The sequence below is a fragment of the Tripterygium wilfordii genome, chromosome 12, assembly GCF_013401445.1.
Source record: "Tripterygium wilfordii isolate XIE 37 chromosome 12, ASM1340144v1, whole genome shotgun sequence".
Taxonomy (NCBI): Eukaryota; Viridiplantae; Streptophyta; class Magnoliopsida; order Celastrales; family Celastraceae; genus Tripterygium; species Tripterygium wilfordii.
Window position 1 is genome coordinate 10,995,717 of NC_052243.1, and position 120,792 is coordinate 11,116,508.

Here is a 120,792-nt window from a genome sequence, read left to right on the forward strand (position 1 = left end):
AAACTTGGCAAACCATGCGCGTGGAGCTTGTTTGAGGCCATATAAGGCACGACGAAGGCGACAGACTGTATTAGGGGGATGTGAATAGCCAGGAGGAGGTTTCATATAGACTTCTTCAGCAAGATCACCATTGAGGAAGGCATTCTTCACATCCATCTGTGACAATGTCCAGCCTCTAGCAGCAGCAATAGCTAACAGACTGCGTACTGAAGTAAGACGAGCAACTGGAGCAAATGTCTCTTCATAATCAATGCCATACTCCTGAGTAAAGCCTTTAGCAACAAGACGGGCTTTGTATCGCTCAATAGAACCATCAGACTTGGTTTTTATTTTGTAAACCCATTTGCAACCAATAGCAGACTTATCTGGTGGGAGAGAAACAAGATCCCAAGTATGAGATTGCTCAAGTGCCTGCAATTCTTCAGACATAGCTTGTTGCCAAACAGGATTAGATTTGGCCTCCGAATAGAACTGAGGCTCATATAAGGTAAGAGTAGTGGCAAAACACTGAAAATCACGAAGTTTAATAGGAAGTTCTCTTACCCGGGTAGAGCGTCGAAGAGTAGGGGAACTGGTAGTGTCTGCAGTAGATCCATCAGACAAGGAAGACAGTTCAGGAGCAGGCAAAGTAATTTGAGTGTCACCTGTATGAGACTCAGAGGGAGATGGTTCATCAGGAAATAGATCAACCATGTTAGTGGGAGAAGGAAGAGATAAGAAATGTGATACTGAGGAGAACAAAGTGTTTTCCAGAAATACGACATGACGAGAAATGCGAACTCGTTTGGAGATAGGATCCCAACATCTATAACCTTTATGTTCTATCCCATACCCAAGAAAACAGCAAAGACGAGTACGAGGTTCTAATTTAGTGTGTTCATGTGGTTGAAGGAGAACAAAACAAACACATCCAAATACTTTGAGTAAATTGTAGTTAGGAACAGACCCATAAAGACGTTCATAAGGCGATTGATTACCAATGACTGATGAAGGAATCCGATTGATGGTAAACACAGCAGTGAGAGCTGCTTCACCCCAAAAACGTGCAGGACAAGAGGCAGAGATAAGGAGAGCCCGAACAGTATCTAATATGTGTCGATGTTTACGTTCGGCTCTTCCATTTTGTTGGGAAGTACCTGGACAATAACGCTGACAAATAGTGCCATGGTCATGTAAAATGGTTAAGAATTTAGAATCCTTATATTCCATGGCATTATCAGTGCGAAAAGTTTTAATAGGATATGAAAACTGAGTTTTAATCATCTGAGAAAATTCATGATAGATTGTAGTAAATTCAGAACGAGTTTTCATGAGATAGATCCATGTAAAACGAGAGTAATCATCGACAAAAATTACAAAATATTTGGATCCCCCCATAGAAGCAGTAGGAGAAGGTCCCCAAATGTCAGAGTGCACAAGGTCAAAAGGTGCATGAGAAACAGAATCACTATTATTGAACGATAAAGCAGATTGTTTAGCTAGAGGACAAGTTAAACAATCAAAATGATTATTAGAAACAATTCCCAAATGACTATGAGAAACAAGAGACTGAATACGACTAACAGAAGCATGACCCAATCGAGAATGCCAGAGACTCAAAGAGGAAGCTGGAACTGTGGATGCAGCGAACTCATGACACGGGAGAGTAGGATGCAAGGGGTGCAAAGAGATGAGCTCATACAGTCGCCCAACTTTACGGCCTGTCCCAAGCGTCTGTCCCGTCTTCGGATCCTGTACAGAGCAGCTAGAAGGAGTAAATAGAATATTAAGACCAAGTTCACATAACTGACCAACGGATAACAGGTTCAAAGTGAGTTGTGGAATAAGAAATGTATTGGACACTGATAGGTTTGGAGTAGATATGTGCCCAATATGACTAGCTTTTATCCTTGAACCATTGGCAGTTTGTATAGATGGCAAATGCGAAGAAGAGTGTGTGGAAGTGAAAAGAGTAGAGTCAGCAGTCATATGATTGCAACATGCTGAGTCAAAGAACCATGATGATGATTTACCTGACACAGTGGTGGATGCTGAAATAGAATGGTTACCAGAGTTAGAAAGGAATTGACGAAGTAGTGACTCAAGATCACTGGTCAATTGAGTGGTTGTGGGTACATGTTCAGGACTCTCCTGTGCAGTATGATCAGTTGTGGCAGCGGAAAGATGTGTTCTGGAATGAGTGCCCTGAGTTGATCCACCTTTGCTGGGACAATCTTGTTCATAGTGTCTTGGTCCAATTTTGCGACATATGCGACATTTGCGAGTTGGACATGTAAGTATCATATGACCAGATAGATGACAATATTGACACTTTGAAGAAGTGTCAGCTTTCTTTGTTTGGTGTACCTGAGGAGTGGCAAGTACTGTGTCGAGATGTCGTGGTTGACGGATCGAGAGCCGTGTTTCTTCAGAAACAAGATCATCAAGGGCTTGATCAAGAGTGGGTAATGGCTTCTGATGAAGTAAGGCTGCACGAGTAGGCTCAAAAATATCTTGTAAGGCCATAAGAAATTGAATCAGCCGGCGATGGTCTTTATATGTGGTAAAAGCTTTGGCATCTTCAGTATTCTTCCAGACTGGTTCAGTAGGAGTGAGTTGATCCCAGAGAAACTGCATTTGAGAGTGAAAGTCAGTGACAGTTTGTCCGGATTGTTGACGTAGCTGATTGAGATTCTGAATTATCTGATATTGATGAGAGAGATCGGTGGCAGTGTAACGATGAGCAAGATGATCTCAGAGAGTTTTGGCAGTATCAAATCGACCAAAGTGAAGATTGATGGAGGATACTGAAGTATTACGAAACCAAGTGATGATTTGATGATTTTTGCTATCCCAAGTTTCTAAACGTTCAGCAAACTTATCATCAGCTTCATCTTGGGATTGTGTAGGTAGAATGAAATCACCAGTGACATATCGCCAAAGTCTCCTACCCTTGAGAAAGCTGCACATGGCTTGTGCCCATAAAACGTAGTTACGCCCATCTAACACAATGTTGATGGGTTGAGAGATATCTGATTTGTCCATAAGTGCAATAAACAGGTGCAAAAATAACAACCAGATCAAGGAATGACGAAAGAAAGGACTGCAGTAGGCAAGAAAGATGAAATAGAATTTGAAGGTGAGAAACTGATATGAAATGGGATAGTGATTACCAAGGCTTCGATACCATGTTAGAGAAGTGAAAGGATATGTTAGAGAAGTAAAAGATCTGTATTTCACTATATGTTGATTGTGTACAACATGCCTTTATATAGGCGTTAGAAAGGAAAAGTAAGAAAAATAATGTCAATAAAGTAAATCAAAGATGTTGTTGATATCTTTGACAAATTCAAAGATTTTGTTGATTTGTCAAAGATATCATTGATATTTTGTAGATATCTTTGACAAATTCAAAGATTTTGTTCATTTGTCAAAGATATCAAAGATTTTGTTGATATCTTTGACAATTAGAATTCTTATTAATTCTATAAAATATATACCCTTCTAATAAAAAATAAATAATTATTCTAAACCACTAAATCTTCTCATACATCATTCTTTTTCCTTCGTATAGTCTCATTATATGCAGGTGAAAATTGAGAAAAGGCAGTTGACGATGCATTTGGTAAGAAAGCATGACTCCCTAGATTGGCAAGAACAGAAACCCAATTGTACTATTAGCTTGTTTGGTTTGTTATGGCACCTCAAAATGTCAGAAGCAGCATGGGTTCCTATTTCAGCTAAAAACAGGCCACCAACTGAAAACCCAATGGGTTTAGCACACAAGTAACTAAGTCAAACCTGCCATATACATGTAGACTTATCTTGCATGATTATGGCATAAGACCTACATATGAATTGTGGAGTTCAGAGAAAGACAAATAGAAAATAGAACTATACAAGTTTTCATTTTAATGGATAGAAGGAAAAAATATAAGGGGACTGTGGAAGAAAAAGCAGAACAGTGAAAAGGCAATTTCAAAGGATATTTGGGGATTCTTGACAATGACCATGAGAGACTAATATGAACAGAAGTTGCCTATATTTATGAAAAAATGTCTCTTCTCTGGATCCCATACATGTTGTACCAATAGTAGGTTTTTAATGCTCTTGGTTTGTTTCTCTGTAAAATGATTCGGTGGATCTTAGGTTCCCTTGGGAAGTCATCTGAAGTAATTATATATATATATGTTAGCACATCCAAATCAATTTTGAGTGGTGCTTTATTAGAGTATCCACGGTGGGATGATCTTGAAGTACTTGAGATGATATTTTATTGATAAATTGAGTGTATTTCAAGTACTTGAAATGTTACAGCCACAACTACATATATGCATGGTTCTATTTATTTTTTTTTTGTTTTATTATCGTCATTGGATTTCGCATGGTACGCATATGTGGTACACAAAAACTCTTTTACGTGGACAAATATCGTTGCCATCACATATATGATTGAAAAATAAATCTACAAAATTAATCCACGTAGGAGAATTTTTGCGTGTACATATACATATTATATTGTACATAAAGTAGTCACTGTTGAATGTTGATGGTAATATAGGATATGTTGAATGTTTTTGGGTGTTGATATGAAAGGGTATATGTATATCACGGAAGATAAAACAACATAGTATTAATTAGCAAGTAAATGCATAAACGTTACCAAAATTATATTTGGCAAGTAAAGTTTAAGCAAGTAGTAGTAGTTAAATAATTGCAGACACAGTACCAGAACCAAAAATAGTATATTGATGCTGGGTGTAGTCTTTAGGATAACCCAATATTTATGCTAAATGTATTTACATTAACTAATGTATTTGTCCAATAATTTTTCCTTCGAAATATATTTTAACTGCATTGTTCGTAGCGGTCACCATTTGATACCCGACTCGAAATTATATCGGGCCTGGACAATTTGGCCCAACTTCTTGGGCAGGCCTGAACTCCATTTCTAGAGCCGAACCCGATCCGAAACCCGATACCTCGGACCAATTTTGGCCCAACCTAGTTCAAGACCGACTAAACAACATACATTATATATATAATATGTATATATCTACATATATACTAATATACATATATATATATATATATATATATATATATATATATATATATATTACATATACACAGTGCACACATGCAGATAGTGCATTGCATTGTTTGCATATATATATATATATACATAATACATATACATATAATACATTTCCCTAAAAAAAACACATCTATAGGCAAAAGTCGGACCCAACCCGATTCAAATGCCTGAGTCTCCTTTTGAGTGTCAAGCCCAGCCAGGATTTGAAGTTTAATTCTCAAAATCGGGCCCCTGCCTAGACTGGCAGATGTCGACCCCTAATTATTCATATTTTGAAAAAAAAAACAAGAATGTTTTTGTACCTCATTTAATTTATAAATAGTTTTAAAAGGAAAAATATATCTTTCTTTTGGATTCTTGAAAGGTTAACCATGATTGCCTTTGCTCAAGTTCCAAAATAAAAATGAACAAGTTCGCCGTTTAAAAGTCTCGAACAATCATCGAGTCTGTAAAACCCAAAGGGATTGTCGCATGATGCAGTCAGTGGGACCAGGAGATCATAAAACCCTGTCACTGTGGCTGAGACTGTGACTGTGAGTGAACTCTCCGTGATACCAACCATTTAGTGCTAGCCGACTTAGTTGAAATGAATCCAAATTCTAACTCCCTATATAGTTATGCTCGCTCTAGCTATATTAGTTTGATTAGTATGGAATAATTTTTTTTTTATCGCCTAGAGCATGAGCGAACGCATAAATTTATGTAAAGATGGACCAAACTAAGAGCAATTGCAATGGCAAATTTTTGTTAGGGCTAACAAATCGTATTGGAAGATATATTTTGTTGATGTGACTGAATTAACAAAATATATTGATATAATGATGTAAATTTGATGACTTTATTTTTGTATGGTAGAAATGAGACCCAGTATTGATTTTTGTATAAAATACGTGTATATGTTAAAGTGGGTCTCATATTGATAAAGTGAGCCAACATATGGGCCAACTAGTCCCCATGCTAGTATGCTTGGGTCAACATAATAAGACCAGTAAAAATTGGTCTTGTAGCGCCACATTTTTCATCTGTGGCCCATCAAAAGTACATCCATAGGAAAACAAAATATCATTGTTGCAATTGCTCTAAGTAGGGTATTGAGACATCATTTTTGATGATTTTTTTGGTTATTTATTAACTATGTCTTCATAAGTATAAAAAAATAATAGTAAAAACATAAATTTGTATCTCAATGTACACAATTAAACTATTATTTAATCATTTGTCGCTTATTCGATTTCAAGGCCGATTCCTGATAATCATCATATCAGATAATGCTCTCTCTATTGTAGCAATTGTGACTGTTACAATCAATACCAACCTTAGAAGTCTGTAAATTCGTGTGTATATGTTATGTCTTCTAGTACGAATCATTAACTTAATAAGATCCACTGATTTCTTTTCGGATGGACAATAATAGAGAATCGAGGTGGGCAAAATGACTAAAAGTCCAAAAAAATTAAGCTATAGGTAAAAAAAAAAATAGGGGTGGACAATTGCCACCATGTATGTCCACCACTGACCTGGAGGATATAAGTTTAATTCTCTAGACGAACACTGTGCTTTTGTGATTTTGAGAATGAAAATAACATTTATCCCAACAAATTTATTTAACTGATTTAATCAATAAAATATATTTATTTAATTCTTTTATCCTAAATTTATTTTTTTAAAATAGAGTTTAGAATTCATTATTTTAATAATGGAATTAAGATTCACCTGATAAAACTCGTCGATAATGAATCTTGTTAGAAAGAGTTTTATATTCTGATTCCGAATATATAATTTTTATAAAAATATAACATGTATTTTGAGAGTTAAAACTTTTTAAAATTACCTTTAAGAAATTTGAGTTATCATGAATTATCACTGTATGAGTTATTTAACACTAATATTTTTATTCACATTTTGTACAAAGAATTACAAAATTATTCACGTACTATTTCTTGTCAAGGGAGAGAGAAAGTAGCACTCTCTCACTTCATCCTAGTCTCTCTCTAAGTCACTCACGCCGCCAATGCTTACATAACTTGACACTTTTGTTCGCATATCATTTAATGCAAAAGCTATAATCAGTAATCTCCACTCCCGATATGTCATCATTACACAGATTTTATACCCACCAAAGTGAAAATAAACCGATCACTCTGCACCTACGCTCAGTACTGTACCCGTAACCTCCACACTAGTCATCACCACCTCCATCGGAAACTCAATACATACAGACATTGTTCTTCCGGTTTCTCCTTCACATATTCTGCAAACTCGAAACCTGAACAAAGTCCTCTGCCATCAAAAATGATTTCTCCGATCACTAATACTACTAACTCACCTAAAGCCCTAAATCCACACGCACCTCCGTTCCCCTCCAAATCTGCTGCTGCGGTGCTACCACCGCTGCTTCCTCACCAGATGCATAACCAGCAATTTCCGGTTCCTGCTCCTCAACCCGCAGGTATACCTGTAGGGTTTCCTTGTCCACCGGGACAACATATGCTGTGGCACACGTCAGTGACTTTCTCTCCGCCGATTCAGAGACGAGATGTCTACTGGGTTTATTCTCAGCCTTTCTGGGCAAACAACTCTGGCGGCGGTGGTTACTCGTCTGCTGGAGAGCCGTTTCTTACGGAAAACGCGGGGATGGATTGTTCTAGTACGGACTTGGTTCGTAGGGAGAATAAATTGGGGGCAAGTTCTAGGAGATCCGTTTCGAGAAGAAAGTATGTGAACGGTCGAACAGTTATACAGCAGAAGAAGTGGACGGCAAAGAAACCAAACGCCGACGCTGTTCCTCTTCCATCTTCTTCCACAAGTTTAATGATCAAGAACATACCAAATCAATTTGAGTGGGTCCTCCCCCTTTGTCGCTCTCTCTTCTCCATGATATCTTAAATGCTTCCGTTTTTAGAAATCTTTTGTCTGATTCTTGGCCATTAATGAAGTGGTACTGGTATTGGTGTATTGAACATGTGTTTATGTTTGATCTTCATAAATGATCAGGAGGCACACTCTGCTGAATATTCTGGATAGACACTGCCTTGAAGAGAACACGAAGTCTTCTTCGGGTTCAGATGAGCCCAGTTTCGCCAAGTCCGAGTACGACTTTGCTTATTTACCGATGGATTTCAGGTGAGTTCGTGTATAATAGCCTTTTATTCTTGAAACCCACATCCGTAATTTTCCTTCTCTTACTAATAATCGACGATTTTGATGCGAATTTCCAGACGCGGAGCAAACAAGGGGTACGCGTTTGTGAACTTCACGAGTGCGGTGGGTGCGGTTAGGTTTGCGAAAGCATTTGAGAATCACCAATGGCGTGTGTCTGTGAACAGGAAAATTTGTGAAGTTACCATTGCCAATATCCAGGTTCATACTTTGTTTGCAGTGTTTCAGTCCATAAATTGTGATCGAATCTCGTATTTAGGTGAACGTTCAATGTCTGATTTACAGGGAAAAGACGCTCTTCAGAACCATTTCAAGAATTCTGCATTTCCTTGCCGCAAGACCAGTTACCTTCCGGTGGTGTTCTCTCCGCCGCGTGACGGATTCATTCGCACCCCTCCCACTCTCGTTGGGAGGTGCGTGTAGCTTTCTAGGTGACTCCTAGTCTCCTCTCTCCCTCTCTCTCTCTCCCCCTCTCTCTCTCTCTCCTCGCTTGTTTATCGGGTTTTGTGATGCTTAAATTTCTAGGCTGCGAAAAGTCTTCAATATCGCCTTGCCTTCAGACCCTGCCTCGCCTTTATGGAAAGCTGTGATGTGATTGTTGGAGTGGATATATGTGGAACATGAACGGTATTTCAAGCTTCCAGTGTTTTCATTGTCTCCCTAAGAATTCTTCAAAATTCTGGGGTGAATTGGAAACACTGGAATTGTAGTTTATGTTGTCTGTATGTACTGTTATGGTGAATTTTAGCTTTGTTGTGTCTTGTTATCTACTGAATCTCTCGGTTAATGAAAACATCTTTCTTCGCTAGATTGTAAATCCTAGTGCTATCTTCAGTTTTGTTATTTGGGATGATCAGTCATATATGTAGCATGCTTGTTATTAGTGCTGATCATTTCATTGCTGGGTCATTTGTTTAATTTTACTTTATTTTATAAATCTATGCAAATGCAATGAGATTTCTTATGATTTCTAGTTGTCTCTAGTATATTTGTTGTCTGTAGTTGAAATTTTCTTATTCTACCCTACGTTTTAGATTTCGTAATTTTTGTTCAAGAAATACTGGATATGGACAATAATCTTTGAAGCGTAAGAATTTTAATGACAGTATTCACATATTATCCTGGATTCATTGTGAGAATAGATTGTCTTCTATTCTTGTGATTGTTATGTCTTGGTCGTTTCGAACATGATGTGCATGGACTATGGATAATGTTCTCTCTCATGCATGGATGTTAGAACCATTATCACAAATTGAACTACTGATTTAATTATGAGATTCTTGGAATGTAGATTCTAGATGTCATAATCCAAGTCAGAATGTGTGCAATGACTTCAATTCCTGTAAGATAGGAGAGTATCTGAAGGGAAAGATTGTCAATTATATGTTAAATTGTTGCTCCTCATTGCCCACGAGCTAGTAATTTTGCAGCAAACCTTTTTGTCCATTGAATTTGTTCTATGCTCTCATGCTTTTTGTGAACATTCTCATCTCATGTAAAGAAAAAGGTTGCTTCATCATTTCTTGATTTTAGTTTAGAGCAATTGACTTCTTTTCTTTATTTTTGCACCTCATCTATGCATTGACGTGTATGCCGTGTGGATGCTAGCATATATATTCACACATGTGCGTATATATATTATTGAATACTTAGAAGTATGATCATAAACTTATGAGCTAATCATTTTGATGGATGATGATAGGTGCCACTTTTAGTAAGAAATACTAGGGAATCCTTTTTTTTTCCTACCCTTTTTTTTTAAATTTTAATTTCAGAACAACGTACTCGAGTAAAATGTTTTTTTTTTCTCGAATTAATTATGGATTTCGATTTGATGAGATCGCAATCTATTTTATTTGTCTTTGTGGTTCAAATTTGGAATATTTAAGTTCAATGATTGTTAGGATTGGCCGAACATCTGATTAGTTTGCATGCATACGATGTTTAATTAGCTGATGATTTTGTAGTAAAACCAACCTCTGTGGTGGAAACATAAAGTTTGTATTTCTTCATTTCGGGTTGTTACAATCTTTCTAGCTATATTGTTGTTTCACTATTGTCTCTTCACTTTCAAGTACGTGATCCACTTCGTAAGTTATGTTTTGCTTTAGGAGCACTGCTGAAGGGATCTTGTAGTGTTGAAACGTATGCGTTTTCACATTTAATTTTGTTTGAAATCATTGTAAAGATTTATTTTTATTGCTGTTTTGTGGTTGACGGTTCTGTTTTGGATAGATAAAATAGTGTTCTGCGTAACCTATTGGTTCAGTGTTAGTGTAATTGTGTTGGAATTCACACAAAAGTCTCATAGTGAAAAAATAAAAAGAACTTGTTTATAGGGCATGGGGGATGACCAATTCATGGGCTTAAGTTTTTGAATAAAGATGGGTTTGTAAACCCACATATGTTAAGACTCATGTTACGTGGGATCTCTCCCGATATGTCTAGGTATAGGAGTGCATATACACCTATATTTCAAGTGATGTCATGCGCTAATGAGCGTGTTAGAGAAGATGTGAGAGAGAAAAATGGCAATGCCTACGGCGATATTAGAGCATCAATTCTTGATCTAATTTTTGACTCCAATTCTCTATTAAAATCATGTATGATCAAAAATTATAATATGTGATGGAGTAATATATAGATTTTGATTTTTTTTTAAATATTATTAAATTCTAAACCATAAATTCTAAATCTTAAATCCTAATGAGGCGTTGGGTTTGCATTTTGAGGGGGGATGAAGTGAGTTGAGAGTGAGAATCATTCATTCCCTCGTTTGGTTGAGTTTAGAAGGGTGTAATCTTAAACTCATCACATCCTCATTTCATCTTTATGGAGATTAGTCAAGCTCATTAAAATGTTTATAAAGAGAGAATGAGTTTGAGACTCAAAAGATTATTATACTTTTTATTAAGAAATAATCTTAAACATTAAATTAATATATTCATATTTTTATGTTTAAAAAATTGGGTAGTATGAAAATTTTACAATTAAAATTCTAACACTCATATTCACTCTACATTTTATCCGGTTTGGTAGATCGAATTTGTTCAATTCAGATTAAATCAAATTTGGACATAAGTTATATGTCTAAAAATCAGGGTCTTTATTGGTAATAATAATGTTTTGTGGCCTGTGTGTTCTTGGAGTTGAAGCGGTGATGATTGGATTTAGTGGCTTGTGTGTTCTTGGATCAATTCCTTGACTTATCAACTTCTTGCTTAGGTGCATGTTCAAGGACAAAGTTAGGATATAATATGAGAGGGATGTCATAGATGAACACATAAATTTATGTAGAGGCAGGTAAAGCTAAGCGGGGGTCCGGGGAGGGCACCTCCAGATTTTTTTTCGTTATATACTAATTATACATTGAAAGTACGGAAAATAACACTAAAAATAAAACGTTTTAAAAATAGGATTATTAATAATTGTCACATCACTTATTGTTTCAACCATTTAAACATAATTTTTTGTAATAGAGGGTTCAAATTGAAAATGCAAGAGGTCTTTCTATAATTTACTATTAGATCTGTTGTCGTGGAGTCGGTGGAGGTGGAGTATGAGATCTTCCTCATCGGGGGTGATCTGACCTTGTTCTCTGCTCGTAAGTCTCTCATTGAAGGGGTGGGGTGTAAAAATCTTATACCTAAAAAAATAGAGGGTCAAAATTAAGTCAACGCCAGTTGGAATGTGGTTTGAACATAGTGGAATACAAATAGAACTCGCCAAGATGATTATTGGATGTGGATGCGGGAGAAACCAGCCCATGATTATTCTTGGTAAGCCCAGGCCGGCTTATCAGTTGTCCAGTAACTAAACTTCCTCCAGATACATATACACTGGCCCATTGATATGGCAGATATGAGCCCAAGAATACTTTTGGTGAGCCCAGGTCGGCCTGTCAAGTGTCAACTAAGTTACACTTCCCTCCAAATCACAACAATACGTGAATGATTTGGCGTTCGCGGCAGAAGTTGAGTTTGTCAACGATCTCGTTGTGTCCAAATATAATTAAATTACGTGTTGAATTTCATTTTTATTAATATTTTTACTTTTCAATATCATCATCATCCGAGCTTTTGAATATCGACCAAAATCTAACACTTGGTCACATCACTATCCCAATGTGAATCGAACCACTCAAGACCCCGATTCCATACGAATTCGACCCCATAAAAATTTATCAATTAAACTATAACCTAGAAAAAGTCTTGGCTTATCCTGATAGATTTCCCAGAACGCGTTGAAACGACCGCGTTCCTATGTTGGAACTTTCCTAGGAATATTACACAGCACCATCATTGTTCATACCTGCAACTGTTCTCGTATAAATTAACCAACCCACTAAGAAAAATGCAGAAAGCAACCGCGTGAATTGAATTCGTCGCGCACACTCTCCTCTCTCCCTATATATAAATACCGCACTCCCATTCTTCAATACAATACCAAGTCTTTTCCTCTACCAGATTTAACTACAAAGGAATTGCAGAAGTCTCTCTCTGTTTCTCTAAGCTTTTTTCGTTATGGCAGATAAACAGCCTCACTTGAACGGAGCATTTTATGGCCCCTCAATTCCTCCACCACGATATAACCACCGCCGTGGATGCGGCTGCTGCATTCTGAGCCTGTTCTTCAAGATCATGCTTGCCCTCGTCGTCATCGCTGGCATTGCAATCCTCGTTTTCTGGCTTGTAGTCCGCCCAAACAAGGTCAAGTTCCACGTGACCAACGCCAGGCTCACTGAATTCAATCTCACCTCAAACAACAACCTCAATTACAACCTTGCGCTCAATCTCACCATTCGGAACCCGAACAAGAAGATTGGGGTATACTATGACGTGATCGAGGCTCGGGCTTTGTACGAGGACCAGAGGCTGAAATCTGTTTACTTGCCTAATTTCTATCAAGGACACAAGAGCACCAACACCATCAGTCCTGTTTTTCAAGGGCAGCAAGCTGTGTTCTTTGGTGCTGATGAGACTGCAGAGTATAATCAGGAGACCGTGAATGGGGTTTATAGTTTTGATGTGAATTTGTATCTGAGGATTAGATTCAAACTGGGAGATTTCATAACTGGGAAGTTCAAGCCCAAGGTTAAGTGCGAGTTTCAGGTTCCTTTGAACTCTGCTGATGGAAGATTGGCCGGTGGGGTTGAGTCTTCCAAGTGTGATGTTGATATTGGCCGGTGGATTTGAGTCTTCCTAGTGTGTGATGTTTGATCTCTGAGCACTTCTCTTCTTATTATAGCATATTATTCTTTTGTTCTGTTATATATGCGGATCCTGCTGCTGTTGTTTTGATGTAAATGAATAATGAAACATATAGAGGCATTCTTATTGGTTTTGTATATCTATAACTGCTGAAATATGTTTTGAGAGACTTGGTCTATCATTCCTCCTTTTAATGGATTCTTTTACACCTTATAAATTTGCGTCAGCTATGGAGTTCACCAAACACTTGACAATTTTTTTCACAGCTTATACACTAACGTATTTATCATATATTGGTTTAATAATTTTTTTCTTAAACAAAACTAACTGTTAACATACCAAAGATACTTTAGAAAATTGCCTTATCATTATCATTACGCATCAAACATATATTCCTAGAGCTACCAGGGGGCAGACATTATACCAGAACTTTGAGCAAAGAAAGTAGAAGGTACTCAAATATGTAAGATCCACCTCGTACCGGTCTCATATGGAGGTCTTTCTTATGATATGGCTGGTAAAAAATATTAAGGAATATCTAATGCATTGCCATATAAAGGAAAAGGCAACAAGCAATCAAGACACATGCATACAAAGAATGTGAAAACTCTCCAGGAAATGATAATGTATCAGGAAAAGGGTAGCAATATATTACTGAGAAGTGAGAACACATCTACAGCAACATTTGAAAAAGTCTTCAGGGAACAAAGTCAAGTTGAATGGTTTCAAGCAACTAAGATCTGGAGCACATTTTCTCATAATCAAACATAAGGGCAAGACTTACCCTCTACATAATAAAGCTAGTCCCTTGAAGTATTATCAGCGAGGAGCTTTTTTCTTCCCTGCGATGGCAACTCTTTTACCCTTCAAGGTTCTGCAATTGTTCTTTGTCCGCTGTCCCCTACATGGCAAACCTTGAATATGCCGAATCCCTCTGTAGCATTGAATCTCCTTCAATCTTCTTATGTTAAGTGCATTGAACCGCCTCTACAATACAAGAATCAAGTGGCTAGAATGAATAGACAAGAGCACAAAAGTTTCAAAAAGCCTGAAAGAAGAAGAACTAATATAAGGAATTACCAAATCTCCCTCTATCATATACTTGGAAACTTCATCACGAAGGGTGGTCAATTCTTCCTCCGACAACTCTTTGGTGATTTTGTTCTCCATACTCAGGTCACAGAGGATTTTACGACATCTGGAACGCCCAATCCCATGAATGTACTGGAGAGAATATTCAATTCGCTTGTTGTTGGGAATCTCCACACCTCCAACACGAACGCACTGGATGCTTAAACTGCGGAACTGCCAATAACAGAGGAGAACGAGATAATAGAACCACCTTCAAAAGTATGATTGTAAAAGCTTCCAATATTAACAACCCAATGAGCAAGCCCTAAGCCACTGCTTTAGCTAACCATAAAAAAGCAGTGATATGAAAGAGTAAATTTTGACCAAACAGGCAAAATTCACAATTATTCAAAATTGTATTTCTTCGACTGTGGAAATCCAAAAATTGAGTTTCGATTTTCGATTCCATATGCCAGGAAAAATAAATGTAAAGCCGAAAGAGTACTCTCTTCCTTTCCTCAAACACATACATCAAGCTACAATTAAACTAACAAAAAGAACTTAGAATAGTCCAAAATCAGTGCGGCATGGAAATCCGAAATTTCCTTATAATTTCCGAGGAGATAAAATACATAATTCCACTCAAACCAGAAGAAATTGATAAATATCGATAATACATCTGAAGCTACAATAGACTACAGTCGTGACTTGTTCTAACAATTTTCTAGCAAAAAGAATATGAAACCCTAATTGAATGATTGAGATGAAAAGGAAAATTACCTTAGGCGGACTAATCTTAGGGAGAGAAACAGTATTGGGGAGGGTAGTAGTTCCTCCTCCATTGCATATGAAGGAGAGCGAAGGAGCCAAGGGCATTACCAGTGTGTGCGCCATTTTCTTAGAATTGTTTTCCTTCTGGATAACCAACCAGATGAAGGAAGAAGGGGATTACTTATCCCTTTCATTATATATGGGCCGCTCTCGGTCCATAAAAATTCTGCTTGAGGAAGCAAACAACTTTTTAGGCCCAAAAATTGTAGGCCCATGAACAACATCCCCATTGCAGAAATGCCAAGTATCTTTCCAGTCTTTCAGAAAGTGTTAAAATTCCCTCATAAATACCCGTCACACGGGTTGAAAGTCCAAGTCTAACATCACAAGTTTGGATTTAACTCTCTATTGACAACTCAAGTTGATAATAGGAGGTTTGTCATTCCTTATAAGATAGACACCATCTTCCAGTGTGTGATTCTCATCAATCCTCTCCCTAGGTGTATGCACGTCCTCGTGGATGGTTAGGGCTGGAGCATTTCAACCATCGGCCCACTAACCGTCCCAAACCCATTTACTTGGACAACCTATATTCTTTTTACGGTTCTCGTGTCTTTTCCAACCCGCCCACAAAAGATATGACCCACTGTCTGATAACCCAACTCGACAAGAGATGAGCTCTGGGGTAGGCCCGCCTACGATAGTATCAGTCCACGAGCTTGCCCGCAAACACGTGCGACTCTCAATGAAAGCACCAATGATGAATATCCACCACACAAGATGAGAGTCCAAGTCTACCATCATAAGTTTAGACATAGCTCTATATTAAAAACTCGTGTTGACAATAGGTGGTTTGTTTTTCCTTATAAGCTAAACTTCAAACCCACCATATTTTGATGTGAGATTCTCATCAATCCCACATCATTCCATGAAAGTTAAACAATGTGATGTATAAATATGACTCAATATAATAACTATTGGGATATTTTTTAGGAGGACAAAATCACGAAGGCCTTGAGCCTAAAGTATGGCCAGCCAATACATCAAATGGTTTAGGTCAAAATATTTCTCTCGCCTCTTTTTACTAGTTCTCTATACTATTATAACATGGTATTGGAGCATATATGCGATCCTAAAAAGACTAGGCCATACTAAAAGATCTAGGCCCATTAGTTAAGGTCATATTAAATTGGTGATCAATTTGCCTTGTGAACTCAGGATGAATGGATGATAGAGGATTGTTACTTCCAAAGTAATTTGTAATCTACAAGAAGTAGGGGTGTAAATAGTTGATTACAAGTCGGTTTTTTTAACATAAATTTAATTGATCAATCGATTAGTTCTCAACGATTTTTTCAATTATTGATAAATTTTTAAAGAAATATATAATTTTTTTGATAATAACCAACCAATCAATTGATTTTTTGATTGGTTCGGTTTCTATGATTTTTTAACACCCCTGATTGAAAGTAACAAAAAACCTTGCATTAACCAACCTTTCCTTTCATAGTTTTTCAGATTGAGAATTTACTTTCACAAATCAATAATTTCCATTTGAGAGTGAGAGAGGGAGAGAGGAGGGATTGCATTTCTATCCCAATCTGACCAAACCTTTTGTGTTCTTTGAAGGAGATGCTGGGTAGATCAATCGGTACAAAAGAAGCCAAGAGAGATCAAACGAAGAACAAGAATGTGAGCACCGGAGTCATCGTCACAATATATGTCGAAAAATCGAGATTTCCGTCGGACAACGAATCGAATCCGATCAAGAAATCCAAAAGGCCAACAACAACAACATTGGGTCATGATCGCCGCGCTCAGCTGCTAGCCTACGCTCGAGAACTGAGAAATGGTGGTCTCCAGGAGGCCCAGAAATGTCCCAGGATGAAATCAAAGCCCATGCCCAATGTAAGTGCTTCCTTTCCTGCTCTTCATTTCTCTGACACAAATGGCGTCCTACAACTTTTGATCATTGTAAGAGTTGTCAATTTCTAACTCAATACACCAAATGTTCACACGTTCTAACTTAGAAACTCAAAATTAAAAATTGTTCCAATATACACACACTGGTAGATTTCTCACTGTTCATGCAGATTCTTTATATTGATTTTTTGGTCACATCAATAGTTTAACTGATAAAAATGTATGTTCACCATCGACAGAGGTGGAAATCAAAGTCTCGGACAATTTTGCCTACAATGTCTGAACAAAAGAAAATGAGGGCAAATTATGAAAGAATATCAACTGAAGAAACTGTGGTGGTTGATCAATTTTGTGGTCATTTCAATGGCAAGAAGAAAAAGGGGCCTAAGAGTGTTTCTCAATTATGTGTAAGTTCATATTATTTGTGAGTGAAAATGTTTGAAAATCCGTCACAAACACTATAAATCAATATTGTCAATTTGGAGACGGTTTTATTCTTTCGAACGGTTGCCTATGGTTAAACACATAAAAAGCTTTGCTTGTGTGAGAAAGTGAATCTTTACTTATAACCACTCGGCTAAGTTATGCTATACCGATTTGAATTCTATTCAATCTATCTGTTCACTTGAAATTCACAATTTCATTGTGTTGTTGCAGAGCAAAATCAAGTGTGCGTTGAAGGAGTTGTCGTGTCGCCCGAGCTGAAAACTTGATTATACATGGGCATGCCCTGTGATCTGATGAACTATTTCTTGTGTGTTTGATCAATTCTTGTCGACAAAATTACATTATGTGGAGATCAACATTGAACCAAGTCTCAGGTGTTTGGTCCAAATATTTTGGCCTACGTGTTGTGTTGTTGAAAGATTCGATATTCATGAGACACTCTTATGACATGCAAATCTGGTGATGGAAGTCTAAAAGCTTGTTAGTAGCCTTTTCAGCTGTGGCTTTTGAACCATTCATGTTTTGATTTTAGGGTAATATTGAAGCGTTTTTGAGATTAAGATGAGCTGGGTGGCAGGCAAACCATCGTATGTACTCTTCGTGCTCTGCTATTCCTTTCTTTCCCAGCCATATATATAGAGAGAGGTTCACATACAAACGCAGCCATCTAAAAACTTCAAATCCAACTCTAGGAATGACAACAGGGCGGGGTAGGGGCGGATCATGATCGCCCCATCCCCGCCCTGCACCTCCACATGTATATCTCATCCCGTCCTGCCTCACATGTCGGGACAACATTTACATCCTGCCCCCGATTCAACATCTTTGAAAATCCATACCAACTCATTGGAGTAAAAAAAAACAATCTCCAAATCAATCTCTCTAATAACACCAAACGCTCCACCAACGTCATCAATTCCATGTTCGTGAACAATGCATCCGAGTCAACCCATCAAATCCACTCGGCTTCTAAGTGAGCCAATGCACCAGATCTACTAAATATATTTGACCGTAATCAAGATTTGGGGTCTATAAACATTTGAGCTTGAACAAGATTTGTTCATCATCTTTGGCTTGAAATCAAGATTTGGAGTTGCAGGAAACGAGTGCTCGGGATTTTAATGTGCATTTATATTTAGAACTAATTACAGACAATTCAATAAACATACAGTACATTCCTTCTTCATCAAAAAATGTCAAATAAACAGGCTTAGGAAGGCTCTGTGCTAGGGGGAAAAAGGGCTAAAAAACATGTCCTATTGCTTGTTTTTCTTGGAAATATAGTTTACTTACTAATATGCCTTGAGAAAAAAGAAGAGTAACGCCTAATTTCTAATATGCCTCCAAACACTTTTACTTCAAGTTCAGAGCTCCAAGCATTGCTAGACTAAAAGGCATGAAGTTCATTTACATATAATCTTTGCCGTGGAGAAATAGAAATTTCCTTCAAATGGCATACCCCGAAAATATGTCGAGCATAATCATGATACATAAAGAAAGAGTTATTCATCTTTCTTCTTATTTGGGGATGGGGCAATGGGGGAGGTTTAACTTCAAACCTGACATTATTAAAAGAATTTGCTCATCATTCTAATCCACTGTTCAAATCACATTCAATCCCTACATCTGAGGTAAATGATCAATAAATACCTCTTGCTCCACGAAACTAATCACCTAAACAATCAAGGGCAATGCCCTTTGAAACAGCTTTTCTTTTGAATCCATTGAAATTGCTAACCTAATTATCATCCACATCACACCACAAGAGGTTTCACAATGTGCTAGTAACCACCACTACAGCTTTTCACCATTGTGGTGAAAATGTCATGGCAATAGCAATAAAATGAAAAGAAACCAATAATATAGCACCTGAGCCCAGTGCCCTCACACCCTATTTTTCTCATATTAGCGAAATAAATTATCGACCTCTGTTACCTCCTCCTCTGTGCCTCCCCCGCCTCCTTGCTCCTCCAATAAATATCCTCTGAAAGGCACGTCGAGATGCAGCTGCAGAACCAGCTGCGATAGCACGCCCTATTCCAAAGTCATCCTCATCAAGTGAGTCATAATCCACATGATACCTATTACGCGAATGCGAGCCACCATTACGCCCTCGCTCAAAGGACTCAAGAGGGTAGAAACCATCATCCAAAGAGTCATCTGAATCATAGTCTCCATAAGCGCCACGATAGCCTGGTTCAAGTACATAATCCCCTAGCACCACTGCTCCCGGTGTTGATGACATAATTGTGCTGATTACGTCATTCCTCTCCCTCTCACATTCAAGATTCTTCCACTTTTCTTCATGTAAAGGATCCACAGCCCGTGGTCGTGCCAATGGGTGCTTTGCCTTAACATGCTTCCTGAGAACTTTATAAGTTCCATAAAACGAGCACTTGTCCTGCATGCAGCTTCTTTTCTTGGCATTAAAATACTTTCGCGCAGGTTCCACCACCGTCCAACCTTTCACCTGCCCCCGACAGAGGGGGCACAAAAGTTCAGGAACGTCCACTGACCTATTCATTTGTTCAGTAGATTCACTTACTTTTGAATAGGCTTTCTTGTATTGATCCAGACAATTGGAAAAACGACGGCTGGTTGAGCACATGTAAGGGCGGCAGCCCTTGTTGTAAGAGGAACAAAGCAAGAGCACAGCATTGTGAGGATACTCCAGACAGACGGAACAGGTTACATCATCCCACGCTCTCTTCTCTGAAGTTTTGGAACATTTTTTCTTTGAGCATCCATCTTTAGTAGCCTTACGATCAGAAGAAGGTAACAGATAAGATGTCACTTTCTGACGTCGAGAATCAAATCTGCATCGCACCTTGTTAACTTTCGCCATTTAAAAAATAAACCTGAAATTCATGAGAGAGAGCACAAAATAAGCTTCTTCCTCAAGAAAGCATTTCTTTGTCTTATACGCCTAAATGCGAAATTCAAAACAAGAAAATCCAACCACATATAACCCAGCAACAAAGTTGCATTTCATATATCATTCAGATGTATTCATTTTCACATAACCTTTTCTATGCAATCCTTTTAGGATTCTCAAAAACTACCGATGTAAAAACCAACTAGGAAAAATGGTGGTCAAAATTGTTCATAAGTGTAACAATGACCACTCATTGTTTAGGACTACAAACATATGAAAAATGGAACATTACTGCACAGTAAACCCAAAACTAAGCCAAGCTTACTCGAGAAGCAAATCAAAGTTATCAAATCCACCACACACACACACACACACACACATATATATATATGTATATGCATATCAAACACAAAATTTACATGAAGCTTACCCGAAAAGACAAATCAAAATTATCATATACAGTATACATATCATTATACAGAGGCTTCAAAATTGAAAATTTAAAGTTCAGATGAAGCAGACATTCATAATATCCAGGAGCCATGTCCGTCATGTAGTTTCATGCATCAATTGTGTCCGCCATGTTGTTTCACACTGAAGTCATTTAACATGGAATACAGCAATAGACACGGACGCTAAAAGCACCTGTGCATTTTTCATCTATCCAGACAAAATGGACCCAATTTGATCTAGCATAGCTTCATTTAACCAATCTCATCCATCCTAATGTTTAATTGGTTGGCTCCTATCCTAAAACAAAATTTTCCATAGAAAGAGAGAAAAGATCTTAGAAGAAAATTTTCAGTTGGTCATCTCAGCAATTAATTTCTGTAACAATCTTTTGAACGTATATTCTCTTTGAATGATGCCTTGATTACCAATCAAAAGTAAGAAAGAAAATGATACAATCCAGAAGTGCCTGAATGCTAGGTCTTCAAACATCGCGAGGGGATTCTTTATCAAATTTCTAGCGATAAAGATATGAATCCCTAAAAGACAGGAAACAATCAAGTAATCGAAGAAAGCACCACATAAGAGGTCATTATTAAAGCAAATAAAGCAACCCTCGGCCCACGCCCTCTTGTCAGTGTTCAACAACGCAGGTCTAGATGCAGGAAAAGTAATGGGAGTTTTCTTTAAGTCGCATAAGATTCTGCAGATAAGTATCAAGGGTATATAGTCAGTCCAGAAAAGCTTCCCCACAACATCAATACCCAAATGCGTCCGACAACCATTCTCAACAACAAAAACCTCTTCCACAGGCTATCAAAAATTAAACTTTTACAATAACACTTATTTTCTCAACTCTATGTACCTCTGCGAAGGTCAGGTTCAAACTTTCTAACATTTTGAGACAGAAATAAGAAGAGAGTATATTTGTTAAACGGGACAATAAATGTGACTAGTTGCTCAAGTATATAATAAAAACTTGCATCTATCATGTCACAATATTTACAATAATTGGAGACTAACTTATAGCAAATTAGCACTAAAAAATTCAAAATCTTGAGCTAACAATTTAAATAGAGACAAATATTTGGGCCTAGAAAACAATGCAGCCATAGCAGAACCAAAACACATTCGGCAATCTATTTTGAAAAAAATAAAAGAATCTTGAATAAAACAGTTTCAGCAACTTGTTCTTAGAACCGGAAAAAACAATGACTCTTAGAGGTGATTTAAACAAGAAAACGTTGAAAATCAGATTTCAACTTTGTCTTTATCAAAAATCCCTTAACACGTAATAGAATTGCTGAAAACCAGTAAAATGCAGATGAAACTGATTCGCATCAATAACAAACCCTAGAAACGAAGGCAGTGACCATCGAACTCTCAAACTTCACTCAAATATCATCACGAGAACAGGAAATGAGAAACAGAATCACAGAAAACAAATCCTCAATGAAAAATAACGAACTCGAATAGATCAAGATCGGAATCGGAACCGAAGTCGAACGTACCTGGACGGATATGAGAATCTAAGAGCACAAATAGGAGATGATAAGAGAGAAGATTTGTAGTGTTTCAAATTGGAGAGAGACGGACAAGGCGGATAATGACGGGTAGGAGAGGAGAGAAGGCGATCTTCGCGGACACGATGGGTGGAGGTTGCGTTTCTTTGTGCTCCTCCTGCCTCTCCAGCCGATGATGCTGCGAGAAAATTGAAGCTTCTTTCCGTATATATACGGAATCGCCTTTTTTACGACACAATGACGATATTCTGTTACCGTTCGCCTTTATCTCATTAATACGATAATATCTTTTTTTCCTTTTTGGCCCTCCTTCGTCGTCTTTCCGTATATATACTGAGTCTCTTTTTTACGCCACAATGACGATATTTTGTCACCATTCCCCTTTATCTCATCAATACGATAATATCTTTTTGTCTTTGGCCCACTTGCTTGAGGACGAAGGTGGGCCGCTGGAGTGTTTGAAATGATGAACGGGCCGGATTTTTTGGGCCGAACCAAAATAAGTTGGACTGACAGGTTGCCCATTCAAGCCCAAAATGTGTAACATTCTCTCACTGTCACTTGGCAGTGGCACTACATCCTGTTTCAATTCCTAACACTGAGGGCCCGTTTGGTAGACCACACTATGCTTTTGGCAGCAGAAAATTGCATCGTATACGCTGCCGTTTCTGCCTAAAAAACACATGCTCACAACCTGTGCCTTTTCTCACCCTATCCCTCTGTCGCCTTCTCCCTCTATGAAGAGTAGGGATTGCGGGTTTTTAACGAGTGTATCTGTAATGTGAGTGTAAGTTTGATAACAGACATTCCCCATAGGGTATTCACTATTGAGTCAAAAACATTAAAAAATAACAAAAAATACAAAAACAAAGTAAAAGACTATTTACATCGTAATGAGGTAACAACAAGGTATGCTATTGTACAATTAAATGGTAATTAAATTGCTTTGACACCTTGCTCTTATAATACAGGAAGAACATTAAGGAATGGACTTACATTGCTGAACACCAACCCTTAAGCCAAGACACAATTCAATTCAACAACATACAATTGCCCAAGCAATAATTTAAGAGCAGTTTGTGCTGTAGAGCGGATCCAAAGCTACTCACCAAAAAATGCTGCAAGCTAATGCAATGAACCGCCATTGTTAGATCCCAGGCAGTATCTCAAAACAAATGTCAAAGCAGAGTGCAGCTCTTGAGTATGCCTAGAGCAAAACTTGATGTCATTGGCACAGTAACAAAAGCAAGTCGCCCAGCTTTGAGAGTGGAGCATGATAACTTGTCCTGCATGCTTCTTCATTGTTAAAACAGCTGCGTAAGAGAGGGAAAGTACCACCAGTGGAAATATCATTATCAATCTGTGAGGCAGCAAGACAAAAGAGGTCCAATGGATAAGAAATGATGTCAGGAGCTTTTCACAACTTTCTTGATAAGCAACTCCGATGATAATGAATAGCGGTATGACCTAATTCTGTCTTCGCACATGGAAAACAGGCCTAACGTCACAAAGGCCATGGCTGCATTGGACTTGAGATATCTTCAGGATCTCATGTGACATCCCCCGAAAACAACAAAACTTCTTGTGGTGGATCTTAATTTTCAAACTCCAATAGTATATACCTGACTTGCAAATGAAGCTTATATACTCTTCAGCTCATTGGTTTCGATTTGAATAGCTAATGGAGGGCGAGAACTGCCAGAATTGTAAGATAAGGCAGTTTGTGATGATTTCTACCACAATGTCTCAATTAAAGATGGGGTAGAACTTTCAAGAACGTCTGCCAATATAAGGAGAGCCTATATAAGAGGGCAGTGGCATCTTAACAAACGGATGTTCTAACAGTTGAGCAGCAGTAGGGCGATGATTGGGCTTAGCTTGTAGGCACTGCAGGATGAAATCCCGTGCATCCCCTGAGAGAGAATCAGGAACCGGAGGTGGTTCACCCTTTCCAATCCTAAACAATGCTTGCATCTGTTATGTTATAAACGTTAGAATTGTTGTAAGAGTTCTTGACAATAAATTTCATAACATTATCATGACAATGACATTAAGGATAAAGATAAAAGGAAGGAATTGCAACAAACATCACACTTACACTTTCCAGATGAGAGTATGGAATCTTATGAGTTAACATCTCCAACACAGTGCAGCCAAGGCTCCATATATCAGCTGGAAGTCCATAACCTTGGTTCTTCCGGTTGACAACCTGCAAATGCGCAGAGTGATAATCTAAGGATTTGGTAGATATTCGAAACTCAGTCCCTATATGTTAGCCAGGGAATGGCACAAGCAAAACAAGTTATACAAGGCTCAGTGGTCCTTGAGCTGATTAGCAAATTCATGATATTATCAAATAAAATTACAACTAAATTTACAATTGGATACTCATACAACTCAATTTTTAAGCCACACTCTGTCAAGAAATCATTTATTCAAAAATACTGAAGCCACATTAAATAGTATAGCAAACCTCAGGGGCCATCCAGAATGCAGTCCCTTTGCATGATTTAACGTCATTCAATTTGGTTGCCTGACAAAAAGTTCCAAGAAGCAATATTAAGAAAAGACTCACAATCACCTAAAAGCTCTTAGCAATAAGTGAAATATAACCAAGGAGAGAGCAACAGACCTTAGCTAATCCAAAATCTGCTAGCTTCACGGATCCATTTGCATCAACCAATATATTTGCACATTTGATGTCCCTGCAAATGAAAAATAAAAATAAACTTCAGCAAAAGTGATAACACGTGAAAAGCATGTACCCGCATATTTGCATTTTTTTTGAGGCAACTACCAACTGCTTCTGCTTTTGAATTTGTAATAAACAGACTTCAAGATGTTAGAGATACCTGTGGACCACATTTCTGTCATGCAGATACTTCAAACCATGAAGAATCTGCCTTGTATATGCAGATACTTGGGAATCCATGAGATGATACCTCTGATAGAGATTTAATAGAGAGCCTTTTGTTACAAGCTCAAGAAAGATGTACAAGGTTGAATCATCCTGCATAATAGATGTAAAAGAAATGTTGAGAAAATTTATTCAAAACAGGTAATTAGTATGCTCATGTAATATGGAAGGCAAATAAAGGCAACATACAGGCAACTGCATATACCGTTTAGTTTACATTATAAGTGTTCTAACATCTCTACAAGGAAATAAGTAGTAGATTATGAGACAAGGGATGCTAGCATCTTAACAACCAAAAGTGTAGACATGAACTTAGACACCCGAATATGAAGCCAGAATTTCTTCCATGCGCATATGAAGTTACTATAATAGGTAAAAAAAAAAGTTAAACAACTCCAATCCACAAGGCTTTCGCAGTGGGTGGGGTGGGGGACAAACAGGATTTACGTAGATCTCACCCCCACATAATATGTGAGAGATTGTTTTCAGGAATTGAATCTATGACCTCTAGGGTATGCCCCTTCAACTCTATCATTGAGCCACATGCTCACCTGTATGAAGTTACTATAATATGAAAATTTTATAATTCACAACAGATTTTCTAGAATACATTGTTCATCTATCTTTCCCAAATCAAAAGTCTAGGATACTTCCTGAATGGTTCCCATCTGCAGATGAATTAATCTCAACTTGGAAATGCAAGGTATACGTATCCAAACACATCAGAAACAATGTTTCACTAGCTTCTTTCGCGATATTGATTATATTTTTACTTTGTTTACTGGGTTGCACTCACTTGCTGCCCCTTTATAGAAAATTTTTTGCATTTAAAAAAAATGCTGCATAGCATCCTAAACTTCAGTTCTATTTCCTTTTTTTAAAAAGAATATATTCTGTGAAGAACAATTTTTTGCACAGGATGACAATTCTATGACATACCATGAAGTTATTAGGGTAAGGCTTTTGAATGTAGAAATTAAGCCTTATTTTTTGATAAAGATAATGAGAAGTTTAATCATGACATGCCCTGAACCTGAAGTCCTTGTAGGTGGGACACATCTGACCCTGGTATGGGCCAAAGAAGACGTGCACACGATGCAAGATGTTGAAAGACACATTATGCTTAGGGTTTAAAATTTGAATTTGATTCTAACATAGAACAGTAGTTACCATGTTTCTTACGTCTTTTTTTGGGCACAATGAGCATATATTTTACCTTTACATGTACTGGTTGCGCATTTTAAGCATTTCTGGAACAATTTACTATGTACTCAGTGAAACATAAATAGAACAAAATTTTCCATCACTTTCTTACTAGTTACTATCAATTTTTTCAGAATTCAGAAAAATCTGATAAAACCAAGAAAGATAACAAACAGTACCTTATCTGTGCCATAATACTGGACTATGTTTTCATGTTCGAACTGACTCAAAAGAGCGATCTCCTGAAAAATTTGTACACATGATGAACAATTAGAGAATCCAGTAGGAAGCAAGATCTAGTTCCACAAAAGCAACTACTTCATTGATTAATGGAATGGATATGAATATCCAGATCAAAATTGAAACGTAAAAGCACTCCTTCATTAATTAGGAATAGAATAGAAAATCCACATGAAACTCGAAACATGACACCATGAAATGAAGGAGTTTGAGAAAAAAGAAAGAGAAAAAGTCTATTACCTGTTCGAGTTGGTAAACACTTTGCTTTCCCTGACTACCTTGATCAAGCAACGAAACTTCCTTCACAGCAAAAAAGAATCCATCGCTGCAAGGAATATAAAAACAAAGGATGAACAAAAAGTCGCTAATGCGATTCAAGGGAGGAACATTTGTCAGAGAAAATTTTGAAGAAGAGTAGTAGCATTGATTTCAGCAATAAATTTTCTGGAACAACTAAAAGATGCAATGCATCTTTGCATCAGAAATTTAGAATTCAAGCCTCTTCAATAAAAGATAAGAGGATAGAATGGCAATATATTTAAGTCCCAAAAAAACCCATTAAAAGTTCTATATCTTGCCTGCTTGGAAAAGAATTGGCCAATAAATTGGCCCCTGAGATATCAATCTGAACTAAGAAAGCAGTGCCCAAAGCATTATCAATGCAGACGATCTCTATGATGAAACACATCTCAAAGGCCACAGTAGATGCCGCTACCCACCAAATTAAATTTGCAAAACCTAACAATAACGGGCGTTTAAAAGATTACCCAGTTAATGAGCTCCTATGTATCAACAAAGAAACTCAAACCCCTGTTGTAGGCTCTTGCAAGATCCATAATAAAATGAAGCCTTTTTGCCACCTAATTTTACTGTCTTAACTGTATCTGCAAGCAGAACTGATGGCTAAACATTTTCTGCATGCCTAACAAACAACACCCACCACGAAAATGCACATTATAACTAGTAGCATCTACGATCTAAGACATTGGCCTTGATCTTATAAGACCCCAATTAAGCAAATATACCTAAGCTATGCATATAGTAACCACAAATCAGAAAGATTTTCCATGAAAACTGACAATTTGGACAGATCACCACCATTATAAAACCATCGAGGCCAAATAAATCCTTAGAACAGTCAAAAATTGAGAAGAGTATTTTAAACCTCACAACAATCAGTCAACAATCCAGTTTATCATCACTAATCAAGACGCTTACTGAGTTCCTCAGGGTCTTCAATATTTTCTTCCTCGCAATTATAAGGAAACAGACTTCCTATAACAACAGACCTGTACCAGAGCAGGCAAATGGTGGTGCTCTATTTTCTATTCCATTTCTTACTCGGTGTCCACTATACTTCCGAAACAATAGATCTCCAAGCACGTGAACAACATCCAAATATGAAATATTGTTTCTCCACTTAGCTTCAAATATTATAGCACATTCCTTCAACTCCCCAAACAATCCACTAAAAGTTGGTCCACTACTCAATTTAGCCTTCCTATCATAAATTAAATCATTTTCCTAGGACTAAACATTCAAACAGTCAAACCTTAAACCTTAAACTGTGAGACAATCGGTAAGGAAATGTAAAAATCTTTTGCGGAATTCCCAACTGATAAAGAACTATCCATATAATACAAGAGGGAAATATTTCAAAACAGGCTATAGGTCTTTAAGGATGTGATTTATGAAACACAGGAGAAACCATTCAAAACACAATCATGATCAACACATTTTTGGCTAGTTTGCTACTACTTAAAACCCTAAACCCTGAACTCTTTTATGACCATAAAATAATAACAGACAGTAATAAGCAAAACTATAAACAGCATTATATCACTTACTTAGAAAGTCCTTCATACACTGATCCATATGAACCTCGTCCCAGAAGATTACCCTTCTCCCATGATGTAATGGTACGCATAAGTCTCCCATTTGGTGAAATATTGGACAATTGCTCTGTGGTAGTGCTAGAAGAATCATCATCATTCGAGGTACTAAATGAACACGACTCAGACAGCAACGCTGTCACATCCGCCCTCAACATACTCTCCTCCTCCTCCTCCTCCTCCTCCTCCTCTATCTTGTCAGCTACTAAGTTAGCTTCTCTTTGCTTTTGTTCCCTGTCCAACACTGAAGAATTAAACTCTCTATCCACTATCACCAAAGACGCTCTATCATTTTCAGGCGCAAAATCCCTGAATATATCCCATGTTGAACGTGCATTGTCAATGACAGGTAGCCTCATTGATGGCGGTGGCTTGAGCAGCGGGGGTCTCACCCCCTTAATTCCTACAACAGCGCCACGGCTAACAACACCAATGTCATGATATGCATTAGACACAATTGACTCTGCCCTATCCAACTCATTACCATCGCCATCTCTAATTCTAATACAAGCGGAGACCCTATCGCATAACTCCCTATCCGACACCTGGACGTGTTCCTCCTCATTCTGCTTTACATCCTCTGTTCTCGTACTATCTGACCAACGATATTTGGACCTGGGCAAGACAGCCGAGGAGGACCGGATCTTGCTGGCCTCCCAAGCCGCCGTGGAAATCCCAAGATCCTCGGGCCCGGACAGCCCTAGGCTCCGGAAAATCCGATCGATCTCGCCCTCCTCTCCCTCCACACGGAAACTCTTCCCCTCGTATAGCTCAAGCGATCGCGTTTGCAGAGACGAAGAATAGGAAGAATCATCCAGCGATGAGGACAATGACGCGGCATCGTACTTTATGTTCTTCACTGCATTACGACGCTCAAGCTTCGGTCTCAGCTTTTTCTTGGAGTCTGACGCGCCGCTTCTATTGCTATGAGCGAAAAAACGAGGTAGGTGATGCATGGATCACTAATTCCATCAAAAATCCAACACAAATGTTCTGGTTCTATAACACTTGTAGGAGCTAGAGAGCACCGGAAGCTGCTTTCCTGAACGGTCTGCGATTTCCTTTTCCGTCCGTTTACCGAGAGAACTCGTAGATTAACACGCTGAGGAAGAGCTAACTAGGCATTTGGGGAGCCGAAATCGAGCTGACCACTGACCAGAGGACGTCGAAATGTTTGACAAGGCGCCGATAGTCAGACAGATAAGAGAGAATGGTAAAAGCCGTCGAAGTAGAGAGGGAAAACGCGGTGCCACGTGGAGGGAAAACGCGGTGCCACGTCGAAGTAGTGTGGGGCTGACGAATATTATTACGATTCGCTGCCGCTGAGTATTGTAACAGCCCAATTGTAGGGATCCAGTACTGTATCACTAGATTTAATAACGTCGCTCTTTAAAGCAGTCCGGCCCCACACGCACTAAAATAGCCGGCCCGAAATATATGGGCTCACACAGCAACAATTACTTAAATGGATTTATCTTTTTTTCTTTTTATATTAGAAACCATGGACTTTGGTGAGTTTATCTATCATAAGGTCTCTTTCATAGAGAATTTGAGATTTAACATATATCCAGTGGCGGAGATAGGCGGGTGGAGTGGGGTCAAGTGACCCCACTCAATTTTTTTTTAAAAAAAAATTAATATATGTAATATTTTATTTGTTATTTGTCTAATTGTAATATGTTTGTTTTTATGACTATGATTATTTGGGTGATTTTAACTAATATCATTTTGTCCTCTTAATAGGTTATTTTGGTATATAATTGTTTATCATTATAGAAAGTGCGACCCCAGTGACAATCCATCCCAACTCCGCCACTGCATATATCTTAATTTAAATGATGTATTAAATGCTAGTATGTAGTGCTAGGTACCGTCCGGTTAACAGGATCATTAAGCCTAATTTAATAAATTCAATTTTTTGTTAAATATAATTTTTTAGTATAAATTATTAATATTTTTAAATCAAAATTAAATTGACTATCTTAAAAACTATAAAAATACATTTTATAATTTTTATTTTACTTATTTTATTTATATTGTCGTGAAATTTATATTATATTGTTATGTTAATAAAAAAATATTGATAAATACATCATTTAACACATAATTTGTGAGGTCCATGTTAAAAATTTGCACAAAATATCTTTAAATAACCGTGGCCCCACAGTGGTTTGACAACTTTTCAATAAATTTAGTGGATCCCACATGAATTAATTTTTTTTTTAAAAAAAAACATAAACGTCTTCCGCTGCAAAAGAAGCTCCTATCTTTGCAGCGGAACCGTTGGTATGTAGCCAGTGATTCCATTGTTGCCTTTAATGTGTTCAATGAGGCATTGGACGCCCCGCACAACGGATCCGCCTAGTCCAACGCATTACAAAATAGGCGGTTAAACCGTTGATTATGATTAATCATTTTTAGGTTCACTAAGGCTTTTAGAACAATCCCCTGATATTGTGACAATGACAATGACAATGACATTAAGACAATGACAATGATGTCCTGCATTGAGCTTCTCCAGTGCTGTATATGACAGGCACCAGCAAGGCAGTAACCATTGCTTCAAAGAAATTTTCTGTTTCAATTTGTGAAAGCTGGTTAGATCTCTTGTTTAAAATAGTTATTCTCATCAATCTTGTGATCCTCAGCTACTAAACCAGTAGTCATGTCCTTTTAACTGAGAAACCACACAATTTCAAGAACTACTAGTTTACATTTTATTCTACTTAACTCTATGGTTAAACAAAAATTCACCTGCTTCGAACCTGATTGATCTTGTCATACCTTTTAACCCTTCTCTTCTTCATCCTCTAACTGCATCAGTATTACTATTTTCTCTCCTATATGTTCAATTCTTTTTCGATTCTTAAACGTAGTTTTTCGATCAAATGGTGAGGCCTCCATGTTGTGACAAGATGAATGTGAAGAAAGGAATTTGGACTGCAGAGGAAGATGCAAAGATACTTGCATATGTTTCCAAGCATGGAACAGGAAACTGGACTTCTGTCCCAAAAAAAGCAGGTATGTATTTATTATCTTTAAACAATTATGTTCTGCTTTTAAATGTTGTCTATAAACCCCAATGCTGTATATATATACATGGTTGAGAGGGCTTTACAGGGCTTAGGAGATGTGGCAAGAGTTGCAGACTTAGGTGGACTAATTACTTGAGGCCTGATCTCAGGCATGAAAGCTTCACACCTGAAGAAGAGGAGTTGATCATTCGGCTCCACGCAACGATCGGCAGCAGGTGATTTTGAGGTGAAATTGGGTCCAAGATTTGGTGATTTTCATGCTCTACCAGCTAAGTTTTTGATTTTGTGGTTCAGGTGGTCTATTATAGCACAGCAACTTCCAGGGAGAACAGATAATGATGTGAAGAATTACTGGAACACTAAGCTGAAGAAGAAGCTCTCTGAAATGGGAATTGATCCTGTTACACACAAGCCTATTTCTCAAATCCTGGCTGATTATGAAAACATGGGTGGTCTCCAGAAATCTGGATCTCTTACAAGAGATTTGAAAAACGCGTCGTCCCAGAAGTTCGAACATTATCAGCATCAACAAGGAGGATTTTCCAGCATCAACAGTCATTTTATGACAACAACTACATTCTCACCTGAAGATAGTTTCTTCAACAACAGCAGCAACAATTCTATGGAACTTCTTGCTCAGCTTCAGGCCATAAAGCTTGTGACTGAAGCCTCAAATTACAGCATCAATGAAACCATAACTCCACATTGTATAAATGAAGGTTCATTGTCCTCATCTCCATCATCTTCTTCCTCTACTTGTTCCACTGCTGCGCAAGCAGGCTTCAGTTGGCGCGACTTTCTTCTTGATGATGCTTTTCTCCCAAATGATCTACAAGAGCCAGAAAACATGGCTGACTGCTCATCCAACGATTTCATGAGCCAAACGCAGAGTCTGATACCGCAAAATCAGTTCTTCAATGAAGCTACTGGAAAAGAAAATATTGGAGTAATAGGAGGAATCGATTTTGCAGTCCAAAACAGTGGCTTCCAAACTTCATCATCTTCTCATGGTCCCTTCGTGGATGCTATGATTGAGCAGGAAAATCAGATCTCCTCAGAATTTCTTGACATTCTAGAGCAACCATTCTAGCAAAAGAGCAACCACTCAAGTACTGAGTTTCCCTGAAGTCTCTGCGTTCAGTTATTGCAAGCAGCACTTAAGGCTGTACCAAGGCTTTTCTCAAGTCTTGCTTTTAGGTTTGTAATAATTTTTTTTTTTTCTAATAAGGTTTGGAATAGTTGGTATTGAATCTGAATCACTAAAAAATATACTAATTTTTTCTCAAATAAAAGGTGTCTGGCATAACATTTACATTAAAGGCTTTAGAATGGTATCAAATGACCATAGGATAAAATTGTGTGATATCATTATCGGTTACCCAAAAAAAGGCTATATTTTCGAGCGAAAATCTGCTTTCCAGTGCACAACCATTTAACTGCCTCGTGATATATAGAAGCCATTAAGCAAACGCATTCTACAAGCAGAAATTATAGTTGACAAACACAACAGCACGCAACCAAGCCAAGATGGAAGAAATAAAGCATATGCACTAGCATCACAAATTTGCTAATGATTTTCACAACAGAATACACATTTACAGGATTATTTTTTTCTTTTGCTTGTCTTTTTGGTCACATTCAGTAGGTAAGGTGAAACAACATACATTCTCACTCCCTCATCTGCGATCTGAAGCTCCAAATGGCAAGCATATTTTGGAATTCTATCAACACAATTTACTCCGAGTGTGACGTCCAGTAAATCAGCCCACTGCAGGAGGCAAGGTTAAATTGCATTATGAGCAAAAGATGACAATAAGTTTTCAAAAAAATATGGATGAGAAGAATCTATATTTGTTGGATGACATAGCCCTACAAAATATCTGCAGAAGCAAAATGGATATGTTCATTAATATAGGAATCCACGGGGCAGCAAACACAGAAAGCTAGAATCAAAATTTCCTGAAACAGCATCTAAATTATATCGCCCTTGGAAACATGAAGTGATCAGAGCAAAATATGCTTTCAAGAAATCAAAATTCAGTCGTTCAAGGAATTAAACAGGAGTCAAAATCCGGAGAGCAAAAGAGAGATGCTTCGAGAACACACAAGATAAAGGAGCAATAAGTTCATGGTTTATACATTTTTCTTGAAAAGAAAGGTAGCAATAGAGCAAGATGCTCATCTTATCCATTGTGTGTGACAGATGAAAGTGCACTAAGATGCAGATCTATGGAGAAAAACCGTTTACCTGATCAACACAAACACACACTGCAAGACACCAGCAGTTCCTGTCCAGGATGAAGGACCAGTTTTCACGAGTGAATCTTGTATTAATAGGCCAACTGAGGCTGCTAGAGAGACGAATGATACCACATAAGCAAAGAAAAGCCAAAGCTTCAACCTGTAGCAATTGAAAGAAGAGAATGTTCCGTTGAATAGCACATAGGTAGAGAAGCATCTTTCTCATATAAATGATAAATCATCTAGAAATCGTGAAATGAAACAAATATCACAATGAAGGGATCAATTCATCTAAAATTTTCAATAACTTTCAAGTTTAATAGATAATGTACATAGTATATAACTACATACTTATGCACACACATAGATATATTTTTGCATAAATAATTCCCATAGTAGTATTTAACATCAAATACCCAATGATGAAAATTTTGATGATTTTCTTGATTTACAAAAATGGGGTCTAAAGCTCCACCTGAAACCTGTTTTCCTTCAGATTGCAAATCTCCTAGAATAGTTAAGTGAAAACATGGTGAACATAACATGTCCTTTAGTGTCTTGGTGCACAGGTGCAGCCATGCAAACAAATAGAATACCCAACAAATCCTGCTCATGCTCATCAAGAAAACAGCTCCAGTTAAGGCTTGAAATCTTGAACTTTATAATCATATCTAACATCATATGCCTCAAAAAAGGTGACTCAGTTGATCACATCCCTAAACATCAAAACCTGAATATTTAGCCACTATGCTTCTAATTATAATTTTAATTTCATGCCCTCCGCCATCTCAACCACTAAGCACTAGACTTTCATAGCTGCATTGCAATGATTGCTTTTTTGGATTTCAGGATTTGATTAAAGTTTGGTCTGATTGCTGAAGAAAACCTTATGGTTTAGGTTTCTCAAGTGAGAGGCTAGTCTTGGTTTATTATTCTCCATCTCTTTGAAAATCTTAGTTAACTCGGCTAACAACTTATTTACAGCTGTAAGGTACAGTGGTACACAAATTTTCCACACTAAAAGCTTCCTCTCTCTATATCTCATGGTTTATAGGTCGCTGGAGACTCAATCTAACTGATAATTACAGTTAGCTTCATTGCAATCCTACTCTTATTACAATTCTTGTCATTGTGATAGTAGCTCATGCAATGTTCTAGAGCATTTTGTTGTTTCTTAATTTTTTTTGTTCTCTACGCCTTGTACCCAGGAGGCACCCCCTAGCTCCCCTGCAATAAATTCATTTTTCACCCCCCAAAAAATCCATTATGATGGCTTTTATACAACACTTCTGTTGTCTATAGACATTTATCTAAACGTGTCAAAAACCTCCACTGTTAATTGCAGTATTCCAAATCCAGTTAATCTCTAGCTTAGAAGAAGATATCTTGGACTTCAGTTGCAGCTTGAGCTTGACTTCAACTTTTGTTCTCAAGCTCAGTCGTTGCCTCGTTGGATATTTACTGCATAAATGAGAATCTAATGTGATCGCTACAATTTCATAGTCACTCATAGTGCACTATCCAGTGTTCAACAGCAGAGAGAGAGAGAGTTCAAAAAAAAAAGCAGCACACACAGGGGAAAGAGAGCATCATATGACTTACATCAAGCATCTAATTTGTGCCGAGTTCCTCAAAAATTAAGGTAATTGATAGAAAAGTATACCTTTAGCGTGCTGGAATTTCAAGATTTAGGTGTATGCTTGGTAGATCTCCATGGTAGGGGATCTTCCTAATTTCAAATTTAGAAAAATTAGTAACAACGAGCTAAGATACTTTTTTCGGCTGCACCATCCTATTCTACTTTGAACTTTTCTTGGTGGTAAGAAGTATTACAGAAAGTGTGTCCATTTTCTAATAAATGTAATAAATCAAACAAACACTTGCAAGGTCTAGTCTGTTTGGCCCTATGACTATGAGCCTCAAGGTTTTGCCTCCAAATGCAGAATGACCACTCACAATGTTAAGCCCAAGCCCTACACACGTAGTATTGGGTTGTTCACCATATATCCAGTGTAGGTTGCAACTTGCAACCGCCTTCCATGTATGAAATCAGACTAATATTCAAATAAAATATCCACACTGAATCTAAGGGATTTCTACACATACAACACCCATGAACTTACTGAGAAAATGTTTTGGATCTAATCTGCTCTCATTTTACATGCTCGTAACTATCTGTAACTGAGAATGAACATCCCAGCACACAAACAAAATGGTGTAAAATTTTTCATCCTCAACATTAAGGATATGGACACAATTTACACAAAAAACATAATCGAACATCAGCTCCTGGCACAAAACCTATGTACAACTGAGAATGCATACCTGGCACATAAGCATAGGAATTCTCCACTGAAAAAATTATGGCTATCAAAATGATATAAGAAAAACCATAATAACTACCAGTTCACTAATCCAAGTGCTGAAATGGAAGTACATTAATATCTAATGAATAAATCAATATCAAGTACTTTATTAAACCAAAAAGATCAGTATCAACTATCAAGTACCAACACCGTCTTTTAAGCACCACTCATAAAACGCCCATAAAGATACAAACCTCTTAAGACTATTATTTTAAAAACAATTCTAGTCCAGAACCAGCATGATCAACAGCCCAGAAAAATGAACATCAAAAGCAACTAAGAGAGCGAAAAGCAAGAAATTTCTGACCTCCACTCCCCTTCGTCGTATGGAGAATAATCGATGTCCTCCTTTCTAACACAATTGAACATCACCGCCGCAATCGATGCAAATATGCCTGAAATAACTCGCAATAATCACGCGTACAATCGGATTAATAAAGAAAATCACGCATGTAATCGAAACCCTAACAACCTACTATAAACGATTATAATGTATCGAGAGAGTACCGGGAAGGTAGTGAACGAAAGAAACAGTAACAGAGCTGCAAACGACAGCGTCGATCCAGAACCACCAACCTGCACCGAAAACAGCTCCTGCAACAGCTGGCCCGAAAATCGCCCACACTTCAGATAAATCCATATCTCTATTCGCCGGATCGTTTCGGCTCTTCTATGGCTCTGTCGCTAATAAGTCTGATAGTCACAGTCTGTTCGCCAACTGTGATTTGCTTCCAGTTCCTTCCTCCCGATGTACAGTCGCGCGTACGAAATCTTCCCCTCGACATGAGTGGTGGACACTTTTTTATTATTGATGCTTTTCTTTTGCATTTCCCGTACGTTTTGTTATTTTTTATTTTTTCCTAATTAATTACTTTTGTCATTTTTGTTATTTCACCAAAAATTATATGCATCTTGATCAATTTACAAATTCGATTATATATTTTTAATTTGACACAAAAATCAAATTCAACATAAAATATGTATAAAATATTTTTGATTTATACACACAATAGTTCAGAATTTTCATGTTTTAATTTTTGTTTTGAAAAAAAAAAACTATTGTTATATTGGTTAGTGAATACGACATATTTATCATTTTTTAAAAAAACAAAAAATTTGATGCCTCAACGTTAGATGATTAGAGGAACCGTGAATTAGATAAAATCATAATCCTATGATTCTACCTTTAAATTAGGGATGGCAACACGACGGGGCATCCTATGATTCTACTTTTTAATGTTGACACAAGACGTTTTATCAATTTAAAAAATAAATAACGCCAAATTAGATAATTAGTTGAATATTTAATCTTTCCATTTTAATTTATTCAACCAAATATGCAAGTGAGCCGTTGGTTGAATGACAATCACATTACATGTAAGGAATCATCCATCCATTAAGTCGTGAGTTCGAATCCTACCCCCTCTCCAAATCGCTGTTTCAAAAAAAAACTCAAATTTTATGGGGTTATCAAGTTTCATCCTAGAAGGATGCTCTAATCATTGTCTAAGGCAATTCAGCAGTGCTCAGTGTCCCTTACTTCTCATGGAATTGTTCTAGACTCTATCTTCTCGCTTTTATAAACGAGTTTTTTTTTGATAAGCAAAGCATATATAAACACAACAAGAAAAATACAACAGGGCATCAGAGGGATGGCCTGGCAGAGTACAAAAGAGGAGAGCAGCAATTCAATACAAACCATCAAAGTATAATCAAAAACAATGAAAACTACATATCCTCAAATCCCAAACCATACAATATGATCTGAACTCCTCCCTACACCCCCTCCTTTAGCTAATAGATCTGCAACCTGATTGCCTTCTCTACGGATGTGTTTTAACGAGACTGATGTCAGCTGTAGATTAGCCCACTCCACAGCATTCATTAATTGGCTAAACTTCCATGGCACTTCAGCAGCTCGTGTAGCCCAAGAATGTACACTTTGGGAATCAGTTTCCACAATGATATTCTTCAAAGATAAACTAGGTTGAGTAACAGTTAAATGCAACGCTTTTCTCAAAGCCATAAATTCTGCTTCATTGGATTCACACACACCAACATTGCACGAGAACAAACATATATAAGCTCCATTTGAGTCCCTTTTATAAACAAGTTTATCTTTGTCAGATCCAACATTTACATCCAGCATGAAAATCGACGTGCAAACTCAATAGCTGATAGTCTAACTCTATTAAGTCATCTATCCTCTACCGAGATTAGAATAATGAATAATGTCCCTACGAGTCTGCTACATTCCTATCTAGCAAGATGTAATCTTTTTTCTTTAAAGAAAAAAAAAAACCTAATCACCAATTAAAAAAATTATGCCAAAATATGCAATATAACTTGTATGGAAAGCATATAATAACGAAATGGCTAAACCAACTTTTATATCTTCGAAGTCGCACGAGTTTTTCGTTTCTATCATTGAAATTTAAATTTTGTCCAAAATGTCCTTGAAGTTTCAAAAAGATAATCATTTGTGTCCCGAAATCGATTTTCCGATCAATGTTCACCGTAACTTGAATAGCTAGCAATCGGAGGGTCCAACTGGCAATTCCATGTCATCATGAGAATAATAACATTTTACATGTCATTTTTATTAAAAAAAATTTTGCACCCAAATTAAATCCCTCCTCTGCTAAACAAACACTATCACATATAAAAATTAAAAAATCCGCCTCTATCGCTCTACATGCTCTCTGGTTCTTCTCTTCCGTGTCCATTTCTGCAACACACAAACCCACCAAAAACAAAATTCAGTCTGTATCGAACCCATAAGTGAATAAGACAAACAACAATTTAGAATTTTGTTTCTTTCTTTTTGTTGACAAACAACATGATTGAGTTTTAAACATAGTATTAGAAAGAGACAATGAGGAGAAGAAGACAAAGAAGAAGAGGATCAAGGTGAATTAATAGATATCTTACCATCAGAAACTCTCACTGAGATTGAAGAAGAAAATCAAAAACATATTTTGGAAAAACCGATCTTCTCAACAAACTGAATATTTGTTCAATCTGTCCAATGGGGAAAAGAAATTTGAGAGATGATTAGTAGCACAATAATTCTTTCTCGAATCCTCTCGGATGTGATATAGGAAGCTTGTCTCTCTCCTTTCTCTGTTTCTCTTTTGTTTTTTCTCTTAGTGTGTGCCTCCGCAAGTCGGTGAACTAGGGTTAGGGATTTAATTTGGGTGTAATTTTTTTTAAATAAAAATGACATGTAAAATATTATTATTCTCATAACGACATGGAATTGTCAGCTGGGCACTTCGATTGTCAGCTATTCAAGTTTCGATTAACATTGGTCGGAAAATCGATTTTGGGACACAAATGATTAGCCTTTTTGAAACTGCTCAAGACCTTGAGGTCCAGGGTTCTATTCTCATCAGGGGGGTTTGAGATTTGGGTAGTTTTCTATCCGCTGTGGTGACCTTCATGTCCCTCGGGCATGGCTTAGCGTGTGTGTGACCTGTGGGCCTTTCAAAAAAAAAAGACATTTGTGACAAAATTTAAACTCAATGATAGAAACGAAAAACGTGTAACATCGAGAGTATAAAAGTTTAAGAAAATTAAGAAATTGGTGGATCCTATAGTCGGACGCCACGTTCATGAATCTTTGAAACTCACACAAAGGGATGCTATTGCGGTGTAAGAGCATCCACAATGGTGCTATATTTAACATTGTTAACAATACTTTTTGAATAAATATAGTGCTATACCATCACAATGGGTATAATGGTGTATATTTCAAGTACTTGAAATGTTACTTTTTTGATAAATATAGCGCTACATGCACACAATGGGTGAAAAATGACACTTGAAAATTTAGTTGTGAAAAAAGGATACTTGAGAGTTGGAGTATATATATAGTTGATGAATAGTGAAGAGAGAGATGATGAAAATGAAGAGAGAAGTGATGAAAATGAAGAAAGAGAAGATTAAAATAAAGAGAGAGTTGATGAAAAGAAAGAGAGAGAAGATGAAAAGAAAGGGAGAGATGATGAAAAGAAAGAGAGAAGATGAAAAGAAAGAGAGATATGATGAAAAGGAAGAGAGAGAAAATAGAGAAAATGAATATAGAGTGTTGAAATTTATGGAGTGATGATGAATAGTGTTTATTATGAGACCCACTCATCCAATTAAATTGTGCCACATAGGAAAGAGGAGAAGAGAGAGAATGATTTTGAAGTGCTGTATTATATTACTAATACTGTGGATGCTCTAACATACTAGCCAAACCCAAACCCAAAAAATCTGGTAAAACAAACAGTCCTCTGTAGAAAAACCCGAATCTCTCTCTCCTCCCCCCTCGAAAGCGAAATTAAACTGCGCGAAAGAGAAAAAAAACAACCGCTCTAAAAAAGGATCCGAGAGGAGACGAATCAGAAATCAGAATAACTGAAAGCCCTAACCCAAGAACGAGCTTATCCTCTCTCTTTCGCCGGTGGACGCGAGGACTGGAACAATTTAGGTTAGGTTTTTGGAATTAGGGTTAGGTTTAGATTTTCAATTAGTGTTTTTTTTTTTGCGCCATGGCCGTGAAGAGAATTGGACGATAGACGAATTTTGCAATTAGGGTTTGGTTTACGGCTGAGAGGTCTGGGTTTTGGTTATGGAATGCGCAATTGATGGTGCCTGTAGCTTGTGTCGCTGATGACTGGATGCCCATGCTACCAACGGACGATTATGATGGGCCCTGGTGGGGATGGTTGTTGCACCGAGGAAAAGACTTGCCTACCGACTTCTGGGGTTCAGGTGACCACTCTGGCTGCTCAACTAGCAATGAAGAAGCCCACTTCACTTGGGGTTGATTTGTTTTCCCAGGCACGAAAAGCACTAAGCGTTCGTTCCCCTCTCGATGTCCCTGAGGACGGGTCTGCTTCAGCTTCTAGTGTAATTACTCTGCCCAGTAGGTTGGTCAGCTTGTTGAAGCCTTCTGATAATAGAAAGAGGCGCAAAAGGAGTCACTCTGGTGCTGACAAGAAGTCTTCCCGGGCAGGTGAGCGGTCTCATGGGGCCAATTTTTGGGCTGATAAGGAGGTGTACTTCAGGGACTTGGCATTGCCTGATATCGATGCTTTGGACAAGGTATCTTCACTTAGTTCTCTAGATTCTAGGAAGTGTTTTTTGATTCCGCATTTAGGAAATGGGAATGGGATGGTTGCAAATGTGGAATGCATCGAGACAACCAATGTGGGTAATGTTAATGGGGTTGGAACAGAAGAAAATAACCAGGACCCACAGTCTGTGGAAATCGACAGTGTGCTAGCTGAATCTTTGCCTAAGGAAGATGGAAAGAATTTTTCTGCAGGACACTCAGCTGGCAGTTTAGAGTGGATTTTAGGAAGTAGGAATAGGATTTTGTTGGCATCGGAGCGCCCCTCTAAGAAGAGGAAACTTCTTGGTGGCGATGCAGGGTTGGAGAAGATTTTGGTTGGTCGTCCTTGCATGGGGAACTCATCTTTATGTGACTTTTGCTGTACTGGGCACATGGCTAGTGAGGCAAAACGATTGATTGTCTGCAGTTCTTGCAATGTTACTGTTCATCACAAGTGTTATGGTGTAGAAGAGGTTGTTAATGACTCTTGGCTATGTTCTTGGTGTAAGTGTAAGGGTGCTAGTAGCGACTCTTCGAACCCATGCATGCTTTGCCCGAAGCAGGGTGGTGCATTGAAATCTGTTGATAAGAGGGTAAAAAATGATGGATGTGTGGAGTTTTCTCACTTGTTTTGTTCTCTCTGGATGCCTGAGGTCTATGTAGAGGACTTGACGAACATGGAACCTATTATGAACCTAAGAGAAATCAAGGAAACCCGGAGGAAGTTAGTGTGTAATATATGCAAGGTGAAGTGTGGCACGTGTGTTCGGTGCAGTCATGGTATGTCTTGTGTTTCTTTAATTTATTTCCATTCTGCATTTCTTCTTTTATTGATAATATACTAGTGAGGCATTGTAGCAATTCAAACCTGTGGCTTCCTCTGCCTCTTTTAAACTGCAGAGTCAGGGTCTTGTTTTTATCTTACCAAGATTATAATTTATATGTTGATATATTTTGTTTGGCATGGAATTTTCTTCATATGTATATCTCATACCTGATTCAGAAAATATTACTGTGTGGAAGAACAATCAGGCGTTTACTTCAGGAATTGTTTTACATTGAAATAAAGGGTTAGGTGTTGTTGAATTGTGAGGGTTTAATTACTTACCATTGGCATCTTCATTAATGCTGGAGTACATGCGTCTTGCTCTTCCCCGTTTGCTTCCATGGGGGCCTTGTGCACATGGGTTGTTTACTTTTCTACTAAATCACATGTCGAAATTTATGTCAATTATTCTTCATGTACGTTGAAAATTGAAGTGGTTTAGAATCTTTTTGAGGCTTTAGCTGATTGCAGACATTATAGCTGATCACTAATTGCATCTTCAGACAAAAAATGAGATTGCATCCGGTGCACAAGTCTCTTCGTTGGAGGCAGAGTTAGGAAATGGTAGATGTAAGCAGCCTTGCCCTTGAATTGTGGATAGGCTGTTTTGTAATTTGAACCTGCGACCTCTAGGTGTGGGTGGACAAAGCATTTTTATTAAAGGTTCACTTTTTGAATGCTACTTAAGATATGTTTATACTTTGTACTTATTGGCATAAATGCTTCCATTAATTTTTATCTTTTTCATTTTGGGTCAATGAAATTGTTGACATTAGTGTTCAGTATTAGTTTTATCATATTATGAATTTATGAGGCCTTAGGTCCTTTGGAGTTTGGCCCAATGGCAAGTTACTTTACTGCAACCTAGAGTTCAGTTTTATGGGTACAAATCTTAGTAGTAACGTCCTGGCATTGCATAGGTAAGACTACGCTTGTCTTGCCATCTTGTCTCCAATGTGAGAGCCTTGTGCATGAGAGTTATTTACCTTTTTTGTATTTGGGAGGGTTCTGGAGCTGAATTTGGCCATTTTGGTGCAATCCCTGATTCCCTGTGAATCTCATTTGTACTCATTCCATATATGGTTGAGCTGTCTGTATATAATATAATTCTTTGAAATGATCTATAAGTTTTGGAGTTGGATTTTTGACAAATTGTCGCAACATTTTTTTCTTCCTTGGAAAGTGGTGAGAATTAAAATTATGCCTTAGGCAGGAGCTCGATGGGAAAACTTTATTGCTTTCGTAGGGCATGAAAGTGTAAAAATAAGGGTTCTAGAACAATAAAAGGGAGAGTTATTGGTATGTGGTCTTTTAAGAAAGGAGTGTTTTGGGTGTGGAAGTAACTGTATGGCATGTGAGAGTCAACGTGCCTGATTGTTTTGGAAAGTAATTAGTTGTCAGGATATCCAGGGAATTTGACTGATACCATGGTGATGCCTTTAGTTTTTATTTCTATTTACTAGTGTCTTAAGGCATTTTAAAGTGGTACTTTATTTTAGATGTGAAAAAGAAGCTGAAGACTAGAGCTATTGAGAGTATACCCTATAGATCTAACCGTTATTTGGAGTTTTTTGAAGAACGAAGTGTTAGTTGTGGTGGCGGTACTTATCCTTTTTGTAATTCCTGATCACATGTTAAGATTTTATTTATTGCCTGTGTGGTTGTGGATTATTAGTGTTAACATGAAATGACATAGTTCTGTGAATGGCCTATTAGAGACTGTTTTGTAGTTGCTCCTAGAATATATAGTTATAAAAGCTTTGTATATAGACTTCCATGTCGCACTTTATGGATCGATGAGTCTGTTAAAAGTAGTGTATTTAGCGGCTTTTGTTGGTGATCTGATTGTCAACATACCCATTTCCCGTCTTATTTATTCTCTTCTGTCATTTCCGATTTATGTGTATTTCTTATTAACATTTAACTGAGGTGCTTAGTACTGGACTGTTGTCTTCGCATGTGTATCCTCTTCTGCTGTTCATACCATCTTCTTTGGTCTGTTGACAAGTTGATGATACTTGCAGTTGTTCTTTTTTGGGGTTTTTTATTTTTTTCAGGAGCTTGCAGAACTTCTTTTCATCCTATTTGTGCCAGGGAGGCAAGAAACAGAATGGAGGTCTGGGGAAGATATGGGTGTGATGATGTATTTCTTTCTTCTCTATCTTAGTAATTGTGATTACTTTTTCAAAAGATGCTACCGCTTCTATATCTATTATAACAAGTTGAAGCTGTTAGGGAGTTTCTGATGAAATTTGCCTATTTATTTTATACTTTCTTATAGGTTGAGCTACGGGCTTTCTGCTCAAAGCACTCAGATGGCCTTGGCAGTTGCAGTATGGCGCAAGAACATTCTTCTATTTCTGATGGTGATGTGTCTGGTACCACTCATCTTCCTTTGTTGTCGATGAACAAGCTGGATAGCCACGGAAGTGGAGATAACATTTCAGTCCGTGGAGAAACTTGTCATTCCAATGATGGAGATTTAGCTGAGTTTGGCCTGTCTGATACCATACTAAATACTGAAATTGTCTCAGAATGTGCTGATACCCAGCAAGCGAAAAATAAGGCTATGTCAGAGAGGAGAAGCGGTGATGATGTTAAGTCATTTGACAGTGTGAATCTTGCACCAATTCTGAAGAAGGTTTCTATATATGCCTCTGTGTGTGTGTGTGTCTCACATCCAACATTCTCCCCATGTCATGCACGAATTTGTTCGAGAGAATTAAACCCTACTCTGCCATACTTATTAGCGTTCAGCTTGTTCTGCATCTTACATTTGCTAATCTCGCAGTTAATTGAACGAGGAAAAGTCAATGTCAAAGAAGTGGCATCGGATATTGGCATTCCACCCGATTCATTATCATCTGGACTTGCTGTAATCAGTCAACTCCTTTTTCTTTTCCTTTTATTTTGCCATACCTTTCTCTTTTGCAATTTGTGTTCTAAAGTACTTCAAGCAAGTAAACTCTCCTTTTTTTTCATCTTCTTTTTATTTTATTCAGGTTTCATGGTTTTTTTTCTTCAGGATGATAGCTTGGCTCCTCAGTTGCGATTTAAAATAGCCAAATGGCTCAGGGATCATGCATACATGGGTGTTCTGCAGAAAAACCTAAATTTTGATGTAAAATTCCCATTAAAAGATGAGAATGGAACAGTTGAATCTCCTGATGGTGTAACAGTAGCAGAGTCTGATATCACGGTTCCTGTTGCTATTAAGAGTGTACCTCCTAGGAGAAGAACCAACAGCAATATTAGGGTTTTGAGGAATGACAGAGTAATTTCATTCTATGAGGAATTTTTAAGTGAGAATGGGAAAGCGGTCAATGAGCTTAAAGTAGACAGAGTTGTAAGTGAAGAACAAGAAAATTCAAGTGAACGGAGCACAAATACTTCTGAAAAGGTAACCTTACCATGGCCCTTTTTCTTATTTCGAGGCTTTTTCATCACCGATGAAGCTATATTGTTCAGTCTTGTTTGTTGATTGATTGAATTTGCATTCCTGATTTCAGTTATGCGCTTGTTTATTAATTGGTATTTTTTTTGACAAATAGGACTTCCATATTTTTCGTCACCTGATATTTCTCTTGGTTTAAAATTTACCTATCTAGGGTCTTGAAACTTGACCGATTATGTACAGCTGAAACTTGATTGGTTCGCACATATGACATCTGTTATAAATGTAAAACACCGAGTCCCCTGTCAGAGAAGCAAAGTTCATGTTAGTCAAGCACATTTTGGCCTGAAACAGTCTGTTTTCTGTCCTTTATTTTTCCCTTCAAATGATTTATTCCGTACCCGTTTTTCAATAAATGAAAATGCTGACACATTGTTATTCAGGACCTCAGGCTTTCACAAACTATACATTCGGTGGTTTGTTCTATTGTTGCCACTTCACTGAATTGTTTGACATTGATTTAGGAGTTTGTTATTGAGCATAAGTTTTTGTAACGATAAAACTTGTAAAGATGTTGCATGATCTTCAACCATAATATGTAACTGTGCAAAAACTTAAATCTATGCTGAGGTTTAAGGGGTTGGGGACAAGCAAATTGTGCCCATACCTTATCCCACATAATATGTGGAGTTATTTGAGCACTTCTCTTTGAGCCTTAAAATATAACCTGTTGTTTACTTTCAGAAATAGTGTTATATCTCAGCTGATCGCCGCACCATCATATGATATCTGAAACTTCTTAAAATGAATTTTACGTTAAGTTGCCATATGGTTTTTTGAAGTATATATTGGTGACAGTTAACATTGAAGGAAATAGGGGGAAAAGGAACAAGGATTGGTGATATTTGCCTGGATATGTTATTGTAGCACATCTATTTGTGCCTAAACACATGACCTCTTTATTTACATGCCTGCTTAATTGTCCTTTTTCCATCGCTTTATCTTATTGCATTATTTTTTTCCTGGTTATGTGCGTTTTTTCAATGAAAGTTTTCCATCACCAAATTTCTGTGTAATGATATATATATTTTTTCTTTTGCTTGTTTAGAGCTTGTCTAAAACTGATGGATTTCATGATTCTGTGGCCAGTCATTCACCTAAGTCTGAAGGTATGTTTTACCGGATAATTTTCTGCTTAGATCCTCTTTTGTGTTGTCACGTTCTGGTTACCATGATTTTACCTTCTTTTTTTGTTTTTTGAAAATCAACAAAAGAAAATCTTCACAATTTTTTTTTTTTTTTTTGCATCTAAATGTATACACTGATGTAAACTTTGCCTGAAACCAAGTAGAAAAATTCAAATCTAAATTATAACTTAAGTCATAGTAGCCCATCATAGACTTGGATGCAGCATCTTCATAATTACATTTTTATCTAACCTTTTACTCGTTTCAGTGGATCCCTTGCATTAAATTTTTTTGTTGTTCGATTTGTTATTTTGTGTAATGTGTAAGACAAGAATCTATGAGAAAACTTGTTGAGAAAGTTTTCCGATGGTTTAAATTTAGTTTATTTGAATTTCAATGCTTCATATCAAATAAAATGACACTGAAAACTATGTGTGCCTTCAAGGATTGAGCTAATAGTCCTCACTTAGTTGGATCTTTCTGATTCTGAAGACTTAGTTTGGGTTAATACTAAATTCTCATGTGCTATCATATATTGTTTGAAAAGTGTTATTTCATTAGTTAAATTTTGAGACTTGTGGATGGTCGTTTGAACTTTGAACCTCTTTGGTGCTTCAATTAAGCTCTTTTTTATTTCCAAAAGAATAAAAGAAAAGACTAGTGAATTTGAAGATGATAAATACTCATCCAATAAAGAATATAGGTGTCTGGTTTTAACACTTTAGAAGATCTGATTTTCTTGTCTTCATGGTTTGAATGCTTGCAGTCTAGTTTCTTTATGAATTGAGCATCCTTTAATGTAATTGGTAGGAGCCCTTGGCCCCCATGTCAGTAAGAAAGTTTTTAAAAAAGGTAAACAACTCCCATGACCAAGGCTCCCGCAGTGAGTGGGGTCGGAGACAGGCAAGATGTATGTATACCATACCCCACATAATGTGTGGGGAGATTGTTTCCACTTTCCAAGAATTGAACCTATGACTTCCAGGTTTCATCCTTGCAACTCTATCACTGAGCCACATGTCTGGAAAGCACTTTAGCTTTAAAAAAACTTTGTTTATGTTATGCAGCCCAATTTTGAGGTGTTTTTTTTTTCCTTTCCTTTTTATGATGCCATTATTTGTTTCTTGTGACAAAGGAAGAGTATTTCTGCAGATATTTCAGGTGAGCTGTCAAATGGCAACTTATATGCATATAGTAAGCCTGAGGTTGCAGCTGTTTCTCAGTCGGAAATTCAAGTGAATGACAATCAGGGAAGTCTTGTTTGTGCAAATGGAAATGCAGTTGTCATCAATCTCACGTAAGATTTTATGTAGCCTTGGACTTTTCTTTTCCCTTATATTACCTGTTTGGACCTCCAAAAAGCTTTTTTTTTTCCTCGTCTTTTTATCTACTTAATGTGAAAAACTACGGTTCGGTATTTCATTTTCTGGATCTTCATTATTTTTGTGCCACAGAAAAATGGGAGCAGCTTCTAGTTGTTACATTCACCCCTACATCAGTAAGAAGTTGCAGATGCATAGTGAATTGTTTCTAAAGAGCACGAACTATGAAGATGAAGGTAGAAGAGATAGGATGTATGATTTTGATGGTAAAGTTTCTTCCTTGCCTCGTCCTTTTTTGGGTGTTCCTTTGTTGTTTATCTAATTGAGATTTCACTCTTGCAGATCCAAAGCAGGAAGGAAGATCTCGTCTGGAAGAATCTTCCCATGCCATTGCCTGCTGCAATCGCCAAAATCAATGTTCAGAGTGCAGTGATTCGATTGGAAAATTAGATAGGGCAAAGTTAGAGGAGCCTGCTGAGGCTAGGAAAGTTGGAGTTCTAGAGCTGTCTCCCAGAGATGAAGTGGAAGGGGAAATTATTTATTTTCAACACAGATTGCTTGGGAATGCAGTTGGAAGAAAGAGCTTTACTGGTCTCTACTTTTTCTGTGACATTTGATGTCTACTTTTTTACTTTGCGTGTGGGTACATATGAGCCTAATGGTTACCTGTTTATGAATTGGCATTGCAGATGGTTTAATTCATAAGGTTGCTGAAAGTATATCACATGAAATTGATGTGGCACATAGTCGAAGTTGGGATGCTGCGCTTGTTAGCCAATATCTCTGTGACCTTAGAGAAGCAAAGAAGCAGGGTAGAAAAGAGAGAAAGCATAAAGAAGCCCAGGCTGTGCTAGCCGCTGCAACTGCAGCAGCTGCAGCTTCATCTAGGATTTCATCATTTAGGAAAGATGCATTTGATGAATCTGCTAATCAGGAGGTACCTATTTTGATGATTTAATTTCTTTCCCTGATGAAAATCATTGTTCACACTGTTAATCATTATCACAAATATTATTTAACTTCGTTGCAGAATTTGACAAAATTGAATAACTCTAGTGGAAGAAGCGGCACTTCTTCTCAGTTGATGCCTCGGCCAAAGGAGACACTTTCAAGGGTGGCTGTCCCAAGAATTTCAACTGAAAAGTATTTTGATTATGTTCAGTCAGTTTCAGATTTTTCCAGAGAGCATTCTAGATCATGTGACATATGCAGAAGATCTGAGACAATGCTGAACCCTATCTTAATGTGCTCCAGTTGCAAGGTTTTCTAACCTGTGCATTGAGTCTTACTTTTGGATTTTATGCTATCTTTCAGATGTCTGCTTGCAAGGCTAATGTAGTGTTCTAACAGGTTGCAGTCCATTTAGCTTGCTATCGTAGTGTGAAAGAATCTACAGGTCCATGGTTCTGTGAATTATGTGAAGCACTGTTGCCATCTAGATGTCCTGGAGCTCCTACGGTCAATTTCTTGGAGAAACCCTATTTTGTTGCAGAATGTGGTTTATGCGGTGGTACTACTGGTGCCTTTAGGAAATCTTCTGATGGTCAATGGGTACATGCCCTTTGTGCAGAGGTGAAATATTTTATTGTTTTTTGTTGGTAATATTAACACCTTTGATAATATCATCTTTTCTGGGCAACCCTGTCTGTTTTGTTGAAAATATGAAATGATATTGACTCTTGGTTTTATTTGTTTTCTAGTGGATCTTTGAACCAGCATTCAGAAGAGGACAAGTAAATTCTGTTGAAGGAATGGTATGTGTGCCTGCCATAACTGGTGGTAATTCTGATACATTCTGCTTATCTAAAAAAATCGCATTAAAACTTTTAGTTTTTAGTTGACTTATTATGTTATTTAACTAAATGGATAAATTAATTCAGCTTGAAGCATGGTACTCTTCAATTATCATTTTCATTTTGATCTTAAGAGATTATTCTAAGGTCGCTCGTAATTTTTTCCTCAATGTTATGGAATGCCAGGAGACCGTTACAAAGGGGGTTGGCACTTGTTGTATCTGTCATCACAAACACGGTGTCTGCATAACGGTAAGGTTTTCCATTATCTGTATTGTATCATCAGTTTGTGTTCTTAGCAGAATTCAATCGTTAAATTGTCCTTTTTATGAATTCATCATCTGCAGTGTAACTATGGTCATTGTCAGACCACATTTCATCCATCATGTGCTAGAAGTGCTGGCTTCTACATGAATATTAAGACTACTGGTGGCAAGTTGCAACACAAGGCTTACTGTGAAAAACATAGCTTGGAACAGAGGACAAAGGTCTGGCTTTTATATGTACATCTGAAGTACTTTTGATTCTGTTGTTTTTTTCCATCATTTCTTATTGTGTCACTTGACTTGCATAGGCTGAGACTCAAAAGCATGGTCTTGAGGAATTGAGGAGTATCAAGCAAATCAGGGTAAGGGTTTTTCTGTCATTGTTTTTTACAGATTCAGCTCAGAATATGATTACAATTGTTGTTAGATGGTACCTACTTGTGATGTTAGATACGGTGTCAAATTGTTTCTGAAAAACCCAATTTACCATGTTAATGTCTCCTATAGACTCATGTACTTGACCCCAAATTGTTTGGGAGTGGAGCTTTGACAATAATGATGATGGTTAGGACTGTCACGGTGGGTGTTTTTTTGAGTATGTCCCTAGTAGTGGAATCTTGGGTAGAATCGTGGCTGTGGATATGTGTTCATGCCTTGTTAAATGGCTAGTATTGTAGAATCTCTTTTGCGTTAAGATTGTGGGATTGCTGCCATTTGACTTCTGGCAATGGGTTATTCTTTGAGGGACATTTACTAAAGTTGAATGCATTTATTATGGTGAAATCTTCACTTGTTTATGGAAATTCTCCTCTAGTAGCCGTTTTATACATTGTATTTGTGGTTCTATTACAGTTATTTTCCCACATTTTGCATTGGCTAGTGCAATTTTAATAGTCTGATTTATATGCCTTTTCGCAGGTTGAGTTGGAGCGATTACGCCTTCTTTGTGAGAGAATTATCAGACGCGAAAAGATAAAGGTAGATGTTTGGACTCTGTGGTTCATGCCAATCATCTTGAAATGTAGTGTTTGGATTTGTGATATGAATTATAATATGAGAACATGCTCTATTGTGAATGTTTGCAGAGGGAGCTTGTTTTTTGTTCACATGACATACTTGCCTACAAAAGGGACCACGTTGCTCGTTCTGTGCTCGTTCGTAGTCCCTTTTTTCGTCCAGAGAGTTCAGAATCAGCTACAACATCCCTCAAAGGCCACACAGATGGTTACAAATCTAGCAGTGAAGCAATCCAACGATCAGATGATATAACCGTTGACAGCACACTTTCTTTTAAGAACTTTATCAAGGTTCCTGTATCTATGGACACTGACCAAAAGACAGATGACAGCTCCTCGTTCCAAAATATTACAAGAAAGGCTATTGAGAGGGTGCCATTTTCTGGCAAGCAAATCCCTCATGATAAACCCCCTGGTTCATCGCTTAATTCTTTGGATGATGGAGAATGGAGTTCAAAATCAAGAAAGGTCTGTACTTGTTCTTCTTTCTTGTCTATTCTATATCACTTCATATCTGCTTGAATGTCAATGTAATCTAAAATTCTTGCATGATATTTCAAATTACAGCTAATCGAAAGTTTTGAAAAGGAGCTGGTTATGACGTCAGATCAAGCTTGTATGAAGAATCAGCAATTGCCTAAAGGATATGTCTACATCCCGGTTGATTGCCTTTCAAAGGAGGAAAAGGTTATCCAGGATGATTGTTCCAGTGAACATGTGGAACATGATGGGTAATATCTGAGTTGTTCTTGATCTGCTTGCTGGAAGTCAACAACCACATGCCTGGGAAGCTGCTTTCTGCCTATGGGAGGTTTCCATCTGAGCAAAAGTGATGAATGGCAGAGTTGATGCAGTGACAGAACTCTCTCCCGTGTAACAATTCGAATAGGAGGCCCATTCTGGTTTGTGGAGGAAAGTTTTGGCTTCAGTGTTGTATATTTGTTTTGATATTAACTGTACAGTGGATGAGGTGTACTCTGCAGCATGTATCGTAAAGTGACTCGTGGACAGTTGCACTGCTGTGCGTGGTCTGTAGAGTCGGTGTATATATCCGCATTCTAATCACTGAATGTAATACCGATAGTGCATTTAGATGACCTTTTTCTGTTGTGACCTTATTTACTTTTTTAGCTAATGGATTACAGATTTAGCAGTTGTGCAGTTGCTCTTTTTCTTCCATCAAACTCTGTTCCTGTTGCTAGTTATCCTGGATGCAGCAATGTAGCATAGCCGGGTGGTCGGAGCCAGATCTCTGATAATGCAACATTGCTTCTGTTTACTGCTGGGAAATCCTGAAACTGATTTCACAGTCTCTCTTCCCTACCCTCTTGTTTGTTGGTAGTCCGTATTGTAGTTTTTCTGTGGTTATTGGATGTGGTCATTGGAACATTTTACTTGTATGTAGGATCATGAAACAATGAATCATATGAATGTTGCATATTTTGGAAAGATATTGATAACGGAAATCAGCCAATTCATAGTGTTCATGTGGATGGGTGTCTCTTGATGGCTGGTTATTTAAACATGTTTAGCTGTGACTGTTGATGAATGTATTTGAATACATGTTTTAAGGGAGATCTCTTTATGGTGGTACCAGTTTTTGAGCCATTATTGTGTATATAACACCGACCCCCCTCCCCCACATATGTATGTATGTATGTATTATTACCTACAGCATTAATTTAATTTTGTTTAGTTTGTTATGCTTAGCTTGTTTGATGTAAAATAAGTCTCTAGACTTTTTAGATAGATATGTACTACATTAGATTCTTCTTTTTAGGCAATAAACATTAAATATATGAAAAAAATTTCATCTTTTTATGCAAGAAAGAAATATAGTGAGTCTCGAGAATGCGAAGATTCACAAAAAGGGCATAGAAAACTGACATCTATGGATTTACTTGAATTTTATTGGATTTAGAAACTTCACAATTCAACTCGTTTGAAATGAAAGAGATTATAATTTTAATCCAATGATATGGGTGATGTGTCACTTCAAATCATACTTTTGTTTTCCTATTTTTTTCATCATTAAATGTGAATTGTTGAATGCCAAATCCGATTTTATTATATTCAAATTTATTCTTTTGCCCCTATCGATAGTTCGTCACAGAGCTTCTCAATAGAGTACTTCACTATGTTGACTAATAAAAAATTATACATCGGTTTGATGTAAGCAAACAATTTGGTTTATAAATGTGAGTTCAATTTCAAACACTTGAGTCACCTTTTGAAGGACAATGTTATGCAAGTCTTAAACCCCGAGTATGGACAATACCTCAAGTGGACTGGGCTCAAATCTCTCCCATCCCCTTTTTCTTTTGCATCCTACTTACTTTTTTAAATTATAACATGATATCATAGTATAAACTCAATCCTAATGACCTCCCGTGTAGTCCGCTTGTTAGGTCTCGCATAACCGAACCCACAAGTGCGGAGAAGTGAAATCCGACTCTTGACTACTGTTTTATTCGAACCAATATAACGAATATGGTGGTTTGTTTTGGTCACAATTGTCATCTAACCACCTTGAAATTCAACAAAAGAAGGCAGCCTTGTGTTCCTATTGTCCAAGAGAGTCACCATCTCTGGGAATGTGAGAAGATTCAATTGATGCTGATTAATAAAGACACTAGGGCAGATCTAAGTTTCATTTATGCATATTCATGTACAACCCCTGATCAAATTATCACCACCACACAAATGAACAATGCAATTGAACAAATTCTTTGATGTAAAAAATTGGAATTAAAATGAATCTATCATCTATGTAGAACAGTAGTAGGTTCATCAATACCATGTCCGGATTTGAATCTCTTGAAGCCTCAAACTCTGCAATGCAACCCCACCGGATCTCCTCTTCCAAAGACTCTCTGCAGCTTCACCTCCTCCTCCTGCTGTTGGTTTCATTTTCCTAATCACAGGCAATGGAGGGTCCATCTCAACTATATTGACAAACCCAGAATTCTCCTTGCCATCAACAATCCTGGGTCGACTTCCACAATCAAAACTCCCTCCTCTTCTTCTACATATTCTGTCGTTATTGATGGTGGATGTTGCAGTAGTAGTACTAGTGTTGACACTATAATTCTTGCCTGAGAGGATCTTCTTGAGCTTAAAATACTTGGCAGGGCTGTTGTTGTTGTTGTGATTGTTGATGGTTTTATCTGAAACCACAAATTTGCGAGAAGTGTGAAAGCCCAAATTGAACTTCTCATTTCGCTTGATTTGACCCATACAACCAATTTTTGGTGACAGAGGGTCGTTTGATGATGAAGAAGATCGTTCTTCCCATCTGGGTATTATTGCCACATCTTTGATCGAAGGCCTTGAACACAACGTAGGCAAGAATGTGGTCTTGTGATGAAGAGTTTGGTGACGATTGTATCCATTCCCCATTGAAACAACAGAGAAACAGAGAGAGAAGAGGGGAGGGTGATAAGTGATAACAAGAAGAAGAAACCGGGGAGTCTTTTATTGTGTTATGGGTTTGTGTGATGGGAATACTTTATTTGTGTTGACTGAGTAGTCTGAACGAGTTAAGTACCGAGTTAATGAAAATTGAAAACGATAAAGTCAAAACTGAGTTAATTACGCGACCTTTCTTCAGACTAGTATTATTTTGGTTTGGAGTTTGGACTGACTGCTGACTCTGTCAGTACGTGTAGTTGATGTAATTACAAAAACTGAAATTAAAAAATAATTATTCTGGTCGGGTGGTCGACTTGGCATGGCATGAATTACTGAAAAATGCATAATTATTGGGGGATGGAGCCATGGAGGGCTCTAATTTTGGACTCCAATTCTCTCCCAAAATTATGTTAAATTATGAATAAAAATATGCTATTGAATATTTCGGTATTCATAATGTTAGAATATGATAGATTTTGTAAAAAAATTTAGGAACCCTAAATTCTAAACCTTAACTACTAAAAGTCCTAAACCCTTAAATCCTAAATACCCTCAACTCTCGACCCTAAATACTAATTTTAAACTCAAACTCTAATATGTCATTTTAACATGATTTTTGAACGAGAAAGGAGCTAGGAATTGGAACCCCTCTCATTCCAATTATTGGGAAGGTCGGAAGAATTCAAGATAAGCTATTGTTAAAGAAACAAAAACAAAAAAGTTATATTAAGAATTTTGATTTGTTGTTTAATCATGCTCTGTCAACTCGAGCTTGATTGACTATCAAATCTAGAAAAAAAATCTAAACACCTCTGAAGGGCAGATGATGTAATTAAGGATTACCAGAAGCACTACACGAACCAAACAAAAGCAAGAAGTTGCAAAATGAGAACAAAATTGAAATTTCATAAATAACTGGTCATGTAAAGAATTGAAGGTAGCAGGATAGCACATTGATTAACGCTTGACCCACTGGAAGCTCTTCCTTGCTTTTGCTCTCCCTGGTTTCTTCCTTTCCACAACGCGTGAATCTCTTGTCAAAAAACCAGCTGCAACAGATGAATCTTGCATAATTAGTACGTGCAGATGGGAAAGATAATGCCAGTGAAATACTTTCAACAAAACCAACATGAAGGAGAATATAAGTCAAGAAAAAGAAAGTATATCAAAGCTATACCATCCCTGAGGGGAGGACGCAAATCTGGTTCCCAGTTTTGCAAGGCCCTGCTGATCCCCAAACGAACTGCATCAACTTGACCTGTCAACGAGAAAATCATGAATTTGGCTCATTTCTTGGTAACAATACAAGAAAACAGAAAGTAATGTGCGCCCAAAAAATTTTTAATGACATAAAAGTCATACATCCACTGTCAATAAAAGCAAGCCATCTTTTTAAGAATCAGATTCATCCGTATGCCCAAATAGTTATAAAAGTCATCCTCTTACCTGGGTTAGTCCCAACAAAACTTTTTAAGGTTCTACCTGTGCCTGGTAATGCATAACTTTTTCATCTAAAATGGATGACAAATTTTTTCTATGATCATGCGTGGGGCATGCATCTAGAAACAAAACTAACATCATGAGTTACAAGACAAGAATTATTCTCCTAAACCCTTACACTACAAACCGAACAACAACACCTGGTGGACAAGGCTGCAACATTTTGTTACTCTTACACTAAGCCTTCATGCATAAATTGATGTTTTTGACATCACTCCCAATGGTAACTAGAAGAAGAATAAGTGTAAATTCTAGTATCCTAACCAACATTTTTACACAAATTCCACAAGAACCTCGACAGCTAAAACCCTAACAGGGCAATGATTTAAACTTTGAATAAACATAAACATTACCCACACTGAGTATTTAATACTATAAAAGACTACGTATAACAGATTTTTGGATAAAAGGCTTGTGGCTCCTGCCATTAAACAAAAGACAGACAAGTTACAAATAGAAACTTGAAAAGTACAAAAGCATAGCTGCATATAATAAAGTATCAAAGAAATAACAATTTCAACAATGTTAGTTACAACAAATATTTTGTTACAACAAATATTTTATTACAATACTTTAAAACATTCAGGACAAAAATAAGCATACAGATGATACAGATTTATACAGTTCAAAGCACTTGAGCTCACCTGAGACACCACCTCCTTTCACCGTGCATTTTACATCCCAAAGGCCCAAGGTCTTTGTCTCAGAAAAAGGCCGAAGAAGAGAAGCACGATGATCAAGCATTGGAAAATAGGTATCAAATTCTTTATCATTAACAATAAACTTGCCATCACCAGGTTGAACCCAAACACGAGCTATGCTGCATTTTCTTCTTCCCGTTCCATAAGCCCTTCCCTTGTCATCTACTTGTCTCACCCTTGCTTTCGCAATTTCTTCTTGTTTCAGGCGCTCTATATCAGCCCTTGAGGATTTTCTAGTATTCTTCTCATACCGCATGTCTTCTATTTCACTTAGAGGTGGTAATCCCTCAATCCCTTCCAAATCCTTCAGAGCAATTAAGCTGTCCAGCATCGCATTTGTTATTCCAGAAGCTGCGATAAGATCACCAAATGCACGGTTTGGACCTGCAATTGAAAAGACAGTCAATTTTGTGTTTCATAGATAACCAGTAAAGATGCCATAAAGAGTGATAGTCACCATCTTGATCAATAAAAACTACAATGGTATACAATATATCCAGTTAAATGGCACGAATAGAAGTTTCAAAGCAAAGCTATACATAGCTGACCTGAAATTTCATCGAACTTAAGTAACTACTCACATGCTAGTGAAGATATGGCTAACAAACAAACTCCCCAATTAACCATTTAACACTCACAAATCACAATGGCTCTTTAAGCACTTCTTGTATTCAAGTTTTGCTTTCAGGCAAGTGAATGATTTTCCATATTCAATGACGCCAACTTTAAATGAGAGAGGAAAAAGAACTGGAAGGGTATCACAAGAAATAGATAGGAAATGAAACACAATGTAGAATATTTGCGGCAGAAGCCTTCTTGAGAAAATCTTCAAGTCAATGTTCTTGACATGTAAGAACAATATTTATGGGTTTGAATCAAATGAAACGAAAACTATGATCCGAGTACGAAACTAAACAAGCTGGAAAACCATTCCACAACAAGCTCTAATATTACCTTTGAGTACGGCAGTGAGCTGTTGCTCCTCTATTTCAAGCCTCTTATTCTCTTCACTCTTCTCCATCTCCAAACGAAGACTACTGTCCTCCACACTCCCGGTTTCAGCAACCTCCGATGTTGTCTCACCAATATCAAAAACGTCGTCCTTCTCCTCCTCCACAAGGCTCCATGGCTTGTATCCCTCCGCAGTCACCCACTCCTCACCACCGACGCCGTTCTCTGCTGTCTCCTTATCAGCTCTTCCTAATACATCATCGTCTCCACCGGGCAAAGACTCGGCTCCGGAGATCCCAGCGATATTGCCAGAGTCCTCACCGAAAAAATTGTCAAATGTTCCGTCACTTTCTCGGCTAAATTTCCATGACCCATTGGATTGGTCCGTAGAACTGTTGCGGTTGTTGTTATCATTTGTGGAAAGGAACCGAGAGGACTTCAAGATCGAAGTAAGATTGTTATTGCTTGCAGGATTTGATTGGGATTTTGAGTAAACGTTGGACAACAATCGGAAATGAGAGGATTTGGGGATGAGACGGGAGAGCATGGTAGAGACAGAGGGAGTAAGAGAGACAGAGGCGACGGAGAGGCACCAGAACGATCAACAATGTCCGTTAAGGTTTCTGGGTATAGGCAACCAGGATGCGACATCGTTGTGGAGTAGGTCTTCAGTTGGGTCATGGCCCATGGACGTAACAAATGGCAACAAGGGGTCACTTCCTGTCTTAGGCCAGGCCCATTGCACATTTCTTAATTCTTAATTAAGTTATTTCCTTTTTAGGCCCATGAACATTTAGATGTCTCCTTCAAGAACAAATACACATTCAGGCTGTTTAGCACTAGCCAATAGTGCATAATCTGAATCCCAGTAACACTGTTAAGTCTGCAAAAGATATCTTGCTTCGTACTTTTGTAGTTGCTTTTCCTCAGTTTATACTAGAATAAGAAATTGTATTTTTATGAGGGCTCGTTTCAAATATTTGTATAGGTGGTTCACTAGTAGTTATGTGGAATTTAGAGAGAAAAAGAAAGAAATTCTTTGACGAGAGTACTGGCTAAAGGAGCTTCGACAGTGAAATTAGTGAGGTTGGGGGTTTTTTTTTTTTTTTTTTTTTGTGAAGGGGGTTCATTTTTATAGAAGATTCTTGCCCAAATACAAATCGGGGATTGTCCTTTTCGAGAGATTTTCTCTATGTTCTCAGATGTCGGGAACAAGGTTTTGGTTGGAAGGCTTTCATGAAGCACGCAAGGGGTTAAAGCTATGTCAGCAATTGGACATGTGCGAGTTCCAATGCAAGCAATGCGACAATATAAGACTTGAGGTCGGTTTGCAATATACTCAACGTGGGGTCGAAGTCGAGGCGGCATAGGGCCGTCTTCAACAAAGAGATCAATGGAAGGGGCATTTTTTATATGAAGGATTATCGGGCAGAGGAGGGGCCTCATGATTTGGTAGAGCAGAGAGACCATACGGCAGGTCAAATCGACAGTTTTAAAGGTAATACCAATTAGGTGGTGAAATGATTAGGACTGTAAAAATTTATGTAAAAAAACCGATAATAATCGATCCACTGGTCAATTAAATTTATGTTAAAAAATCGAAAAACAAAAAACCGATTAAACCCAATCGAAAAACAAAAAATTGATTAAACCCTATCATTTTGACCCCTAAAAATGACAAAGCTTGTCTTGGACGGGAAACCCATGAATATGCTTATGCTGGGAACAATGTGCAATTTATAATAGGGAATGAACTATCATACTACCTAGATTGTGTTGTGGGCCGCACCTTTCGGATAGCATTCATGTACTTTGTTATCTCAACCGTACTGTGCTATCATTAGTACTTTGTTAGTTTGTCGGGCATTAAAATGGTGAAAAAATTGAGAAGAAGACATGGAAAACAAGGGAAGAAAATGAAAGAGAGAGAACACATCTTTGTCGATTCCACATAAAGATAAGGCGATCCTTTACTATGGATTCAAGTGTCAAAACAGCTATAAATAACTTAATAAGTATGACTAATTCAAAGAAGCCACCACCAGTTCTTACAGATTACACTTACAACAGCATCTGCATGCGAAGAGTTGTGATCAGTGCCTATATCTGAAACTACATTCAACTCCTATTCGGAGATTAAAGTTACAACAAAGAAGTGTAAATATCTTATTCGTAATAGAATAATGTTTGAGACCTCCAAAAAGTGACTCCCAACTGTCAGTCCATATGAGCAGCCACCATGTAGTCACCGGCTATCAGTCGGTATAAGCAGCCACCATGTAGTCACAGCAGTGCAAGTTATAGAGGCAACATATTTGACCTGTATCATATCTATGGTCAATTCTGCCTCAATCTCAATCTTCAATCACCTCACTTTCTTGTTGACAGAATATGATTAGCTTCTCTACCGTTCTCTAGCCACGAACACCGTCCCAGTTAATTCTTAAAACAGAGCACTCCAAACAGCTCCATCAATTTCCCCACATCTTTCACGGACATATTGATCTTCTCTACCGACTTGCAGATTCCACTACAGCTCTAATCAAACGATACAACACATACATTACGAGTCTGCGCCTTGCACTCGCAATTTGAGATGGTGGAGTGTAAGATATTAAGTGAAAGAAGATAAAACCACCTCACTTTCTTGTTAACAGAAAATGATTAGCTTTGCTACCGTTTTCTAGCCACTAGTATCGTCCGAATTAATTCTTAAAACAGAGCACTCCAAACAGCTCCATCACCTTCCCCACATCTTTCATGGACATATTTGATCTTCTCTACTGACTTGCAGATTCCACTACAGCTCCAATCAAATGATGCAACACATACATTACCAGCCTGTGCCTTCCACTCACAATCTGAGATGGTAGAGTGTAAGATATCAAGTGAAAGAAGAAAAAACGTTGGGAATTGAAGAAATCTCTTTGCTAAAAGAAAGAAACTGATAGAATTTCCATCTGCACTCCCATTTCCCATGACACATCAATTGTCCAACCAGATATGCATGCCTAGGAAGAGCCAGGGCATTATGAATAAAGTTTTAAGTAAAAGTTTATTTAGATGCAATGGAAATCTTCAGGTAGAAATGAAAAGGGGGAACCTAATGAAAGATAAAGAAATACCAAAGCAAGTGGTGTTCCCACATTAATAATCTCTTCATTGGAGGGCCATATGTAGTGCAATGTCTCGAAGTGGATGATGTTTCCTTTTTTTCTTGTGATATGTGAAAGTAAATTTATTAAACAAGAGACAGGAGAGAGAGAGAAAGAGAAAGAAAGAGAGAGGTAGGGAGCCAGAGGGGCCATGGTGCACAGATGAAGGAATCAAAACAGAAGCAAAAGTAGCTTAACTGTAGTTTTATCTCCGAACCATAAGAAATCAAAGATATATCTCTGTTGTCAGAGCAATACCTGGAGGAGTCCCACAGCACATATTGCGGTCATCGATGTGCTCAACCTCAAGGCCAATAAACCAAGAACCAAGCGACACATCTTCATTAGCATATTTGTGCAATATGGGCCTACAATAGAAACAAAACATGCCTTAGAAATTCAATTGCCGTTTAACAACCAAACTTTCTGTCCGGAAATGATAAATTCGAAGTTTCCGCCAAGTACTTTGAAATACTTCCAAAGGTAAATTGGACTTTATAATTGTGACTGTTTCCAACTTTCAAAACCAAACCGAAAGTGGTGCTCAAAAATTTTGGCACAATAAGCACACAGAAAATGTTTCCAACTGAACAGATAGATCCTAAATAACGCAATCTAGAGAATTGGAGACTCGGATCCTCATTAAGTCATTATCATAGCTTGTGAGTCACAAATCACAATACGGTAAATTAAGCAATGCAAATCAAGAGAAAATTCCATTTCTTACTGGTTGATGGAGATGTAAGTGGCAAGATCCTTTGAGATCGCATATATCTGGCCAGTTGCATGTCGGAAGTATTTGTTCCCCTCCTCACCAAATTTCCAATACTCTGGTTCATGATACTTGACGTTCCTATAGAGGAATTTGAGGTTAAAATATAGAATTCCACGCGAGATAATGGAGAGGTAATGTTTTGTAAGCTAATAGCAGCAGAAAAAATACTTTAGGGAAAGAACAGGTCCAGATTTCATGCACCCAATGTAAACCCTTGGCTTTGAACGGTGATGGGAAAGAGTAGCAGCTAGCATTCCCAGATTTACATGAACATCATCATCCACTTTGACATAGAAATCAGCATCCCATTTTTCAACTGCAGTGGAGAAGAAAGTTTTTGTTTTTGCAGACAATTCATGGTATCCCTCAACATGCTCCTACAAGATAACATAAGAAATAGGCTTAGTAACTTGCAGAATCTCCTAGAATTCTATATATGCTGGCACATCATGCTTATGTTTATATGTTTACTTCTTACCAGTCTAAGAAAGTCCTTGTGCTGAGCATCTTCAGAATCAATAGCCTTATCCAAAATGCTGTTTGAAGTTGCACTGAAAATTAAATATCACTTAGATCAGTTCCTTATTACATAAAACAGAGCCACATTATGCTGTTACATTGTCTTCCAATGTCCAATATAACTGCAATACTAATACAAATGAGATGCAGTGCGTATCAATTTATAGATGTACTAAAAATAGCAATTTGCCAATTATGATATGCCACGGCAATGGCAGCATTGCTAATTCACTACCAATTCGACCCAAATAGCGGCAGAATGGTAGTATAAAGGTTTCTCTTTAGCCAAAAAAATGTTTCTGGAAGACAATATGATCATTTTTCTTGCTGCCTCTTACTATAATTTACTTCAACATGTATCAGATAGTCTGCAAGATTAAATATGATTTATTGTGATAATTAACAGCAACAAAGCTTTATGACTTTGAAGGCAAAAGACATCTTACACAACACTATAACAGTCATTGCAAAAAAGGTCATAATATCAAATTTAGCTGCAAAAGCTTCGAATAAAGTTTTTAGTTTCAAAATCTCCAATGCTTTCATTTATGAATTACAGTTGACGGAGCATTGAGCCTACAACATGCTTTTAGCAATCAACAACTTAGTTCATATTTGGACTTTTTGAACATCAAGTTTGCAATATGGATAAGAAAACAAATAGGTCAATTTTCATGTTAAAAAGTAGTAGACAAGAAACAAAACAGGTCACTCATGCACATAATGGAGGACAAACTAGAAATCCAGAACCGTATGAAAAACCTTAATTTACTGCCCAACATGCTTTCAACAAATAGACTCAACATCTTAAATAAAACAAATAGGTTGTCTTTCCTTGTTAAAAAGTGTTAGAAGAGAACAAAAAAAAGTAATGTTTGCACACATTAGAGCATGGAAGACAAACTAGAAAACATCAACTATCAGCAATCAAGGAGCTCTTGGCCTAGTGGTTGCTACTCCTTAGGATTTCAAACAGGTAAAAAGGTTTTGAATTCTTCCACAAGCTAAAAATCACTAAGATTAAAATCAATATTATTCATCAAACCTTAATTTACCTTGTCAAAATCTTTTAAATGACCCACGATTATACAGCCCAAAGATACATCTCATAAGGATATGTTTTCGGGCACTACATATAGATTTCTTTCCACCAAACAGGCACAATAATTATGAGCAGACAAAGAATGCACCCTTTGTCTCTTCCCAATTTCATATGAAGGATGACAAAATAGCATAATCAAAGAAGACTAGCATGCGAGTTTTTCCCAAGGATGCTTCATATACACTTGTGTATATGTTCAGACTTCAGAGTGATGGTACACATGCAAAGGAATACAAGCCACCTCTTGGGGTCAGTATCTACTCTTGTCGATAAGTGTGCTATAATTAAAACCGATGCACAACTGATAAACCAGAACAACTCAATTACTTGAAACTGACCATCAATGGCTTACAGTTGCCCCTTGAATCCAATAATATTTTACTGACATAACAAGAACCACACATTATTTTGCTACACACGAAAATGCAAAAGAACCGGTTACCAGCCACTTCTAAAATCTCTACCCAGTCTTTTCCTTTTTTATTCAAGTATACAATATAGCCCATTAAATGCATGATTGAAGTATAAGCATTTTACCTGTGGCCAATCATGAAACGGATAACAATCCCCTTCTCACGCTCGAGTTGGAGAAGCTTTTCCCCTGATTAAATCCAACCAAACATCACAAATCAAATCAAACAAAATTATAGACAAAACAACTAGATCAACATAAAAATTCACTCAGAGAGCAAGAGAGTGAGAAACCTTGAGGCATCCAAGTCTCCCTTACAGAGTCACGCCTCTTCCTACTACTAAAAGCAGTGTTAATTCCAATAACTACAAAGACTTTCTGCCTGGGTGGCCCCTCACGAGACAAAACCGTGCCTTCCAAGCGATACATGTCCTGAGAACTCCGACTTGCCGGAAGCTCCTTTTGAAGCGTGGAAACTGTCTTGTCTAGCAATCTGTCAAGCCTCCAAAAAGTTAACAGAAGTGACACACATTATCTAACAGTCCAATTGCTTCACAAAAGTGATAAAAACGAGGAACCGGATTCGCACTCACTGAATTGCTTTGTGGGTTTGGTGAACTTCCTCCATTAAATCATTGTCAGGCGAATACTTCTAAAATATGATCGAACAACAAAATTAATAAGAGAAAATCCAAACAAACAAAACGGACGAGGAAAAAAAAAGAGACTATCAAGAACGGCAGTAAGACTAAGTTCAGAGAAATACACTCTTGGTGTTGCAATCCTCGGATACGATTTGTAGCTCTTGCTCACGTCGCCGCTGGGACATGAGCTGGCCGTTGGATTCGGGTAGTACCAATATTCTGCATCAATATCCACGAAACAATGAAACTCACGCCAAGATCGGCACCAATTGATACAAAAAATTGTTAAATGAACCCTAAACTCGGGTTTGCTGAATAAATCTAAAAATTAATTAGAATTTAAGAGCAGAAATGAAGTTAAAGAAATCTTAACCTGTTGGAGAAGAGAAGTCCGAGAACGAAGAAAGAGACGCAGAAAAATGGGATCCACTTGGTAGAGATTTTGGCACTGCCTCCTCGGCCCTTCATCGTCGGCGAGTGAAACAGAGAGAGAGAGCGAGCGAGCAGATCGTGACGGAACTGGGAGAGGAGAGATTTGAAGAGAGGAATTTATAAGAGTGGAAAGGTTTGATTTTTGTGAATAGTTTACGCGCGTTGGACCGTCTAACTTCTACGAATTCGTGCTTTTGGTCTACCTCTCCCGGCAGTCACGCCATATGTTGGTTGGAATCCGTAAGGACTTGTGCGCATCACCATGGGCCCTTTCGCTTGGGCCTGGCCCATTCTTCCAGTTGACAATATCTGACTCACAAATTATTTTCTTTGTACCTATTTTTATTTATTTAAAATAAAATAAGTAAATATTAATCTTTAACTATTTCTTATTCGGGTACAATTATCGTGAGTATCAAATTTATTAATGATATATTTTTGTAATATTACTGCTATGGTGAGTTCTCAATAGTCAATACTAGATAGTATTGGCAGGGCTTTTTTATTTATTTATTATTATTATCATATTAGATTAATAAATACTTATAATATCTAATAAATCTCTATTAACATTCTCTTATTTAACTTGCACTATAGTACCATATATCTTTTCGGTGCATCGGAGGACCTGACATCAAACTACGAGTACTAGCAAACAAATACAACTTGATGCTAGGAGGAGAAGTCCAAAAACGGTTAGTGAATCACCAAAGTATACTCCTAAATTAACAAGAAAATTAGTACAGAAGTTTTTTTCTCGCAACGTATGATTAGTGCAGACCGTCCAATAGCGAAATAGTGACAATAAATATCACTCGATCAAGAGAACCGTTAGTGAGAGGTCGTCATATGAGTCGCTCTCCAAAACAATTGTTGTCTATAAAGACTAATTAGGTTTCAAAGTCTACTACTTGACAAATTCAAAGCTCGTAAAGAGATTGAATTTCCTACACGAAAAGTCACACATCAACCATGTTTTTTTGGTCATTAGTCATGGCCGTCATGACTAACGAGTCATCTTTTTTAGGACTGTTACTGATATGGTAAATTATCCATTGATATATCATTGTTGACGAATTGGTTACCGAAAATAGCAAAAGATTGGTATACCGTTACCAATTGTTCGGTAACGGTAACGATAAGCAAAGTTCAAAACCGATAAATTTCCCGATTACCGACATATATATTAAATATATATTAATATTATTTTTAGTTTTAGTTTTATTTAATTATGACCATTAGATTGATCTAATTTAATCTAGACCATTGATTATTTTTAGGGTTATCATTTATATATCACTCGTAGCAATTTCATTAACTTTAAAGCAGCGTTTGTTACATAACGAAATGCTTTGTTGATATTGATTACATGCTTTTTTCTCCCTTTCCATTATGGTCTTTTATCTTTATTTATCTTGTTTCTTTTAGCTTTCCTGCTATGGAGTTTAAAACACTTCGGATACTAAAAATATTAGAAATTAATGAAATGAAAGATTTTTCGTTATAGATTGTTAGAATAATGTTATGTGAATTCTCCTTTCTTTTTTTCTCCGATTGATAAGTATTTTCTCTTATTCACATGTAACACAATGATCATTCTCATTAATCTATCATTTTTATTATTGGTATTGTAGGCAATATGAAAGTGTTGTAGTCTTATGCAATGACTATTAAGCACAATGCTACTTGATGCATTTTTTTTCTTCTCTTTTTTAAATAGGTTTTAAGAATTGGTAAATTTACCAATTACCGACTTACCATTACCGATTGATCGGTATACCGGCTCTTCCGGTAACGGTAACGGTAACATTTTTTGAGTTACCGAAAGAATTGGTATGGTAACGATATTCCGTGTTTGGTAACGGTAACCGTACCAATAACAACCCTAATCTTTTTTCAATTTGCTGAAGATGGGCTGGGCTTCCTTTGGGCTTTGAATCTAATGAAACTGGACTCCAATGAATTAGGCTTTCTAGCTGGGCCTTCTAATCATTCGGATTCGAGTTGGCCCAAAGCAATTTGGGCGTGTAAACTGTAAAGACTGAACTTAAAATATAAGGCGTGAAAGAGACAATAGTAAAGCGGGATTAATGTAGATCAGTATTAAAGGCGATCATAGGCCCAGTGGCCTGCGAAGCTCAAGAATAGTGTGGGCCCATGGCCATGCCCAAGTGAATAATGTGGGTCAACTGATTTTGTTTTGGTACTTTTGGAGGCCGGTACATCAGATTATACTTAATTGTAAAAAAGTGCAGTCACTAAAACATCCTTTTAAAAAAGTAAACTGGGATCATCTTTTACCAAAATAACCTCAAATTTGATTTTCTCTCTCCACGAATTGTGATACAATAGTGATACTTTTAAATAGAAGATCCAATTTAGTGTTCAATTTATATCTTTTGCTTATAAAATGATGATATAAATGTTAGAATGTAAATTTGATTGCATTACATGTCTTTCTAGTTCAATTATGTCATTTTAGTGGATTTTTGGTGTTGGTGATACTATAGTGATACATCTCTGCAGCTGTAAATGTTTTTCCAAAACGAGCAAGAGATGTACAAACCAAGAAAAGAAAACCAAGAAAGGAAAAGTGATTAGGAAGAAGAAGTATGCACATTGGTTCAATTACATCATTTTAATGAATTTTTGGTGTTGGTGATACTATAGTGATACATCTCTGCACTTGTAAATGTTTTTTCAAAAAGAATAAGAGAGGTAACCAAGAAAAGAAAATCAAGAAAGGAAAAGTAATTAGGAAGATGAAGTATGCATACTAGTTTCATTGTATCATTTTAGTGATTTTTTGGTGTTGGTGATACTATGGTGATACTATAGTGATACATCTCTGTAAAAAACGAACCAGAGTTCAGTCTGCAAAAAAACAAAGCACAACCCAGATTGAACAACGAAGCATCGTCCAGATCTGTCAAAAACAAGGCAGAGCAACTCGACGCAGTCCAGATTGAGCAACGACGAAGAAGGCGATGAAGAGAGGAGAAACTCGACCAAAAACGGAGAAGAAGGCAACGAAAAACAAATTCAGATCGAGAATAAGAAGAAGAAGAAGAAGAAGAAGAAGAGAAAGAAGGAGATAACTTTTAGTAGAGAAGAATGAGAGAAAGAGAGGAAGTTGGATAGTTGGAGGGAGAAGAAGAAGAAGAAGAAGGAGGAGGAGGGTATTGTAGGTATAAACTAAAAAATATCTTAAGTCAGATGACCAAATTACCCTTAAATTGTACTTTTTTACAATTTTAAAAATGTCCATAACCTTTTTACAATTAAGTTGTCTAAAGTGCTCTTATTGCCAATTGTCTGTTTTGTTTTTTGAACGGGATTACAGGATAGGGGAGATTCGAACACTAATCATCATCATGATACATACTATCATTATCATTCCAACTAATGACTTGGGTAAAGATCATCATTTTACTCGAGAGCCTAGGCACGGCCCTTAAATTACATTGAACATGGGCAGCCCGACCCCATGCCTCGATCGAAACTCATAAAATAATCGAAAAGTATGGCGAAAATCAAGTTATATCAAATTTAACAGATAAATTTGCAACTTAAAGTTAGTAAATGTTATGAAAGGGATAGAGTAATAACTATGACTTATGGTCCATCAATTATAGGGAAGGGCCACTTAGGGACCGATCAATCGGTAATCAAGCAACCCTTAACCAACAAAACAAGGCAAAAAGAAAACTAGTATTGTAGATGAAATAAATAAATGCAACAATTAAAAACAAAAGAATAAAGAGAAAAGAAAAAAATGTATTAAAATTTAAAACGAGACAAATGGTGGGCAAAATCGGAATTTCGTGCGACAAAGCGATAAGTCGGTTCAGAAAAATAACTAAATATTTGTGATGCTGAGTTTGCCCTAACCAAAAATCCCTTGAAAATTCGTATTCGTACATCAGTTTGCCCTATATAAACCGTGTTTGCCCGTGGTCGATCTCAAGCATCGTTCTCACATCCGCTACCCTACGCTCCACACGCAGACGCATAGCTCCTGTTTTCATCGCCGAGAGGTATAATTCTTGAGTCTTTTTCTCTTCTCTCACTTGATTTGAATCTTTGATCATCGGTTCGTTCTTTTGATTTATTTTTCTTGGATTCTTAGTTGTTTATGCCGATGCTTTGTTGCGTTCGCGTTTGATAAAGTATTTGTTTCTGTTCGATGGTAGCTTGACTTTTAACCTTCTTGTCTTGTAGATCTCTAAACTTACATATCTGTTTGAGATTTTTGTTGTTACCGAGTTATTTTGTTGTCGGTGTGTTTGATTTAGATCTGAATTTGAATCAGTTGAGGGAGTCCTATAGTCGAATGGCGTTTTGGAGCAATTATCGGTGATTCTTTTCGAGATTTAGGGGTTAGGGAAGCTAAAACTATAAGCTGCAGTTTAGTAAAACTAGTTAAAACTATGACTTGTAGTTTGATATGCTTGGGAATCGACAGAGCAGTTGTTAGGTGAATGAGTATGTCTGCCTTTATATTACACGTCTTTGTGATATTTTTGTAGTTGGTGCCTTGATTTGCCGAGGCTTTAAATGTGTTTATACATCTTGGTATTGTTGGCTGATGAGATATATGTTTTGTTGAAGAGAAATCAGGGACCAAGCCATTAAAATATTTATACCTATGATATTGATATTTAACCGTCGTGTTGCTGTGCTGTTGTTAAATTATGTGTGGATATTTTTTCCCCAATTGAGAGTAGTCAGTAGAGGTGAGAATATCCATTTTTGTTGTGATCATATGTCATGAGATTATTTTTGGCTTTTATGTCTGTTAAGTGGTATATGTTGTACCCTGTAAAGATAGTATTCTGTATTGGCATATCTTTCAATTTAAATGGTTCATCTTCCTTTTGTACTTACTTAGAAATTGAAATCTTAATAATTCAGTATAGATGTAAAAATATAAAATTCTGTGTTAGCATGTAATGTAATCATAAACTAATATTGGCCGCTTTATTAGTTGCAATTTTGGATTTGAGATATGTTACTCTTATAGTATCTTGTCATTTGGTGATCATCTCTCTAGTCTCTAATGATTGGTTGTATATTGGGTCAAAGCCATCTTCATGTTTTTTTTTTAAAGTCCTTTTGTTTTGCACTCCCTGACTGTATTTTGGATAGGGGAAATTTGTGCTACTGTATCCTGGTATAGGGTTGATGAGCCTTTCAAAAATTTACTGGTGAAACACAACTAATATCAGTGCTTATATTTTTGGTTATATTTTGAGTTTGGCCAAAGTTGGAAATAACCCTTCTATCTTCTTGCTTGAAAATTGTGGTTTTGTATGTAATTTGATAATGTAGGCAATGGTATAGTAAATCATTATATGGTTTAAGCTTATAGGTTTAATATAACTAATAACGGTGCCCATTATATTTTGTGACATTTTTAGTTCTGCTAAAGTTGGAAAGCAACTCTTGTAACTTCTTCCAGGAAGTTAGCAGTTTAGTCTGCTCTGTCTGCAAATTGCCAAAGTGGAGAGCATCAAGTTTGAAGCTTCTTTTATGTCTGAACGGGCTTCCCTCTTTTTGTCATCAATTGGATTACTTGGGGATTATTGTCCTACGTCCAGAAAAAAGAACATACATTCCTTGGATAACGTTCTCTGCATGCATCTTGGGTTATTTGAGGACCACAACATCCACAGTTTTGGTTCTTTTATGCTGCGTTCTCCATTTGAAAGGAACTTGTCCAGTACAGGAGGATTTCTTGTTGCAAGAGGCAATACAACTGCTGATTTTTGCTTCTTCTGATCAATTTCCTTGGAAGCTTACACAAAACAAGATGGCTTTGCAGAATATTGGTGCCTCCAACCGTGATGATGCCTTCTATAGGTATAAGATGCCAAGAATGATTACCAAGATTGAAGGTAGAGGAAATGGCATCAAGACTAATATTGTTAACAATGTCGAGATTGCGAAGGCCTTGGCTAGACCTGCTTCGTACACCACAAAATATTTTGGTTGTGAGCTGGGTGCTCAATCAAAATTTGACGAGAAGACTGGAACTTCACTGGTAAATGGTGCTCATGAAACGGCTAAGCTTGCAGGGCTTCTTGAAAACTTCATCAAAAAATATGTTCAGTGCTATGGTTGTGGGAACCCTGAAACTGAAATAGTTATCACGAAGACACAGATGATAACTCTAAAATGTGCTGCTTGTGGTTTTCTTTCTGACGTTGACATGAGGGACAAGCTCACAACATTTATACTCAAGAATCCTCCTGAGCAGAAGAAATCAAAGGACAAAAAGGCATTGAGGAAAGCTGAGAAAGAACGACTCAAGGAAGGTGAGGTTGCTGATGAGGAGCAAAAGAAGCTCAAAAAGGAAGTTAAGAAGAAAGGTTCATCTGCTAGTTCAAAGGATGCTGCTAAAGGTGGATCAACCAAGAAGAAAAGTAGTGGCTCTGATGAGGATCACTCCCCTGCTCACAGCCAGGCTGATGAGAATGATCGAGTGGCTTTTGACAATGGTGACGACGATGGTGTTGAATGGCAAACAGACACTTCATTAGAAGCAGCTAGGCAACGCATACAGGAGCAGTTGAGTGCTGTTACTGCAGATATGGTTATGCTATCAACCAGCGAAGAGAAGAAGTCATCGGTGAAGAAATCTTCAGAACATGAGAACAAGGGGCATGAGAATGGTGTCAATAATGCTAATACCTTTGAATTGCTTGTTTGCGAGATTAAGGAATTTCTTAAAACAAGTTCCCCGGTGAAACAGCTTAAATCCTTTTTGGGTTCGCTCTCTGGCACTCAGCAGGAAATCATGGATGCATTGTTTGTAGCCCTCTTTGAGGATGTTAAGAAAGGATTTGCCAAAGAGGTGGGGTTAAAGAAGAAGTACCTGGCAGCAGCAACTCAAGATGGATCACAGTCGATTCTGTTGCATGCTTTTGAGTCGTTCTACACAAAGGCAAATCCCGAGGCAGCGAAGGAGGTTGGTCTGTCATTGAAAGTACTCTATGACAGTGATGTGTTGGAAGAGGAGTTTATACTGGAGTGGTACAAGAAGGGCCTTGCAGGTGGCAACAAAAACTCCCCCATATGGAAGAATATCGTACCCTTCATTGAATGGCTCCAGAGTGCCGAGTCTGAATCAGAGGAGGAGTGATTTTGGGAGGGCGCGTTTGTGGTCTATTGTGTCTTCTTTGGATCATGTTTTACTACTTGTTTAAAGGATAAGGTTTGTGTTGTGTGTGGATTTACAGTTCATTTTCTAAATAATGGACTCTTTGGTCCTTGTCTGGGTGTGTAGCCCAAAGCATGGTGTTATTGGTTGTTTTGTTGTTTTTTGGTCGGTTGCTTGTATTGAGACTTGTTGGTTTTATGGTCAGTCACTTGTACTGAGACTTGTTGGTTTGATTGTGTGAATCTGGTTTTCGCCGCTCATAGAATGGAGTAATTTTGATCTTCAAGTAAGGTAGGGAGACGCAAAGGTGAAAAGTATAGAATCTTGAGTAAAAACCCTCTGAGCTGCAGGGCATTTCTGGCCTAACGTTTTGATTCTACTAACGAATTTCCTTTTGGCAAGCTTACAAAATTATCCATCCATGTCACAGAAAAAATCAAAGATCCTCCGCGAGATTTTTTAAGCAAAGAACAAACATCATGGAGGGTTAGCTATTTGGTTACGATTTTTTTTTCTTTCGTCAAAAATTCTGTAACATTGACGACCAAACACCAAAAAAGCGAGAAAAATAATTTCAAATGTTATCCGAAGGGACGAGAAAAGTAATTTTAAAAAATTTATTTGGCTGAGTTTGCCCTAACCTCCATCTATCACTCGCGTTGATTTTCTCTCATTTGCAGGATATAAATCGGATTTGGTCATTCTGCCTCCTCCACAACATTCCATACGCACAGCAGTGCCCGAAGGCTCTCATCTCTCCAGGTATAATTTTCTGTTGTTTTTGTGTTTTTTCTCAATCAGATCTCGATTGCAGTCATCGATTCATTCCCTGGTTGCTTTTTTGTGTTATGTGTTCTATGTTTTCGTTGAGAATTTTGATTGTGTCTTCAATCCGGTACTGAATCTCTAATTTTTGATCGATATAAGATTATTTTCGGCCAGGTTTTGTTTTCTTGTATGAATATGATTACTGATTAGTCTATGGATTCAGAGAACTTGAGGGTTAAAGTCAGAATAGTTGATCTAGGTTGGATTGTGGTTAAGAGTTTTGTTTAAATAGATGGATTTGGAGGTTGTATATTGTAGTTATTTCTTATTGAGGTTGTAGGAAAGCTTGGACCAGCATCCACAACCATTTAGAAGCTTGTATCGTGCTTGATGGATTGACAATCCAATTGCTTTGTTGAGATATGCAAGTCTCTGCGTTTTAATTACCTAAGCTATGTAAGATTTTTATTCTGGAGATGCGAGCCTGATTGAGTGCTCCACTTGTAGAGTAGTTAGAAAGTAGTCATTTGTTGATGCTTAACTATGGTGATTCAGTAGTTGGATGTTAGGAATGTTCAATTTGATTGGAAATTTTTTTCTAAAGGGTGTTTTTGAAGGTTAGTGGACTTTTGACTGTAGTAGAAAGTCAAATTGGTTTTCTGTTTTCATTCTATTGTAAATTATGCAACATCCTGGATCTGTTGCTGGGAAAGAATGCATTGTATTTCCATCCCTTTCACGCCAATATACTTGTGTTTGTACAACAATTTTCCTCTTACGTTATGGGATATCCAAACACGCTCACAAACTCTTCATGTTCTTTGAGTTTTTTTTGGTCTTATAGATATAATGATGTGGTTGAACTGGAATTGCTGATATGGAGCCAGGGAACGTGGATGTCCCAGGCAATTGTGAGAATTTAGGCTCACACTCTTGTTAGCTGATGAGGAGAAGGCTCCTTTTCATTTTTTATTTGTAAATTTGGTCAATTTAGGAGTATTAACTAAAAAATGAATATGAAATAGTCGAAGTGGATATCAATATTGCAGGATTCTATTGCGCTTTCTGCCTGCTAGTTACCGGTCTTTTATTGTGTGGTAAAGATTTTTTTCATTAAATCTTTTATTCTTCATGCACTCAGGTTCTCTTTCTGTTTTTATCTTTGTTGACTAATTTTTCTTCAAAATTGTTTGTACATTGGATAGAATGTTTTCAATGTTTGGCTTGAAGGTGGATATATATTATTAGACATCTAAAATGTGTATAGGAATAATGATAATGTCTATGCTTGTTGCAACCCGGGATTTGTGGTTTATTTTAGTAACTCTTATTTGTCATGTATGGGTGTTTTTTTGCAGTTTGAGCTGTTGTCCACTGGTTTATTGAAATTTCTTTTCTTATATTCTGCGGCTTTTGCCTGGATAGTAAAAATACTAACCTGTGAACAAGTAGTTAATTATGAATCAGAAGCTAACATGTGGGAGAAATATATCAGCTATCACTATACATGTAATAATTTGATCCCATGAGAAAACTATGAATATTTTCCAGTTTATTCAACATTACTTGAGATGATTTTCAGTGGAAGAACAATTAGTGATAGTGTCGCAACCTCCACACATACACATTTAGATGTATGCATAATAAATGGGTTCCATTATTGTGTATCAGTGTCTTTGGATTTGTTTATGCGACACACAACTCAGGTTTTTTTTCTTGTAGGGATTGGCAGTGTTGTCTACTAGCTATACCTGCAATTTGCTAAAGTGGAGTTCTTCAAGTTTGAAGAAGCTTCTTTTATGTCTGAACAAGCCTCTCTTCTTTTGTTGCCAATTGGGTTGCTTGGGGAATATTGTCCTAAATCTAGGAAAAGGGGCTTTTCTGACAAAGTTGTCTGCATGAGTCTTGGGTTACCGGAGAGTTATAATAAGCACCGTTTTGGTTGTCGTTTTATGCGACCTTCCTCTCTTGAAAGAAACTTATTCACTAAAGGAGGATCTCTTGTTGCAAGATATAATACAGCTTTTGATTTCTGCACCTAATTGTTGCATCTTTCAAATTTGAGGATGGCTTTGCAAAATATTGGTGCTTCCAATCGCGATGATGCCTTTTATAGGTATAAGATGCCGAAAATGATTACCAAGATTGAAGGTAGAGGAAATGGCATCAAGACTAATATCGTTAACAATGTTGAGATTGCAAAGGCCTTGGCTAGACCCGCTTCGTACACCACAAAATATTTTGGTTGTGAACTTGGTGCTCAATCAAAATTTGATGAGAAGACTGGAACTTCACTGGTAAATGGCGCTCATGAAACGACTAAGCTTGCAGGACTTCTTGAAAACTTCATCAAAAAATATGTTCAGTGCTATGGTTGTGGGAATCCTGAAACTGAGGTAGTTATCACAAAGACACAGATGATAACCCTAAAATGTGCTGCTTGTGGTTTTCTTTCTGACGTTGACATGAGGGACAAGCTCACAGCATTTATACTAAAGAATCCACCTGAGCAGAAGAAATTGAAGGACAAAAAAGCATTGAGGAAAGCTGCGAAGGAACGGATGAAGGAAGGTGAGGTTGCTGATGAGGAGCAAAAGAAGCTAAAAAAAGAGGAAAAGAAGAAAGGTTCATCTGCTAGTTCGAAGGATGTTGCTAAAGGTGGATTAACCAAGAAGAAAGGTAATGTCTCTGATGAGGATCACTCCCCTGCTCACAGAAAGGCAGACGAGGATGGCCTAGTTTTTGCGGACAATGAAGATGGCGATGATATCCAGTGGCAAACAGATACTTCACTGGAAGCAGCTAAGCAACGCATACAGGAGCAGTTGAGTGCTGTTACTGCAGATATGGTAATGCTGTCGACCAGTGAAGAGAAGCAAATGTCAGTAAAAAAATCTCCAGAACACGAGAACAATGGGCGTGAGAATGGTACGAAGAGTGCCCAAACCTGTAAATCTCTCCTGGATGAGATTAATGGATTCCTGAAAAGAGGATCGTCGCCTAGCCAGCTCAAATCCTTTTTGGGTTCCCGCTCTGGTACTCAGCAGAAAGTCATAGATGCCTTATTTGCAGCTCTTTGAGGGTGTTAAGAAAGGATTTGCCAAAGAAGTGGGGAAAAAGAAGAACTACCTAGCAGCAGCGACTCAAGATGGATCGCAGATGGTTCTACTGCATGCTATTGAGTCCTTCTGCACCAAGGCGAGCCCTGAGGCAGTGAAGGAGGTTGGTCTGGCTCTGAAAGTACTGTATGACAATGATGTGTTGGAGGAGGAGTTTATATTGGAGTGGAATAAGAAGGGCCGAGTAGGTGGCAATAAAGACTCCCCCATATGGAAGAATATTGAGCCCTTTGTTGAATGGCTTGAGAATGCTGAGTCGGAATCGGAGGGGTGATATGTTGGGTCTTCTTTAGTCAGGTGCGTTTTTTGATTACATTACTTGGGATCTGGTTATGGTGTGTCATTTTGGAGAACAAAGTTTGTTGGGCATTTAGTCCGTAAATTAGTTTTATGAACTTTCGGATTATGCAGGTCTTTGTTGTTTGGATTGTTAGCCAAAGAATGCACAGGGCATTCAGCATTGTCTTTTCTCCTTTCTCGTCGGTTTATGTTTAATGCCATTAAAGAACCAACATTTCCTTGAGCAATCATTTTCTTTCTTGCTCTTGAGGTGACAAATGCAGTGTCCTTAGAATTTTTCATGTTCCAGTTCAAGTGCTTGTAATTTGTAAGATGTCGAGAGTGTTAAAATGGGAGGAAGACAGCATGCTACTGGTATTTTATCGCGGCGCAAAAGACGGTGCCGGAGTAGTTATAGCCTATAGGAATGGTATAACCATACATTGCTCTGGCATTTATGCAAAGATTATTCACCACCACCAGACTTGTTTGTGTAAATGACATGGGAGAGCTTTGCTTGACTAGCTTAAAGAGTTTCTGGGGTTGGGAGTCTGTCTGTCTCCCGACGATCCCTCATTGGACGGAGCAACATTATTCCTGCAGTGCAGAGAGAGAGAGGGAGAGAGGTGATATTGTAAATAGGTTATGAAATAGTCTTGATAAACCCTAATTCAATCCACAATGAATTTTGGCAAAGAAAATTCATGAATGTTTCAAAGGCTAGAAGAAACAACCTTTGTTGCCCTTCAATTTGAATCAGTTCTGACTGCATTGTGTCAATTGCAATCTGTTAAACGAAAACAAAGTATAAATATATTAAAAATATATAGACAAAAATATTTCTATTAATTTTTTAACATAATTAAATTTGTACCCACCTCCACCCTATAAAGATATGCATATCCCACCTCAAAACGTCATATATGTGGAGAAATATTATTTGTCAAACGAGGAAAAAAAGAAGAACATTGAACAATTAGAATATGAAAACATAAATATGAAAATTATTCTTAGTAGCATAAATGAAAAGGAGGGAACCCTATCCAGTCATCCCAGTAAATGATATGTCATTCTCAGATTTAATTCATCAGGTTTTGTACGCTCCTACACTTACATCAATCAAAAGACAAAGCCATTTACTGAGATGATTGAGATCCTATTTACTGGGATTCTTAAAAAAATGTGCTAGAAGGTGGAGAACTAACATTGAGCGGACCACCTGAAACTCTTGGTTCGATAGTCCCGAAATTTCCTATTTTATATTTTTTACAAAAAAACATAAACATTAATGAAAAATTAATTAACATATAGACATAAATACGTATATAAATTGAAGTAATTGAAGCATTCACCTCGAGACATGCCTCCTCACTACATTAGATAAAAATAAATTCAGATTAAATGTGGCTTAAGAAAATTAAAGAAATTGGTATTTTTTCGTTAGTAGAATAAATAAATAAAAATAAATCCACGCACCTCTTGCTTTCAAGTAGATATTTAACTACTCGGGTCAGGCGAGTAATGTCTGGTTGAGCAGCCATTGTTGATCTGAGAAATAAATACAAATGAGGAGGGAGAGAGCTAGTGAGCACTAAATTAAGAATTTAGAGGAGGCCACACATTAGTACATTTATATATTTATGTATATAACTAAGTATCCTGATTAATTTGGCAGGTTATTAATTAAAAATATATAGGATCCAAACTTAATTAACAATCCATATATACATAGATACCATATCATATATGAAAAATTAACAATTGATTGTTCTGCCCATATAAGGCCCAGCACATGCACGCTTTAGGCATTGTTTGGATGAGGTCTTTTATCGATTGTCTTAATTGACATTTTATTGTTGAAATTCCCACCCCAAACACACCATATAATATTGTCTTTTTTGGGTTTACCTGTTCACTATGGATACATCGGTCTTGCAAGAGTTTAAATTTAAAAATTGATATTTATAATAAAATCAAAAAATTACAAATGAAATAACGTATCATAAAATGTAATGTTATAATTTTTTTAGATAATAATTTTTATTTTATTTATATAAATATTTTATAAATTATAATTTAATTAAATTTATTAATAAATGACACTTGTACTTACATATTTAATATTTATACTCGTACTTATAAATGTTTATAAGAAATTAAAAAAGAAAATAGAAGCAAAAAATAAAATTTTCACAGTTTATAAACTAATTTATTTTAACAATTAATAAGATCTATCAAATAGAGCCCATGTTTCTGAATTTGGAAACGGGCTTCTGGCCCAGTTGGTGAGTGGAATGAATGATGAATTTCTTGGCCCATTGGGATTCTCCAAGTATGTGCTAAGCACAAAGAGTAGAATTGCATTTAATATCTCATTCCCTCAATCAATCTAGCTCATCCCAAACCCATTTCACTTTTCCACAAAATTAGGGTTCACAAAAACCAAGTTAGTCTTGGCTCACCCTAAGACATTCTCGTTACCCCAATCCATTAAACCTTCTCTCTCTCTCTCTCTACTATAGCCCTCGTCTTAATTCCCTCAAAATGGAACATGAATTCTTATAAACTTCCGTGAAAATTTTAACATGGATTAATGCTGGTGCCTCCATGAATTTTGTTCATTAAAACAAGAACTAAAGGGTTGTTATAGAGTCAAACCAAACCAACTTGACTTTGTGTCTCTAGACTCATGTGTGTAGAATAGATGTAGATAATTTCCGGCTCATTCAAGTCCAATACACAGATGGTCATCCAAGCGACTTGGGTTATACGCTCTCATGCATGCTACACGCAGATATACCCTTCAACTTTAGATAATCTGCCACACATATAAATCTAAGAAATTTCTCCATTCTTGTACCTTTTAGAAACAACCCACTCATTACCTGACAAAGATGCTAACCAATGGTTGAGGCTTGCCCGGTTTATTTAAGGATGTCAAGCATGTCTTGTGACGTAGGTTTTTTAACGTGGAAGTATGCAAAACTTCGAGGAACTGGCGGAAGCAAAAGGTCTTGAAAATTACAAATATTAATAATATTTGACTAATTTGGGTTGACAATGGCATGCATCGTGGTATCATTAAAGCTTACTTTTGGATAAACAGTAATGACATTGGCGGCAGCCCATGAGTTTCCCTATAAAAGGCTGTTACATTCACCAATCTTTGAAACCCTTGTGTGGAAATGACAATCTTATTCTCAAAGTTGCTAACAATTACCGACTTAGAGAAGAGACTCTTGATTCCTACAAAGAGTCTAAAATCTCTGCCATCCAGCTTGGTTGTGAATCGTCGTGGGATGAATCTACAAGCCATTGATGCAAATGGCAAGCTGTGGAGCTTTCGTTGTTTGGTTAGCAAGAAAAATCACTTGAAGCCAATTCTCTCAAGGAATTGGGTTGCTTTTGTTCGAGCAAACAACCTTCAAGTTGGAGACAAAGTCACTTTTCATCAGGAACTTCGTCAGTACAGAATCCAAGTGGAGAAACCAATAAAGATTTTCGGCGTGGTCTTTGGTTATACGCAGGGGTGTTTATGAAACTACATTAAACTTAGGGGTGTTTAAAAGTTTTTATATATATATATATATGCATATTTCCTTTCAAGAAAAAGTCAAGTCTGTGTGTCAAACATATAAAAGTATTCAAGAATTCTGTGTTTAATACTACCTAATTAATCACCTTTAATTTAATTTTACATTTCGTCTAGAAGAAACTGTGATGTAATTTCTCTGATTGTTTTTTACTCCCTCCGTTCCAATTTGTTTGTCATCCTTTAAAAATCCAACTTTTTAAGGGGACATCATTTAATGCAATTCAAGTACACAAAATAACCATATTATTCCAAATTTGCCCTTTATTTCATGGTGATATTTTTTTTCTTAAAACAAGGGTAATTAAAGTTACAAGGGTAATTTTGAAATACAACAACAAAATTGTTAATTAATGAAAAAAAAATTACACTAGTTTTACGACAGCTCAAAATAGAAAGAAGGAATAAGAAAATGGGACGGAGGAGTATTTAATTCACTATGCTTTTTATGGAGATTGTCAACCATTGACAATCTAACTTTATGCAACAATACACATCCATAGATCGTAGAACTTTCGTAGACTTCACAATCAATCTCAATAAACAATAGTCACATCAAGAAAGTGTACCAAAATCTATAGGGGCCATCAATATTTTATGCAATCAACAAGTTGAATGTTCTACTTGCTTGATGTTTTGGAAGGAGGTTTCTCTCTTCTTCACCCTAAATCCCTAAACCTACTATACAAGATTCTTTATCGCTAAATCAAACCATCGTTAGCTTACCCACTTATGTCTAGATTATAATAAACATGATTTTTTAGGATTGGCCCAAAGTCGCGATGAAAACATGACTCACAATCAAGATGTAATAAATTTAGTGTTATCAAAATCGATCCGACCCACTGGTTGGACCAATTCCACCCATATTTTTGAACTTAACCGGACATGGTCTTATGTTATAGATGTTGGAAAATGAGCGTCAACTATAGTTTGACCATTATTAATTGAAAGCTCAATAATAATTATTGAATGAAAGTTATGGGCAATTGATCCTTGTTATAAGGACAATAAATTGGAGCAATTAGTGTGACCAAATCATTTATTGGTTGAATGTAAAAAGACTCCAAAGTGACCATGATGAGCATGGTGGACATAGTGCAATAAGTGTGTGTATGAGAATCCCACATTGGAAAAATACCATGTGGATGTGTTGTTTATAAGCCCAAGTGTTGTAGTAAGACTTTGTGCTCAAGGGCACCTAAGCTTTTGTAGGAGTGAGAGGCTCCACATTATGAACTTGGACTACAACACACACGCGCGCCGCCCGTCGAGCTCGGCCGGTCGATCGGGCGTGGCGAGGCGAGGCGAGCGTGCGTGCGGATCAGGCCCTTCGCAAACTTAGCCCAATAATTTCTTACATTTTTGCACTTTGTTACAAGCCCATAAGAAAGGCCCAAATGCATTGACTATGGACTGTTCAAGCCCAGCCCATGACTGGTTGCATCTTTACCTGGTCAACCAGAGCAGTTGCAACAGCCCAAGATATGGGCTGGTGGTTGCAACCTTGCTTGGTCAAATTGCCTTTCTGGGTTTTTGCTGCTAAGCCTCCTATATAAGGAGAGCCTTGGTAGCAGCTTCATAAGTGAGAAAACTTCTTCTTCTTCTGTCATTCCGCTGCTCTTCTTAGTCTCTCTTTTTTCATCTGTTTTGAGAGTGCAATTCTAAATTGGTTCGTCTAAGTCCATTAGTATTGAAGTGCTACTTACTAGTAGTTTGCGGAGCGTTGTATCTTGGGAAGAGTCTGTCCGGAGAGCTTGGCACCAGTGGCTGGGACATTTCTCTTTAAGGAGATTCACGAAAGGTGTACCTCGCTCCCACAATTTCTTCTAGTTGTTTACGGTTTTTGGTATTTTAATTTTAAGCATCAATTATTGAGTTCATATGTGTTAACGTTACTGTTTCTGATTAATGTTACTGTTTTATTTCTGTAGCTTGTTCACTGTTCATGCAATATAAATATTAATTGGTTTATTGCATGTTATATTCCAACAATCTTAAAGAGAAACCTTGATCTGTTAAAACTATCATTGTATTCATTTGATAAAAATTTCATTTTTGGTCCAATAAAGGTACTTGCATGTGAATTGAGTGAGCCAATTAAAAATCAATTGATAATTAAAATTTTGCCGTGTATGTCTTGTGCATGAAAATATATGTGATACACAATTGAAACTAATTTTGTTTTGCTTTAATAATTACGTGAGATATTGAATAGTTAATTGTTTATATATTCAAATATTTTGGTTATCTTTTTGGTGATTAACAATAAAGTGGCAATGTCTAGAAAGTTTTGTCTAGTAAATGGGTTATTTAATTGAGTGCCGTATTATACGGAAGGCCCCTTCTTACCTGGGAACGATCTGGTTGCTATAATTGTTAGTTCCTAACAAATAAAGCCGACAAAAGTTTATGTATTTTTAAAACAAAAATTCTGTGCTTAATTGAGTGTTGGGTCTAAATTAACCTTATTAGCAAGTGTACTAGTCGGCGACTACAGCACAATGATAAGCAAGGGTCGAATCCACAGGGATGGAGTTATGTCTAATCCAAATGTATACTTGTATGTATGTATGTACAATGCAAACAAAGTAAAGATCAACTCAAGATTGTTTGGGTTGGTAATTAAACTAAGACAAGTAAAGAGCAAAGTATTTTTGGTATTTTCTTAGAATAGGGATGCAACTAATGCAAATGAGTTGAACACCAAGGCTTTGGAATCCCCCTTGGGAAATGACTTGCAATGACACAAATTCACATACATATTTGCTAATTCGGGCATAACGAATCCGTACCTAAGTCGGTTTTAGCGCACCTAAGCCAAATCTCCCTAAAATCGATTACTAGCCATCTTATTGGTCTAGGTCGGATATTCCTAAGTACATTCTAGCCATCTTATTGGTCTAAACATGCATAGGAATTCATGAAGTTCTATGGAGATTAGGATTCATACAAATTGTCACCTAATTAAAGGGAGACATATTCATAATCAAGTGTTTCAAGAAGCATAATCTACTTGACATATTATTGTCTAAGCAAATTCTCCAAACAATTTCATCCAAAAACCTAAAGTGTTGGCCAAACACCACAAGCATGAAGAAATTGCAATCAAACATAGAAACACAAGATTTATACCCAAATCAACTCATATGTATGTAAATCAAGTCATAAACAAAGTCATCAAACCCAAGGCTTCATCCTAGCCTTGGCACAAGAGGTTTAGTTACACATAATGAGAGAAAAACACAAAAGAATAGATGAGAAAGACATGAATAAACCCAATGAGTTGAGTAGATCCAAGTGGAGTTGAAGAATCTCTCCTCCTAGCTCCAAGAATCACCTTCCCCCTCTGTTTTCGCTCTCCAGAAATCTGTTCTAGGTCAAAAAACTCCCGCAGCTCGGACAAATCGCGACTTAAAACACTCCAGAAAATTGCTTTTCACGCCTAGGCGCGTTGTTTTCACGCCTAGGCGCAATCCTAGGCGTGCACAACTTAAAATTCAAGTCAAACTCTCTGGACTGGGCGTGCAGGAGTGATCCTGGGCGTGCACAATTTGTGCGCCTAGGCGCGGCGCGCCTAGGCGCGTTACCCCTAGTCACATGATTCAAATGACCATAACTTCTCCATATGACCTCCGATTTGCATGATTTTAGATTCTACGGAAAGCTTGAGATGTCTAGTTTCCAATGCCTTTTGTTTCGCTCAATTCCAATAACGTGACAGAAAGTTATGACTATTTGAACACACGAAGGTCGGTGGACATTTTCTTCAATTCAGCCCTTTTTCCGTCGCTTTTCATCCAAACCGCAATCAACCTATCAAAATACAAATCAACACATAAATACACTCATTATTTATCAAAAGAAAGCTTAAGAGGGGATATTTCTACCAAAAATAATAGGTATTATCATACCTATCATTGAGTTGAATATTGTTGAGATTTATATCATCAAATTATTTGATATTTTTGTGTTACTAATTCTACACTTTGACATGTATAGAAAAACAATGGCTCAAAATACTGAGGGATCCACCATCCATCTTGAAAGTGATGACTTGACCCCTGGTGGTTTGAATAACCCAGGTGGTGAAACGGTGACTACTTCTATTGGAGGTATGGCTGCTCCAAACTGAGGCGAGCCTAAGACTGCTCCGTTGAGTCTGCTGCTCCAGTTTATGCTGATGGGAGGATTGCGGCTCCTTTGGCTGGCGGTGTAATGGTTCCAGCTGAAAAGCTGGAAAAATTTACCGGCAAGGATTTCAAGAGGTGGCAACCAAAGATGCGCTTCTACTTGACCACCTTGAACCTTGTCAAGTACCTCTACGAGATGTGCCCTGTTCTGTCACCAGGAGAGCAAGACAAAACGACGATAGCAGCAGTCCAGTTTTGGAAGGACAATGAATATCTGTGTAGGAACTATATCCTTAATGGATTAGTTGATGACCTGTACAATGTGTACTCCGAAACATCTTCAGCAAAAGAGCTTTGGGACTCTCTTGAAAAGAAGTACAAAACCAAGGATGTTGGTGCTAAGAAATTGTGGCGGCCAAATTTCTTGACTTCATGATGGTGGATGGCAAGTCTGTTGTCAATCAACTTGAAGAGTTCCAGCTCATCTTGCATGAAGTACATGCTGAGGGATTGGTAATAAATGAACCATTCCAAGTGGAGATAGTTATCGAGAAGCTACCTCCTAGCTGGACTGATTTCAAGAATTACTTGAAACACAAACGCAATGCGATGAACATGAAAGAATTGATGGTCCGTCTAAGGATTGACAAGGACAATTGGAAGAAGTTTGCACTTCCAAAAGCCTCTAAGGCCCACCTGGTGGAAACTTCCAAGCCCAAACATGGGAAGGGAAAGAGGGAGCCCCAAACCAAAGGGAAGCCAAAAGAGCAAACCAATAAGTTCTAGGGTACCTGCTATGTTTGCGACAAACCTGGACACCGGGCTAAAGATTGCAGGAAGCGTCTTAACAAGGACAAGGCCAATAACAAGGGAAAGAAGCAATCCCACCTAGTTGAGGAGGAGGAAGATCAACAGGTGTTTTGTAGTGTCATCTCTTAGGTGAACATAGTCACGAACACCAAAGATTGGTGGATGGACACAGGTGCAACAAAACACATCTGCGTCGATAAGGAGCTCTTCTCAACATATGAGAAGAAAGATGATGGTGAGAAGGTTTATATGGCTAACTCTGCTCCAGCCACCATTGAAGGAATCGGAAAGGTGATACTGAAATTCACTTCTGACAAGAAGCTTGAGCTGCTAAATGTGATGCATGTCCCGGATATCAAATAAATTAGTACTTCCCAAGGGTGGGATTTATTTGGGAAATGGGTATATCAATGATGGGCTTTTTAAAGCCAATTGTGCTGTAATAGATGAAAAGTCTAAATTCTTGTACCCAAAGAGTGTTATTAATAAAGAAAAGTCTTCAGCTTACATGGTTGTGTCTCCTTTTCTATGGCATGGTAGATTAGGACATGTAAACTATGGTACAACGAAAAAATTGGCAAACTTGGGTTTAATTCCCAAATTTAATTTGGATGTCAACCACAAATGTGAAACATGTGTTGAAGCAAAGTTTGCCAAGAAACCCTTTTCCAATATTGAACGAAGTACTGAGCCTCTGGCATTAATCCATACAGATTTATGCGACTTGAAATTTGTTCAAAGTAGAGGTGGAAAGAAGTACTTTATTACTTTCATTGATGATTGTACTCGTTATTGCTATGTTTATTTATTAACTAGCAAAAATGAAGCAATGGACATGTTTGTAAAGTACAAGAATGAGGTTGAAACTCAACTTGGTACGAAAATTAAAGCACAAAGGTCCGATAGCGGAGGATAATATGATTCTGCTCTCTTTGATGAGTTATGTTTTGAGTTTGGGATAATCCATCAAACTACAGCACCATATACACCTCAACAAAATGGAATTGCTGAGAGGAAAAACCAAACTTTAAAAAAGATGGTTAATTCCATGCTCATAAGTTCAGGTCTACCACAGAACTTGTGGGGGGAAGCAGTTTTGACTGCTAATTACATTCTTAATCGAATGCCCCACAAGAAAACAGGTAGCATTCCATATGAGATGTGGAATAAGAGACCTCAATCTTTCAAATATTTGAAAGTGTGGGGGTGTCTTGCTAAGGTGGCTGTACCTCCACCAAAGCAAGTAAAACTCGGACCTAAAACAGTGGATTGCATATTCATCGGATATGCTCAAAATAGCAGCGCATTCAGATTTCTGGTACACAAATCTGAAATTGATGACATCCATATCAATACGATAATGGAAACGAGAGACGCAGAATTCTTTGAGAATATTTTCCCTTGTAAACAAGGCGAAACCTATCAGAAAAGAAATAGAGATTCAAATTCTGAGAATGAAGAAATCGGTGAACGAGAGACCGATGAAATAGAACCAAGAAGGAGTAAGAGATCGAAAATATCTAAGTCTTTTGGTTCAGATTATCTAACATACATGTTAGAAAGCGAACCTCATACTTATAATGAAGCAATGTCATCTCCAGAATCTCCATTATGGAAAGAAGCTATTGACAGCGAATTGGAATCCATCCTAAGTAACCATACTTGGGAATTGGTTAATCTCCCACCCGGGAATAAACCAATTGGATGTAAATGGATCTTTAGGAAGAAGCTAAAAGCTGATGGATCCATTGATAAGTACAAAGCAAGGCTTGTAGCCAAAGGGTATAGACAAAAAGAGGGTCTAGACTACTTTGATACTTATGCACCAGTTACGAGGATTACATCTATTCGATTGTTAATCTCGATAGCTTCATTATATGGATTGGTGATACATCAAATGGATGTAAAAATCGCTTTCTTAAACGGTGAACTCAATGAGGAGATTTATATTGAACAACCTGAGGGTTTCAAGGTCAAAGGACAAGAACACAAAGTGTGTAGACTTGTCAAGTCATTATATGGGCTTAAACAAGCTCCAAAGCAATGGCATGAAAAATTTGACCAAGTAATGATTCGAGACGGATTTCGAATCAACGAGTGTGACAAATGTGTTTACACAAAAATCATGAACAATGAATGTGTAATCGTTTGTCTATATGTTGATGATATGCTAATTATTGGTCGTAATGTTGAGATTATCAACAAAACCAAGAAAATGCTATCAAAGAACTTTGACATGAAAGACATGGGTGAAGCGGAAGTGATACTAGGCATTAAGATCCTCAAATCTTTGGATGGCCTAGCTTTATCTCAATCACACTATATTGAGAAAGTGATTGAACAGTTCAAAGGACATGGCATCAAGGATACGAACAATCCTTTTCTCCCTCACCTGGTCTTACATAAGAATACTGGCAACAATATTAATCAGCTAGAATATTCTCGCATTATTGGCAGTGTCATGTATATCATGAATTGCACAAGACCGGATATTGCGTACTCTGTTAGCAAACTAAGCAGATACACGAGCAATCCCGGGCATGAGCATTGGAAAGCTCTATTGAGAGTATTAGTGTACCTAAACAAAACAAAAAATAATGTTTTGAGCTATGGTAAATACCCCGCTGTTGTAGAAGGATACAGTGACGCTAATTGGATTTCAGATTCAGAGGAATCGAAATCAACTAGTGGTTATGTATTTCTTCTTGGAGGGGCAGCTATATCATGGAAGTCCTCAAAGCAAACGTGCATCGCACGATCGACGATGGAATCAGAATTCATCGCTCTAGATAAAGCCTATGAAGAAGCAAAGTGGCTTCGATATTTTTTGGAGGACATTCCAATATGGCCAAAGCCTATGCCTGCAATTTGTATTCATTGCGATAGTCAAGCTGCAATTGCAAGAGCACAAAATATGATATATAATGGTAAGTCTCGACAAATTCGTCGAAGACATAATTCTGTTAGGCAGTTACTCTCAAGTGGAATAATTTCCATAGACTTTGTGAAGTCTAAGGAAAACATTACGGATCGGTTTACAAAAGGTTTGAGTCGAGAGTTGATAGACTGCGCATCGAGGGGAATGGGCTTGAAAGCCTTGATTGAATAAGTTACCTTGATGGAAACCTAACCTAGCGATTGGAGATCCCAGGGACTAGGTTCAATAGGACAACACAAATTGAGTGTAACATAAGTGTGAGCAGTACGGAGTTTTACTCCAAACCCATTCCTAAGATGCACAAAGTGCTGCTAGAATGTGTGTATAAGGTTAAGCTATGCTTTTAATGATTCCTATATCTTGTGATAAACAAGTGGAGTATTAGAGGATACTTTTTATAGGAAATCACCTATGTGAGTAAAGAGTATGACCGGCTCTATGAAAGTATTTTAAGGCGATACTTTCTAAAGCACTCACTGAACCCAAGAAGTTCATGGCCGAAATAATGAACACAACCGAAAACCAATATGAATTGGATCAGTGTTGCGTGAGATCTATTGACTAGGCTTACACAAACAACTGGCAGTTCAAGGCGTCAGTCCACTGACTAGTTAAGTAAGTCCGATGGATTTTCACTAGAGAAGGTTCAAAGCCAAAAACTACCTATCTCGATGCAGTATTGATTCTACTGCATTCTCAGACGTTCTCCCGTGTCAGTATAGTCGTCTGTTCACATTCAATGTGGGGGATTGTTGGAAAATGAGGGTCAACTATAGTTTGACCATTATTAATTGAAAGCTCAATAATAATTATTGAATGAAAGTTATGGGCAATTGATCCTTGTTATAAGGACAATAAATTGGAGCAATTAGTGTGACCAAATCATTTATTGGTTGAATGTAAAAAGACTTCAAAGTGACCATGATGAGCATGGTGGAAATAGTGCAATAAGTGTGTGTATGAGAATTCCACATTGGAAAAATACCATGTGGATGTGTTGTTTATAAGCCCAAGTGTTTAGTAACACTTTGGGCCCAAGGGCACCCAAGCTTTTGTAGGAGTGAGAGACTCCACATTATGAACTTGGACTAAAACACACACGCTCGCCGGCCGGTCGATCGGGCATGGCGAGGCGAGCGTGCGTGCGGATCAGGCCCTTCGCAGACTTAGCCCAATAATTTCTTACATTTTTACACTTTGTTACAAGCCCATAAGAGAGGCCCAAATGCATTGAATATGGACTGTTCAAGCCCAGCCCATGACTGGTTGCATCTTTACCTAGTCAACTAGAGCAGTTGCAACAGCCCAAGATATGGGCTAGTGGTTGCAACCTTGCTTGGTCAAATTGCCAGCCCGAAAATCAGTGATTACTCATTGATTTTTTTGGGTTTTTGTTGCTGAGCCTCCTATATAAGGAGAGCCTTGGCAGCAGCTTCATAAGTGAGAAAACTTCTTCTTCTTCTTCTATCATTCTGCTGCTCTTCTTAGTCTCTCTTTCTTCATCTGTTTTGAGAGTGCAATTCTAAATTGGTTCGTCTAAGTCCATTAGTATTGAAGTGTTGCTTACTAGTGGTTTGCGGAGCGTTGTATCTTGGGAAGAGTCTGTCCGGAGAGCTTGGCACTAGTGGCTGAGACATTTCTTTTTAAGGAGATTCGCGAAAGGCGTATCTCGCTCCCACAATTCCTACCAGTTGTTTATAGTTTTTGGTATTTTAATTTTAAGCATCAATTATTGAGTTCATATGTGTTAACGTTACTGTTTCTGATTAATGTTACTGTTTTATTTCTTTAGCTTGTTCACTGTTCATACAATATAAACATTAATTGGTTTATTGCATGTTATATTCGAACAATAGAACCCGCCCAAACCCGTGGTTTTACGACGACCCGTTAACCCATTATAACCCAATCTGAATGCCTGTACAAGATACCTAACTTGGCCCAGTGTAGAATAACTGAAAATTAAATTGGAAGCGGAAGCCTGTATCATCACCACCTGTCACAATGTGGAAGAAGCAAGCTTGTATATATGAGAATAATCTTTCACGTTGTATGTAAATTTTGTTTACTTTTCAACGGTTTTGACCTACGGATGTGATTTCCACACTAGTTGTTAATAAATTATGTTACTTGTCCTCCTTTCCATCCCAGAATTGCATTTTCGTACTCTCTACTCCATTGGAATATTGGATGACAGAAAGACAAATATATATATAGCTATCAATATTTTCAGAAGAAAGTTCCTATGTAACTATGATAGAGGTGTAAGGTGAGACGGCACGGCGCCTGTGGACAGAGACGCCATTGAAGAAGAATTAAAAGTAGGGTAGAGCCACAGATATGATTTCATCTCAAGATGAAATCCGGAATCCCATTGAAGAAGAAGATTAAGAAAAAAAAAAAAAGAGAGGGCCAGACGTGCTGGCGCATGAGGGGCTGGGCCTAAGCACAGCCCTAAGCACAGCCCGTTGACTGATGTCATAGGCCGTATTGGGCCTGGTCGGGCTCACAAAAACATGTCCTCGGCTCGAATTGCGTCTCTACCAATATGTTATGGGAAATTTTATCTACACACCACAAAAACACTATGGTTACTTCACTTTTTGAACATAATAAGTTTACACAAAAAATTATAAGTTACGCACAAAATTATAGTGAAAATACCAAATTACTCTTGTTTTATACAATATTAAGAATATTGTTGTTAATTTTACACACATTTAAGCCACAATTTAATCTCCCCTGCCTTATCGATTTCACCATAACCAGACATTCTCTTTAATCCTTGGAGTTTCGAGGAAGTTCAGGTTTTCACCGTAGCTCTACTTATAGGCAATCCCTTTTGAACTTCTTTTATCACATTCAGTTTTATGTCCGAGGATTATGATTGTTCGGTTTACTTATTTATTATTTATTGTGCCTTTTTCAACGCTGTTTATTTCAAGAAGGTCCATACCCAGCAAGAGAGAGAAATTATAAGGCTGAAACAAAAGAGAAACAGCCAAAAAACAAAGTAGCTACAAGGGTTCAAACAACCAAAGACTACATAGGAAAAGAAAAGGAATCACAATCACACAAACAGCTATGCTGCGAATCTCTTTATCTAACCTTCTTGTGAGAAGAAGCAGCTATATATAAGGAATGATGCATTGGAGAAAGAAGAAGAGAAGAAAAAAGCTTAAAAGCAGATGTTGTTGAGAGAAACAGAGATCGTTACCAAATGAGTGGGAGATGAGATTGTAGTAGTCATTGGCCATGGAAGATTGGATTTAGTGGTTATTACATGTATTTGAAATTTGGTGCCAATAGGCGTATCAAAAAACTTCATGATAACATTTAATTTGGTGCAAAAAGGGTTTTATTATATAACAAACATATATATACAACTAAAATAATATCAAACTTACCAACGAGAGGTGGCTCAGTTGCCAATTGATTGAGTTAAATATATGTGTTCTCAAGATTCGATTCACCAATGAAAAGCATATTTTTCGAGGACGCTGCCTTGGATTAGTTGGGGCCTTCAATGAGTTCGGATCTTGAATCTGCCACTGCGCCATCCTTGATGGGTGCATTCATGTAGATGCCAAAAAACATCATGTTGTGTCGTAAATTCAACCAAAGATGTGTAGAGATTACAAAAAAAATCTTCCAGCTCGTATTTTTCTCATATTATATAATATATGCATGTATTATATTTGATCCTTCAATGTGGGTGCAAAACCAAGTTTCAAGTCAGTTGACCATGATATAGGAAAGTTAGTCAGGATATTAACATCTTTCATTATTATTATTTTTTCCTCATTTTCAGTTATCTACTGTTAGTTTGTCCTGTGGGTGCCAAACGAATCTTCAATTACTAATGGCTATAAATCAGTAGTTTTTCATGGCCAAGTCCCATCATAAATCAGTAGTTTGGCAATAACGCGATATTGCCAATGAGCGAATTAAAAGCCTATTTTAGAGAACCACGAGTAACTCAGATGACACTCATGTGTGTGGAATTTCAGATGACACTCATGTCACGTCATGTTTTGTCATGATGTGATAAGGGGGTGAAAGAAGCAAAAATGAGGGTGAAATCAGGGTGTAAAATAAGGATTTATGTTTACACTATTAATTTGAAACATGTGAGACCTACTTGTCATCTCAGTCATCCACACCATTAAACATAAACCCTTATTTTACATCTTTACTTTAGACCCTTACGTGAGAATTCTTCATATGTATATATATAGGTATTGATAATGGCCACAATGTAAAATTCATTAAGCACACAATGTAACATAATTACCTAACTAGCTAGTAGCTAGTTGCTGAATATATTCAACTTCTAAACTGGAAATTAATTAAACAATATGCTTAATGTCCTTAGGTTGTAAATCACACTCTTTAATACAAATATCAACTTAAAATAAAGAAGAACATATATAAAGAGGATTATGCATATTGAAGCTAGCTATATATTAACTAAAATATTGGGTCAACCCAAATAAGGTCTCCTTCGGGGAAGACGTGACAAACTGGAGAGGAACGACCAAGCGCGGTATTTAGCAACTTGAACACCAATTGATTAGGATCCCGTTTTAATGTGTCCATATGACAAGCAGTAAAAGCATCAAGTTTGTCACCATCGTCATCACCTCCTAATAAAATTTTGAAAACCTTGGTTTCACTATTATCTATCTGATGATGGCAATAGTAAACAGCGTAGGGCCATCTCATTACATGACAACCCATCATCTTACGAATCGGAATCTCTTTTACTTCCATAATTCCGTACTTGTTTGAATTCCCAGTTGGCATGGCGTCGTGAGTAGTCGTTAGGGCTTTGACATAGGAGTTTTGTCCGAACGTGGTGTTTACAAAATCAAGCAAGGATTCAGGGGAGTTTGCACAAGTCTTGGCCTCTCCCTCCATAGGTAGGGTTTCACACCTTCTAATAGTATCTTCCATTGCCTTGGCGTGTGGAGAACCTTGAGGGATCGAGAATGCTTTGGAGATTTGAGGATGAAAAAGGTAAAGAATCAGCTTCTTCCCGTGGTATAAAATGGTATAACAGAAGTTACCATGAGGGGGCCACTTTAGCCCATTCTTGCATGTATAAGGGCTTGAATGACAAAAAAAAAAGGTCAAATTGATCCGTTTTACAAAGTACACGGGCTTTTGAGGTACCTCTCCTTTTATTGAATAAAAAATGAGGTTAAAAATCTGAATCAAATCCACTTGAAGCTCATGGATAGCAGCCCATTACCCTTTTTTTTTCTTCCCTTTTTAAAGTTTAAAATTAATTAATATTATAGTAACAAATATTTATAGTAAAATGAATATATTTTTAAAATATTGAAAAAACATAAAACATAATACTATAAAAGTATCAATTTTAATTTTATTTACATAAAAATATTTATAATTTATACTAAATTAAATTTAATAAAAATCATAAAACATAATACTATAAAAATAAAAAAATTATTCATGTAAAAGTTTTTATAATTTATACTTAAACTTAAACTAAATAATAAATCATACTTATTTTACAATAAATTATGCTTATAGATTTAGATTAGTACTTATAGAAAACTAAAAAAAATTACAAATAAAAAATATTGTTTATAGCTCCTAAGCTAGTATCAACTATAGCCTATAAGTTTCACCAAACTTATGAATACCCGCCACACGGGATGGGGGCCCAAGTATAACATCACAGGTTTAGACCTAGCTTTCTATTGAAAACTCAAGTTGACAGTAGAAGGTTTGTCATCTCTTATAAACTAGACTTCAAACCCACCATCTTTCGATGAGGGATTCTTATCAACCCCCCCTTTGGGAGCATGCACATCCTCGTGCATGGTCCGGACTGGACCATTTCAACCGTCGGCCCAGTTACCACCCCAGACCTATGAGTCATGATCACATAGCCTTGTCAATCCAATGGATATAAGTCTTTCCCAGTTACTTGAACGTCATTTCTTTTTTCTTTTTTCTTTGTTACGATATTTTTCTCTTTTTCAACCTGTCCACAATGGATTTTGTCCACTTTATGCTAACCCAACTACTCCACAAGGGATGGGCTCGCTTACAATAGTATCAGCCCACAAGTCTGTCTGCAAGCACGTGCAGCTCTCAACGAGAGTACCAATGATGAATACTCCCACATGGGATGGGAGCACTAGTCTAACACCACAAGTTTGAACCTAGCTCTCTATTGAAAATCCAGGTTAACAATAGGAGGTTTGTTATCCTTTAAAAATTAGACTCCAAACCCATCATTTTTCGATGTGAGATTCTCATCACAACACTTAACATCTTAATTCACAGCTTATAATCTACTTTATTCTTCATAATTTGGCACAATGGTGCAGCAAAGTGTGGCACACGCCAGCGGTGGAACATTTTTTATTTTATTTTATAAGTTTAAACTTAAAAATTAATATTTATAATAAAATAAAAAAATTTACAAATGAAATAACAAATCATAAATGTAATGTTATAATTTTTTTTAGATAATAATTTTATTTTATTTATATAAAATATTTTATAATTTATAATTTAATAAAATTTATTAATAAATAACACTTGTACTTACATATTTAATATTTATACTCATACTTAAATGTTTATAAGAAAGAAAAAAAATAGAAGCAAAAAATAACTTTTTCATAATTTATAAGCTAGTGTCAACTATAAGTTTCACCTAACACCAAAAAGCTTATTTCACAACTTATAAGCTATCTTATTTTTCACATCTTATAAACTAGTTTATTTTGACAACAAATAAGATCTATCAAACGGAGCCCATGTTTCTGAATTTGGAAACGGGCTTCTGGCCTAGTTTGCCAGTGGAATGAATGAGGAATTTCTTGGCCCATTGGGCTTCTCCAAGTGTGTGCTAAGCACAAAGAGTAGAATTGCATTTAAGATCTCATTCCCTCAATCAATCTAGCTCATCCCAAACCCCTTTCACTTTTCCACAAAATTAGGGTTCACAAAACCAAGTTAGTCTTGGCTCGCCCTAAGACATTCTCGTTACCCCAATCCATTAAACCTTCTCTCTCTCTCTCTCTCTCTCTCTCTCAGACTAGAGAAATTTCTCCATTCTTTTACCACACATAAATCTAAGAAATTTCTCCATTCTTTTACCTATTAGAAACAACCCACTCATTACCTGACAAAGATGCCAACCAATGGTTGAGGCTTGTCCGGTTTATTTAACTTATTTAAGGATGTCAAGCATGTCTTGTGACGTAGGATTTTTAACTTGGAGGTATGCAAAACTTCGAGGAACTGGCGGGGCGCAAAAGGTCTTGAAAATTACAAATATTAATAATATTTGACGTATTTGGGTTGACGATGGCATGCATCGTGGTATAATTAAAGCTTACTTTTGGATAAACAGTAATGACATTGGCAGCAGCCCATGAGTTTCCCTATAAAAGGCTTTACATTCACCAAACTTTGAAACCCTTGTGTGGAAATGACAATCATATTCGCTAAGTTATTAAGAAAAACTGACTTAGAGAAGATGCTGTCGGTTCCTACAAAGAGCCTAAAATCTTTGCCATCCAGCTTGGTTGTGAATCTTCATGGGATGGATCTGCAAGCCATTGATGCAAATGGCAAGATGTGGAGCTTTCGTTGTTGGGTTCGCAAGAAAAATTACTTGAAACCAATTATCTCAAAGGGTTGGCTTGCCTTTGTTCGAGCAAACAACCTCCAATTTGGAGACAGAGTCACTTTTCATCAGGAACTTCATCAATACAGAATCCAAGTGGAGAAACCAATAAAGATTTTCGACGTGATCTTTGGTTATACGTAGGGGTGTTTATGAAACTACATTAAACTTAGGGGTGTTTACAAGTTTATATATATATATATATGCAGATTTCCTTTCAAGAAAAAGTCAAGTCTGTGTGTCATAAACATATAATAAAAGTAGTCAAGAATTCTGTGTTTAATACTACCTAATTAAGTCACCTTTAATTTAATTTAATTTAATTTAATTTTACATTTCGTCTAGAAGAAATTGTGATGTAATTTCTCTAGTTGCTTTTTACTCCCTCCGTCCCAATTTGTTTGTCATTCTGTGAAAATCCAACTTTTTAAGGGGACATCATTTAATGCAATTCAACTACACAAAATAACCATGTTTTTCCAAATTTGCCCTTTATTTTATGGTGATACTTTTTTTTCTCTTGAAACAATGGTAATTAAAGTTACAAGGGTAATTTTGAAATACAACAACAAAATTGTTAATTAATGAAGCAAAGTGTTAATTAATGAAGAAAAGTGACACTAGTTTTGGGACAGCTCAAAATAAAAAGAAGGAATAAGAAAATGAGACGGAGTGAGTATTTGATTCACTACGCTTTTTATGGAGATTGTCAACCATTAACAATCTAACTTTATGCGACCATACACATCCATAAATCATAGAACTTTCATACACTTCACAATCAATTTCAATAAACAATCATCACATCAAGAAAGCGTACCAAAATCTATAGGGACCATCATTATTATATGCAATCAACAAGTTGAATGTTCTTCTTGCTTGATGTTTTGGAAGGAGGTTTCTCTCTTTTTCACCCTAAATCCCTAAACCTCCTATACAAGATTCTTTATCGCTAAGTCAGACCATCGTTAGCTTATCCACTTATGTCTAGATCGATTATGATAAACATGGTTTTTTAGGATTGGCCCAAAGTCGTGGACCCACAATCAAGATGTAATAAATTGGGAAAATTCCAGGCCGGTACCACTTGTGAGACTTTTGGACACTTAAGTCCAGTCCAAAAAACTTTATCCCTCTAAAGTACCATTAGTATGTTAATTACTTTCTTACCCTTGTCTTATCCACCAATTCAGCATCTCTTCTCTTTCTCCCTCCTCTGTTCATCCTTCACTTTCAAAATATCCGCGAAAATACTGGTGATACGCCGAAACCGGAGCTGTACTTATGAACTTTTGGCTAGGTGGTCAATTAATAAAGGTAAGCGTTGTAAGGAAGGGCCTGTGGAGGTGGGGTAGCTGGAACTCATAAATATAGTTTATTACGAAAGGACACAAACCTTACTTTCTGTTAGCTTTAGGAAATATGCCAGGCAAGGTTTTTTTCTATTTCAAGAGAATCGAGCTCCCATTCATGATCCAAGAGGGAAGATGGTCTTGAAAGGTTCTACTGAGGGATCCGCTTCTAGGTATCAAGAGCTTGAATATCTGATTTGTTGCTTTTCTTGTCCACTTGTATTGGAAAGTAGAGACCATCATAAGACAAAAGCCTTAGATCCGATCGATTTTGGCAATGATTCGCTACACCACTACTACCGTTAGACTCCTCTCACTGAGACGCACAATGCCCAATCAAGTACGCCCCAAAACGGCCACCGGATATGGCCGTTTTAATACAGTAACAATGGTCGGTCAGTGTCACTATTTCAAAACAGTAACATTGGTCGGCCAGTGTAACTATTTAGAAAAAACTTCAAATCCGGTTGATTTCAACGATAATTCGCAACACCACCATCACCATTGAACTCCCCTCATAAAGACGCATTATGCCCAGCCATATTTGGACCAAAACGACAGTTATAATAAGAGATGAGAGAGAGAGAAAGATGTAGTAAAGAGAGATGTAATAGGAGAGAAAAAATTGTTGTGATGAGAGAGAGATGCAGTAGAAGAGAGAAAGTTGATGTGATGAGAGAGATGCAGTAGAGAGAGAAAATGTAGTGAGATATAGCATATAAAGAAAGTAACAAGAGAGAAACTATATTAGATCTAATCTTCTTTAAAAAAGGGTAAAAAAGGAATCATATAAAATTTAAATGATTTAAATATTATAAAAAATAAAAATGGATTTATAAGGATAAAGTTTTCTGGAGTGGACCTACATGTCTAACAGTTTTGAAAGTGGTATTAATATGTCATTTTCCATGATAAATTCAGTGTTATCAGAATCGATCCAAACTGTCTGTTGGACCAATTCCACCCATATTTTTTAACTTAACCGGACATGGTCTTATGTTATAGAATCCGCCCAAACCCGTGGTTTTACAACGACCCGTTAACCCATTATAAGCCAACTGAATGCCTGTACAAGATACCTAACTTGGCCCAGTGTAGAATAACTGAGAATTAAATTGGAAGCGAAAGCCTGTATCGTCACCACCTGTCACAATGTGGAAGAAGCAAGCTTGTATATATGAGAATAATCTTTCAAGTTGTATGCAAATTTTGTTTACTTTTCAACGGTTTTGACCTACGGATGTGATTTCCACACTAATTGTTACTAAATTATGTTACTTGTCCTCCTTTCCATCCCAGAATTGCATTTTCGTACTCTGTACTCCAATGGAATATGGAATGACAAAAAGACAAATATATATATATAGCTGTCAATATTTTCAGAAGAAAGTTCCTATGTAACTATGATAGAGGTGTAAGGTGGGACGGCCCGGCGCCTGTGGACAGAGACACCATTGAAGAAGAATTAAAAGTAGGGTAGAGCCACAGATATGAGATGAAATCCCATTGAAGAAGAAGATTAAAAGAAAAGAAAAAAAAGGGCCAGACGGACTAGCGCATGAGGGGCTGGGCCTAAGCACAGCCCGTTGACTGAAGTCATAGGCCGTATTGGGCCTGGTCGAGCTCACACGTCCTCGTCTCGAATTGCGTCTCTACCAATATGTTATAGAAAATTTTATCTATACACTACAAAAACATTATCTTTACATCACTTTTTGAACATGCTAAGTTTACATCAAAAAATTATAAATCTACGCACAAAATTGTAGTGAAAATATCAAATTACCCTTATTTTATACGACATTAGAAATATCAGTGTTAAGTTTACACACATTTTACCCATAATTCAATCTCCCCTCCCTTATCGATTTCACTATAACCAGACCTTCTCTTTAATCGTTGGAGTTTCGAGGAAGTCCAGGTTTTCATCGTCGCTCTACTTATAGGCCATCCCTTTTGAACTTCTTTTATCACATTCAGTTTTATGTAGGAATGACAAAAAAAAACCGATCAGAGCACTATTCGTAGGGTACCCAATTCGTTTAAAACCCGAAAACCGGTCCTATAGGTTTTGAAAATGGTTTTGGTTTTGATTTTGGTTTTCAAACCCGTCATGGTTTAAGGTCGGGTTTGGTTTTTGGTTTCGGGTTTAGGGTACTCGAACCATTTAATAAAAAGATCCATTATAGTAATAATATTATAAATCATCTATAAAGGTATACTAAATTATAACATGATAAAGCATATTAAAACATATATATTTATAGAAGCATACTAATAAAACTATAAATTAGACTAATTTGAATTATAAAATCATAATTAATATAAATCATACTCAATATTAATTTATATTAATATAATCATCAAAGAAAAAAATAAAAATATTAAAAGTTAAATGGTAAACGTGTACCCGATGGTAAATGGTTAATGGAACGGTTCCAGGTTTGAAAATTCAAAAGGATTTTTAAATGGTTTTGGAACGGTTTTGGTATATAGTATTTTTAATGAAAATGGTTTTGGTATTTGTTAATTGGAAGGGTACCCGACCTGTTGCCATCCCTAATTTTATGTTAGAGGATTATGATTGTTCGGTTTACTTATTTATTATTTATTGTTTATTGTGCCTTTTTTTAATGGTGTTTATTTCAAGAAGGTCTATACTCAGCTAGAGAGAGAAATTATAAGAGCATCTACATCACATTACCTAAATAAACACTGATTTGTCTGTAAAATAGGGAAAGATTATAGAGAATTTGTCAAAATAGAGCTCTGCATCAGATTAACTAGAGGTTCCCTATTTTACAGAACATGAACAATGGTTCCCTACATCTTGAAAACCACTATTCACTTCCCTAAACATAAAATAATATTTTTATTGCTTTACTCTCTCCCCTCTCCTATTTTTTCCCTCATCTCTCTCGCCTCAATCCCTCTCCCTCTCTCCTCCCTTTTTCTCTCTCTACTCACTCCTTTCTTTCTCTCTCCTCTCCTCTCCTCACTTTTTCTCTCTCTCCTCTATCCTTTCTTTCTCCTCTTTCTCTCTCTTCTTTCTCTCTCCTCGCTCTCTCCTCACTTTTTCTCTCTCCTCACTCCTTTCTCTCTCCTCTCCTCACTTTTTCCCTCTCTCTCCTCTTTCTCTCTCTCTCCTCACACATTTCTTTCTCTCTCCTCACTCTTCTCTCTCTCTCCCCTCTGTCTCTCTCCTCACTCCTCTCTTTCTCTCTACTCAATTTTTTTCTCCATTTTTTAATAACATTAATTTATTATTTTAATTAATCTATTGTTTTAAATGTAATTAATTTATTATTATAAATAGAAATAATTTATATGAATAGAATAAATAAAGAGAAATAAATATTATTTTAATGCAGTAGAGAATATGATAGGTACTGTAATGTAGTGTTGGTTGGATAGTGAATCTGTAAAATATGGGAAAGTGAAATTTTGTCTGTATTTTAGGGAAACTGATGCATAAGGCTCAAACAAAAGAGAAACAGCCAAAAAACAAAGTAGGTACACGGGAGAAACAACGAAAGGCTACATAGGAAAAGAAAAGGGATCGCAATCACACAAACAGCTATGCTGCGAATCTCTTTATCTAACCTTCTTGTGAGAAGATTTACTTGAAGTTAAAAAGCAACTTTGTTTGGACGAAGCAGCTATATATAAGGAATGATGCATTGGAGAAAGAAGAAGAGAAGACAAAAGATTAAAAGCAGGGGTTGTTGAGAGAAACAGAGATCGTTATGGGAGATGAGATTGAAGGAGTCATTGGCCATGGAGGATTGGATTTAGTGGTTATTACATGTATTTGAAATTTGGTGGCGATAAGCTTATCAAAAAACTTCATGATAACATTTAATTTGGTGCAAAAAGGGTTTTATTATATAACAAACATATATACACAACTAAAATAATATCAAATTTACCAACGAGAGGTGACTCAGTTGTCAATTGATTGGGTTAAACATGTGTGTTCTCAAAATTCGATTCACCAATGAAAAGCATATTTTTCGAGGACGTTACCTTGGATTAGTTGGGGCCTTCAATGAGTTTGGATCTTGAATCTGCCACTGTGTCATCCTTGATGGATGCATTCATGTAGACGCCAAAAAAAAAGTACTTGAAAAACCTGAATCCCACATTGGTAAAGTGGAGGAGTGGATATGGCAATTTTCTTAGAGCAATCATACTAGTCGTTTGTTACTAGTGGACTGTTGCTGTCTGGTCATCAATCAAAGTCGTCGATCCATCAAAATAAAGCGTCGGAGCATCACGACCAACAGCCAGTTATCATTCGCTGTTGTCAGTTGTAATTTCACCGAAATTTAACCTTGAAGTTTCGGCCACCCGTGAAGAAAATTGTTCGATCCAGCCGCCGGAGACAACGTTGCTACAAGCAACCATCACGGGAGTGTAACCCTGACCTAGGCGCACCATTCTCTCTCATTGGCTAGCTGGAATAGTTGTTGGAGGAGGAAGTTATGATAAGGTGTCAAATGGGGAATGTGAGACTATTTCTGTCAATAAAACAAATGTTTATTAATTTTTGTCCACTATGGAATATTGTTTTAAAATTTATGAAACAAAACTTATTTGAGTGTCTTTATTAGAACAAAATTTTTAGTTGAATGACATCTCTAATTTTTCCAAGATTTTTTAGTACTATGCTCTAGTTATGAAATATTTAGTCAATCATCCTTTGTGTTTGTTTTATCTGAGAATGACACATACAACCTTGTCTTTTGGAGATCCGATATAAATCTAAACTCGGGCCATCAGGCCCGCGAACACAGAAATTTCTTACCTGAAGACAGGGTAATTAATTGGGATAAAACTTAACGCGTGACTATAAAGGTATTGCTCCTAGTGCGATTGACGTGGTTGGTTTGAATATAATTAATAAACAGAGATGACCGATACAAAGTATTTTAAGTTATTTCAATCTCCTCCCTACACTCCTCAACACATAGCTCTTGCATAACGCAAACATAGACACTTGACAGAAATAGCTCGAATTATCTTTCATTTATGCACTTGTCAATCAATCTAACTACACTATTTTGACTTTTCGTAATAAGCTAAAAAATGACAATAATACACAGACTTTATTTGAAGAATCAGGGCACACAATATCAAACTACTAACACAAAAGTCAAATTCATTAAGTAATGCAGGCGGATCAACAAAAGAAGTGATAACAAATCAAACCAATATTCGATTAAAAGAATAACATTGGAATCCATCAGAAAATTGAGAGAAAACTATCTAGGTTTGGGTATATTTGATAGAATGAAAGATAATGACCATTAGGGTCAGCTACAACCTAATATGATGAAAACACGAAATTATAAAATTACAAAAATACCCCTAAAAACAAAAAATTGTCCATTTGAGGCTCGAAATGATAGAATTTCGCGAAACTGGGGTGGGGCCAATATTCTTGGTTCGGTTCAAAACTCCATTTCACGTCAACCGATCAAAAATCATCGAAATCGGACAACATTGCAAAATTTTCCAGTTGGGTAAAACTCAAGCCAAAACCAAATCCCGCTGAAAAATAATTTCTACTAGCTGATACAAATGATAATTGACTGGAAGTTTCTGTTTTGCACCATTCAGTCTTATTTCAACCCAAATTCAGCCCTATATCATTAAGCACACAATGTAACATAATTACCTAACTAGTTGCTGAATAGATTTGACTTCTAAAATGGAAATTAATTAAACGAGATGCTTAATGTCCTTAGGTTGTAAGTCACACTCTTTAATACAAATACCAACTTAAAATAAAGAAGAACATGTATAAAGAGGATTATGCACATTGAAGCTAGCTATATATTAACTAAAATATTGGGTCAACCCAAATAAGGTCTCCTTCGGGGAAGACGTGACAAACTGGAGAGGAACGACCAGGCATGGTATTTAGCAACTTGAACACCAATTGATTAGGATCTCGTTTTGATGTGTCCATATGACAAGCAGCAAAAGCATCAAGTTTGTCACCATCGTCATCACCTCCTAATAAAATGTTGAAAACCTTGGTTTCACTATTATCCATCTGATGATGGCAATAGTAAACAGCGTAGGGCCATCTCATTACATGACAACCCATCATCTTCCTAATCGGAATCTCTTTTACTTCCAGAATTCTGTACTTGTTTGAATTCCCAGTTGACATGGCGTCGTGAGTAGTCGTTAGGGCCTTGACATTGGAGTTTTGTCCGAATGCGGTGTTTACATAATCAAGCAAGGATTCTAGGGAGTTTGCACAAGTCTTGGCCTCTCCCTCCATAGGTAGGGTTTCACACCTTCTAATAGTATCTTGCATCGCCTTGGCGTGTGGAGAACCTTGAGGGATCGAGAAGAGATCGAGAATGCTTTGGAGATTTGAGGATGAAAAAGGTAAAGAATCAGCTTCTTCCCGTGGTATAAAATGAGGTGAAGATGAAGGATCATCAAAGGGAAGATTGATGGTAATAGTATTCCCAACGTAGATATCATCCATCCCTAAGAACCCCATTTTATGAGCTGCCAGATTTTGATCTTCTTGGTCTCCACCACTACCATAGCTGCCTTGCAACTAAATTAGATTTATAAAAAATTGTTACATATATAGTCTTAATTAAAGATCGAATATGGATATGAAAGTTGGAAATTCATTACCTTTAAGAAGAAAGATAACAAGATGAGGATCCAATTGGCAAGATGAGGAGCCATTGCTGAAGCTTTTAGTTTCGAATTAGTGTTGTGCTTTCCTCGATCTTATGAAAAAAACTGGGTTGTGATGATCTTAAAGTCTCTTTTAAAATCACCTCATGACTATGTATGACAGAGTAGCTGGCTGTGCATGGACTATGAATTAATAGAGATAGATATCTAAGTTGAAATGTACATACGTCCACTTGCAATTATTCAGCATTAAATTGGGTACTGCATTATTGATGTTGCTGGATAGTGCATTATTGATGTTTTTAGGTACTGCATGCATTATTGATGTTGTTGGGTATTGAATGCATTATTGATGTGTCAACCTCTAAGACTGAGAGGATTATGCATGAATGTGGATAATAATGATAGTATCATTATTGATTACAGTATTAATTAACAGCAAAATCTTTATATCTAGCCAGCCATTGCTATTATTATCTTAGTCAAAGCAAAATATCTAGTCAGTGGTATTATATATTATTTTGGTTAGCTGTCCAATATTATCTAGTCAGTGCAAATTGTTGTAGTCCATAATTGACTAGCTAGATATCTTCCCTTACAATATAAAGATATATTAACAGTTACATTATTGATTAGTGATAGTAGCTCTCTCTCTCTCCATATGTGTGTGTGCGTGTAATTATATCTTCAACAGTGTACTTCATATCTCATAGCATAAAAATTATACAAGAAGCTAGGTGTGGTGGATAACCATGAGGTCATATTTGTGTGCTTTCTTGGCTCTCTTGTTGTTTCTACTGGTATGTTCAATTTTAATTTTGAGTTTCTTGCTTAGCAATTAGCATAGTTGAAATGAATATAATTAACAAACTGATCATGAATTAATCTCATATATATATATATATATTATGCAGGTTGTTGTTGATGCAAGAAAAGATCCAGTAGAGATTTGGAAGAGTTCGGTGAAGCAAGAGGATATGCCAGAAACACTTCGAGGCCGCCTTGTTTTTCCAGCAACCAAAGACCTAGAAATCTCAGACAACAAAGCCTCTGATAATTTCGATGACGCTATTAAACCATCATTAGAATCGCTTCCTAATTTGGATGTTTCGGAGAAACGCTTTGGTTTTGATGCCAATAAGAATTGGAACCTTATATGGTGATCTGATGAAGTAATGTTAATGATCGATGATCTGAAGTAATGTTGATAATGTTCAATAAATAAATGTCTTTTCATTTGCCTTCTAGTGTGTGACTGGTCATGTAATATTTAAGAGAGCGTGAATTTGATTGTCTACTCAATTTATCGTATTCAAGTTGACCGTTGTATTCTATATAGGAGTGCTACTTGCGAATTTGTAATCCGTAAAATGTTTCACCAAAATAATAAGCAAAAGAATTGTCAAATCACAAAACGAGTACTTTTCAGGCTTGCTACTACTACTTACGCTCTAGAATTTGTTGTGAGGTTGAGAACCAATCAATGCAAGTGTATGATATATAAATATATGTATATCTATATATGTATGTATATGTGTAGTTTTTCTTTGGTTGACAGATGTATGTATATGTATAGTGTACATATATATAATCACGCGTTAAAAAAAAATGATGGAAAATGATAATATGTGTCCTTGCCCCTTAGGACATTAGATAAATCTGAAAAAGTTACTTGTAGTGGATCTTATAAAAAAATTGTGTTGTAGTGGATTGATGAGAATCCCACATAGGAAGATGGTGTATTTAGAGTCTACCTTATAGAGTAAACCTCCTATTGTCAACCTAGGTTTTCAATAGAAAGTTAGGTCCAAACTTGTGATGCTAGATTTGGCCTTCATCTCGTATGACGGGTATTCATCATTGATGCTTTCATTAAGAGTGCGCATATCTGCGGGTAGGCTCGTGGGCTGATACTATCATAGGTGAGCCTACCCCAGAGCCCATCTTTCATGGAGTTGGGTTATCAAACAATGGGCCATATCCACTAGATTGGCAAGACTGTGTGATCCTCACTCACAGGTCTGGGGCAATAAGTGAGCCAACTGTCGAAATGGTCCAGCTCTAGCCATGCACGAGAACGTGCATACTCGTAGGGGAGGATTGATAAGAATCCTACATCTTGAAGATGGTGGATTTAGAGTGTAGCTTATAAGGGAGGGTAAATCTTCAACCTGAGTTTCAAATAGAGAGTTAGATCCAAATTTGTTATGTTAGACTTGGACACTCATTTCATGTGATGGGTATTCATCATGGATCATTAACAAGTGTCCTTTGGGCACACGTTATCAATACCTTTTACCTAGGGAAAGAGCGATATCATTGAATTCAAAATCTTACATACATATCATTTATTAGTTCTTTTGATTTTTTTTGAATACCAAAATAAGGAATTAGACACCATCCTCTTCAAATAAAATAAAATAGAAAGAGAGAAATATAGAATATATCAACATTATAATTAATTAAAACACAAAAACACTTGCTACATTCTTTTCAATACGATTATTTAATAATTTACATAATAGTGCATGCATGTGGGTTATCTTCACTGAACATAGAGGAGTAATTCTCGTCGAGAATACTCTCGGTGATGGTGGCGCTCACCGGAACACTCCTCACCATATTAGGTGGTGCCTTTTTGTCATATGCCTGTGAAACGTATGGATGCGCCTCCAGTCCGTACGGCACGTAAGGCCACGGCTCCACCTTCTTCTTCGTCGTCTTCGCTGCTGCCAACACTTTCTTTGCATCCACGTACCCCGTCACAGTCGCCTTCATCTGCTTCAGGTCTATTTCCACTGACCTCGCTCCTACAACAACAAAAATCACGCTCAATTTATACCATATATTCTCTAAAAGCAGAATTATTTTAGCATATTCAAGCCGGTCCTAACCATTTTGGTGTCCAAAGCGGCACCGTGAAGTGGTGCTCTATTGAAAAAAAAAATCGCAAAGTAAGATGGTACTTTACTCATGTGTTAAGGCTCGAGGAGAGGGGAGGAGGGAACTGGTAAGAGTTTTTTTTGTTGATTTTTGAGTTGATTTTGGGTTGAACTGCTGGACTAATTAGTTAGCTTTAAAAAAATTATGACGGTCGGTTTGGTGCCCAAAGTTTTAGCTTAGGCTGCTTTGAGCAAGGCCAGACTGAGCATCTGATAACCATTTCTTAAGATTTTAAGCAAGTTGAAGGGTGGAATTATCCTTCAAAAAGAACTAATAAATTTATTTTCTTTTTTAAATGGGAAGAGGGGATTCTAACCTTGATCTTCAAAGTGAGACATACCGTTCTTACTACTCCAACTAGTTAAGGAGAAGGTGCATACCTTTGACTCGGGAGAGGACATGTTTGACCTTGCGAGCACAGCCTTCGCAGTCCATCCTGACTTTGAGGGCTACAGTATGAATTTGCTTCTTTTTCTTTCTTTTCGTAAGGTATCTTGCTAAGTTAGAGAAGTATTCCACTGTTCCTTCAATTCCCATTTTTTTTCTGTTCCTTTCTCTTCGCACTCCAAAATATATATCAGTAGACAAGAGAGCTCGAAGAGACAACAATATAATCCTACTTTCTAGCTAAAACACAAGCACACTAAGAATATACAAGGACTAAAAGTTGACAGTGGGTTCTTCTGGTTCACAATGGCTAGGAAGGAAATGCAACTATATATATGCAGGAGGAAGAGTGATCACAACACAAGACACAATTGAAGAGAATAAAGAGAGATAGAGAGAATGTGGGGAGAATTCACAAAAAAGTGGGTTGTCTTGGAATCTTATCAAAACAATTGATGGATTGTTTGAAGTTATGAAGATAACAAAAGCATAAAATGAAAAAGGTTACAATTAAGGTTTCTTTCTCTTACACTTCTGAGAGACAAACTCTTCACTAGACACACTCTCTTTATATAGGCTATTCACTATATGTTATTAAGAAAAAGTGGTGAGCTAAAGAAGGATTTAATTAATTAATTAAGTAAGAACCATGTTTTGGGTGTATTTAGGGAAACGGAAAGTTTGAATGCTTTGGCTACAAGAAAGCTTTATATGGTAGAGTTTTAGGTTTAAACGCTTGTGGAAAAGGAAAAGGACTTGTCAAAAGTTGAGAAATAATGCCCAATTTTTAATTGTGCGCATCATGCATGGCATTGTCAGCTGCCACGTTTCAAGTTGATCTTGTGACACCTGGCAGAAGAAGAATCCAACGGTTGATCGGAGCATCGACGTGGAAGGAAATATTACTTAACGAGGAGGGTTTATCCACTTGTCTGGATTTCTAGGTTGATTGGGGCATGTTTGGCGGTGCGAATGTTGGAAGAAAAAACAAAAGGTTAAAGAATAAAAAAAATTTAAAAAAAAAAAAGCAAAAATGTGTTTTGCTCCTATCTATGAAAAGTGGCGGCGAATCCTTTAAATGGCCAAATGGGATTTTTTTTAAAATAAATAAATTATCTTTATCCAAGTTAATAGATTCAGTGTCATCCAAACTCCCTCAACAAGGTCACCCTCATGAAAATGAACTTTTTATTACATTTTAATTGAACACATTTCATTGCCAAGTTTGCTATGAATTATTCAAGTCCGATGATGTGGAGTGCGTCGGATGAGCCTTTTTGATTTAAGGAAACTGTATTGATAGATTTGCTATCTATTGATTATTAATAAAATTCTGTATTTCCTTTCAAAAAAAATTGAATGAGGGATTCTATATAGATGGTCGATCCATGTCTCTTGACATTGATAAGACTTTGAATAACATGATTAACCAATTAGTTAAGGCTCTTCTCAATGGTAGTTATAACTTCAAATTACGCGTGCTGCGACCTGCATAAATTTTTAAACCTTATGAATCAGATGCCATAGTGCTATTAGTCTTCTTCAATTGTGGATTTTGTTGGGACTGCAATCACGTGCGCCCTAAGGACAATAGTTACGCTTTAAATCAAATATTTCGCAATAGACGAGTATTTACATGGTCATGCTAAGAGAGGGTTGCTATATTGGTCGTCCCTGCCCACCCTTACTCTTATTAGAAAAAATAAATAAATTATATAGCATTGTTGATTAATCATCTTAATTATATGGCACATTCAATTATGCAAAATTCGTGTTTTGCTTAATTTGAGAAGCAAAAACTCAAAAGAGTTTCAAGTTATCGACGACTACCATGTATATTAAAGAAACCACTAATTCTTGATGTTCACTGACAATAAGAAAATCACAGATCCCGGTGCGAACCCCCGACATTAATATAATTAGTTAGACATCTATGACAAATCGTAAGCTATTATCTTGTGGTCGCGTGTTGAACATTGGCCTAACTTACTCCATCATCAGGTGGAAAATTCGAGAAGTCTTGAGTTTCGATTTCCACTATGAGATATTCTCTTGTGGCCAAGTGTTGGACTTTGGCCTAACTTACGGGCTTGATGTACAACTTACGATATTTTTCTTGCTTTTTTTTTTTTTTTCCTTTCAACAAGTAGTTGTTGTTTAACCATAAATAATTGAAGGGTTTGTAAATTAACGTTATATTGGGGTAGCTTTCAGTGTCGAGACCACACGAGACAGTGTAGCTTTGTCCCAAGCCAATTATCGAATCCATCTTTTGGTTTTATACGTAACACATGCACACTATTGCCATACATCTGTAAATAATTCTATATCTTCCAATCTCTTTGCATCAACATCACAACCACCACAAAAAGTAGCACAACCCATATATATCCCCAATACTTTGAATGTTCCCAGTTCCTTTTTTTAACCGTGTGGACATGGATACTTGCTTTTGTGTATGAATGTTCGAACTGATCCTGAATATTGGATCTGGAAGATTACTTAACTCCCAAGTGTTGACTGAGCGAATCCATTTTCCCCTTTTCTGTTATGCCGTTGTCAATCATCATAGATATTATGTTTACATATGAATCCTTACATTATGTCCTAATAGGCGTAATCGGACGTGCTTTTTTACATTTTTACATATATGTCACGTTATTTGGATTGTCTCGTAATCTTATGACCCACTTGCTGACTTGCACCAGCATGTGGCCCTGCAAGGTTCAATCATGGACTACACTAGTTAAATGCAGTTCAATGGCATCAGGCTTGGAATAACATACAAATTGCTGCTTCTGCAGATTCTTGTCACTGGCAACGAAAAGACACACCCATGGACCTAAGAATCTTTCTTTTTTACTTCGTAAAGATGGCTTTTGGGAATGGAACTGATAGAATCCTTGGTCCGGGAGGTGGGAGAGTCCAATTCCACGACATCCCAAAATGCACTAATCTTCTCAAGAAGCTCATATACAACATATGAGAAAAGTCCCAAGTGATGATTCTTCCTACTAACAGCAATTAGTACAACATATGCGAAAAGTAACACCCCTAAAATTGGGAGAAAGACCGAAGAATATATAGCATTTACATGGGGGAAGGAATGAAGCCAGAGAAAATTAATAAGATAGCTGAAACAGACAGACAAACATAAGTAGTATTTTTAGCAAAGAACCCATTACAGAATGCATGGAGGAAATTTGTCGTGATGAGAATGCAGAGGATTTGGAGGAATCTCTCCCAGCAACAGCACTTCCACACTCTCTCTTATCTCTTTACCTCTAGACACAACATGCCAAAAGATGAGGTCAATCGAGCATCACCAGAAACTGGCATTATTCATAAAAACCGCAAAGCTTAATAAGCACAGCAGAGGGAGAAAAAGAAAAATAAGTCAATGCGTCGATAAAACAGAGGGGGATACGCGCTGAAGCCCATGCGATTGAATTGTTTCGTATGGATACTGGGGACTTTTTCATACAAATTGTACATGTGGAATGTGATCATTTTATAAATGGCAGCCACCAGGACTAACTGATTATATATAGCCGAAAATGTAGGCACTGGAAACATTCCATTTACTCCATTACAGAAAAGAAACCATGTAAATAAATTATCACCAACGCATGACAGAAGGAGGGCATAAGATAAATAAATTAGCCCAATCGGCATAAATGAGACAAGACGGAATGATGGATTCATTTAGTAATCATAAATAATTATTGTGCATGCAGCAGGCAGGTGATACAATTTTCAAAACAATGGGATTCAAGAAGGATTGCTATCAATCACCAAGAAGGGAAATAAGTACGCAGCTCAACTTAGAGGGAAGCCTGAGAAGATGCAAACAACAGCTAGAGACTAAAAGTTAAGGTAAACAGAAAAAATAAGTATGTTACTGTTCATCAAGGCCGCAATAATTCAAATACAACAAAGACAAATCAAATACATAAACTTTAAGAAAGACACCAAGTAATCATCATTAAAATGCATGCAGCGAGCGCACATTTGGGGAGTGCAGAAGAACAACAGAATATTTGTTCTAATGAAGCTATTCCTAACAAATGAATCTATTTTCAAATCTATAATTATTCTTCACAATTATGGTTAACCACAAAAGATGAGTATAATAAATCAACACTTCAACAGATTCAGAAAAATATAGTCTGCAACGCATATAAGGTACAGAATAATGTTATGATAGAGAGAAGAAAATAATTATACTCACAGTTGGAAGTAGACCATCCCAGCTTCAAATTCCCTATCAAAAATGATGAGATAGCCGTCATAAAATTTTCTACAGGTTACATTTCAGAGAGAGACTTTGTTCGAGTCTCTATCCTGCAAAATAGATGCCAAAAATGTGAAGAAGCATCCGTCAATCAATAATTGGAATTAAACGCTACACCTCTATGTAACTCCAAGCTAAACACTCCAAGAGTCAATTGAAGTAATTCCGCTAGGGGCTTTGACTTGTCTTCAGCTGTGTGCAAAGTGGAGAAACTAATAGATACTAAACAGAGTGGTTCATATAAAGAAACTATATATGTATGTGTATATCAAAAGGTAGCACTTTTGAAGAATAGTGGCTTTTGGGCACATTAATCATGAGGAGAAAATAAGTCGACGTATATTCAGCAAATTGTGCAAGACAGCAGCAATGTTGAACCAAAAACAAGAAGCGGCAGCACTATTTGAGAGGAAAAGGTACATATTTTCATTTTTCAATACATGATTCCAATGCGAAGCTAATTGGCTAAAGTGCCAAACCGAACAATAGAAGTTCCAATCAAGGAATTATAGGAATTTCCTTCAATCGTAAGCCCCATGAAATGTAAGCGAGTGACTTCAGCCGCCCCAAAAAAATTTCATATAAAGAAGCAGAACTAATAGAGCAGCTAAGTTAAAGTAAAGTACTCAAATATGACATAATATGAAATAGAGACGCAATGAACAGAAAATAGCAAAAGAACACAATAGTATAGCAAAGTCTTGCATACGAACGCATTATAATAACTAGCAGACAAAGAAGCGCATTGCATGCAATCACAAGGGACCCAAAGAAGATCGCTGCGGTAGCCAATGCAACAAGAAAAGACAGATTCGGTGTCCCAATACCAATCCACGTGAAATGTAACCTGAAAATTTGAAAAAATCAGTAACATAGTTACCAGTTAACAATGATATTCACCCACCAAACCCTGTTCTGTTTTCCAATTTCATTGACACCGATACAGAATTTCAACGACATCGTGATTCAAGCTCTTTTAGCTAGAAGACCAACATGACGCTTACCATCCTCATTCTTAGCAATCAAAAGACCCTAATCAACGAACTTGAATTTTTTTCCAACGAATACGAACTGTGATTTAATCCCGTAACAGTTACAGTAAATAATAAAGAAAGTCATCAGCTTTTCTTCGCTTTCCCTAAACCTGTTACACGGAAACCAAACAGAGACCTTAATTTCGCTTACCAATCAAACTCATTCCCGAGGAGAAAGTCCGGCTTCCTTCGGAGGGAAACAGCACCTGAGTCTGGGAGCCGAGCTTCCTCCTACGGCGCTTCAAATCGTTAAGAATAAGCATCTCTATGTACTCCAAGCACCCCCCCTTTTAGGCCACAAATCACCCGACACAGCCCCATTCCTCGACACCCAAAACCCTTTAGCCTCGTCAGAGAATCTGTGTATGAGCCTTGACGATAATGTGAGCCTTCCGACCCATCAGCGACAAAGCAACTCAATATAACCAAAAGCGTCACCGCACCACTCACCATGACTACACTTAGAGAGGGAATGAACCGAAAATGGAATGAATGTGAAGCAGTGAGAAGCTTTCGTTGGAGTCGCAGAAACTCGCGGGCCCTTTCCTTAAGGCCCAAATATGAGGCCCGAGAAGACTCATCAGAAGCCCATAAAGAATCACAATTCACAACATGTGACTCACACGTACCACAGCTATAAAAGATTAGACCCCTACATTCTCCCTTCGCGATCCACTCCCGCCGCTCGTATTCCTCTTCAGAGAATCACAGAAGACCTAGAGAGAGCTGCGAAAATGGTGGCGGGCAAGAAGACGGTATGAGTTTAATCATCTCCTTCTATCCCTTGTCTTTTTTCCCTTTGTACTTTTTATATAGTCCTGTATCGATTTGGGTCTGGTTATTGATTGATTTTTGGATTTGGCAATAAAATTTCAGAAAAAGACACATGAGAGCATAAACAATAGGCTGGCTCTTGTAATGAAGAGTGGAAAGTACACTCTTGGGTACAAGACAGTCCTCCGCACCCTACGCGGTTCAAAAGGTTGGATCTTTCTCTCTGATTGCGGATGCCATTTTGATTTTTTACACAAATGAAACTCGTCCCTGGCCTCCTCTGTTCAATCAGTTACTACTACGTCTATAATTGCTTAATTATTCATATATATGTTTTTGTTATGATGAGTTCTCTTGGGGCGATGCAGCGAAGCTAGTACTTATATCCAACAACTGCCCACCTCTGCGCAAGTCCGAGATAGAGTACTATGCCATGCTTGCTAAAGTTGGGGTTCACCACTACAACGGAAGTAAGTGCTTTGTAACCCTTACAGTATCTTTTATTTTTTTCCGAATGGATAGTTTTGTAGCATGGATGGTGGATCAGTTGTGTATATTTACCAACAATGAGCTCAGTTGATGATTAGTGGCTATCCTAATTGGGTTTGCGTCCAGTTCATGTAATTTCTAATGTTTTCGCAGTAGAAGCTCCATAAGCACCTGTGGAAGGGGACTACATTCTCATTTGCAAACGTTGGATTAATAATTGATAGCTAGTCTTGAGAGTTTAGTTTTTTGAGGTTCCTTCTTAGTAGGCCTATTGAGAAGTTTTAACCGTTAAAACGGAACTATTCAGATTTGACTGTTGTGATGTGTGCTGACAAATAAATTCATTGAACAAGTGTTGGACACTGTTGGTATATTGACTATGTTAAATAGCATATATCTGAGCCTTATTTTAGTGAATACTCTGTCGTGGCAATTGGTGTGCCTTCAATGAACAGTGAAATTGGTGAATTTGAATCCTTTATTTGTGTTTCTTGCTCCATTGATGTGCTTGTTTATGGAATGGAAAACAAGGTTAAGGAATGTCAATTAAACTGATGTACTTGTATTAGCTCTGGCTGATGAGTAGATGGCCTTATCAAAGGTTACTGTATGGTGTTAAAAACGTAAAGCACATAACTGAGTGGCCTCTAATTTTTTTTGGAAAGGCACAATTGATTTTCATTAGGCAAGTCCAACATTGCAATTAAAATTATTTAGACGTGAAACAACTCATATTATAGGAGCAGATGGTAGAGTGTAACTTGTGTATTTGTCTTTAAATTCTGATCGTAAATAGGATGATTGTTACAGTAACACTTGCTTCTGTTCCCTTTTAAGCTCTCATTTACTGACATACAGGTGTACATGTATGCACCTTTAAGTTTATAACCAATATTTTTTTTGCTACCTTACCCTACCTTTTGCTAACAAGTGGGTGGATGCTTGAAAGTATGTGGACTGGTGCTTAGTTTTGAACCAAAGGTTCTGGTTTGAATATTCACTATTTACTTGATTAGGGAATGGAACTAATCATGTGTAATATAGTCTAGTTTTATTGATGGGTTAAAATTGGTATCTCTTAAGGGAGAAAGGTAGCTGATGGTAGCAGCCTGCCTTCTGCGAGACACTGATTGGACTGCCTTCTGCGAGACACTGATTGGAGATCCAACAAATGAGATTTTCCAGTTCTGTATCTTGTTTGTAGGGCTTTCCTTCTGAGAACTCTTTTATGAAGTTCTCTTTATTTGTGACTGTTATAATGTTTTCTGTGATGGTTAATCTTTGATTAGCCCAAGTTAAACTTATCAGTGGAGATCATGTTGTATCTCTGATAATTTCACTTTAGTGCTAGTTTCAGATAAGGCCTATACAACTAATCCTTCCTTCTTTTTTTTTGTTGGATTTCGTTTCCTGGAAGTAAATGTGACGCAGTCTTAATAGTATTTTTAGCACTTGATGTCATATGATTTATGGTTCTACATTCATTGTGGTTGGCTTGAATTGTGATGACATCTTGCAGACAATGTTGATATGGGAACAGCATGTGGCAAGTACTTCCGTGTGTCATGTCTTAGCATCATCGATCCAGGTACAATGAATTTATGTATGCATATGTGGAGTCTTCATTTGTGAGATCCAAGCCTCTGCCTAAAAATAACTGATTTGTCTGTCCGTTATGATGCCAGGTGATTCTGATATTATTAAGTCGCTGCCTGGAGATCAATGAGAGAAATCTGTTGAACGATTCGGGCATAATTTTGTGTTTCTATAGATTATGTTAAAGCATCCATTATGTTCTTTTTGTCCCCTGAAGAATTCGATATTTCTCAAGTTTGTAAGGTTTTGGAGCCAACTTGATCCAAGGTTCAGTGAACATTTTCCCCCGTTAGTGCGCATTTGAATCACTCGATGACCTAGCTATTCCAGGTGCATATGAGTCTGCCATCCCCAGTTCCCTCAAATCCTGTCATCAGCTTCTTTCATTTTTCTCTGTTTACTTTCTCATGGTAAATCAAAAGGTAAATTAAAGAAAATAAATAGCAGCAATTAGCAGAGCACGAAGGCATGGTCTATTGTTTTGAGGAATGGGCGACTGGTGGGCCAGATATTGATGAATTTGGACCATCAGTTCAAAACAAGATACTCAAAAGCATCGTAATTTGAACAATGACGTTGAATGTTGCCAACCAAGATTAGTATTGTTGAAGGTTGCCATGAAAGTGGGGGTCATAAAACAATGTTGCATGAATGGATATGGATATGGAAATGGTGCAGTTTCATTCATGCCTGTGCTGCTGGTTTTGCGCAAAACAACTAAACCAACTTGCACTGTGACATTGTGACCAAATTACCCACAATTACGCCGTTGTTTTGCTGGTTAACTATTCGGGATTTGAATCAATAACAATCGAAGATGTCCTAAAATGTCTTGCTTTTTTAAAATATATATATAATAAGTAGGAAAGGGTAGTGTTGTAGGAGTAATTAAGAAGGTGCCCGTGGGGATTTATGGATTAGATTTTATTTAAAAGATATGAAAAGCGTGGGCAAATTAACAAATTCAAGGCAAATTTGATCTGTCAGAGATAGAGAGAGGTAGGGTGCGTGTGCCTCTCTGTCTCTTCTCTTGTATTGTGAGTTGTACTCTCCCTCTCTTTTTCCATCATATCTTTCCGCCTCCTCCTTCTTCTTCTTCATCACCCAAGTCAGTTTCAAGTTTCAACTTCCACGATCGATGACTTTGAGGACCTCATATCTTTTCCTCTAATTCCCTTCTCTGGTGAGTTCATGTAATTCTCTTCCTTTAACTGCTTGTTTTCTCTGTTTGTTTACATCCTCATTATTATTATTATAACAATAATTTCGATAGATTAATTGAATCTTTTTTTTTTATATATGGTCATAATCAGTGGGATTCAATGTGTTTAATTTATTCTGCTCCTCCTGCCTTTTCTTTTTGTTTTCTTTTCTGGGTTTATTGGAATATGATCAGTCTTTAATTGGTGTCTCTCTTCATTGAATTTGTGATTGAAATTTGACTGAATGCTGCATTTCTTTGTATAAATTAAATTATTGTTGTTCTCTGCATAACCCAAACATGGAAACTGGTTCAATTTTCATTTAGTTACGGATTTTTACAGAAATCAAAAATTTGATGTATATCATTTTGGTGATCAGGGTTTGAATCTCCTTTCCCGTTTAAAAAAAAAATCACTAAAAAATTGGGAATTCTCTTTGGAGATATGATTTGTATTGACTACGCATAGAAAGTTGAAAAATGACAAAAAGGAAATTTTGGGTGTTTTGTTTCTGTCTATTCTCATCATCTTTGAGACGTTTAAAGTTTAAACTTCCCTAGACAAATACAATCCTGGTTTTTATTAGATTCATCACCACCGTCCGATCCTAAATTGACTGAATGAATGATTAGTGATTATCATGTGTGTTGAAAATCTCAGCCCAAAACATATTTTAACGATATATCATCCGTTTTGAGTCGTATAAATTTGTTTTTCTTGGACCGCTCCATTTATACTTAAGACCCATAAAATAAATCCTTTATAATTACTTACTTATACTTGGTTAGTTACCCAATCCTATCCACAATATATTTTAGTCTTGGGATTGTGGGCCCAGCCGAGCTGTAATGTTGTAGAAAGAAAGTTAAAAGTTACCTGGCACCAGATAGGAATCCACGTGTAATCATATAGACACCTGGATGCATGAACATATATATATATATATATATATATACACACATAATGATATTTATTGATCCTCTAATTGGGTACAATTGAATTGGACAGCTAATAACACAGATAAACTCGTAATACGTCAGCATTTATATAGTAGATTTGTTTTGACCTTCTTAAGTAAGTTTATGAAGGAAATTGAATGTGTACATTGTTTGGTGACAGGCAAGCAAGTGATGGTGGTGTAATGGTATTCCAAAGACAAATAAACAAAACCCAATCTTTGATGTCATGGATTAGCTGTATCCCTACCCTGCACTTGCTCTTCTCGAAACACACACACATTCATTCACTCTTAACCCTATTTAAATGCACACAGAGTAATGCTACATACCCCCACAACGCAGAACTGGGTCTCGAGGCCATACCAATAATGCCCAATAAGCCTTTATCCTCCTCCTCTTCTTCTTCTTCAGATATCTTGACATCTACTAGTATGTTATATTCTTCTTCTTTCTCTTCTACCATGATTGGGGAATACATTGGCATGGAGAGTTGTATTGATTTGAATATCGACATTGAAGGAGATCAAGTGATTAGGGATCAACGTCATCATGAGGGGAGGAGGAAGAGAGAAGGTGATCGACGGTGTATGATGAAGAGAAAGGAGTTTCCACCACCCATAACATCACTCGCTAGGACTGAAAACCAGCCGTCTTCTCACATGCCTTGGGTGTTGAAGAGGTATTACACTAATGATGGGCGTTTGATTTTGAGAGAAGAGAAGGTGAAACACCATGAGTATTTCAAGGCTCATCGCTCCAATGGTCGTCTTACCTTGCAACTCATCCATCTCGATGATGACGAGGACGATCTAATTTGCAACGGGAACGGGAACGGGAATGATCATTGCATTAATGTTAATGAAGAAAATAAAGGCAATGACGACGATGAAAATGACGATTTTGCCACTAATCAATTTGATTTGGTACAATTAGTATCAGACAATGTGAATGGGAACGAAAATGAGAATGAGAATGATGGTGATCAAAAAGAAACGGATGTGGTAAAATTGGCATCTCCGCCTTCGGTGCATGAGTCATCGTCGTCCTCGTCACCAATTGGTAGTGGTAATGGGAAGTGCTTGATTTACAACAATGTGAGAAAGATATCACCCTGTCTAATACTTGAGGTACCAGCCATAAGGCCGGTTCATTAGTGGAATTTTAGTTAGGGTTTTTTTTTCTTCTATTAATGTTGTGTAGATGTTGAGATTACGCCTTTTGAGGGTGGAGAATAGGTGTATGTGATTAGTATTTGTGTAAAACGAGTAATTCCCAATTGGAATTGATTAAGTATTTGCATTTAGTTAATTTGGGTTGTCGTAATTGGAAACTTCATTTGAGGACATCTCAAAGAATATTTTTATGTTTACATGATTCTCTGCATTCATAATATTATAAAATCAGGAGAACCACGAGTAATTAAGATGATACTCATGTGTGAAGTATCTGATAGAGATCTCGAGTTTATGTCTCCCCATCCCCTTCCCTTATAATAAAAAAATTATTATAAAAATGGTAAAAAAATTATAAAATTATATCTCATTATTTTGGTTATGAATTGAAGTTGGATTTAGAGATAGTTGATGCACATTGACAGTCTACTCAAATATTTGTCAAAACCTGTAAGTTTGACTTGCAAAAGGCTCCCATGAGGTTGTAAACATGCAAAATATACACAAATCCTATTCATACGTAGTATGTGGAGAGATTCTTTCCACTCGAGAGGTCTAGGTTGCAATTAAAATTTAATCATTTGAACAAATGCTATTATTAACAGATATTTTGTATTAACTTATTGATTGACTAAATACATGCGTAGTTCATATATTGAATTTTGTAAGAAATTGAGAGGAGTAAAGAATTGTAGGAGAATCTCAGTCTGAGGGACTAGTATTGTATGAGGGGCCAAGAGGTCAATACTATTTGGTCATGGCAGTGGCAGTATCGAAGTAGTGAATACTGAATAGGGTCAGTCCAGGGACCAATTTCCAAGTTGACACCCCCCAATTGATTTCCAAGCTGAGCAGTAGTGTGTATGTGTATATATATATTGTAGTACAGCTACATCCCAATATTTGCTGGACAGAGCTAATAATTGGGGGTATTTCTGCTATTTCTGGCACTTGCTTAATTACATATCAGACTAATATTTATGGTCGACAGCCAAATATCTGGGTATCCATCTACCATTAATCCACTAAAATCTCCAAACCACACACCAATAAAGTGTGTTAAACATTTGAATCAATGGATTGATCATATTCATAAAGAATCAATCAAAGTTTTTTCAACTAATTGAAGGTTTAATACCCACAAATTTCAGATTGTGAAATATGGATGCTCAACATATCTACGTGGATATTACGCATTGTTTGTTTTATTTCAGAATATGATTTTGTTTTTCCCATTTGAACTCATGATTTCCCGGAGAATCACTTTCTCACGTCCAGAAGCGGAGGGATGTGGCCTGTGGGAACTAGGAGGCCCGGCAAAAGGCCCAATGAGCAGGCCTAGCAAAAGGAGAAAAGAAGCCCAGCAGCCCAAAGAGACCCAAAGCCCAGCTTAAAAACTAAAAAACCAGAACATAGCAAGACCAGGATCGCATGCTCTTCATCGTCATTCAATCGACAATCATCAATCCGCCATTGAGGGTAATGCAGTAACCCTAAATTGAAATTTTATCGGCTGCTCTGCAATCCTTGATCCTAATCAAGTACATCCAACTGCTATATATGCTTCTACAAGTCCAAACTGGTATGACTTAATAAACTTCCTCCATCTTCTTGCCTGTCCTTATCAGTAAACCTGTGACTGTGATGAAAGAGTTCCTACTTGCATGATGATTTCAATACGTCGACCGATTCTGGTTTGATCTTGCAGCAAACACTAAATAATATTCCTATTCAATTGCCTGGTTACTGCAGCTACAAGAAAAGGGCACATGCATTCTTGTTTCTGTCTATTTGCCTCGTAGAGAAGTACAAATTTCCTTCCTCATTCAATATGGAACGTTGTGGACTGCAATGTCCATGGTTTACATTCGTTTCAAGTTGTGTTGTTTCTGCAAGTGGATCGCCTAAACGGATACGATTCCCCAGTGATACCGTCAGATAATTGTAGCAACTTAGCTCAAATCCTTGATATGTTTTCTAGGTTAGAGGTGTTTAAGGTTAGTCCAAGCTTTTTAAATTCTGGACCATTTGCGGAGATGTACGTGGAGATACCAATGTTGCCTTCTATAGGCGAACATGTGACCAAATGGTAGTGTTATAGGAGTGCAACCTAAAGTCGCAGATTAAATTCCTCCTTCACATATCATATGGGGGTAAGTCTTCGCACATCATTGTCTGTCAATTGCGAGAGTCTTGTACACGGGAAGTTGTTGACGTTCTTTACCAAATGTTGGCTTTTAGAGCGAAGCACAAGTTATGAATTAAGTGCATTAATGTGATGACATCATCGAAAGCTACAGATGGAGCCCTCTCCCCCTTATGCTTTTGTCTGTTGGCAAATTAGCAAACCCTTACCATTTTCTTTATTTAGCCTTTCATATGATGGTCAGATACAGGTTCAGTGCCTAAGCTAGCACAAGAATTGTTTCTATTATGCCATTAAGGTCCCCTTTCATCAGTGGTGGGCTCCCTGGTTTTGGGGCAAAACTGGTAAGACATTGGGGGGTGTAGCAACTACAAAACTGTAGTTTT

The 120,792-nt window shown here is 37.2% G+C and overlaps 20 protein-coding genes, 1 long non-coding RNA gene and 1 pseudogene across 30 annotated transcripts in view; 9 read left to right on the forward strand and 13 right to left on the reverse strand.

Moving 5' to 3' along the window:
• The window catches only part of LOC120010561 (uncharacterized mitochondrial protein AtMg00810-like), a 2,983-nt gene extending 1,817 nt beyond the window's left edge, over positions 1–1,166 (reverse strand). Inside the window, exons 1-2 of the mRNA XM_038861343.1 lie at positions 1,137–1,166; positions 1–147 (exon numbers count right to left, since the gene is read on the reverse strand). The exon at positions 1–147 is cut by the window's left edge and continues 882 nt beyond it. Coding sequence (XP_038717271.1) covers positions 1–147; positions 1,137–1,166 — 177 coding nt within the window. The remainder of the gene's footprint in view (positions 148–1,136) is intronic.
• An 11,447-nt stretch (positions 1,167–12,613) lies between these two features.
• On the forward strand, positions 12,614–13,659 carry LOC120011203 (NDR1/HIN1-like protein 10). The gene has a single exon (XM_038862267.1). It carries the CDS (start codon positions 12,760–12,762, stop codon positions 13,429–13,431), a length of 672 nt encoding a protein of 223 aa, XP_038718195.1. The 5' UTR covers positions 12,614–12,759; the 3' UTR covers positions 13,432–13,659.
• Positions 13,660–14,071: 412 nt separating this feature from the next.
• LOC120011204 (30S ribosomal protein S13, chloroplastic) lies at positions 14,072–15,454 on the reverse strand. The gene is made up of 3 exons (XM_038862268.1): positions 15,298–15,454; positions 14,527–14,751; positions 14,072–14,433 (listed from the first exon to the last, which is right to left on the reverse strand). Exons 1-3 carry the CDS (start codon positions 15,409–15,411, stop codon positions 14,266–14,268), a joined length of 507 nt encoding a protein of 168 aa, XP_038718196.1. The 5' UTR covers positions 15,412–15,454; the 3' UTR covers positions 14,072–14,265.
• A 1,331-nt stretch (positions 15,455–16,785) lies between these two features.
• Positions 16,786–18,220, forward strand: LOC120011205. The gene is made up of 3 exons (XM_038862269.1): positions 16,786–17,196; positions 17,451–17,618; positions 17,869–18,220. The coding sequence occupies exons 1-3, from the start codon at positions 16,921–16,923 to the stop codon at positions 17,914–17,916; spliced, it is 492 nt and encodes a 163-aa protein (XP_038718197.1). The 5' UTR covers positions 16,786–16,920; the 3' UTR covers positions 17,917–18,220.
• Positions 18,221–19,149: 929 nt separating this feature from the next.
• LOC120011202 lies at positions 19,150–22,710 on the reverse strand. The gene is made up of 2 exons (XM_038862266.1): positions 22,495–22,710; positions 19,150–20,516 (listed from the first exon to the last, which is right to left on the reverse strand). Exon 2 carries the CDS (start codon positions 20,501–20,503, stop codon positions 19,577–19,579), a length of 927 nt encoding a protein of 308 aa, XP_038718194.1. The 5' UTR covers positions 20,504–20,516; positions 22,495–22,710; the 3' UTR covers positions 19,150–19,576.
• Positions 22,711–23,365: 655 nt separating this feature from the next.
• LOC120011201 (mitogen-activated protein kinase kinase kinase 1-like) lies at positions 23,366–29,985 on the reverse strand. Its single transcript, XM_038862265.1, has 8 exons — positions 28,714–29,985; positions 27,107–27,191; positions 26,806–26,868; positions 25,359–25,516; positions 25,139–25,211; positions 24,980–25,039; positions 24,605–24,715; positions 23,366–24,480 (listed from the first exon to the last, which is right to left on the reverse strand). The coding sequence occupies exons 1-8, from the start codon at positions 29,712–29,714 to the stop codon at positions 24,277–24,279; spliced, it is 1,755 nt and encodes a 584-aa protein (XP_038718193.1). The 5' UTR covers positions 29,715–29,985; the 3' UTR covers positions 23,366–24,276.
• Positions 29,986–31,351: 1,366 nt separating this feature from the next.
• LOC120010238 (transcription factor MYB35-like) lies at positions 31,352–33,564 on the forward strand. Its single transcript, XM_038860970.1, has 3 exons — positions 31,352–31,779; positions 31,879–32,008; positions 32,088–33,564. Exons 1-3 carry the CDS (start codon positions 31,647–31,649, stop codon positions 32,881–32,883), a joined length of 1,059 nt encoding a protein of 352 aa, XP_038716898.1. The 5' UTR covers positions 31,352–31,646; the 3' UTR covers positions 32,884–33,564.
• Positions 33,322–37,188, reverse strand: LOC120010239 (transmembrane protein 50 homolog). Of its 2 annotated transcripts, XM_038860971.1 has the most exons (4): positions 36,908–37,185; positions 36,708–36,795; positions 34,042–34,194; positions 33,322–33,561 (listed from the first exon to the last, which is right to left on the reverse strand). In XM_038860971.1, the coding sequence occupies exons 1-4, from the start codon at positions 37,038–37,040 to the stop codon at positions 33,528–33,530; spliced, it is 408 nt and encodes a 135-aa protein (XP_038716899.1). In that variant the 5' UTR covers positions 37,041–37,185; the 3' UTR covers positions 33,322–33,527. The 2 variants fall into 2 exon arrangements, with proteins under 2 accessions (XP_038716899.1, XP_038716900.1); XM_038860972.1 differs by lacking the exons at positions 33,322–33,561; positions 34,042–34,194 and adding an exon at positions 35,339–35,495 and having other exon boundaries at positions 36,908–37,188.
• Positions 37,189–38,138: 950 nt separating this feature from the next.
• LOC120010562 lies at positions 38,139–38,549 on the reverse strand. Its single transcript, XM_038861344.1, has one exon. The coding sequence runs from the start codon at positions 38,547–38,549 to the stop codon at positions 38,139–38,141; it is 411 nt and encodes a 136-aa protein (XP_038717272.1).
• Positions 38,550–40,657: 2,108 nt separating this feature from the next.
• LOC120010818 lies at positions 40,658–52,470 on the forward strand. Of its 2 annotated transcripts, none has more exons than XM_038861698.1 (19): positions 40,658–42,284; positions 44,388–44,473; positions 44,612–44,971; positions 45,122–45,205; positions 45,356–45,730; positions 46,833–46,893; positions 48,064–48,208; positions 48,366–48,499; positions 48,576–48,824; positions 48,923–49,170; positions 49,264–49,494; positions 49,584–49,805; positions 49,934–49,987; positions 50,213–50,278; positions 50,374–50,514; positions 50,601–50,654; positions 51,211–51,270; positions 51,378–51,776; positions 51,870–52,470. In XM_038861698.1, exons 1-19 carry the CDS (start codon positions 41,060–41,062, stop codon positions 52,041–52,043), a joined length of 4,368 nt encoding a protein of 1,455 aa, XP_038717626.1. In that variant the 5' UTR covers positions 40,658–41,059; the 3' UTR covers positions 52,044–52,470. The 2 variants fall into 2 exon arrangements, with proteins under 2 accessions (XP_038717626.1, XP_038717627.1); XM_038861699.1 differs by having other exon boundaries at positions 40,659–42,284; positions 51,876–52,470.
• Positions 52,471–54,098: 1,628 nt separating this feature from the next.
• On the reverse strand, positions 54,099–54,707 carry LOC120010563. Its single transcript, XM_038861345.1, has one exon. The coding sequence runs from the start codon at positions 54,705–54,707 to the stop codon at positions 54,099–54,101; it is 609 nt and encodes a 202-aa protein (XP_038717273.1).
• Positions 54,708–55,414: 707 nt separating this feature from the next.
• Positions 55,415–58,479, reverse strand: LOC120010227 (30S ribosomal protein S9, mitochondrial-like). The gene is made up of 4 exons (XM_038860953.1): positions 57,875–58,479; positions 56,864–57,304; positions 55,897–55,977; positions 55,415–55,768 (listed from the first exon to the last, which is right to left on the reverse strand). Exons 1-4 carry the CDS (start codon positions 58,416–58,418, stop codon positions 55,677–55,679), a joined length of 1,158 nt encoding a protein of 385 aa, XP_038716881.1. The 5' UTR covers positions 58,419–58,479; the 3' UTR covers positions 55,415–55,676.
• Positions 58,480–59,816: 1,337 nt separating this feature from the next.
• Positions 59,817–65,017, reverse strand: LOC120011163 (beta-1,3-galactosyltransferase 7-like). 4 transcript variants are annotated; one of them, XM_038862233.1, is made up of 10 exons: positions 64,852–65,017; positions 64,601–64,697; positions 64,428–64,483; positions 64,128–64,327; positions 63,960–64,023; positions 62,280–62,352; positions 61,970–62,178; positions 61,754–61,879; positions 61,285–61,394; positions 59,817–60,732 (listed from the first exon to the last, which is right to left on the reverse strand). In XM_038862233.1, exons 1-10 carry the CDS (start codon positions 64,944–64,946, stop codon positions 60,584–60,586), a joined length of 1,179 nt encoding a protein of 392 aa, XP_038718161.1. In that variant the 5' UTR covers positions 64,947–65,017; the 3' UTR covers positions 59,817–60,583. The 4 variants fall into 4 exon arrangements, with proteins under 4 accessions (XP_038718161.1, XP_038718159.1, XP_038718160.1 ...); XM_038862231.1 differs by having other exon boundaries at positions 64,128–64,336; XM_038862232.1 differs by having other exon boundaries at positions 64,428–64,486.
• A 3,774-nt stretch (positions 65,018–68,791) lies between these two features.
• On the forward strand, positions 68,792–72,332 carry LOC120011558 (eukaryotic translation initiation factor 5-like). Of its 3 annotated transcripts, none has more exons than XM_038862702.1 (2): positions 68,792–68,947; positions 70,372–72,332. In XM_038862702.1, the coding sequence occupies exon 2, from the start codon at positions 70,723–70,725 to the stop codon at positions 72,052–72,054; it is 1,332 nt and encodes a 443-aa protein (XP_038718630.1). In that variant the 5' UTR covers positions 68,792–68,947; positions 70,372–70,722; the 3' UTR covers positions 72,055–72,332. The 3 variants fall into 3 exon arrangements, with proteins under 3 accessions (XP_038718630.1, XP_038718631.1, XP_038718632.1); XM_038862703.1 differs by having other exon boundaries at positions 68,796–68,947; positions 70,331–72,332; XM_038862704.1 differs by having other exon boundaries at positions 68,796–68,947; positions 70,342–72,332.
• Positions 72,333–72,680: 348 nt separating this feature from the next.
• LOC120011559 lies at positions 72,681–76,517 on the forward strand (annotated as a pseudogene).
• A 15,101-nt stretch (positions 76,518–91,618) lies between these two features.
• On the reverse strand, positions 91,619–93,871 carry LOC120010565 (BURP domain protein USPL1-like). The gene is made up of 3 exons (XM_038861346.1): positions 93,795–93,871; positions 92,236–92,821; positions 91,619–91,666 (listed from the first exon to the last, which is right to left on the reverse strand). Exons 1-3 carry the CDS (start codon positions 93,869–93,871, stop codon positions 91,619–91,621), a joined length of 711 nt encoding a protein of 236 aa, XP_038717274.1.
• An 8,583-nt stretch (positions 93,872–102,454) lies between these two features.
• On the reverse strand, positions 102,455–103,623 carry LOC120011342 (BURP domain-containing protein BNM2A-like). 2 transcript variants are annotated; one of them, XM_038862436.1, is made up of 2 exons: positions 103,405–103,623; positions 102,455–103,310 (listed from the first exon to the last, which is right to left on the reverse strand). In XM_038862436.1, exon 2 carries the CDS (start codon positions 103,259–103,261, stop codon positions 102,584–102,586), a length of 678 nt encoding a protein of 225 aa, XP_038718364.1. In that variant the 5' UTR covers positions 103,262–103,310; positions 103,405–103,623; the 3' UTR covers positions 102,455–102,583. The 2 variants fall into 2 exon arrangements, with proteins under 2 accessions (XP_038718364.1, XP_038718363.1); XM_038862435.1 differs by having other exon boundaries at positions 102,455–103,321; positions 103,405–103,620.
• Positions 103,624–104,050: 427 nt separating this feature from the next.
• On the forward strand, positions 104,051–104,698 carry LOC120011423. The gene is made up of 2 exons (XM_038862530.1): positions 104,051–104,210; positions 104,325–104,698. Exons 1-2 carry the CDS (start codon positions 104,163–104,165, stop codon positions 104,571–104,573), a joined length of 297 nt encoding a protein of 98 aa, XP_038718458.1. The 5' UTR covers positions 104,051–104,162; the 3' UTR covers positions 104,574–104,698.
• A 1,118-nt stretch (positions 104,699–105,816) lies between these two features.
• LOC120011387 (heavy metal-associated isoprenylated plant protein 24-like) lies at positions 105,817–107,277 on the reverse strand. Its single transcript, XM_038862493.1, has 2 exons — positions 106,734–107,277; positions 105,817–106,220 (listed from the first exon to the last, which is right to left on the reverse strand). Exons 1-2 carry the CDS (start codon positions 106,888–106,890, stop codon positions 105,925–105,927), a joined length of 453 nt encoding a protein of 150 aa, XP_038718421.1. The 5' UTR covers positions 106,891–107,277; the 3' UTR covers positions 105,817–105,924.
• A 3,221-nt stretch (positions 107,278–110,498) lies between these two features.
• Positions 110,499–112,556, reverse strand: LOC120010435. Its single transcript, XR_005470882.1, has 2 exons — positions 112,220–112,556; positions 110,499–111,881 (listed from the first exon to the last, which is right to left on the reverse strand). It is a non-coding gene; the product is annotated as an uncharacterized LOC120010435 (long non-coding RNA).
• Positions 112,557–112,694: 138 nt separating this feature from the next.
• On the forward strand, positions 112,695–115,251 carry LOC120010357 (60S ribosomal protein L30-like). Its single transcript, XM_038861130.1, has 5 exons — positions 112,695–112,823; positions 112,945–113,050; positions 113,211–113,312; positions 114,851–114,919; positions 115,017–115,251. Exons 1-5 carry the CDS (start codon positions 112,803–112,805, stop codon positions 115,055–115,057), a joined length of 339 nt encoding a protein of 112 aa, XP_038717058.1. The 5' UTR covers positions 112,695–112,802; the 3' UTR covers positions 115,058–115,251.
• Positions 115,252–115,806: 555 nt separating this feature from the next.
• Positions 115,807–118,378, forward strand: LOC120010356. 2 transcript variants are annotated; one of them, XM_038861128.1, is made up of 2 exons: positions 115,807–116,120; positions 117,249–118,378. In XM_038861128.1, coding segments are annotated over exons 1-2 (996 nt in total). In that variant the 5' UTR covers positions 115,807–116,118; the 3' UTR covers positions 118,243–118,378. The 2 variants fall into 2 exon arrangements, with proteins under 2 accessions (XP_038717056.1, XP_038717057.1); XM_038861129.1 differs by having other exon boundaries at positions 115,807–116,110.
• The last annotated feature ends 2,414 nt before the right edge of the window (positions 118,379–120,792 follow it).

Bases quoted from the DNA above. Each gene is read 5' to 3' on its own strand.
- LOC120011423 (XM_038862530.1), top strand. From the start codon at position 104,163: ATGAGGTCATATTTGTGTGCTTTCTTGGCTCTCTTGTTGTTTCTACTG. The intron at 104,211-104,324 runs GTATGTTCAATT...TATATTATGCAG, and splicing joins CTCTCTTGTTGTTTCTACTG to GTTGTTGTTGATGCAAGAAA.
- LOC120010563 (XM_038861345.1), bottom strand. From the start codon at position 54,707: ATGGGGAATGGATACAATCGTCACCAAACTCTTCATCACAAGACCACA.
- LOC120011204 (XM_038862268.1), bottom strand. From the start codon at position 15,411: ATGGCGCACACACTGGTAATGCCCTTGGCTCCTTCGCTCTCCTTCATA. The intron at 14,752-15,297 runs GTAATTTTCCTT...TGTTATTGGCAG, and splicing joins CTAAGATTAGTCCGCCTAAG to TTCCGCAGTTTAAGCATCCA. The intron at 14,434-14,526 runs GTAATTCCTTAT...CTTGTATTGTAG, and splicing joins ATATGATAGAGGGAGATTTG to AGGCGGTTCAATGCACTTAA.
- LOC120011201 (XM_038862265.1), bottom strand. From the start codon at position 29,714: ATGCATCACCTACCTCGTTTTTTCGCTCATAGCAATAGAAGCGGCGCG. The intron at 27,192-28,713 runs GTAAGTGATATA...TATTCCTTGCAG, and splicing joins GTGTATGAAGGACTTTCTAA to CGATGGATTCTTTTTTGCTG. The intron at 24,481-24,604 runs GTAAGTGTGATG...ATAACATAACAG, and splicing joins CATACTCTCATCTGGAAAGT to ATGCAAGCATTGTTTAGGAT.
- LOC120011202 (XM_038862266.1), bottom strand. From the start codon at position 20,503: ATGGCGAAAGTTAACAAGGTGCGATGCAGATTTGATTCTCGACGTCAG.
- LOC120010239 (XM_038860971.1), bottom strand. From the start codon at position 37,040: ATGGATTTATCTGAAGTGTGGGCGATTTTCGGGCCAGCTGTTGCAGGA. The intron at 34,195-36,707 runs GTCAGAAATTTC...CAATTGCTACAG, and splicing joins TACGACGAAGGGGAGTGGAG to GTTGAAGCTTTGGCTTTTCT. The intron at 33,562-34,041 runs GTAAACGGTTTT...TGCCTCCTGCAG, and splicing joins TGTGTGTTTGTGTTGATCAG to TGGGCTGATTTACTGGACGT.
- LOC120011558 (XM_038862702.1), top strand. From the start codon at position 70,723: ATGGCTTTGCAGAATATTGGTGCCTCCAACCGTGATGATGCCTTCTAT.
- LOC120010818 (XM_038861698.1), top strand. From the start codon at position 41,060: ATGACTGGATGCCCATGCTACCAACGGACGATTATGATGGGCCCTGGT. The intron at 50,279-50,373 runs GTAAGGTTTTCC...CATCATCTGCAG, and splicing joins AACACGGTGTCTGCATAACG to TGTAACTATGGTCATTGTCA. The intron at 51,271-51,377 runs GTAGATGTTTGG...GAATGTTTGCAG, and splicing joins TCAGACGCGAAAAGATAAAG to AGGGAGCTTGTTTTTTGTTC.
- LOC120010238 (XM_038860970.1), top strand. From the start codon at position 31,647: ATGGTGAGGCCTCCATGTTGTGACAAGATGAATGTGAAGAAAGGAATT. The intron at 31,780-31,878 runs GTATGTATTTAT...AGGGCTTTACAG, and splicing joins TTCTGTCCCAAAAAAAGCAG to GGCTTAGGAGATGTGGCAAG. The intron at 32,009-32,087 runs GTGATTTTGAGG...TTTGTGGTTCAG, and splicing joins CACGCAACGATCGGCAGCAG to GTGGTCTATTATAGCACAGC.
- LOC120010565 (XM_038861346.1), bottom strand. From the start codon at position 93,871: ATGTGGGAGTATTCATCATTGGTACTCTCGTTGAGAGCTGCACGTGCT. The intron at 92,822-93,794 runs GTAAGCGAGCCC...TTGTCATTCAAG, and splicing joins ACTTGTGGGCTGATACTATT to CCCTTATACATGCAAGAATG. The intron at 91,667-92,235 runs GTTTGTCACGTC...TCTCTAAAATAG, and splicing joins CGCTTGGTCGTTCCTCTCCA to GCTTTTAATTCGCTCATTGG.
- LOC120010227 (XM_038860953.1), bottom strand. From the start codon at position 58,418: ATGCTCTCCCGTCTCATCCCCAAATCCTCTCATTTCCGATTGTTGTCC. The intron at 57,305-57,874 runs GTAATATTAGAG...TTTCAATTGCAG, and splicing joins GCTCACTGCCGTACTCAAAG to GTCCAAACCGTGCATTTGGT. The intron at 55,769-55,896 runs GTATAGCTTTGA...CATCTGTTGCAG, and splicing joins GCGTCCTCCCCTCAGGGATG to CTGGTTTTTTGACAAGAGAT.
- LOC120011203 (XM_038862267.1), top strand. From the start codon at position 12,760: ATGGCAGATAAACAGCCTCACTTGAACGGAGCATTTTATGGCCCCTCA.
- LOC120011342 (XM_038862435.1), bottom strand. From the start codon at position 103,458: ATGGCTCCTCATCTTGCCAATTGGATCCTCATCTTGTTATCTTTCTTC. The intron at 103,322-103,404 runs GTAATGAATTTC...AATCTAATTTAG, and splicing joins TGTTATCTTTCTTCTTAAAG to TTGCAAGGCAGCTATGGTAG.
- LOC120010357 (XM_038861130.1), top strand. From the start codon at position 112,803: ATGGTGGCGGGCAAGAAGACG. The intron at 113,313-114,850 runs GTAAGTGCTTTG...GACATCTTGCAG, and splicing joins GGTTCACCACTACAACGGAA to ACAATGTTGATATGGGAACA. The intron at 114,920-115,016 runs GTACAATGAATT...TTATGATGCCAG, and splicing joins TCTTAGCATCATCGATCCAG to GTGATTCTGATATTATTAAG.
- LOC120011205 (XM_038862269.1), top strand. From the start codon at position 16,921: ATGCTGGGTAGATCAATCGGTACAAAAGAAGCCAAGAGAGATCAAACG. The intron at 17,197-17,450 runs GTAAGTGCTTCC...CACCATCGACAG, and splicing joins AATCAAAGCCCATGCCCAAT to AGGTGGAAATCAAAGTCTCG. The intron at 17,619-17,868 runs GTAAGTTCATAT...GTGTTGTTGCAG, and splicing joins AGAGTGTTTCTCAATTATGT to AGCAAAATCAAGTGTGCGTT.
- LOC120010562 (XM_038861344.1), bottom strand. From the start codon at position 38,549: ATGCTGGATGTAAATGTTGGATCTGACAAAGATAAACTTGTTTATAAA.
- LOC120011163 (XM_038862230.1), bottom strand. From the start codon at position 64,946: ATGAAGGGCCGAGGAGGCAGTGCCAAAATCTCTACCAAGTGGATCCCA. The intron at 62,179-62,279 runs GTAAGAAGTAAA...GTTATCTTGTAG, and splicing joins ACAAGGACTTTCTTAGACTG to GAGCATGTTGAGGGATACCA. The intron at 61,880-61,969 runs GTATTTTTTCTG...ATTCCTCTATAG, and splicing joins GGACCTGTTCTTTCCCTAAA to GAACGTCAAGTATCATGAAC.
- LOC120011387 (XM_038862493.1), bottom strand. From the start codon at position 106,890: ATGGGAATTGAAGGAACAGTGGAATACTTCTCTAACTTAGCAAGATAC. The intron at 106,221-106,733 runs GTATGCACCTTC...TTGTTGTTGTAG, and splicing joins TGTCCTCTCCCGAGTCAAAG to GAGCGAGGTCAGTGGAAATA.